The sequence below is a fragment of the Rhamphochromis longiceps genome, linkage group LG5 (genome assembly GCF_057381845.1).
Source record: "Rhamphochromis longiceps isolate RC_006_pf linkage group LG5, R_longiceps_female_GT1.1, whole genome shotgun sequence".
NCBI classification, from domain to species: Eukaryota; Metazoa; Chordata; class Actinopteri; order Cichliformes; family Cichlidae; genus Rhamphochromis; species Rhamphochromis longiceps.
This window is the reverse complement of record NC_140561.1, coordinates 16,742,810-16,886,988: the sequence shown is the minus strand read 5'-3', so window position 1 is coordinate 16,886,988 and position 144,179 is coordinate 16,742,810. Positions and strand designations below refer to the sequence as shown.

General features: G+C 40.9%; 6 protein-coding genes and 2 long non-coding RNA genes across 9 annotated transcripts in view; 5 read left to right on the top strand and 3 right to left on the bottom strand.

The window, feature by feature from the left end:
- dnajc11b (DnaJ (Hsp40) homolog, subfamily C, member 11b) overlaps window positions 1-4,031 on the top strand; it is a 5,420-nt gene extending 1,389 nt beyond the window's left edge. Inside the window, exons 5-16 of the mRNA XM_085406165.1 lie at window positions 1-91; window positions 186-308; window positions 776-849; window positions 944-1,133; window positions 1,270-1,355; window positions 1,758-1,874; window positions 1,972-2,127; window positions 2,497-2,566; window positions 2,776-2,833; window positions 3,063-3,205; window positions 3,289-3,418; window positions 3,527-4,031. The exon at window positions 1-91 is cut by the window's left edge and continues 38 nt beyond it. Of these exons, the coding sequence (XP_085262291.1) occupies window positions 1-91; window positions 186-308; window positions 776-849; window positions 944-1,133; window positions 1,270-1,355; window positions 1,758-1,874; window positions 1,972-2,127; window positions 2,497-2,566; window positions 2,776-2,833; window positions 3,063-3,205; window positions 3,289-3,418; window positions 3,527-3,552 (1,264 nt within the window). The 3' untranslated portion in view covers window positions 3,553-4,031. The remainder of the gene's footprint in view (window positions 92-185; window positions 309-775; window positions 850-943; window positions 1,134-1,269; window positions 1,356-1,757; window positions 1,875-1,971; window positions 2,128-2,496; window positions 2,567-2,775; window positions 2,834-3,062; window positions 3,206-3,288; window positions 3,419-3,526) is intronic.
- Window positions 4,032-7,408: 3,377 nt separating this feature from the next.
- On the bottom strand, window positions 7,409-15,239 carry phf13 (PHD finger protein 13). The gene is made up of 5 exons (XM_085406166.1): window positions 14,801-15,239; window positions 13,863-13,964; window positions 12,222-12,401; window positions 9,614-10,025; window positions 7,409-9,516 (listed from the first exon to the last, which is right to left on the bottom strand). Exons 1-5 carry the CDS (start codon window positions 14,843-14,845, stop codon window positions 9,284-9,286), a joined length of 972 nt encoding a protein of 323 aa, XP_085262292.1. The 5' UTR covers window positions 14,846-15,239; the 3' UTR covers window positions 7,409-9,283.
- Window positions 15,240-37,600: 22,361 nt separating this feature from the next.
- Window positions 37,601-46,466, top strand: LOC146669524 (sterile alpha motif domain-containing protein 3-like). The gene is made up of 6 exons (XM_085406162.1): window positions 37,601-40,057; window positions 40,384-41,388; window positions 41,511-41,666; window positions 41,995-42,087; window positions 42,867-43,151; window positions 44,590-46,466. Exons 2-6 carry the CDS (start codon window positions 40,402-40,404, stop codon window positions 44,716-44,718), a joined length of 1,650 nt encoding a protein of 549 aa, XP_085262288.1. The 5' UTR covers window positions 37,601-40,057; window positions 40,384-40,401; the 3' UTR covers window positions 44,719-46,466.
- A 78-nt stretch (window positions 46,467-46,544) lies between these two features.
- On the top strand, window positions 46,545-52,544 carry LOC146669523 (heme transporter hrg1-B-like). Its single transcript, XM_085406163.1, has 3 exons — window positions 46,545-47,207; window positions 50,754-50,921; window positions 51,293-52,544. Exons 1-3 carry the CDS (start codon window positions 47,078-47,080, stop codon window positions 51,427-51,429), a joined length of 435 nt encoding a protein of 144 aa, XP_085262289.1. The 5' UTR covers window positions 46,545-47,077; the 3' UTR covers window positions 51,430-52,544.
- A 9,093-nt stretch (window positions 52,545-61,637) lies between these two features.
- On the top strand, window positions 61,638-67,560 carry LOC146669522 (twist-related protein 2-like). The gene is made up of 2 exons (XM_085406161.1): window positions 61,638-62,793; window positions 67,287-67,560. The coding sequence occupies exon 1, from the start codon at window positions 61,913-61,915 to the stop codon at window positions 62,483-62,485; it is 573 nt and encodes a 190-aa protein (XP_085262287.1). The 5' UTR covers window positions 61,638-61,912; the 3' UTR covers window positions 62,486-62,793; window positions 67,287-67,560.
- A 923-nt stretch (window positions 67,561-68,483) lies between these two features.
- LOC146669521 (histone deacetylase 7-like) lies at window positions 68,484-111,976 on the bottom strand. Of its 2 annotated transcripts, none has more exons than XM_085406158.1 (25): window positions 111,634-111,976; window positions 91,447-91,631; window positions 90,776-90,863; window positions 90,217-90,331; window positions 90,018-90,088; window positions 88,976-89,089; window positions 88,668-88,765; window positions 88,120-88,218; window positions 87,500-87,653; window positions 86,008-86,234; window positions 85,594-85,800; window positions 84,880-85,078; window positions 84,599-84,732; window positions 84,388-84,508; window positions 84,239-84,288; window positions 81,573-81,680; window positions 81,311-81,366; window positions 80,109-80,196; window positions 79,138-79,257; window positions 76,631-76,728; window positions 73,697-73,815; window positions 72,425-72,558; window positions 72,247-72,331; window positions 70,683-70,830; window positions 68,484-70,585 (listed from the first exon to the last, which is right to left on the bottom strand). In XM_085406158.1, exons 1-25 carry the CDS (start codon window positions 111,650-111,652, stop codon window positions 70,567-70,569), a joined length of 2,856 nt encoding a protein of 951 aa, XP_085262284.1. In that variant the 5' UTR covers window positions 111,653-111,976; the 3' UTR covers window positions 68,484-70,566. The 2 variants fall into 2 exon arrangements, with proteins under 2 accessions (XP_085262284.1, XP_085262285.1); XM_085406159.1 differs by lacking the exon at window positions 111,634-111,976 and adding an exon at window positions 100,580-102,766.
- Window positions 111,977-137,017: 25,041 nt separating this feature from the next.
- Window positions 137,018-138,354, top strand: LOC146669520 (uncharacterized). Its single transcript, XR_014911718.1, has 2 exons — window positions 137,018-137,091; window positions 137,614-138,354. It is a non-coding gene; the product is annotated as an uncharacterized LOC146669520 (long non-coding RNA).
- LOC146669519 (uncharacterized) lies at window positions 137,923-140,346 on the bottom strand. The gene is made up of 2 exons (XR_014911719.1): window positions 139,331-140,346; window positions 137,923-138,538 (listed from the first exon to the last, which is right to left on the bottom strand). It is a non-coding gene; the product is annotated as an uncharacterized LOC146669519 (long non-coding RNA).
- Window positions 140,347-144,179: the final 3,833 nt, after the last annotated feature.

The window sequence follows — 144,179 nt, the reverse complement described above, 5'->3', positions numbered from 1 at the left end:
TGACCGCTATGATGAAGACTTTGAAGAGATGCCAGGAGGAGGCTTTCCTCATATTGAAATCAACAAGATGCATATTTCTCAGTCTATAGAGGTACAACAAACATTCACTTAGCCATTACCGTCCACCCACGTGCTAGCCTGAGCCAAGATCACATCGGTATTCTGTGCTGTCTGTCTTTTTGCAGGCTCCTTTGACGAACTCTGACACAGCAGTGCTGTCTGGTTCGCTCTCCACGCATAATGGGAACGGAGGAGGAAACATTAACATGACCGTGCGCAGGGTTATGTCAGCCAAGGGCTGGGGGGAGGTACGCACAAGCAGACACATTTACAGAGAGAAGCACATTAACGTTTTGTTTTAATGAGTAGGAACTTGTCCATCCATCTCATTATACCTCTGAGGAAGTCTGTGTGTCTATCCAGGTGTTTGGGCACATTGTCTCAGGAATGCTTTAAAGGAATTTTTTAAAAATGTAGCACAGATGTCCACCTGGATTTGAGGAGAATCTGGGTAGAATGTGGTGGCCAATGATCAAGGTCATTGTGACCTTAAATACATGCACCTTTAAGCTGAAGTGATTGTACAGATCTTCCTTGGTTGAAGACCAAATGGAAACTTTGATGTAACTTGCACTTTAACTAGTTGGGAATCATACACCTGCAAGCTGGTAATTCTTGCAGACATGATGTATGTAATGCGTAAGGCGGTAGGTTCAGTTTTTGTAGCCTTCTACAATCTCTTCTTTCCGTGCACTTGCATCTGCATTTGTTGCAGGTGGAGTTTGGTGCGGGAGACATACTGGGACCTCTTATTGGGTTAAAGGTGTTTCGCAATGTCACACCACGGTGGTAAGACCCAACTTTTTGTCAATAATGCGTCAAACTGCAAAACTGCATTCTCCTTTCATATCTCCTTTCTGTATAATTTTTTTTTTCTGTTCAGTTTCATGACAGCCCAGTGCGGTTTACAGTTCTCACCTCGAGGTTTGCGACCGAGTTGTTCTCTGATGACAGCGCGGCACCTGGATCAGAACACCATGGGTTATCTTCAGTGGCGCTGGGGGCCCAACAGCGCCATGACTACCAGCCTTGTCCGAGACACCAAGAGCAGCCACTTTACTCTAGCTCTGCAGGTACATTCAAAGATAAGCATGCACACAAAGGCTGCAGCAGTACTACGTCATTACTTTTATTAATTTGATCATTTTTTTCCTTATTATTTCTATTCTTTATTGCTGTTCTCCTGGCTTTCCAACCTGCATTGTCCAGCTGGGCGTGCCACACTCCTACCTGATGATGAGCTACCAGTACAAGTTCCAGGATGAAGACCAGACCAAAGTTAAAGGATCTGTGAAGTATGTGTGTAAAAAGTGTCCTATACTTGCAAAAAATAGTTTGCTGATATTGTGTTTGGGGTCATTGCCCAGTTGCATGTTTATGCTGTGTTTGGTTTTATTCAAACATACAATGAAAGTTATAGAAATATAATTTTACTTTTTCTTCTTGTTAGCATATTCAATATCATAACAATAGCTTATTCACAGAGCTAATACAGATTAAGACATGATCTGTAGTTGTTGCATTAATGGAGACATTATTTTAAAAGGTAATGTAACATTTAAAACATGCTGTTTTCTCACAACAGTGATCACCACTTATAGTAGCTCTAAAAGTCCAATTGTGGCCATGCTATTCTCTTTACTAGCTGCCTAGTTTCATTTATCTCCCTGTTCACTTTTGTATCCCCGTGTTTCTAGGACAGGCTGGTTTGGCACTGTGGTAGAATATGGAGCAGAGAGAAAGATCAGCCGACACAGTATACTGTCAGCCACTGTCAGCATTGGGGTCCCGCAGGGAGTTACACTCAAGATCAAGTACGGGCCATCTACAGTGTGGTCTCACTCTACTGTGTGTCTTTGCCTCACTGCATGATTATCTTATAAGAGTGTGCTTACATTTGGGCTTATGTAGGCTGGCACGTGCAAATCAAACATACCTGTTCCCAGTCCATCTGACTGATCAACTGCTGCCCAGCGCCGTCTTCTATGCCACTGTGGGACCTCTGCTGGTCTACATGGCCGTCCACAGGCTGATCGTTATCCCGTACACACAAGCACAGAAAGAACAGTGAGTAAATGTCCTCTGCCTCAAACAGCATCTCACATTGTCCCAGCAGAAGAAACTCTTGGTTCCAGGCTTGTTCTCAAAAACTCGTAAATAAGAAAAGATAATTTTCTATTAATCATCACCTGGTTCTCCTCTACTTTTCTGTATTTGATCTATGTTTTTTTTTTACATTTAATGAATAGCATGATGGCCAAACTTTACACATCAGATAAAGGTGATCAACTCTGCTGTAGGGGGGAAAAAAGAGCAGCATTTCTATTGCGGGTGTTGTTAATACTAGAGGGATTTCTTTCATGCTTACACTGTCATCACAGACGCCTCCAATGTGAATCCCAGCGGGTGATTGTTGTCTGTCTCTGTGCCTCTCAGAGAGCTGGAGCTGCAGAGGAAGAGCTCTGCCACAGACATCGCCAAGAAGAAGCAGGAGGCAGAGTCTGCTGTGAGTACTCGCATGCTGAAACACAGTTCTTTATTGTGTGTGGGGGATAATTGATCATTGTTTCTGAGTTCAGCTCTCCTCATTATGAACTCATGACTGAATCTCGCCAGAAAAGCTCGCTACAATCCTATCCTGATTTTGCTCTCTTTCTAACCCCCCTCTCCCCTCCTGCCTTCCCTATTTTTTTTTCTCCCTCGGCTCCTCTGCAGGTTCTGCTGATGCAGGAGTCTGTGAGGAGAATCATAGAAGCAGAAGAATCCAAGATGGGTGAGAGTATATACACGCACACACAATAAAATCATTGCACAGTGTGGAAAAACTGATATTTCTTTAAGTTTGTATCCACTCAAAACTTGGTAAGAATCCATATATTTGAAACACATGTCAAAGTAGCTGTCACACTACATAATGCACTGTAACTTTAGATCCTGTCTGTCTGACTCCCATAACGTCATTGCTGTGAAGCCAATCATGATGGACGTATATTACCTTTTAGGCTTGATCATCCTGAATGCTTGGTATGGGACGTTTGTGTCAGACACCAGCCAGAAGCAGGAGAAAGCCAAAGTCATCGATGTGACCGTGCCTCTACAGTGCCTCGTCAAAGACTCCAAACTCATCCTCACTGAGGCCTCTAAGGTGCGTCAAACCAAACGAAAGTTTCTTTCCGCATCTGATGTACATCTGCATGCATTTCTTTTAAACTGTTTCTCTGTGTGCAGTCAGGGTTGCCCGGTTTCTACGACCCTTGTGTAGGCGAAGAGAAGAGTCTAAAATTACTCTACCAGTTCAGGGGTGTCTTGCACCAAGTCATCTCTGCAGACACAGAGTCGCTACGGATACCCAAGCAATGTTAGTATGCGAGACTATTAAGAGTAACATTATTTACCATAGTATTCAACAGCACAGCATCTGCTTGCATCCGTGTTCAGATTACTAGTGTGTTTTTTGTCTCATCAGCTCACAGAATTGAGTCCGAGTCCTAGAGGGCAGCGCTGTCGGAGTACGGCGAGGCAAACGGACTGTGTGAACAGAAGAACCCAAGAATGGAGGGGGTCACATCGAAAATAAGCTGGCCTCTCTCCTCTGGCCTTCTTCTGTTGTGACGTTAGCAAATCCGATAGTTCCTCCACTCATGTTTTCCTGTGGGCCAGCAGAATTCAGTCAGCACTGACAAGGTGTTGCCCTTTGTGTCCCCACACCTGAGAGAGCTGCTCAAATACCTGCCTTCTGCAGGGGAGAAGACCCTACAACCCTACAGACCTACAACATAGATTTATATATGCACTACACAAGAGGGCCTGACACTCCCTAAATGATGAGCTAAAAGTGGGGGCTCTACTTTACCCCATATCATTGTAGTCTTTGTCCTATATGTGTATCACATTGATAGTTTTGATCTAATATTGGTATGGCATAGTCATTGCAATAATTCATGTAAATGTTTCTGGTCGCAGATCACGTCTCACTAACCCCGAGGCTAGCCACGACTGAGGAATGACTAAACTCGAGTTTTTTTTTGGTTTTTTTTTAATTTCTCATCATCCGCTCAAAAAAAAATCATCCTAATTTATTTATGATTTTAGTGCCGCTATCTGCTGCTCACTGCGGTGCCGGTCGGCAGGTGTTAACTGGTGCTCTGAACTTGTATCTGTGAAGGCTGAGATGTAGAAGAAAGGGGAGGGCTTGCTCGGGGAGGGAACGCGGCAGTTGCCCTTTAATGGTAGAGTTCCAACTGAAGAGAGGGAGAGAAGCTCAAATTCCACATATTGATTTTTAATATCTATTCTAGACTGCAATTTAAAGGCAGAAATTCAGCTTGGATTTGATTTGCGTCAGTGTTTATTGATTGACTGTGTAGCTGCAGCCAAAACAGAATTTTCTATAAGGACTTTAAATACAGTGAAGGTTATAGTTTGTACTTCTCTGATGTATATCTGGAACAAATCCAGTGGTAGCAGTAAAATACTGGCATGGATTTGAAACATTTGGATTATTTTGTAATTGGTTGGATGCAAATTGGAGAAGATCAGCACTTTTGCCACATGTAGCTCATTTGCTGCTGATGTAATTTATTGAGCTTAACACGTTGGCTATGAAATCAAGCCCAGCTGCAGTCACAGATCAGATGATTCCCCCTTTACACTCCACAATTGCCATATCTGTAATAGGGCTGTGCATATGCAAGCCACTTTACAATCCACCTCTACCTTTCATGGTTTGTATTGATCTGAATTGATCATTCTTATACACTATATTGCCAAAAGTATTTGCTTGTCTGGCTTCACACACTTTTGAACAACCCGTTTTTAATCCACAGAATTTAATATGATGTCGGTCCACCCTTTGCAGCTATAACCGCTTCAACTCTTCTGGGAAGGCTTTCCACAAGGTTTAAGAGTGTGTTTATGGGAATTTGTACATTTGTGAGGTCAGACATGATGTTGGATGAAAAGGCCTGGCTCACAGTCTCCGCTCGAATTCATCCCAAGTGTTCCGTCAGGTTGAGGTCAGGACTCTGTGCAGGCCAGTCAAGTTCTTCCACACCAAACTTGCTCAACCGTGTCTTTATGGACCTTGCCCTCCCCTCCCCACACTGTTCCCACAGAGCCCTCCACCAAACTTTACACTTGGCTTGATGCAGTCAGACAAGTACTGTTTTCCTGGCAACTGCCAAACTCAGACTCGTCCAGTGGATTGCCACATATAGAAGCCTGATTCATCATTCCAGAGAACACGCCTCCACTGCTTTAGAGTCCAGTGGCAACATACTATACACCACTGCATCTGAAGGTTTGTATTGTACTTGGTGATGTAAGGTTTGGATGCAGTTGCTCTACCATGGAAACGCAATCTGTAAAGCTCTCTACACACTATTCTCTAGCTAATCTGAAGGTCGTGAAATTTGCAGATCTGTAGCGATTAACTCTGCGGAAAGTTGGCCGTCTCTGTGCACTACACACCTCAGCATCTACTGACCCTGATCTGTGATTTTTATGTAGCCTACCACTTTCTGGCCGAGTTACTGTCATTGCCAAATGCTTCCACTTTATTATAATAACAACTATGACAGTACCACGCTTGAATTCACTGAGCTTCTGAGAGCGACCTGTACTTTCACAAATGTTTGTAGAAGAAGTCTGTATGCCTAGGTGCTTGATTTTATACGCCTGTGGTCATGGAAGTGATTGGAACACCTAAATTCAATGATTTGAGTGGGTCAGTGAACACTTTTGGCAATATAGTTGTCAATAATATCTACTCTATTTTGTGTCGGGGTCCTTCTGCTGCTCTCTGAGGTGGAGAGACCGTAGAACAGAGGCACATGTTTCCATTGACTCTAGAGGTTTTGGGCAACTGAACCGTAGCCTCACCAAAACCACAAAGCTATATTGTCTAAATTAGGTGTTACAGTGTTTTAGTTTGTCATATTTTAATTTAATACTATTCTCCCTGATGCTTTCATTGAAAACAAATCAGACTCACACTCATTTTAAGCGACACGCCACTCTATAGTTGCAGAGGGCTTGTATTACTATCGTTTAGATGATAAAAATAATATTTTTCTCCCTTATTCACAAAGCGTCGCCACTGCAGGTAGCACCACAAAGTTAATTTGGCAGATTTTCACACCACCTCAATTCCTCGGGGAATTCCGACACATTCCCCAAGGGATTTGTCTTCTCTTAGGACTGAACCCGGGATCTTTTGCTTGCAAGGCGAATGTGTTCTGAAGCCACTTTATGTGGTCATACATGCACTAATTCTCCTTGGCTGTTATTTGCTCCTCTTAATGGTGAGGGAAAGGCAAAATATCCTATGATACACTTAACTGTTGAGAAATTGGTAGGTGATGTAGCATAAAAGTCCCAAAGATTTTAAGATTAGTTGCACCCTGCTCCTGTTTATTTTGGTGTATTGAAAGGGAGAGCTGTTATACTGCTCTTTGGTTGGGATTACTCTTTCAGCGTCCATTTTGCACTAATTGTTTGTAGTATTTGTCTTATGTTGTTTTAAGTGTGATATAAAGGTTTCTTGGTCAAGTCATCTGTCACCTCTGCTCTGGTGCCACCCTGAGGCCTGCAGAAAGAGTGCTCCCTGCTGTTACATTCCAACCCATCATCCAAACTGACTGGCCGTAGTATTTAAATGTTATGAATGGTTTCAGGAGCCCGTTTTTGTGTCCTGTAAAGACAATAAACATGATTAAAAGATGTTTGGCATTTGATTACACCCTCCAGAGTCACAGAATACACTGAAGTTTTATACCTCACCCCGCTAAAAAGAAAAAAAATCAAGTTAAAATGGTAACTCTTTATTTACAGTAGTTTACAATAGTTTCACAGAAACAGTGTGCACCACAGAACAAACGCTTTCTCAGTAAGAGGATAGAACAACCCAGGTTCAGATTAAACAAGCTGTATCACAATGAGCTTCCCCCCCCCCCTCCAACATTAATTTACACTAATGTCTTTAAGACGCACACTCAAAATTATGAGCTTGTGTCTGAAGGAGTCTTCAGATTCTCTTCAAGACAAGCATGTCCTGAGAAACAGCAAAAGTGATTTTAGTTCTTCAAATGTCTTAAAAACATAACTTAGGCGACTGCTGGGTACAAACCAGTTAACCCACATTTGTAAATACCAGGAGAGTGCACAGATGAGTTTAATCGTTCAAACTCTTGGAAATTCTTGTTCTTTACACAAAAAACCCCCCAAACAAACATTCTTCGTCTGTTTTAGTCGTTCCCTGGTCAACTCTTTGATTCTGCATTATAAAACCCCATCACCGACAAGTATCCAAGAATCTGAGTCTAAAATCTGTCACTCTACAGTATGGCTTTTATGCATTTATTTATATATATATATATATATATATATATATATATGTTCAGAAACACACAAGTCCCAACAGCAGATGGCACATGAATAACAAAGCTTAAAGTTCTTTTAATCCAAATGGGAGCAAGTTTTCCATCAATGGTACTCCACATAGAACCGAATACTGCAATGCAAAAGTTAACGGGAGGCGATTACTCACTGAGATCTGACCTTCTGCTCTGACCTTCCAGAGACAAACCACCACTACCATGGTACTAGGGGTGCACTGATTTGAAAATTCAGAATCAATACAGAATAAAAATCTGACTTCCATTTTTTTTTATGTTTATTATTATTATTATTATTATTATTATTATTATTATTATTATTATTATTATTATTATTAAGCATTACTCACTTTGGGCCAGGATGACAAATGAATCGTTATAACAGGGAAAGAAGAAAAAAAAAAATCTGTATGCTACATGTCAGACGGCAAGTGTAGACAACAGCCCCGATTCTCACAACGTTGTGCAGAGTTAAAAGTGTAAAAACAACTCAACAGGGCCAACATGGGCCAGTACCGGTGTGTTGCTGACACATCAGTGCATCCCTACTTGATGCTTTGCAAAAGACTTGAAACCCCCTCCCCCCCCCAAAAAACAAAAAAAACATGGAGATTGGTTCAGACAACTCATAGCAGCAGATGCATCGCCAACACCCTTATTTAAACGCTTGCGTGCATAATTTCAACCGGAAATCTTCATTGAAAACTGAAGATTTCTGGTCTGACACCATTCCAGTTACAGATACCTTTTTTTCACCTGTCAGTACTGCAAACAGGACTGTGGTTCCCTTCTATAAATATATTTGTCTCTGAAAACTTAGTCAAGCGCATCAAGTGGTTAACTAAAATCATACTGACCAGATATAACAGGATATACTGAAAACCTGACTTTTGTCATTTGCCCAATTTTTCTTTTTTTCTAAACTGTTATATAACAATTTCTTTATTAGGAACAAATGTGGTCAGCGAAGAACACTGTTTAAACACGTTGAGAAACAAAGTGTGAAAGCTTCTGTGTATGGCTGAGTAACGTGTTGATTCAGAGGAATACCAGTGTCTGGAAGACAAGATCTTGGTTCAGCTGTATGAGCTAATGGCCTCAATGATATTCTTGAAAATGTCTTAAACAAGAAAAGCAGAACAACAAACTGATGATGCAGATGCAGACTCTAGCCTCTTATCCTACATCTTTGTTCTATTCGATTATACCTCAGCTTAATACTATAGCACCATCTGAAGCAATTGACACCAGCCTCAACTTGTTTTCCTGTTTTAAATGGTTAATTATGTAACATCAATAGAGGCATCATAGAGAAATTAAATCCAGTTTAACCAGATCAGAAAGACACACCCGTCTCTGAAAGAAAGGTTAGGTGGATTTTTTTTTTTTTTTTTTTTTTAAAGTGCAAACCATTTTTCCCACAAATCCCAGCATGCACCATAGTGGGTGGCAGTTGTGAGAATTCTCTCAATATGGCAGTTCAAAATGCTTCCAGTGTTCACGAGACACCAAGCCCCAAAAGTAGCGGTTTGTTGCTATGCTAATGTCATCTACAGACAGACATCCATTCAGTGATTGCCTTACGCGCAGAGTCTGTAGGAAGCAGAAACAAACCTTAGTAAATCTAAAATAGCACTCAAATTGTTCTCAAATGGGATAAGGGCTCGGGATAGGTCCACTAAAATGTTTGTAGAAAATATGGGTTCATGGTTGAACCTTGAAGGAGAGAGACTGAAGGGTGCAAGACCTGAATCTGAGGAGGAGGGGCCAGTCCAGTAGAGGGTTAAAGTAGGAGCGGTACGGGTCAGAGTTCAGGATGTGGCCTGGGGTCAGTCCAGCATGTGTTTGCGTGGGCCTACACGCGAGCGGTGGGAACGTCGAGTGTCTGGAGGTCCGTGTGTCTCTCGGCAGCTTTGGCACACGTATGTCTCTGGCACGTGACTCTTGCGGATCTTAGCGCATGACAGGTGGATCCAGGTGTTGCACTTGTTACATTCGATCATGGCGCGTCCCGCGAAAGGCTTCATGCAGAAACATGTCACCAGGTCCCACGAGTCATCATCTGAAAAGAAAGGAGACAGAATACACTGAGCTTCCACTTTATTCATTCATCAGTTTTTTAAAAACATTTAAGCATTTCTGACCCCAAAATCTCTTACCAGAGTCTACCATTATATCCTCATCCTCCCCTGAGCCATCTTCGTCTCGGAACACCACCTGCTTTCCCTGGCGGAACACCGTTCTGTTTCCTGAAAAGCCCTCCACCTTCTGTATCTTTACCACCCCTTCCTCAAGGTCTCGTCCGTCCCAGTATCGACGCTCTTCCTTGGGTTCCTCTTTGCAAGGGGACGGGCTAGGCACGCACTGGGGGTGGAGGGGAATGCTGATGTCATCTTCTGGCTCTTCTTTGATTGTTCGGCCGCCAAAGGAAAGCGGGCACTGCAGCTCTGGGACTGCTAAGTGAGCCCCACGTTCTTCAACAGACTGATGCTCCCTCTCCTTCCTCCTCTTCTTCTTCTTCAGCTTGTCAGCTTTCCTGCGATCATCTGGATGCAGGGTAGTGATTGTGTGCTGCAGAGGAGAAAATTTAATATCCATTTGAAAATTATAACAAAACTTTTACCTGGTCAGATTATATAAGGTTGATGATGTGACATACAGTGGGGCAAAAAAAGTATTTAGTCAGCCACCGATTGTGCAACTTCCCCCACCTAAAATGATGACAGAGGTCAGTAATTTGCACCAGAGGTACGCTTCAACTGTGAGAGACAGAATGTGAAAAAAAAAATCCATGAATCCACATGGTAGGATTTGTAAAGAATTTATTCGTAAATCAGGGTGGAAAATAAGTATTTGGTCAATAACAAAAATACAACTCAATACTTTGTAACATAACTGTTAGGGAAAATGTTCTAAAACACTTCTTCAGTAAAGACTCAGAGAAGAGAAACACACAGAACTTCTTGCTAGCAAGGGCAGCCTCCACTCTAAGAGACTCCAGTGAGAGAACTGCCCCGGTCTTTATTTATACTCCATTGAGCGTATGTGTGTGTGTGTGTGTGTGTTGATCAAAGGGTCATATAACATGAAAGCACAAAAGGTACATCCTTGATCATAAAGAGGGTAGTCTCCCCCACCCTAGATGGCACGGTGAGGAAGTCCAGCAGTTAAAGCACTTAGACTAAAACAGACATAGCTACGTTAAAACAATAAAACAAGGTACGACCTCTCCCACGCTCCCAGGATGTGGGGGTGAACCAAGCCTGCTAAAAATCACACATCCTGTCACTACCAAATAACTACAAACAGCATCCTACCATAAGCAAACTTATATCACTAAAAGATTATACTGACTACTAAATACAATTTTCCATTGACAATAACCTTTGTTGGCAATAACAGAGGTCAAACGTTTACTATAGGTCTTTACCAGGTTTGCACACACAGTAGCTGGTATTTTGGCCCATTCCTCCATGCAGATCTTCTCGAGAGCAGGGATGTTTTGGGGCTGTCGCCGAGCAACACGGACTTTCAACTCCCGCCACAGATTTTCTATGGGGTTGAGGTCTGGAGACTGGCTAGGCCACTCCAGGACTTTCAAATGCTTCTTACGGAGCCACTCCTTTGTTGCCCGGGCGGTGTGTTTTGGATCATTGTCATGTTGGAAGACCCAGCCTCGTTTCATCTTCAAAGTTCTCACTGATGGAAGGAGGTTTTGGCTCAAAATCTCACGATACATGGCCCCATTCATTCTGTCCTTAACACGGATCAGTCGTCCTGTCCCCTTGGCAGAAAAACAGCCCCATAGCATGATGTTTCCACCCCCATGCTTCACAGTAGGTATGGTGTTCTTGGGATGCAACTCAGTATTCTTCTTCCTCCAAACACGACGAGTTGAGTTTATACCAAAAAGTTCTACTTTGGTTTCATCTGACCACATGACATTCTCCCAATCCTCTGCTGTATCATCCATGTGCTCTCTGGCAAACTTCAGACGGGCCTGGACATGCACTGGCTTCAGCAGCGGAACACGTCTGGCACTGCGGGATTTGATTCCCTGCCGTTGTAGTGTGTTACTGATGGTGACCTTTGTTACTTTGGTCCCAGCTCTCTGCAGGTCATTCACCAGGTCCCCCCGTGTGGTTCTGGGATCTTTGCTCACCGTTCTCATGATCATTTTGACCCCACGGGATGAGATCTTGCGTGGAGCCCCAGATCGAGGGAGATTATCAGTGGTCTTGTATTTCTTCCATTTTCTGATGATTGCTCCCACAGTTGATTTTTTCACACCAAGCTGCTTGCCTATTGTAGATTCACTCTTCCCAGTCTGGTGCAGGTCTACAATACTTTTCCTGGTGTCCTTCGAAAGCTCTTTGGTCTTGGCCATGGCGGAGTTTGGAGTCTGACTGTTTGAGGCTGTGGACAGGTGTCTTTTATACAGATGATGAGTTCAAACAGGTGCCATTCATACAGGTAACGAGTGGGGGACAGAAAAGCTTCTTACAGAAGACGTTACAGGTCTGTGAGAGCCAGAGATTTTCCTTGTTTGAGGTGACCAAATACTTATTTTCCACCCTAATTTACGAATAAATTCTTTACAAATCCTACCATGTGGATTCATGGATTTTTTTTTTCACATTCTGTCTCTCACAGTTGAAGTGTACCTCTGGTGCAAATTACTGACCTCTGTCATCATTTTAAGTGGGGGAACTTGTACAATCGGTGGCTGACTAAATACTTTTTTGCCCCACTGTAAATCCGTCTTACATCTTTCTTGGCGTGGCTGGACAGAATGGATCCTGGCTGTGGACGCTTCCTGCTCCTATCCTGGGGGCCCTTCAGGGGGCGTTGGGGGCAGGAAGATGCTGGTCCTGGGGTCCAGCCATCACTGTCGGCTGTGCTGCCTGTACTGTTCGGGGGGCTTGAGCTACTGCGCAGTGGAGAGTCCTAAAATAATAAATGGAAGTGCAGGGGTTAATTCACTAACATAAGGAGATGAAGTAGGCTACTAACAGGTAAAAAATTAATACATTTGCAATCACATGACCATAAAAATAAATCCCTGAAAGGAAAGCGAACAAGTCATCTGTTGATGGTGAAGAAAAGGAAACTAAGTCATCCAACGTTAGTTATGATAAAAGAAACTTCACATAAACCAGAGAGAGGGATGTCACATTTTATTTTGGTTTTACAGAAAATAGCACTAAAAACAATGCTCTACTTTAGTTGCAGCAGTGGAGAATAACAGAACATTTGATGCTATCAAGGGTGTGTGTCACTTTACAGGAACATCTCTACCACCTGGTGCTTCTTATCTAGTCTGAATAAAAAAACCAAACAACAACAACAACAAACCCCCCCCCCCATTGCGTAACAAAAGATACACTGTTATCAAAGGATGCAGCTCTACATCCTTTGATAACAGGACATGGCTTCCATGTTCTAGACAGTGGAGGAGCATGTGTTAAAAAACAAAAAACAAACAAACTGTAATTAGACTAAAATGAATGTTTTCAACAAGTTAAATGCATATAAATGTGAATGAATGACCAGCATGAACAAGGCTACTTTCCATACAACCGATTCAGTTAACCTAGTACATAGTAACATCATAGATGGCTGTATGTGTGAGAGAATAAAAAAAAAAAAAAGATATATATAAAAAAAAAAAACCAACAAGGGCAAAAGAGACCCATGTATTAAGCCAAGAGTCCATGTAAGTGCAAAAAGAAAAAAAGAAGATAAAGTTCTTAGTTGAGTATGTGTAAAACTAAAATAAACACAGGCAGAGAAACTATAAAGCCAAAAGAATCTGTTGAAGTAATCTCCCTGTCTGGCCATCTCCTTTTTGGTCCCCAAGATTAGCAGAAGACAATAAAGTCTCATGTCCGATTTAGCGAGTGAATAAAATTCAAGAAGATAATAATAATAAAAAAACAATAATGAGTGGCAGCAGTTGCATTAAGTCATATTATAACTGACAAATAGACCACAGGTTTAGATTACTTGAAGTTAATCCACAGTGGATATGCAAGATCATCTGTAACTGATCCAAATAATTTTGTCAAAGAGTAGCTCCGGTTTTAGAATAAAGCTCATGATTAAAACAGTCCCCCCCCCCCCCCCCCCACACACACACTCAGATAACCTCAGTGACAGGCTTTGGGTCTTGATTATTTATCATTTTTACAAACATTTTGATTCTGTGTAGATTTCACTTCTGCTGGTCAAGACTAAATATTTTCCTACTTTGTATGGTTGTTTGTTTACATGCGGAAATATAATGCAACTATGTATAACACAGGCGATGCTCCTGATTAAAACATTTAAGAGACACCGTTATAGCCCAACTAGACAGATGCTGATGTGAAGAAGAGTGCACAGCCACCGACCGCCTGGTTTTCTTACCTCTTGAGGGTATGGGATGTAACCGGCATATGCCAGAACAAAAGTGCAAAACTTGTTAAAATCCTCCACTGTCCTCCTCCTCCTGTACGGCGGACTGAAACCCTGAAACACAATCATGTTACTGAAGCATTAGCTGCAATAAACCTGCACTGCCAGATATGGCGTTGATATGAACGACGAGTGATCGCCACACATCCTCTATTGTACACGGTGGGAGAAACGGCGACTAACACAGGCAAAAGTTTGATTCACTACGCCCACGCACACACATATTTATCTATAGACATGAAAGTGAACCTTCCTGCCAACCCCCACCGACAAACCCAACTAAAAACGACAGCTAATGTTAGCTTGGTCGGCTAGCGGTAGACCGCAAATAACTCACTAGCTACTGCTAACCAGCTAGTGTCACTATAGTTCAATTAACGGACAAAACAACGAAGCCGCGCGGTAATACATATTACAGACTATCAAGGAATAACAAAGTGCAACAAAAGCATCATTGTCCGCCAGCTGTTACACTGCGAAAAATCCAGATGGCGTGAATATGATGGTTAGTCAGCTAGCTTTAATGTTAGCATGCTCCGTAATGATGATGGAATGTTTTATTCTCCATGAAGCATACAGTAAGCCTAACTCGCAGGTTTCGTGAAGTACCGTTTAAAGTGGCATTAATGACTCATTTTCATGCGACATGTAAAGTTTTATTTATAGAAAGCTGACAGCTTGTTCTAATACCGCGGGAATGTTTGGTGTGTATAACTTGTCAAATTTTTCCACTGGCTAATATTATATGTCAACATTAGCAGCAGCAAGCTAACGCTAACTAATCAGCAGCTGCTAGTCACAGTGACAACCTCAAATAAGTTGACATTTGCTAACGTCGCTAGCCGTGACTGCAAACTACTCACTGTCAAACAATTATATAAAACACTCACCTCCGACTGAAATGCATGGGATGTCGATGGGTTTATGTCACCCATCTTTACCGAGTAGCCGACAACCTGACGGCTTTGGCGATAACCTGGCAGACTGTCGAAGCTGGCAATCCGATGGGACCGTAAACACTGAAGTTATTTAGCTTTTGCTTGCTAGACAGCTAACGGTAACGTTACCTATGCTAAAAGCTCGAAGCAACAGTGTTAACTCAGTTTGCCACAAGCAGCAACGATAACACTACTTGGACTCGCCTACAAACGCTAGTCCTATCCGCTCAAAGTTATAAAATGTAATCGCCGACTATCAGCAAACGTTACTATTGTATTTCCATCGAGCTGTCCGGCAATTTCTCCGTTTGATCCAGTTAACAGAGTGCTGAGGAGGGTGGGGGAACGGTACACTTCGGCTGTCACCAGCTGCCTGCCCCTTGCTGCTTCTTTTTCTTCTTCTACTCATTCAAAGTTATTTATTTAAGGGAACGACGTTGTGGATTGGCGCCATCTTTGGTCAGTAGTGTGAAGGGATAAAAGCAGGCCTGCTTTAAAGGTCTCCTACATTTTAACAAATTCTCTGCTTTGGAAAATATGCATGGAAACTCGAAGGCCCTAAACTAATCGATCAATACTGACAAACAGTTTCATAAAAGCGAGGCTTCATTATTTAGTGAGAAACATAACAGATAAAAGCTCAGGGGTCGATTCCAAATGCTGGACTTGCATTTCGATCTTTTCACTGGAACTGTCAGTATGTCGTCTACAGATATGTTGATGTAAGTAATGGGATGTCATCATTAGGGCCAAAATAAACTGATCACAGACAAAGCATACATTTTTTTGGAGTGACAAAATCAACAATCTGGCAACACTCTTAAAAAGAAGGAATGCACTGAGCTTTATATAAGGAAAACCCTTTAGAACATTTAGCCCATTGAAGAACACCTAGTTCCACAAGGCGTGTCATTGTCATTGTCATTGTCAAAAACCGAAACATTTCAACTTTTTTTCTCAAATTATTATTTTGACTTCAATCTTAAAATTGCTTAAAATAACATTTCGACTGTAATCTCAAAATGGCAACTTTTTTTCAAAATATTATTTCGACTTTAATCTTAAAATTTCGACCGTAATCTCAAAGTTTTATTTCCTCTTTAGTCTTTATAATCTGTACTTCTCCTTGTAGATTGCGCGCTATCAGAAGAGGGCGCTAATGTAACCCACGAAATCCACCGAAGAAGACTTTTCCTACAGGAAGTCGCCTTTGTGAAATTCCGTTTGTTTTCTTTTGTTTGAGCGTGTTCACGCGGATGAACTCAGGCGTTGTGTAGATAATAATAGTCCAAAATGTCGAGCGTTAGACTCCAGGGCTTTCGGAGCTTTTTGACTGAACGCCTCACCGCCGTGGCCATGGAGGTGTTTGGTGAAGTTGAAAGTATCGTCGTGGAGTGCTGTGAGGAAAACAAGCGCCTGCGGGACATTCTGCACATGGTCCTCAACCCCGAGATAAAGTTACACAGGATAGGTTTGTTGCTTTTGGATCCTTGCGTTTCCAGTTGACTGACCTGTATTAGCTACACTTGAAGAGGAATTGTTAAATTAAAGCATTGCAAGCTTAATGCGACACCGTGTGTAAATACTGTAGGACGTGTGTGTGATGGGTGCGTAATTTAATGCTTTAGTTAGTTAAGACTAATACTAAAGGGCCCCCTCACGTTATAAAGCTGTTAATTAACTTTACCTCGATTGGCCTTTACCACTAAACTACTGCGGACATGTTTCATAGGTAGTAACCCATCAGTCTAACACATACAAAATGACCAGTACCAGGTAGGACCCCATTTAACCTTAACAGAACTGCTTTAATTCTTCATGGCACGGATTCAGTCAAGTGCTGGAGATATTGATCCACAAAAATACGATAGCATCACACAGGTGCTGTTGTTTGTCTGCTGCACATCCACGTTCCCCCTTCCACCGCATCTCAAAACTGCTCTGCTCGACTGAGATGTAGTGACTTAAAAGGCCGTTTGAGTGGAGTAAAGCAATTGTGATGTTCAAGAAACTAGTTTGAGATCATTTGTGTTTTAGTACTAAGATGTCTAAAACTGCGCCATGAAACCGTTACATCCCCACACGGTTACACCACAACCAGCAGCCTGAATCATTGATACAAAGTAGGAAGAGGAACAAATAAAATACTGAAAAAAGCCAAACAATAACATTTTTAAGTTATCTAAGTGACTTATATATCATGTTTAACCTGAGTAGCGAAAGATGGCGGTGGGTTTGAAAACGATTTGCCGGATGTCCGGTTTTCTCACCGGCTCTAGTGAGCCTTGAACCCCCCCTCCAGCTATCGAGCTGGTGGGGAACTGGTGTCTCTGAAATGACTAGTTGACTAACCGTGGCAGCCCTAGTACAAAGCATGATTTGTATTTGGATGTTGGAACAGAAAAATAATTTTTTCCAGTCTTCTGTTGTCCACTGTTGGCTAGCCTCAGTTTCCTATTATTGACTGATTAGAGTTGCATCTAGTGTGGTCTTCTGCTGCTTTAGTCCAGCTGCTTCAGGGTTTGATGTCTTGTGCGCTTACAGACACTCTTCTGCATACCGACACTCTTGTGTTGAAGAGCTTTTGATCAGGTGTACCTAACTGAGTGGCTGGTGATTGTGAATAACTCAATAACAGCTGTTCTGCATGGTGACTATTGATTCCCCCCCCCCAACATGGTAAGAGTCTAAGGATAGTTGAGATAAACTGTTTCCATGTCTTATGTGTTCACTGACATGTCCACGTTGACATGTTAAAAGAATCTCAGGTTAAGGGGCAAGTACCATGACTCAAACTAAAGCAAAACATATATGATTACTATGTAATGTATTCAGTAATGGGTTTTTTTTCTATTTCCTATGACAGATGTTAATAACTACGCTGGAGAACAGCCCTCAGAGCCTAACACCGGGGTGGACCTTGAAATATCAGAGGGCCTCACTACGATAGCTAAAGCAGGGAAAATAGAATATGACTTAAGTTGGGATCAGCGACAAGTGCTGACTGAAGCTGACAACTTCATTACACCAGTCTGTGTTAAAGAAGAGCATATTGAGTGTGACATAAGTTTGGAGCAACATCTGGGGCTGGGTGAAGCCAACAACGATTTTACATCAGACTGTTTTGAAAACGGATCAAAAGAAGAGGAAGAAGAAGACATCACTGACACAAACCAGATTCATGTGGCAGGTACCAGACTTGAGGCTTCAGCTAATAGCTCAACTGATGAAGCAGCTGAAGATGGAGACTGTACCTCAGATGAGTCAGAAGCAGATTGCCAGATTGAAGAAGGGACAAGTGAGAGCCACATATTTAAAAAAGGCTCAGAAACTTCAAACACAAAAGTAAGTTTTGGCTTCTTAAATCTAAAATAACTTTGCTGAGAATCCAAAATGCTATTCCTAACTTCCCAAGGTCCCACACATACCTTTCAGTAAACGTGCACCAAAAGTAGACAATTGTCTAAATGTTTATTTTATTGGGGTTTATTTTTTCCTTTTATTTTCTGATGCTAAATAGCCAAGCCTGGAACTACAACCATTTCCCCCCTAAATCAGACACTCAATAAAATAAGTAAACAAAAACAGAAATCAATGATTACAACTTATTAGATTGACAACACATCAGCAACCTGAGAGTTCCTAGAGATCTGCAGGTCTTAATGCTCAATTCCAATTTTTTGATCAAATCCAATTTTTTTTCTTCTTGTTCACACTACATATAAAATGTGACAGCAAACGCGCTCTAGTGTGAACCCTCAAAGTGATCTGCATGTGCAAAAGAAGACGTCACACATAGAGCAGGGCGATATGGCCAAAAATATTTATCACGATATATATTTGAAAATTTGCGATAACGATATAACTGACGATATAATTGATGCGAGACAAAATACAACTCCACAACATTACTAGCGCAAAAAGACAACCTTCCATTTATTTTCACTTATACAAGAAGCTGGTTTTTATGTACATTAAAGCTTTATAAAAATGTAACAGTGCAAATGCAAATTCCTTGCTTTAACCAAAAGACATTTCCAGTAGAAATGGGCTGACACATCCTGAGCATAACCATGTATAATATCCACTGAAGTTAAAAAGAGGTGCTTTGCAACATTAAACTGCAGTGTGCAGTGCGTATTTTTCGGACCATAAGGTGCACGGGATTATAAGGCACATTAAGCGAAACAAAGCAGTCAGATAAATCAAACTTTATTAAACTCATTCTTCTTGCTTCCTCCACTTCTGTACCATTGATTCATTAATGTTGAATTCTCTGGCAGCTGCTGTATTCCCATGTTGCTGCAGTATATTAATGACTAACCTCGTATTGTGGATGGATTATCTCAGTTGTTCTCCTGACTGAAGTTTTGTCCGTTTACAGTATCCTGCCATGCGATTGCATTTGTCTCTAACTATCAGGAACTTTAAGGTTAACTTTTATAAGTGGAAAAGTGTTAGTGTTCGTCCTCCAGCTTCACTGTTTATGTTATGCTAACATAGCTGTGTCGCTAGCGATCAGGTAGCACATCATTATATACCAGCTAGCCCAACTTCAGTAACCCTACAAACGTCACTGCTGTTTAGTTTCCTGTCTTCATTTATGTTGGAAGTGATAGTGGAGCTGTACGTTAGAATTTTTCCAGAAATCTCAGTCAGAACATGCAATATCATGCTTAGGTAACTAGCGAAACTAGCGAGCTAACTTCCGCTAGCTTCCTGCTAACTTCGAACTCCGTTAAATGTAATAAATTTTGTTTTCATGGATGCCTGGAAGTTAAACTTCATAGTTTCACCTGGTAAAGAAGCAATGCTGATCGTTTTATTAAAGATGAAAGAATTTAGACAGTTTTTAACTCTCAGTGATGCTGCAGTGTTCGTTTGACCTGAAACATACAGAGTTTAGGACTCAGATTACTCCCAGATTTAAGAGCATCTTAGTCCAACAAATACCGTATTTTCACGACCATAAGGCGCACTTAAAAGTCTTAGATTTTCTTCAAAAAGTACGGCGCGCCCTGTAGCACAGTGCACCCTGTGTGTTGTAATGAGGACGTAGTAGAGAACACCATGAGAACGCTACAGGGTGAAGTGTGTGCGTTGACTTTATCGCACATACCTGTATAAAAGAACTGGTATGTGCGTTATGCAGGACATCGTTGTTTTAACAACCCTGAAAATGGCGAAGAGACACGCTTACGAAGCACAGTTTAAACTGAAGGCCATCAGCTATGCGGAGGAACATGGAAATCGAGCAGCGGCGAGAGAATTTAAGATTAACGAATCGATGGTTCGCAATTGGAGGAAGCTAGAAAACAAGCTCCGGCAGGTCAAGAAAACGCAGCTGAGTTTCCGCGGACATAAGGCGAGGTGGCCCGAGTTGGAGGAAAGACTCGAGCGGTGGATCATCGAGCAAAGAACGAGCGGGAGAAGCGTTTCGATGGTCACCATTCGGCTAAAAGCAGTTTCACTAGCTGAAGAGATGAACATTGAACATTTCCAAGGAGGTCCGTCTTGGTGCTTTCGTTTTATGAAACGGTGCCATTTTTCCATCCGGACCAGGACTACGGTAGCGCAGCAACTTCCAGCGGATTATAAGGAAAAGCTGGCCATCTTCCGCTCCTACTGCAGCAAACACATCGGCGACAAAAACATCCAGCCCAGCCACATCACAAACATGGACGAGGTCCCGCTCACTTTTGACATCCCGGTGAGTCACACTGTGGAGAAGAAGGGGACCAGCACGGTAGCGATACGCACAACGGGGTATGAAAAGTCTTCTTTTACTGTTGTGCTTGGCTGCCATGCTAATGGACAGAAACTGCCGCCTATGGTGATTTTTAAGCGAAAGACTTTGCCTAAAGAGAAGTTTCCAGCAGGAATCATCATTAAGGCAAATGAAAAGGGCTGGATGGATGAGGAAATGATGAAAGAGTGGCTGAGGGAGGTGTATGAAAGGAGACCAGGTGGTTTTTTCCACGCATCACCATCGCTCTTAATCTGTGACTCTATGCGTGCCCATCTCACAGCCGATGTGAAAAAACTAGTGAAACAAATGAACTGTGAGCTTGCTGTCATTCCGGGAGGCCTGACAAAGGAACTCCAACCGCTGGACATCGGTGTGAACCGCCCGTTCAAAGTAAGGCTGCGAGCGGCCTGGGAGCGATGGATGACCGATGTAGACCACAGTTTCACCAAGAGTGGAAGGCAGCGCCGGGCGAGTTATGCCACAATTTGCCAATGGATTGTAGATGCTTGGGCTAACATGTCTGATGGCACTGTTGTTCGAGCTTTCGCAAAAGCCGGCATCATTTCTGAGGAGCCGCACGGCACGGAAAGTGACTCTGACAGTGAAGAAAGTGAACCTGGCATGTTTGATGGAGATTTAGCGCAGCTGTTCAATTCAGACACAGAGGATGAGGACTTCGATGGGTTTGATTGATGATAAAAATGTGAGTACCAAACTTTGTTTTGCTCCTGCTTTATTTTTAAATACGCACACTTGTATGCTTGTGTGTTGTTGATGATGACGATTACTGGTAATAGAAATGTGAGTAAGGTACCGAACTCAGGTTTGCTCCCGCTTTATTTTTTATATACGCATACAGTACTTGTATGCGCCCTATAATCCAGTGCGCCTTATGTGTGTGTTAAATACAGTAATGGCACACATACAGTGGGGCAAAAAAGTATTTAGTCAGCCACCGATTGTGCAAGTTCCCCCACTTAAAATGATGACAGAGGTCAGTAATTTGCACCAGAGGTACACTTCAACTGTGAGAGACAGAATGTGAAAAAAAAATCCATGAATCCACATGGTAGGATTTGTAAAGAATTTATTCGTAAATTAGGGTGGAAAATAAGTATTTGGTCACCTCAAACAAGGAAAATCTCTGGCTCTCACAGACCTGTAACGTCTTCTGTAAGAAGCTTTTCTGTCCCCCACTCGTTACCTGTACGAATGGCACCTGTTTGAACTCATCACCTGTATAAAAGACACCTGTCCACAGCCTCAAACAGTCAGACTCCAAACTCCGCCATGGCCAAGACCAAAGAGCTTTCGAAGGACACCAGGAAAAGTATTGTAGACCTGCACCAGACTGGGAAGAGTGAATCTACAATAGGCAAGCAGCTTGGTGTGAAAAAATCAACTGTGGGAGCAATCATCAGAAAATGGAAGACATACAAGACCACTGATAATCTCCCTCGATCTGGGGCTCCACGCAAGATCTCATCCCGTGGGGTCAAAATGATCATGAGAACGGTGAGCAAAGATCCCAGAACCACACGGGGGGACCTGGTGAATGACCTGCAGAGAGCTGGGACCAAAGTAACAAAGGTCACCATCAGTAACACACTACAACGGTAGGGAATCAAATCCCGCAGTGCCAGACGTGTTCCGCTGCTGAAGCCAGTGCATGTCCAGGCCCGTCTGAAGTTTGCCAGAGAGCACATGGATGATACAGCAGAGGATTGGGAGAATGTCATGTGGTCAGATGAAACCAAAGTAGAACTTTTTGGTATAAACTCAACTCGTCGTGTTTGGAGGAAGAAGAATACTGAGTTGCATCCCAAGAACACCATACCTACTGTGAAGCATGGGGGTGGAAACATCATGCTATGGGGCTGTTTTTCTGCCAAGGGGACAGGACGACTGATCCGTGTTAAGGACAGAATGAATGGGGCCATGTATCGTGAGATTTTGAGCCAAAACCTCCTTCCATCAGTGAGAACTTTGAAGATGAAACGAGGCTGGGTCTTCCAACATGACAATGATCCAAAACACACCGCCCGGGCAACAAAGGAGTGGCTCCGTAAGAAGCATTTGAAAGTCCTGGAGTGGCCTAGCCAGTCTCCAGACCTCAGCCCCATAGAAAATCTGTGACGGGAGTTGAAAGTCCGTGTTGCTCGGCGACAGCCCCAAAACATCACTGCTCTCGAGAAGATCTGCATGGAGGAATGGGCCAAAATACCAGCTACTGTGTGTGCAAACCTGGTAAAGACCTATAGTAAACGTTTGACCTCTGTTATTGCCAACAAAGGTTATGTTACAAAGTATTGAGTTGTATTTTTGTTATTGACCAAATACTTATTTTCCACCCTGATTTACGAATAAATTCTTTACAAATCCTACCATGTGGATTCATGGATTTTTTTTTCACATTCTGTCTCTCACAGTTGAAGTGTACCTCTGGTGCAAATTACTGACCTCTGTCATCATTTTAGGTGGGGGAACTTGCACAATCGGTGGCTGACTAAATACTTTTTTGCCCCACTGTAACTGAGACTGCGCCTTTTAGTACAGTGCGTCTTATGGTCGTGAAAATACGGTACGACAATAACGACGGCCGCTTGCATGTTCTGCAAAAAAATGTGCTTTGTCGTATATCTGACGGACAAACACCAAACCAGTTCCACATCACTGAAGTTGCACCATTTTTACAAACCAATTCTGGTTCATCTGTTTCACTCAACAATCGGCCATGTGCGTATGAAAACAAAGGCACTGCGCATGCGCGTTTTACTCATATTCTATCGCGATATTTCATTTTCCTATCGTTGCCTAACATTATACCGGTATTACCGTGAACTGTATAATATGGCCCAGCCCTAGTCACACACAACGTGCTCTGTTTAGACCCAGAGCAAACAATATTGTTTGACCGATGGCCCTTAATATAAAGACTTGTTTCGCACTTTACGTTTCCCAATTTTTCTTTAAGTTATAAAGTTATTTTGTTATTTACATATAGCCTAATAACAACTACTACTACTACTACTACTACTACTATACTTATTGTTGTTTTAGAGAGGAGCGGTGCTTCAAAGGATAGTTGCAAATTTCTGTCAGAATCTGCAGATTATACAGTACAAATAAAATGTTCACGTTTCTCCAACGCTGTCTTCCCAACAGTTTCACTAACATCTACACTGGATGGCCAGGAAGTGTTCACAATGTCTTCTTGGGCGCTTCTCCGGCACTGATAATTGGCGTATCGGATTTGTGCTGTTCACACTGTCGTACCATGATCGGATATGGGTCGCATAGGGTCAGAAAAGTCGGATTTGATGTGCTTTCGCCTGTAGTGTGAACGTAGCCTTAGTCTTTCTCTTCCTAACTTGTGAATTTTCAGCCACTTTTCTGTGCAGATTACTTTACGTTCTGATGTTTTTAGGCTGTTTTGCTTACACAGCATTACTAAGGCAGATGAATTTAAGTGCCATCAAAAATGCTTAAGCTTGTGTTTCTTTGAGTAGCTGATGGTTGAGGGCTGCTGTCCAATGAGATTTTGTTACTATGTAGTGAAAGCCTCTCTGTGCTTTTGCTGTTACTGCTGCACAACCCCAAAGAAGAATATTGCCACTCCAATGTTTAGGGACTGCCAAGGCTTTCTTTCATCAAATGCTGCTCCTTTTATCTCGTAAACCTTTGACTCAACTTTATCTGTCCATGCCACTTGTTTACAGTATGACATGTTGCTTTGCATACCTCAGACATTGAGGTTTGCGAGAATGTGCCATGCAAGTTTTACCTTTAGACTCTGTTTGCGCATCAGCGCTTTACAGTGAAATGTTGCATCACTAGCTCCCTGTCAGCTAAACCTTTCAGCGGGTCTTTTGCTTTATGGAGGCTTTACTTTGCTCGTCTGCTCAGCATTTACATCGTCTGAAAGTTTTATTGGCCATCCACATTTTGTGCTGACTTCGTTTCCCTTAGCTGTCATTTCTTTAGTTCACTTAGGGTAAGAGACATCTCAAATTCACGGAAATAAAAAGTGTCAGTGAATTAGCTTTTGAAGAACTGGATTTTTTTTTAAATGTCTGCATTCTTAGTAGTCTTAATGGGTTTGACTTGGAAGTAGAGCGCTACTTATTAAATAATTGTTTCAAGTGCACATGCAGCTTAACACCACCATCCGGAATTTATTGATGCATGCTTATTCAAGATATGATGTAAAATTAAGCCTGAGTAATGCTCTGAAGTCCTTACAAACATCCTTACAGCTAGTTTGAATCAGTAGTGATACAATCACTGTTGTTCCCAAAACATTTGATGATTCAGCGATCAAATGGCCTGCATTTGTATAGCGCTTTACTCAGTCCCTAAGGACCCCAAAGCACTTTACACTACATTCAGTCATTCACCCATTCACACACACATTCACAGACTGGTGATGGCAAGCTACATTGTAGCCACAGCTGCCCTGGGGCGCACTGACAGAGGCGAGGCTGCCGGACACTGGTGCCACCAGGCCCTCTGACCACCATGTTTGTTTGTTCGATTAAATCCCATTCCTGTTCAACTGTGAGAACCTTTTGTTTCCCATTTTAATAATTACTGCTGAATTAACTGCCATAAGTGATCTAGGATATTGACCGATGAATTGGCCGTAAGTTTCAAAAATGAGCAGCCTCTATTGATGAAATGCGGGCGAGTGCAGTCTGAGTTTCTGGTGCTTCAGAATTTTTATAAATAAAAATAGTACAAGTCTGATGGTTAGTAAAAATGTGTATGTAAGGAGTCTGGAGTCTTTTGTACTGCAAAACAGCATTTGGAATTACTTTGTCCAGATAAATGGTTAATCTATTCAATAACTTGATGATTCAATGACTTGATAACTTGATGCTGACTTTGCTTAAAGCTATAAGTGGCACTCATTTTGAAGGTAAAGCAGCTCTCACACAAGTTTAGAGAAAAATGTGTCATCACACCAAAGTGAAGGGTTAGTTGGCCAATCCTTTTTCTCAATATACATGATTCCATAATGGTGTCATCTGCAAATATTTGCAGAAATTACTTTTTATGCTTTTAGATGCTTTTATTTGTCTTTTGTTTGTATTTTTTTAGCAATTAAAATTCTTTTCTCTTTCTTTCCTTGGGTGAAATTCTTTGGAAGAAGCTAGTGTGCCCCCTGCAGAAAACCATGCTAGAATTTCCAAGGTAAGAATGGCAAGAACCTCAATAATCACCCTCCCAGCTTGCTAAAAATAATAATAATAATAATGATAATAATTATGTGTCGTACAGGTTGACGCCCATGAAATTCACCAGTGTTGTCCCATCTGAATGCCAGTCGTTTATTGAAAGGCTCAAAGAAGCCTACAGGGACTTTCCTGATGACCAGAAGCCTTTGATAACCAAAATGGGCCTCACAACAGATGTGGAATGGGTGGACTGTGCTTCTGGTAAAGTTCCCAAAGGTTCCCTCCTATCCTACCAGTGCCCTGTGCCATCAAGTCAGGGTTATACGATAAACAGTGATGCTCCCTCTCGGCTGCCGCTTCCTCTATCTCACCATGAACTTGAATCAGTGTCTGCCATTCCTACACTTAGCGCCAAGGAGCAGGAACATGTAAATGCCATGCAGGTCACCTGGGAAGAAGCACACACTCTGGAGAAATCCACTCGTGGCTGTAGGGAGAACATAAAGAAACTGCAGAAGCGGCGCTTGACCAACCGTTTCAGAGAGATCTGCAAACTCAAATCGGGACAAAGCAATATCGAGCATCTGATATTTAAGATTCAGAAAGGATTTTCTCTGAGCAAAGCAGCACAGATAGAGGAGGAAATAAAAAATGAAGCTTTCCAGCAATATTGTCGGCAAATGTGCGTCAACTGGTACCCCTGTGGTTTTGTCGTTCATCCGAATGCTCCGTGGCTGGGGGCGAACCCTGATGGGTTGGTGTACGATTCCAATGAGACCAACAGTTTTGGACTGGTCCATGCTAAATGCGTCAAGTTTCGGAGCTTCATTGATTGCGCTTTCCTGATCTGTCGCAATGGAGTCTTACAGTTGAATAAGAATCACCCGTACTATTGGCACATCCAGGGAGAGATGATGGTTACAGGCACATCATGGTGTGATCTGTTGGTGTTGTCCAGAGAAGACATGCTGGTTCAGCGTATATACCGTGACAACGTCATTATCAAGATCATGAAGAAGAAATTGGACGAGTTCTTTTTCTATTACTTCTTGCCAGCAAATGTAAAGTTGTCATCGACATTATCAAATTAGTGTTGTATGCTGTTTTTCCCCTATGGGCCAGATTAACGGCCAACATAAGATGGGTTAGTGCAGTTTTTTCTCCACTGCATTACTGAAGCATGCAACACTTTCTTTAATTTTTTCACAATAAAAACATCCTGCTGGTTTAACTCTTGAGCAGAAGAGTTCTGAACCTTTCCAGGTTCAGTATACATGATCAATAGCTTAACTCCACTCAGGTTTTTGTCTAAAATCATTAATACACAGTAACTAAATAGGAGGCTATGGCTTCATGTGGAAAATGCATGTTAGCATGATGTTCTCTGAACATTTGTTTTAAAGTCATCTTTTCTGCTGGCATTATTGTAAATGTAACTTTCTCATTACTTTTTATTGGCGATTTATGTATTTTTTGAACTTCTTAATTTGTGTCATTTTAGTTTAGTTTCTTTAAAAAAATAAAATCTGCCAGACCTTACATGCAATTATTTGTCACTTTCCCCTCCTTATTACTGCATGATTCCACGCTGTAGTCCTGCGTACACTGTGATTATTTTATTGAACTAATCAGTTTACCAATAATTTGCACAGTTCTTTGATTACTTTTTGTACAGTGTTAAACAAAGAGTTGGACTGTTTTTGAAATAAAAAGGTTTAAAGAGAAAAAGATATTTCTGTGTTGGTTTAAAGTTCTTTTAACTATAGAGATTGAAAATGTGACGTCACTCAGGGGTAAGACCGCAAAGAATTCTGGGAACTCGTGGCAAGAGGTACTAGCGCACGCAGGCTTTCAATTGAAATCAGTTATACAGCGATAAAAAGAAACACAAAAAATGGCAAGAAGCTGTTGTATTATTAACTGCAATAGCCGGTCGCATGACAGCCACGGGAAGCCGACGGGTAAAGAGATCGGTTGTTATCGGATTACGTCGTTGAAGAGAAATTGTTCGAGCCATGTTTCCGAAGTAACAAAGAGGCGACTGGATTGCAGCCATTCAAAGACAAAATATAACGTCCCAGAACACTCCAGCTCACAGGTTAGTCTGCTCCAAGCATTTCCACAAAGGTCAGTCTGCTGTTGTAGTTAATGAGTCATTTTTCTTAACATAATTGGTGATATAGGTTACATGCAAGTCTGGCGCTGAACAGAAATTGTCGCTCCTTTGTTTATTGTGCATAAATAGTGAATTGTCCTGACACAATATTGCGTTTCGCTTCTGTTATTACCATGGTACACTGACAAAAACATATACTTTTATTCACAGGATAAAACAGTTGTTTTGTATCACTAATTGCCCAGTGCGATTACAGCATACAATATTATTGTCACTGCTACATTTCTGTGATGGGTACCAGAAATTATTTCTACTACTAATTAATTACCATTGAGCTCAAAGGTCCTATTAATAAACGGTTAACGAATGTGTATTTATGAAGACGATTTGTGAGACTGGTAAACTTACCTTTGTTCGTACGATGGTCTTTACTTTCTACACGGTGCATTTCAAGGTCCTGTACCCGTCCGTCGGTAAACTGTACCTGGGCTTGTTGCAGTGACCTGAAGTTACTAAACTTCACGAGTGTATGCACTCACTCCAAGAACCGTATAATTATAAATATGAGCGTGGTGAAGTTGGGCAGCACGCTAACGTATTTTGTCCCTCTGTGTGCTCGTAAGGATCTAACACTTTCACTGGTTTGATTTTTTCCTCGTATCTTTTCTTTGACTTTTCATTAAGTCTGCCTTTGTACGGACCGGCATTGTTCTCCTTCGTTTTGTACATACCTTTTTGGGGGGCAAAGAAAAAGCAAGAATTTATTGGAACCGAAGAATGAACGTTTTGCGGTGCTGCAAATGCTTCCATTTGATGCAGGTACTTGGATTGTTTTGCCACGAGTTACCGGCATGCAATGCGCGAAAGTCACGTGGTCTGTCAATCTCTATTGTCAACTGCTGTTTTTGACTGTGTCAGTCCAACTGACATTACCCCTTACAAAGCTCATTCTTTGACAATTTGATCCATTTCAAGTCATCAGTCTTCATCTTTGAGCTACAATAAAACTGTACCAGGTCTTCTAAAACCCTTTACCATCTTCCCCTTTTTGTATAAAGGTCATTTTTTATTCTTACAGTTCTTCAGTTCTACAGTTCTGACTCTAACTCCTGTTATCTTTCAGATTTCCAGAACTCTTCCAGAACTCAGGAAATCACACGATAGGGTGGGGCCAGGTTTCACAATGAGCTCACCTGAAACCCTGGCTGATTGTGACCCACACCCGTTTTCACACCTTGGCTCATGTGATTAGGTAGAGGATCATCAGGGGGTCCTTTTGTCCCTCTTTGGGGGGAAACTCCCACTGGGTTTAAATCTGGGACTCTCCACCTTTTGACCCTTAGAACTGAAGAAGCTTCTCTGATGAGAGGTGAAACGTCTTCAAGCAACTTAAAGAAGTCCAGACACTTTTCTTTTCAAGCTCCTTAGACTACAATGACCTGGATGACTGAGAACCTTCACAGACAACTCTTCATTATGTTTACATGTACCTTTAACTTCAACCCCAGGTCATATTTGGTATATATTATAGAGTTGCACATTTTGTAAATACAATTGATATGAAGAAGCAGCAAGGTCTAGGTTGGCACACAGCTGTGTTTGTAACAGAAAGTTTTAACTTTTTCGAAACCTGCTCTTACCAAGCTGATCGTGCAAATGAGCAACTATTTCTGGTGTAAACCTCTTAGCATCCACCAGGTTGCTGGTGAACCACTTAGAGTGGCATGGGCACTCGAAGCACTTTATAGCCTCATTCACGCAAGCACTTTTTTCTATGCTCAAGCATTTTCTAACACTGATATTCCAGTGGATGTATCGGAGAGCAACTTGGGCTTAGTACCTTGCCCGGGGATCAAACCACCGACCCTCTGATTAGTAGCTGACCTGCTCTAGCTCCTGGGCTACAGCCACTGAAAGCAGGAAATATAGCAGTCCAAACATGAAGATGCGAAAGCATGGATGACATTTGTGGTGTTTTTAAAATAAAATATATATAAATAAAAAAAAAAGATCCTTTTTTGGGCCTGATGAAAGGACCTCTGGCGTAGGATCACTGAGCTGATTGTCTGCATGGCAGTGGAAATTAGGACTCTACAATAAATATATTGTAAATAAATATATTTTTATATATGTAAATATACCATTGCCCTTCTGAATGTTGTTGTGCTCTTTTGCCAAAACATTAATTGTGCAGGTTTAGAACACTGCTGCAATCAATGGAGTGCTTTGTATGTAAGATAGCATTGTGTCAGAGGTGCCTGTGGTACTCTTTGAATTGATGGCAGCATAAAATTGGAGAATATTTTAAGAGGAGAATTTGTGTCCCAAAGATGAAAACATCCTTTAGAATAACAGCTCCTCACTTTGGGAAAATTATTCTTTGTGACAGTCAGTATGAGTTGTTTGGAGAAAACTGATAGGTTTGTAGCATAAACCTATTCGCTGGAACGTTAAGACAATATAATTACACTGCAAGCAAGACGCAAGTAGGCAAACTTCTTCATGGTACTCGTGCACGGGAGAGAACCAGACAAACGCCGTTCCTTCGCTTGACCCCAGTAGCTCTCGTCCGTCCTCCCGTAACACTGTCCTTTTATTGAGGTTACATGAATATGCATAGGTTCATTAACATACGACGTCTACATACAAACAAAGAGTACCTTGCCTGTGTGTGTGTGTGTGTGTGTGTGTGTGTGTGTGTGTGTGTGTGTGTGTGTGTGTGTGGACTGCTGATCAAAGGGTCAAACATCCTTGGTCAGGAAGAGGGTAGCCTCCCCCTCACCCTAGATGGTTCGTCCTAGATAACACGGTGAGGAAGTCCTGCAGTTCATCTAAACAAAGAGCACTTAGACTAGAACAGACGCAACTACGTTAATCCTACCATAAAACAATAACACACGGTATGACCTCTCATGCTCCCAAAGTGCTGTCTAATACACACAAAGTTTGCAGACTATCAAGGATCAAAACCTCTACCAATCTACAACTAATTACAAAACTCTAAGCATATATAAGTAAATATTTCTAAGCATAAATGACAATCAACAATACAAATCTAACATTTCCCCCCTTTTTGACCTTTATGCTTGAAAAGTTCCCAGGTATGAATACCTCATGTCTGACAGTTTCAATGCAAACATTTTTATACTCAGCATATGTCAAATCACCCTAAATTACTGAAAAGGTACACAGTTTAACAAATGTATTAGCAGTTATCCCATTCCTCATTGATCTCATCTCATGGCAAACTGCATCCCACAAACAAACAAATTGTTAATTTAATAGTGAAAATAAGAAGATAACATTTCCAAAAACATCTCAGCTTGGTGGTGCTTCCTCCGGGTGTGCACATCACATGTCTCTCTGCAGAGTGGTTTAAGCTCTGCAGGGCGTCATGAATGTCTCTTCCAGTTGTTTCCATCATTGTCCATAGGACCAGAGTCCAAATGTATGTAGAATAGACATTCAAACATACCAGTTGGTTTTGTTGTTCGTCAACATGGGTCTCAGCTATTTCCAAGCTGCAGACTTCTCAGCACTCTAGTTTTATGGCCTCTTACCAGCCCCCATCACCTGACTTCAGACCTTCGTCTTGTGAGGGGGATATTTATGACTCCTTAATTGTCCACGCTCTGCAGAAAAAGCTCTCTGTGGAAAGGGTGCTGGGTTCCGTCATCTTACTGCTGTTATGATCCCAGCAGCCTTCAGAGTGTCATCGTATGCACAGTACAGTGGCACAGCATTAGATGATGTTCATAGGAAACTGCTGTTATCACCACCATAGCTTCTGGTTCCTGTGCTTTTCACAGAATCATGACGTCATCCTCGAACTCCTTCTGCGCTGTCGATGGAGCTTGGCACGCTCCCCTCATCCCTCGAGTTTTCATATCCCAACGCTGCTGAAGATTTAAGGCAGAGCACGTCGTACACCTTAATTGTCTTTCTCAGCGTCAATATTGAATGTTTCATTTTATTTAACATCTTGCTGTGGGAAGTCTCCTCTTGATCTCCTGGAAGCTCAGTAGCACAGCTCTCTGTGTGATGTCTGCTGTGCTGAAGATGATCTCTGATCCTCCTGAAGCCTCTCTCCTGGCCTCAGCTCCCATCCTGTGGACGATCCTCTCAGGCACTCTTTCTCGTCATGCATAGTCCTGATTTTGGGCCTGCTGGATCTGTCTCTCTTAGGTGAGAGTTGTCATGTGTCCATCTCCTCTGCCTTCCTCCTGGTTCAGCTGTTTCCGGCACCAGCTGGGGTCCTATAAGGATGAGCGTCGTAGTCAAGGTAACCAAGAGGGTCCTGGTCGCACACAGGTCCGTCACGCCTCGCACTTGGTTGCCCTAGAGTTGATCAGAGGCTGGAGGTTGAAGTGCGAGCTTACCCTACGGGGGCTCAATCAGCACTCCCCCCTCACCACTGAAACAACCAAGTGTGAGATTTCTCTATTGTGCTGTCTTGAGGGTGCCGGGGTTTCCTGGGACCTCGACCTCTTGCAGTGGCTCTGATAAATCCAGGAGGGTCTCTCGCTATTTTGCAGGCAGTTAAAATGGTCCTTGCTGTGGCTCCAAGGTCTGATCTCATGATGGGCCCCAACCAGCTTGACCTTTGACCTCAACCACTGCCTGGTCCTGTCAGCTATGCCTGGAATGGTTCACGCTTCTCACTGGGCCTCTGAAGATTTCTCAGGAGATTACTGCTGCACCTGTATTTCCTTGCTAAGAAGAAAAACTTCTATTTGGAGAGCATGTCAACAATCATCAAACCACATTCTTTAGTTCAGTGAACTTCACTTATAGGCCATCAAAGCCTCATCTGAACATGGATGCACCACTTGCATAGGTTTAATACTTGTAAATAAACGGCTAATCACACAAATCACTGCAACAATAATCGTAAACATTGTTTAATGTTAATCCTTGCACTCCACCTCTTGACGCATGGACATTCCCATGCGTCAACTCACCAAACCTGGATTCCTGTCTTAAAGAAAAAGAGTAGCTAGATCATGTCCCAGGCAACATCAGGGCACCTCCTCCGGAGTAGCTCCGTAACCCTGCAATAAAAGATGTTAGCGTGTGTTGCATATTAAGTTTGCTTAACACCTGGCTCTCCCAGGAGCCTGCATACACCCCATCACGGCCTGGAAAGCAAAATCTGGAAGTGAAATCAAACTTCATACCTGTAAACAATTGTATCATAAGGGTAATAAGCATTCAACATCAGCAAGACAAGTGTCATGTGCAGGTTTTCTCAAATCAGTAACTACAACTATTACCCTAATTCACCTCAGACATGGATTATCCCATGTACTCTGTTAACATTAATGTAATCAGTGACTTCTCTTAAGCAAAGTCACTCCACTCATATATTATTATTATGGGTTCAAAAGTGGCCAGCAAATGAGCCCATAATAAACTATTCCATAATTACCGTAATCTCTTATTTGTTTTACTCATGTCACTTGTCCGCTTCAGCTGAATCTTCTAAATGCAGTCTCAGAAAAACAAACATTAGCAATACACATTGACCATCCTGGTGGGCAGGCGTCGGCCATCCACATTCCAGAGGTGCCATAAAACACCATAAAGTTAACGCTCACTGTGGAAAAAGTAACACTGGTCTCATCACAGTATGTCTCAAACTATATTAATTTCTCCATCAACATATAGCCTGTAACTACAGTTTTCTTCACACATAAACCCAGAAATCTTGTAGTAGAGAAACATTAGCCAGTATTCCTATAAATCACATGATCAAACACATGAAGAACCGTAATGCTGTAAAAACGAAAATGCAAATGTTAGCGCTTGCGCAGGCGTATGCATACTTTGTCACAGTTATCTCTGTGAGCACACAAGCTAGTGAATGACACACACATAGTAAATTCACAGACACAGAAAATGGCATTTAAAATGTTAAATCATCACGCAACCTCGAGTGTTGCTGTCATCTTTCTGCTTCTGTAAAGGGAAGCACACACAGACTCATCTGCACCCCTGCCAGGCGGGGGTCAACTTCACACAGTCGTGTTACATCAGTAAAGTCTTGTCAGCTTTTGTCAGCTTTTACCAGTCAGTCAGTTTGTTTTCCTTTCACTCACTCATTCATGCATTCATTCTTTCTTTCTTTGCTGATAGTGGAACCTATCGTCGCATTTAGTTTCCACTCTCAGCAAAATGATGTCATTTCAAAAAGAAAAAGAAGAACTTTAGTTTGGATTACATCGCTGAATCCTTTTGGACTGGGACTGTCATTTAATAATTGTCCCAAATAAGTGGCTTTCTCCAGAGTCCATTTAAATGTGGAGAACTCACTTGGCACAATTTTCTCGACGACGTGTAGCGCTTTTAATTCCCGACGTGCAGATCTGCTTAAAGAACAGAGATTATCGAACAAAACTTTCAGTGCACTGTGAAAGTATCAAAATAAAAAGGCCTTGTTAAGTCATGACACAAGCTCCTCATCTCAGGAGGGTAAATCATACCATTAGCACACTCAAAAAAATGAACGGGATGAATTGTTCAGTTTAAAATAATTATTTATTTTCATTTTACTTAAAATATATGTCTTTGTTGAGTTAAAATATGTTTTTCTAATAAAGTCTACATAATTGTGTCTATTATTGTCTGTACAGAAGACTAATGTGTTACTTGAAGACATAACATTTAATTTAAGTTAATTAGGATTGATATACTTCATATATCCACAAGGTGGCAGTAATCCAACAACAGAGGTCATAAAAAACCAAAGAATAACAGGCTTGGGCCTGCTCATGCGCAAGACTTGAAATTTATCGAAAAAACGTTGTTTTGGCGGCAAGCTGCAGTTGGATTTTCATTTGTGAGAGGTAAGACCACGTCTTTCTTTGACTATGTTGTCTAGTATCTTCATATTGAGCATGGTTATATGTTGTGTTTGTCGCACAAGACATGTTACATATGTTGTCTATGCTTGTGCTGCGTTAGTTTTACTGGGTCTTAGACAAGTTAGAGATGTCAGATATTTCATCCTGTCATCCAAACAAGGGAACCGAGAGACCATTGGAAAGTTGGTGTGTATAGGTATACATCTAGGGCGGTATTTTTGTGCCTCTATTCTGAGCGCACGTAAAAAAAATTTTTAAAAAAAATTCAAGCGCAAATGTTGCATTTTGAGAAAAAAATTCTTGAGTGAATAAAATTTTAATTTGAGCGAACCAAATTCATTGCTGCGTGCAAGAAATGTATTGTTTGCAATTATCCATCTACACATGAATTTGGACACGACGTGACCCCCTCTCACTCAGTTGTTGGTATTAGTGATGGGTCGTTCGCGAACGAAATGGCTCTTAGAGCCGACTCTTTGACGTGAACGACGAGAGCCGGCTCCTTATCGCGAGCCGTGACGGCTCGTGGGGGTTTTTTTGGGGGGTTTTTTTTCTCTCACCCTCTCTCTCGCACTTTTTTCCGCTTCACTCTGCACGCGAGCCTTGTGCTTTACGCTGGGCAGAGGGGGGAGGGGCGGTAGTTACACTCAGTAGCACAGGAACAGAGCCAGAAGGAGAGAGAGAGAAAGAGAGCCAGGGACAACAACTTCACATTAGAAAGGTATAGTAATCATCCACAACTATTTTCGGTTGCAGATGATAAAGGATTCAGAAAGTGCGGATTCATGCGGGCCCATATGACAGAGAATGTGCATGTTCTTTTTGTTTTCATATTATAATTTATATTTAATTGTGTTTTGCAGTGTTTTGTGTTGTTTTCACTTTAAATTTGTAAAAGGAAACAGCTGAAAATTTAAATAGTTAAAAGTTGAAATGTGAATAGTTGATTTTTGTATTATATGATTTATTTATTACATTTTATGTGGCGTGAATAAATAAAAGTATATTTACAGTGGTCCCTAGAGACAAAGCACATACAAACTTCAAATCACGTACGAACTCTGAAGCATGTACAAACTCCAAAACACGTAAAAACACGTACAAACTCCAAAACACGTACAAACTCCAAAACACGTACAAACTCCGAAGCACGTAAAAACTCAGAAGCACATAAAAACTCAAAACACTTACAAAAGACAACAGAAGTGCTCCAGGATGCTGGGCGCAGTGTTGAGCTTTTGTTATCTTGTGGCTACACAATCCAGCAAGTACCAACGACCGGATTTGGTGTGTGATAGTAACAGGTAGATGAACTTTTTTTTAAATTATTTGAATATATTTGAGTGCCTGTGTATAAATACACAAACAATACACACATGCTTTCAATTGTGTAATTTAAGTGATCTAGTAGCTCTGCTTTGGAAGTTCAGTTCATGCTAGAAATGTGTTTTGGAGTTTGTACGTGTTTTGTCTCTAGGGGCCACCGCATATATTTATATATAAACATATATAAATAAAACCACTTTTTTACGTTAGTAATTCCTTTTGTGCATAATTTTATATTATTGTGAATAATAAATTAATTAAAGCAACAAAACAACCTGAAGAGCCGGTTCGGAGCCGAAAGAGGCGGCTCTTTTTAGTGAGCCGAGCAAAAAGAGCCGGAAATCCCATCACTAGTTGGTATTTGCTCTTGCTCAGATCTCTGCTCTCCAAACTCGATTTAGCTACATTCTGGACCGTGTTTCTGGAAAGTAGTAGCTAGCAAGCTGATTGGAGACTGTAGCAGCCAATCAGAATTTTAGCATCCAAGTCTGTGATTGGTTGGTTTTGTGGCACATTTAAAACGGTGTACAGAGAGTTGAGCGGATCTGATCAAGAGCAAATGCAAACAACTGAGCGAGAGGGGCTGTCATTGTGTGTGTATATGGATAATAGCAAACACTGAAATACATTTCTTGCATGCAGAAATGAAATTTTTTCGCTGAAATTAAACTTTTCTAAGATCAAAATAATTTTCTCCACAAAATGCAACATTTGAGCTTGCATTTCTTTTTTTTACTGCGCTCAGAATAGATGCACAGATGAAGTATGTCCCTCATAGAGCAAACCTGGGAATAAGATGAGATATAATAGTACAAATGATAAAATTTAGTGTGCCTGTTTATCCCAGGTTATTGTAAACAATTGTATTAACTGCTAACATGTTAATATCCTTACTTTGCAGAATGTGTAAGACACATTTTTAATGTTTCTTTGCTTGTTAAAGTGATTAGCTAAAGGGGTTCTAGGATATTTTTCCACTTGCTTTATTGAGATTGCTTTATTGTAATTTGAGAATCACACAAATGTCTAATAGCATAACAATGATAGCATGAAGTTGTGACATTTAAAATCCAAAAATTGAGGGCCAGAAGCCACTGTGACACCATTGTTGTGCTCTATCAGTCATCTGTATTATATGAAAATGGTCTGTAAAGACAGCATGTTTCCTAGCAGAGTTATACATATCAACATGGTTATAAATTAAATTTTGTTAAATAAACACTACATTTTTTTTAAATGAAATTATTGACGAAAAATAACTGGACAGACAGAAGGTCAACAGACCTGATAATTTTTTCTATAGAAAGTTGGCACATGGCAGTGTCAATCTCTTGCTTTTCTTCTGAGTAAGATTTTATTTACTTGTAATTCAATCAATAATTTTTAAGTTTTTTCCTGGCCTTTACCTGCTCCCTCTTATACTGATGTGGTGTATGTGGTATGCCTGTGCTTGCATGTGGTATGTGAACTGTCATACTTTTTTCAAAAAAAACTGTTTTACGAGTTAAGTTTTGTTTACCTCTGAAAAGGAGTATTTTAGTCACATAAATTTGCATCTGAAAGCAAATGAAACGGTCCCATGCGTGTTCAAGGGTTGTACATTTATGACAAACATCTATGGAACATTCAAATCACATAAAAATAGAAAACATCTTGGTTATTCTTACAGTGACTTTAAAGGTGGAATAGTAACAGTAAGAGACCGTTTTAACAGGCCAGCTCCTGAAGGGGAACATGAAGACAGTGAAGTATTTGACGAAGGCCAGGTGGAAGTGCAAGACTTGTCTCAGACTGGGATCTCTAAAAGTGATGAGAGGATGATAGAAGAGAAATTTGCAGTGATGTTGCTTAAGCTGGAAAATGTACTCCATGTTCCAAGCAGTGCAGTGGATGAGTTTTTGCAGGACTTGCACTTCCTGATGAGTTCTGCATCCCTGACTGCAATAAATGCCATAGTTACAGATTTTTGTACAAAGCAAAGTCATATTAATCTTAATGTGAAAGAAATTGAGGATTTGGCCTCTGCAGTCTGCATCTCTAACCCTCTGACAAAAACACTTGGACATATGGGTACACTTGGAACTGCTTTTAAGCGGAAACAGTACTTCAGCAAAAAGTTCCATGTCGTTGAACCGATTGAATATATTTTGGATAAGGAGAGCAACCACACCTACCAATATATACCATTACTGCAGACCCTACAACAGCTCCTAACAAAGAATGGTATAGTAGATGACATAGTAGAAAACTACAATGCTCAATCCAAGGAAACTGAAAGTATGCAACAAGAATACAGATCATTTCAAGATGGAGAATTTTTCAAACAAAATCAGTTCCTGTCTGCTGATGAATTGAGAATTACCGTGATGCTTTACATTGATGATTTTGAAGTATGCAACCCTCTCGGTACTTCAAGAAAGAAGCACAAACTTTGTGCAGTGTACTGGATATTAAGCAACTTATCCCAAGACCAACACTCCTCTTTGTCATCCATCTACTTGGCAATACTGTGTAAAAGCAGCTACGTCAAGGAATATGGGTATGAAAAAGTGCTTGAACCTCTTTTGTGTGATTTGGCAGTCTTGGAGGAGCATGGGGCATTTGTCCCACAGATTGGAAAAAATATTAAAGGCACGGTACAGTGTGTAGCTGCAGACAATCTAGGTGCTCATGGGATTGCAGGTTTTGTGGAGAGCTTTTCAGGAGAGTATGTTTGTCGATTTTGCACAGGACGCTTCAGCGACTTTCAGACCAAACCGGTACTTTCTGGAGAGTTTACTCTTCGATCCAAAGACCTGCACAAAGAACATGTCAAACATGCAGTAGAGAGTGGAAAGCATTGTGTTGGAGTAAAAAGGCCATGTGTGCTGACGGAAAATCTTTCTCATTTTCATGTGACAACTGGATATCCACCTGACATACTCCACGATCTTTTGGAAGGTGTTGTTCCAGTGGAACTTGCACAGTGTCTGGGTATGTTCATATCCAAAAAATACATCACTTTGGACTCTTTAAATAAAGTGATTGTCAGTTTTCCCTATAAGGGAAAAGATAAAACAAACCGTCCACATATTGTTCCACGAACATTGTTAAGAAAAAATACAATAGGTGGCAATGCAGCGGAAAATTGGACTCTGTTAAGATTGCTGCCCTTCTTGATTGGAGATGTTATACCTGACGGTGATCCAGTGTGGGAAATCATTTTGGATTTAAAGGAGATAGTGGAACTTGCTGTTGCCCAGATCCATACAGAAGAATCAATTGGATATCTTCAGTTCAAAATTTCTGATCACAGACAGAAATATCAAGAAGCATTTCCCAACAAAAAACTTCTGCCAAAGCATCACTACTTGGAACATTACCCTCAGATGATCCGATGTTTTGGTCCTCTTGTTGGATTATGGACAATGCGATTTGAGGGAAAACACAGTTTTTTCAAGGAAGTGGCTCATCATACCAAGTGTTTCAAGAATGTTGCTCTAACACTGTCAAGGAAACATCAAATGCTGATTGCCTATCACTTACACTCATTACATCCACAGAAATCTGGAGTTGAAGTGTCAAGTGCATCAAGAGTTCCACTTGAGGTTCTGAAAGATGACATTTCTCTGCCTATCAAAAAGATGTATCCTGACATGACAGAAGTAAACATGACTAAAAGTGCAGACTATAGAGGGATCAACTACAGAAATAGAATGATCGTTATCTGTGGTTTTACTGATGGGCTGCCTGAATTTGGAGAGATAATCGGATTATGTGTTGTTCAGGGTACACTGAATTTCATTGTCAGCAAGTTTTCGTCTTGGTTTAGGGAGCACTACCGGGCCTTTGAACTGCAACCATGTACAAGTGGCAAAATGTCCCTGATAACATATGATGAACTGGCAGAGAAGTACCCATTAAATGACTACTTCATTGGTCCCCTTCGAATGGTTACATTGAAAAGATATCCTTACATCAAAAGCACACAATGAATATGTGAGTAAACAGCTGTAATTAATACCTTACTCAATATGCACTTTAATCTCACTGGCATAAGCACCTAAAGTAGCATCTGGCTTTATTGTGATGTTCAGCCACTAACTCCTTGTGACTTGTTGAATCTAACAGTCTGTTAGGCCCATCAGTACATCTTCTAGACAAGAAAACCTTTAATCTGTGTTTATGTTGAGATTAGCCAGAATTTTTCTCACTTCTCTGTTAAGTACCGTTGTGAAACATGTTGACATCTCAATTTTAATACTTTCAATTTTGTACGTAGTTACTGGATTTATGTTCATGTATATATATTTTTTCTTTTCTAGACTGAAGCACGGAATCGAATGATGGCTGAACCAGTAAAACTGTGGATCATCCTTGGTTCCAACAATACTGAAAAACTGACGATAGCATCGGGCATGCCAAAGTCTGTGGAGGATCTTTCAGATGAGATCAAACGTCAGTTTGATATTCAGGGGGACATTAGACTCCAGTACATGGACAGTGACTTTGATAATGAGTTTATCAACCTTAAACGAATGGATGATATTCAGGACAAGAGCACAGTGAAAGTCATCTGTCTGACTGATGCTTCAGACTTTGGTGAAGTTGGGATGAACCAAAGTGGGGAAGAAACGTCACTATCATCTTCTGACACACTATTACTTTCATCCTCTGACTCCGAAACTGCTCGATCTCAGTGGCCTGCAGAATTCCAAATACCAAAGTTTCCGTATGACGTGGAGATGCAACTTCAAAGTGCAAACCAGGCTTTCATATCAAATGGAATTCTTCTGAACCCAGGACACAAACTTAAGTCAGACATTTTAGAAGCTCTAGCTGAGAAAATCATGATGTTTAAGGCATATCCTTCAAACTTGGAAATAGAATCTGTTGCTGAAGCTTTAATCAAAGCACATCCATGCTTAAGAGAACAAGGATCTTTCAGTGGTTTCTACGGATGGAAGATTAGCCTCAAGTACAAGATGGCAAATTATAGGACAAAGCTTAGAAACTTGGGGTGCCCAGAAGTGAGCATTAATTCCCTCAAGCACAAACCAACCGATCGATGTCACCCAGCATATGCTGTCAAAAAACCTAGAAAGGCAGAGGTAAATTTTTGTCCTCCTTATCCGGCTGGAGAGACCCAGGACAGCCTTGAAAGGGAGAGATTGGCATTGCTAACTGAGGTCAAGAAGAAGCATAATGAGATAGTTATCAAAGAGAAGATGGCCAGGACCTTTGCATACAGGAGGCAGGAACTTGTCAAAAACAATCCCATGATCGCCGACTTCAAGATCAGATGGCCAGGACTATTTAGTGTGGCTGAGGTATGAATCTTTATAAATAACAATAAAAGCTGTAATGGCTCCAGTAGTATGTATATGTGTACGTATAGTATATATAAATATAGTTACAGTACAGTATGTTGTGTTTGTTGACATGTTTTTAGGTAGAAGCAGAATTTGTAAGGATTACTACTGCTCCACTGGTTCCGAGGTTTCTTGCACAACTTGACCAATACACTGACCAACTAATAAAAGTCTTCAAGAATAAAGGAGGCGCTGCAGGGAGGAAAATCAGGCAAATTTTGGCCCCAGCCACACAGGTGCGTTTTTCTGTTCGCAGCAAAATGTTATGGCATTATAAGATCACTTTCAAATTTAAACAGCTAGTGTATAGTACCTGTAAGTTCCATTTTGGTATGCAAAAAAAGATGCCGTATTAGTTTGTCTTTCCCTCTGTTGCTTAATATGGATATGTATAATATGGTGGAAACCCTGCCCACATGTTAAATATTCATGTGATCATTAATTGGTCTTGTGTACATGTCTGTGTCAGCAGTGGATATGTCATTCATTTTGCATATACTGTCAGTTTGTGTCATTCTAAAGTATTTCTGTTTTCTCTTTCTGTACCTCTGTCACTCTCTCCAGAATGAAACTATTGAAAAGAGGAGGGAGTGTGTCCTCAGGGCACTACCTCTTTACCTAAATGAAGACCCAAGCATCCTCTTTAAAGAATACCTGGTTGGTAATTTTAGCGTAGTCTTTATCTGTATTAAACCAAATCTTGAATAACTAATGTTGTCACATTGTTATAATTTGCATGGAATCTGTTTAAATGCTTTGGGGAAATGTTAGGAGTTTTCCTGTAATGCAACTCAGGTCAGAATAAATGACACTCAGACAGGTTTGCAGGTTTAACGTGCACATGGGTGAGAGTTCAAACGGAGACTCACACTCCGCAGCAGTCACCACCCTTTATTTATACTCAAGCATGTTTGCGTCACAGTCACATGAATGGAAGAGATAACATATAACAGTAGAGACTTCATCACATGCAGGAAGAGATAACATACAATGGCATAGACTTCGTGCTGAGCTTGCACAGTGTAACTTCTCTAGTAAAAAGAGCAAACACATCTAGAGAACCTCAAATGAAATGTACTTCTATACATAAACATAATAAAATCTTTCAACAGGAATCTTTATGTATACACACATTTCAGGAAGAGTTATGCAATGTAATGCAATCCAATACTAAAAAGTTAGTAATACATAATACTTAGAGGATGCATATATATATAATGGTGATTCTATTTAGTATTTATTTATTTAACATTTTTTGTTAAAACTGTAGTCGAAAATAATGGCGCACCAGGGTGCAGAATCATTAGTCTTCCTGATATTGTGTTTATTTCATTAAAGGGTGACTTTGGCTTTTTTTTTTTTAAGGATGCATTTTTCTGTGTTTTTGTGTCTAATTCCCAATGCGATGGGTTTTTGTTTTACTCTCTGTTTTAAAGGATTCTGATGCTACAGCTGTTCAAAGGGAGCTGGAACAAATTACCCTTGGTATCTTCACCATCAGTGTTGAAGGAGGTGATGCCAGCACTCCTCCAGCTGATGTGGGTATAACCATCGAGGGTGTTGAAGTTCTGCATGACCTGGGAGACATGGCCTCTGCGTGTGCGGTCTTAATGGGTGTGATATATGCACTCAATCTCAGTTATCCTCGGGAACTGAAAGCTTTCTTTGAGGTACTTCAGAAGGTCTTCCTTCATCTGGATGCCAGCAGACTCTCAACAAAGGTACAGATGCTCAAGAATAAACTGTATGAATAATCCAACCCTTCTTTTATTTGGATGAATGTTCTGTCAGATGGACAGAAGTTTTTGGGAGGCGAATAAAATGGAAATTTGGTTTAAAAAATGTTGTTGTTTTTTTTGGTGGGGGGGGGGAACCAAAATTTGAGAGAGATTTAAAACATTTGTTTGTAAACAATTGCAATTACAGAGATTTTACTCTTTTGGGGGGCGGGGGGGTTTAGGGCCTACTAAAAGATTATTCAAAGTATTTAGATTTAAATGGTTTCATTGAGAGACGATACAGGATGAATGTGCATTTTGCCGCATTTTAAAAAAGAACAATTCTTTCCATGTTAAAATGTTTGCCACTTGAGTTTTTTCCCTATACAGTGGTAAAATAAATGCTGTCAGTGGCAAGTGTTAAATGAGTTCTGTTAAGCTGCTGCAAAAAACTGAAAACTGGCAAGCTGTTTTATTGTCAGATCATAATGTTTGCATATTTTATTCAAGTTTTATTTGGGATGGTGATATCATTTTGGGAATATTAGTAGACTATTTGTTTTTATTATTATTATTATTACTTTTTTTTTTATCTAACCTGGTGACTGGAACCTGTTTATTCTGTTCTTCACAAATTTGTCATGGGATGCCATCCAGGATTGTGGCTGTTAAGGTGAACAGTTCATTTTGATTTGTTAAAGGTTTTGTGGTCAACCTATTATGTGATCTTAAATGTTTTTTCTTCTGTTTCTGGCAGAGACATTTAATTTAAAATCGTTATTTTTATGGTGCATCTGTGTGCATACTATTAGTTACTAACCTTAATGGGTTAATAATGTGTGGTGCAGCTGTTTTGTTAAAGAAATGTTTAATGAATGTCTTGGCAATAAAGGAAATTAAAGAAAATAAGTGGCTTGTATTAAATTCATTTGTGTGGAACCTGTTGACAAAATAGATTTGTGTAAAACTAATTAGTAAAGCACAATTTCGCTGAAAATATAATATTTTAATTAATCTAACTTAAATTTAACATTTAAATACCACAAACAAGAAATGTGTTCACAAAACGAATCTAATCTATCTAACCTGTAAATACATAATTTATGTCCATACAACATAACTTGTTTTAGGTGGTCTTAAATATTGCTTGTTAATTAATCCTAAATAGATTTATAAAATTGGCTCACTTCAAAAGGATTGTTTTACTTTAATGCAAGTTTATTAAATTAGATGACCTAAAGACTTTTGCTTTAAACTAACACAATTCAATTTCGTGGAACCTGTTGACAAAATAATTTTAATTAAAGTCAACGTTTCATTTTTTTGAGTGGCAGGTCTTCTAAAACCCTTTACCATCTTCCCCTTTTTGTATAAAGGTCATTTTTTATTCTTACAGTTCTTCAGTTCTACAGTTCTGACTCTAACTCCTGTTATCTTTCAGATTTCCAGAACTCTTCCAGAACTCAGGAAATCACACGATAGGGTGGGGCCAGGTTTCACAATGAGCTCACCTGAAACCCTGGCTGATTGTGACCCACACCCGTTTTCACACCTTGGCTCATGTGATTAGGTAGAGGATCATCAGGGGGTCCTTTTGTCCCTCTTTGGGGGGAAACTCCCACTGGGTTTAAATCTGGGACTCTCCACCTTTTGACCCTTAGAACTGAAGAAGCTTCTCTGATGAGAGGTGAAACGTCTTCAAGCAACTTAAAGAAGTCCAGACACTTTTCTTTTCAAGCTCCTTAGACTACAATGACCTGGATGACTGAGAACCTTCACAGACAACTCTTCATTATGTTTACATGTACCTTTAACTTCAACCCCAGGTCATATTTGGTATATATTATAGAGTTGCACATTTTGTAAATACAATTGATATGAAGAAGCAGCAAGGTCTAGGTTGGCACACAGCTGTGTTTGTAACAGAAAGTTTTAACTTTTTCGAAACCTGCTCTTACCAAGCTGATCGTGCAAATGAGCAACTATTTCTGGTGTAAACCTCTTAGCATCCACCAGGTTGCTGGTGAACCACTTAGAGTGGCATGGGCACTCGAAGCACTTTATAGCCTCATTCACGCAAGCACTTTTTTCTATGCTCAAGCATTTTCTAACACTGATATTCCAGTGGATGTATCGGAGAGCAACTTGGGCTTAGTACCTTGCCCGGGGATCAAACCACCGACCCTCTGATTAGTAGCTGACCTGCTCTAGCTCCTGGGCTACAGCCACTGAAAGCAGGAAATATAGCAGTCCAAACATGAAGATGCGAAAGCATGGATGACATTTGTGGTGTTTTTAAAATAAAATATATATAAATAAAAAAAAAGATCCTTTTTTGGGCCTGATGAAAGGACCTCTGGCGTAGGATCACTGAGCTGATTGTCTGCATGGCAGTGGAAATTAGGACTCTACAATAAATATATTGTAAATAAATATATTTTTATATATGTAAATATACCATTGCCCTTCTGAATGTTGTTGTGCTCTTTTGCCAAAACATTAATTGTGCAGGTTTAGAACACTGCTGCAATCAATGGAGTGCTTTGTATGTAAGATAGCATTGTGTCAGAGGTGCCTGTGGTACTCTTTGAATTGATGGCAGCATAAAATTGGAGAATATTTTAAGAGGAGAATTTGTGTCCCAAAGATGAAAACATCCTTTAGAATAACAGCTCCTCACTTTGGGAAAATTATTCTAGCTTTGTGACAGTCAGTATGAGTTGTTTGGAGAAAACCAAACAGCCTATCAGTACATAACTCACAGCATTATGACCATTATCTGTCTTATGGTTTTATCCCTTTGATGCAGCTTTGCAAACCTAAGCTGTTCTGCCATGTGCTTTTCTTAGAGACGAGAGGCCTTTTCCTTGTATAGCTTCTAAAGAAGCCATACTTGTTCAATGTTTTTCTGATTGTACTGTCATGAACTTAAGCATTTAACATGCTAACTTCTGTAGCATCTTAGATGTAGCTCATGGTGCTTTTGCAACCATTGCATGGTCTTATTTTGATGAGCAACACCTATTTAGCCACTTAATTCCCATGAAAGCAATGAGAGCCTACTGAGTGTTTTACAAGACGATTTAGAAAGTGACAACTTTCTTTTCCACATGACTGTATAAATGGATTATCTTGACCCAGGGATGCCATTTAGATTGAGAATATGGGAAAGACCCCATGAAGGATGGCTGAGGATGGGGAGAATTCTCCTATGAAGACAAGACAGGAGCCTTTGTACCAACACCAGCAGTTTCTATGGACAATGTGGCCATCTGTTTCAAATGCAGTACACAGATCAAATAAAATTTTATTATAACAGTCCCAAGAAGCACATTATTTTATTCAAAACCTCCATGTAAATCATGCCGGATCATTTTCTTATTTTTTTCACTTATGATCTGCCCAGATAAAATAAAAACACATTTGCCATTCATCACCTATGAATCCAACATGCAAATTAAAAAGGGTTTTAATCCGTCCAGCTGTTATTTTACACACACACACACACACACACACACACACACACACACACACACACACACACACACACACAGAGCTCTGAGGTAGATAATTTCCTCTGTGGTCCTGTAGGGGTTGCTGTGTCCACCCACCATGATCAGATTTCTTGATGACGTAACGCAAGGCTGTGTGTTTTTGCAGCTGGATAGGACATCCCTCATCAGAAACGCGCTGTCATGTTTCACAGTAACCACATTAACCATTAGCCAGCAGAGCACACGCGTTTTTTTAGTCACACTGTGTCCTCGTGGACCTTTTTTTTGTCAGGTAGATATTTTATTATTACCAGCTCTTACCTCCTGCTGCTGCAGCTCACAGACACTCGGCTCTCCTCCAGCCCAGCCCGCGACTGCTTCTCCCCACACAGCCTTTATTTTATTTTTTTTATTATTAACTTTAAATTTGCAATCATGGGTATCAATAAGACGTACATGAGGATCGCCTATGCTTCGTTTGGTACGATCGTGGGCTTTTCAGCCTTTCTGGTGTGGAACTTCGTGTACAATCAGCCTTGGACTGGAGCCATGGGGGGACTGTCAGGTGAAGTAAACACTCTCTGCAGCGATACATGTAATGAGTGTGAGGAGCAGTGAATGAGAGATTTATTGGCATTTATGGGAGCGTAGAGTTAGAGATGTGTCACAGGTATAACTTCTATTTCAAGGCCAGGTCATCTAACTTCATGACACATGCGGCAACCAAATGTGTGCGTAAATATTGCACTTTTAAAAAAAAAATGTTTTTGTTAAATTTACTGTTTGTCTTGAAGACCTTAAAATAATCAGATGTCACTTTATGTTCATAAACTTCTACACAAGTGTCTTTTTTAAATAGAAAGTTTAAATATGTTCAAGACCCAAATCCTATAAATCTAAGTAAAATAAGTCGCTCTGTGTTCATCTGAATTATGAATTAATTCTCAGAACATTTAGACAAATAACACTATCCACAGTAGAAGAGTCTTTTTCAGCATCATTTATTAACAAGTATAATAGCATTCCTGTTGTTTATACTTTAATCTGTTCCCACTGGTGAACACCTACTAGATCAACCATTAGAGTCTCCGTTCTCCAATGTCAGTTTTTAAAGGACATTTTTAAAACCTTTCCAATCCTGAATCACCAGTACTTTGTATGACTTACTGTGGACATTGATGGTGAATAAGGGAGCGTGATGTATAACCCATGTCCGAGTATAATCCGAGTACAGATTTACACCTGGTTAAAGGGCATGTCTGTGCAAACTCACAATAAAAGGAAAATATGTCAACATTGCAAAAGAAAGGCTGTTGTTTTAGAGCAGTAGCATTTCCTTTACGACTGTGCTGCTTTGAGTTCAGATATTATCATGCAGTGTGAACATATGGACAATGGACTTGACAGGATGTCACAAATCGCAATGTTAGATCCTGTTAGGTTTGCCAAAAAGATAAAAATGCTTCCGCCCATGCACAACCGTGCAACGGTGATAAAAGAGTTGCATCTGGAAATTTGACCTTTGAAACTCTATCGAGGTTTACAGATGAGCATCTGAAACCTCTGCGCTCATCTGCTGATAGGGTGTAGTGTACTCAGTGTTAGCGGTTGTTAAATGTGCATTTTTACCAAAGATCAAACTAGTTAAAGTACAACAGTGGTGTCATCTTTTTGTGCAGTTAGTCAGTAACCATTCCTAATTACATTGGTAGTAACACATTAATCGGACTGAAAATGAAGAGCTGCAATTTCTTTGTCCATCAGGCTGGGGCGTAATTGACGTGCCTGATTTATTTCACAGTCAGTCAGCATTGAAAAGAATTGGGCTATTGATTTTAATCAAAGCTGTTATTTTATTAACACAATATCAGAAATAATCCAGCACATGAAGTAGAGTCATGGTTGTTGTTGTATGCTTGCATACAGACTGTCCATCCCAACTTCTTCTTTTTTTTAAATATATAAAAAACTTAGCACACAGTAAACAGTTAAAGGTTCATTTGCACCATACCATGTTTTCCTCATTCTTTTAAAAATCCATATTGATATAATATCAAGATTTTGAATTCTTTTACCCACAAGTAAATCTGAATCTGATCCTGTGAGACCACAAACATGTTTACATGATGATGAGTCATCCCACAGGAAAGAGCAAAAGTGTATCCTGTGCATCTTCACTGATCTTCAACTAATATAAAAGTTGTTGCACTTCCTTCTGTTGCAATGACAAAAAGAGAAGTGTGATTTGTTGACTCAGCATTTGGCAGCATGCTGTGTCATGATCCAGCATTTATTGATTATACAAACAAAAGTTCATGACCAGTCAAATTTATTTCAATGACTGGTATATGCAGTCATGTGAAAAAGACAGTTTTCACTGTGAAAGCTAAGTACACTCTTACTTCTTCCATATGAATTAAGAGGGTAAATAGTGCACCTGATTAAATGATTCAGCAAGTGTGAGCACCTGTATAAAAGCAGATGTTTTGTTAATTTTCTAGGATCGAGCTTTCAAGTCTTTCCGGAAGTGACACCCCAGCAAATTTACAATAAGGTTAGACTCAAACTCAAAGGAGTTTCTGAACAAGTATGGCTCATTTGGAAGGGATACAAAGAGAAAGCCTCTTTTCACTAAAAAGCACATGCAGATGTTTGGCTATAATGCACTGCACAAACACCTCGTACCGACTGTTGAGCATGGCAGTTGGAAGGTTGATGATTAGGGTTTTTTCCGCCATAGGAGCTGAGCTCCTGAAGTAGCATCTTGTAGTCACTATATCAACCATGAACTGCTCTGTATACCCAGGTATTCTAGAGTCAAATATGAAGGCTCGTGTGTTACTTAGCTAAAAGTGGGTTATGCAGTACAACAAAGTTCCCAAGCACTCTAGCAAATCTATAACGCAATGACTGAAAGAGAAAAGAATTAAGGTGTTGCAATGGTCCAGTCAAAGTCCAGACCTCAGCTTGATTAAAATACTGTAGCAGGACCTTAAGAAAGCTGCGCATAAACAAATACCCCAAAACCTCAATGAACTCAGCAAACAAAGAAAAGTGGGCCAGAATTCCTCCCAAATAATGTTAGCGACTAACAACTTCATAATGAAAACCATTACTTTAAATTATCTCTGCTGTGGGTGGTGCTACAAGCGTCTGAATCATGAGGTGTACTTAGTTTTTCACAGGCTCTTTCACATGGCTGTATGTTCAGTTCAGCTGTAAGTGTGTTGTTTACTACACATTTTTAATGTTAGTGTTAATTGTCAGGGACAGTCTGCATTAATGAAGGTTACCATAAATGTGCCAGCGTTAGCCAAATGGCTGAGGCAGAATCTGCCTCCTAGCTACTTTTTGAAAACATAAAAGTCATTAAAGGATAAAGTGAGCAAAAACTAGGCAAACAGTTGATGTTAGACAGAACATACAGTTAGCTTGTATGAATTACAAATCAATCAAACAAAAAGAAAATGTGAGCATACCGGTATAAGGAAAACAGCTAGGTATGATGGCTTTAAGGTTACATTCAAAGTTAGAATAATGTTCCAGAAGTGAGGAGCTGTTATTGTAAAGGATGTTTTCCTCTTTGGGACACAAATTGGTCCCTCAGAGTATTTTCCAAATTTCCAAGCTGCCATCAACTCAAAGGGGGTTTAAAACGTACTTGACACAAGTTTAATCTTTAATCTTTTCCCCACTGATGAACTCAAGTAAACTGAAATCAAACACTTGAGAATCAGAACTCTTATAGATACCACCAAATACAGATTCTCAGCCAGTCTCACTGTAATATTCAGACTTCCTCCTCCAGTCAGACTTAGTTTTCAGCACCAGTCCTGACGTAAGGCTTAAAGGTTAGTAAAACAAGAGCTTTAGCATTAAATCTGAATCAGAGAGGAGTTGAATATGTGCACAACAACTGCAGCTCTGTTACAGTGCAACAATAAAATTAAAAAAGTGTAATAATGTGGAAATGTGTTGATGCATTTACATATTATTAGAAAATGGCAAGAAGGTGGATCATATCATGTAAAACCTGTAGTACTCTGCCTTTTAAACAGACTCATGAAGCTGAAAGCTAACTTTGCTGTCTGTACCTGGTCTCTTCCTTCAGGTGTGTTGGCACTCTGGACCCTGATCACTCACATCATGTACCTGCAGGACTACTGGCAGACCTGGCTGAAAGGCCTCAGGTTTTTCATGCTCATTGGGATTTTCTTCTCTCTGCTGGCACTCGCAAGCTTCGTTGTTTTCCTGGGCATTGGCGCCCTATACAAAGACAGTGAGTTGTTCGGCATCACTTTCTGGTCTCACTTCATTTTTTTTTATGTATATTGTTCATTACCAAACAGCTCTGTGGTGTACATACTCAGACTTGTTGCTATGTGAAATCATTGTTTATCAATTACTTATTTCAAATAGTTTTATTATTTGACCCAGTACTTTGCAGCCAGCATCTTTTACTTTACAGAAGAAAGGGTTCAGTTAAAAGATGGTTGTAGAGTGGGACATTTAATGTGTTTAGGTCCTAATAACCCCAAGTGCTTGCTCACAAGGGGTTATTTGATTGTCAAAGTGCCCTGAGGGAGCTGTTGTGTGGATTGGTTCTATATAAATAAAATTGAATTGAATTGTGTGTCTCTGTTTTCGCAGCCTTCACTGACCCTCAGAGCTTCTACCTGTCCTGTGTGTGGAGCGTCATGACCCTGAAATGGTCCTTCATGCTCACCCACACTGCTGAACAATACCGCACTGAGTTTGAGGACATCGGTATCCTCAGTGACTTCTGAGGGAAAGTCCTGCATCTTACAGAAGATGCACAGACTTGCTCTCACAGTGTGGAGCTGATGGAGGAGTAAAAAAATAAACCAGCAGTGCTTTTTTTCTTTTCTTTATGCAGAGCATCATGACCTTGAACAGGGTCTCCACGTCACCACGTACTGGTTCATTTTTAATTCTGAGCAGGATTTTTCGCTGACTTCTAAACTTTTCTGATAAATCCAGCTCCGTTTTATACTAGCCCAGATAGATTTTATTTTCTTACTTTTTCGTTCACCCCTGAATCTACACAGTGTCCTCTTGGTAAAACATTCCTAGAATATGATCAATTTTTTAACCACATCGCAGTTAAAGAACTTGTTGCAAATTTACCGACTCTTCTGTGAAAACCTTCAGTTCAACGCTGCAGCCACTAGGGGGTATCCCTCTTCCAGATATAAATGTACAGTTCATGGGCGTTTCTTATCGTTCTATCTGTGTGATATTTCTATTTAAGGTGGGTTTTTTTTTACTAGCTTACAGGTTGTACATTGAGTAATCAAATGACAAAATCAGATCACAAAGCACCGGTCCCTTGATGTACAGTGATTTAAAGCTGATATACATTCACACACTGCTTTAAAAGTGCGTCGAGGCCTTATTGAAGGCAGGTAAGCCTGAAATCCTTCATCATTTAGGCTTTCCTGTGAAATTCCAAATAAGCACCAATGTATTGGTACTGTATGTTTCTGAACTTTGAACCAGCATTTTTATTGTATGAGTGATTTTTTTAAATTTTATTTTATTTTTTGTCTGTGTGACAAAAAGCCGAAACGGGCATTCATTGGGCTGTGATGACACTGTTATGCACACTTAAGTAATCAAGTTACTTCGTTTTATATCATCCATGTGAAACCCGATTATGGACATTTATATTGTAAGGTGAGTCTGGAAACTTTGTGCATCCGCATGTATCATTTGACTGAATGTAGGTGTGTGTGTGTTTGTGCAGGAGTGTCTCTAAGAGTGCTGTTAATAAAGTCTGAAAATGTGCATGGCTGTGACCAAGAGCTCTTCCTCTTTTCTGACCAGGAATTTCTTTGTTTCTTTTGCACTTTCTGTTCCTCTAAAATTTTTAATGTCTGCTGTTCTTTAAAAAGTACAACACCCCCCCCCCCCCTCCATCAAAAAAATAAATAAAATAAAATAAAAAAATCACAAAGCTTATAATGTGAGTATTAGAAACTATTATGGAATCAGTTTGAAAGTGTCATGCACTCCTCTTCTGACTAAGCCCGGGGCAGAAGGGTCAGTGTTTTTAGGCATTAAAATGTGATTTGCACCCTGACAGGAATGAAGCACTTCTCCCACCAAGCCGAGCCACCCTTCTGAAGAGAAAACATCCCCACTGCATTGCAATCGCAACAGTAAACGCAGGCAATAACCTGCACTTTGAAGTTGAGCAATTATTCCATTTATCCACATTTTTATTTTGTCCCTCAAAGGAAAGGTGGGGGGTGGGGGAGGCTGGTTCAGGGTGTTTTTTTTTTTTGCTATATGATTTTGTTAAAGCAGCTGCCTGATAGAAGCACTTTGAAGTTGATGTGAAAAATATGTTAGCGAATTTTTACAGTGCTATCATTTTTTGGTGTTCTTTCGCTCATTAAGTTATTTGTTAGGAGAAAAATATCTGGCGGAAGAAAAAAAAGTGTCCCCTTAATTCCATCCTGCAGTGCTCATTAAGGAAAGAACTCCTGCTATGCTGAGGATTAAAAGAAGTGAATTTTGGCATGGTGCTTGGTTATTTACTATATTTATCAATAACTTTGATCCTGGAAAAGCCACCATGATTATTTCACTTTGTTGCTGTCCTACATCCTTCCTCTGCGTTTTACCAACATTTTTGTGGTGCTTATATCTTAATTGCATTATACTGGTTTGTTTGTAAGCCCGGAGAGTCTCGCAGCATCAAGGTAATTGCGATGTTGTGGTTAAATCACCATGGTAACGTTGTTTTTATCTGGCTGTTATAAACTTCGACATTAAGAAACTGAAAAACAATCCAGCTCACTTTCCATCAAGCGGGCTGGGGGCTTTGGAACCAAATGCACCCTATTAAGTTTATACACCAGCCTGTAAAATGTGCATGTGTGTGTTTGTGTGTGTGTAGTATGTAAAGAGAGGGAGGGGTCTCTTTTTATTCAATTACAGGACTCTACCCAAATCAAGGGAGGAAGTTGTCTTGACTGGCAGTCTGGCAGAGTGTGGAGAGACTGGAAACAATAGTTTAGACATTCAAATAACCCAAATATCCTAAACATCCTGTATAATTACACACTGCAGAGCAAACACAAGATGACTGTTTAAATCTATAGCAAGCAACCGGCAAGAAGTAAAGATGTTCCTTTGCATTCAGCATACACTTACAGTCAGAATTTGAGTGTCTGACTTCAGTTATAGAACAGCAAATTTGGACCTGTTCATGTGTTCACACTGGCACATGAAAGTGAACAGTTAGAGCACATTTAGCTTTTGTAGATGTGTCAACAGTCTGTTCACACTTATATTTATTATAACACCATTAGCATCAAAATGCATAGAGAGAAAGAAAAACTTGGTCCTCATTTTAAAATGTTTTATTGCAAAGTGAAAGTATTAGTAGATTATTGGATATTTACTTTTAATTACATTGCTTTTTCATTTCAGTTTGCTCCACTGTTGTTATTTGGCTGCAAAATATAAGGTGACTTCACAAAGTGTGATGTATTCTTTTGTATTTAACTAACCATGTTTAAAAAAAAGTTAAAACTGCTCCCTGAGCAGTGATATTAATCCAGTTTAAGCCATATTATGCATTATGATTCTACAGCTCAAAAAATATTGCGAAACATGTCACATGCTTTCTCTCACACAGCGCCTAAGCTACGACCTTGGCTCCCTGTTTATCTGCTCCTGCTGAAATGGGGCAGAAAACTCCAGCACACTCTGTTCTCTTCTACTCAGACAAATTAGATTTCTTATAACTCAGCAGTATAATGCATCATAAAACAATATCATTCATTCACAACAAGTCAGCAGTTTAATGTAATGCAAATCAGTTTAACTAATGCAATAGTTATCAGCTTCTTCTAATTCAGGAGAATAATGCAAACTAAAACTACATAATAATTCACAATCTTTAATTAGGGGTATAACATGGCATAAAATAATATTATAATCTAACACACTTCATATTGATAATCTGTACTGTTTTAGAGTTTTTTTTTTAAATCATATACCTGATTTAACATAAAATGGTAAGCAAATACAGGTGTTTGTAATGGCATTAAAGTTTCTGTTCCATTTTAGCATGGAGCCCTAATTTATTTTAATGAGAAACACCTTTGTCTAAATACTATCTTCTATCAAACTGTGGCTCCTGTGGCTGCAACATTTCCTTAATACCAGGTGTACTTATCAGTGTTAGGAAAGTTTAGTCTGCTCTAACAGAAAGAGAAGAAACTCTGGTCTCATTCTGCACAGCTGTTTCATAGAATGACTTGACTGCAGATAAATCAAATGTACAGTAGTGCATTCTTGTCCTGCTGCGCTCATAGACCACATAAAATGTTATCAAGGGCTGCGACTGCCTCCATGGACTGCACCTTGAGAACCCTGGTATTAAAATTGTTAGGGGGCAGAATGAGTGTTTAAATATATTGCTGGAATTTCACATTTTGATACCTCCTGGACCTTTACATACCTTGACATTTGCAATGTATGTAAAATATAAACAGCCAGGTGACTGTAGGAAAGGAAACAAAACAAAACAAAACAGGGTGGGCAAAATTTTTTTTCCCAATGGGCCAAATGAGAAACTGGGACTGTTGTCCACAACAGTCCCACCAATAATCTTTTTTTTTGTGGCCATCCACAATAGTCCTACCAACAAGCTTATTCGCCACACCAATAGGCTTATTGGTGGGACTGTTATGGAGGGTAGCACCAGTAAGCTTATTGACGTGGCCCTTGGGACAACAGTCCCAGTTTCTCATGTGGCTCCTTGGGAAAATTAGTTGCCTAGGCTTGGCCTTTAACATAATAGAAGAAGCAGTACAACTGTAAAAGTGTTGAAGATGTATACTGTACTGGTATTGTAGTGTTCAATTTCTTGAATGAAGTAAAAGTACTTTTACTTTAGAGTGCCAGATAGAAGGTGAACGGGGATTTACGGGTTTGCTGGCTTTTCCACTGCGATTGACGAAAAGCGGAATTAATCATACAAAAATGAAGTATTTGATCTAAAAAAAGAAGCATCAGGAAGAAAAAAAAAACGAAATGAAAAGAAAACATCTTGAATTGGTCGAGAACCAGATGGCCGCTTTGACATTAAGAAGTCGCTTTGGCATTTTAAGAAGGCAGTCCCAGAATGATTTCCGAGGAACTTCCGCAAAGCATGGTACAAAGCCCACAGATATTTAAGCAATATCCATAGCAATTTACTGTTTTATTTACAAACTGAAACATATGTTTCTAGACCTTTTGCAGCCCCCCCCCTCCGTCCAATCCCTTCCTTTTAACACACTGATTTACTGATGCAGGATTTCTCCCTGTTTTTCCGCTTTTCTCTTTCTATTTTTGACCTTTTTCCTCCTCATCTGTCTGTCTTCATCTGCACCGACCATCACTCATCAGTCAATTGAATCGGCTGTTGACAGCACGCTAGATGGCTTACCTTTACACTCATCTATTGTTCATTGCTCCTCTGATGTGTTTGTGTGTGCGATGCTCTCTCCGCCTCTGGGACCACTGCGAGCTTGCATCTGAAACATTTTAGAGAGACACATATTTGCTGTTTTAGAGCACAAAGGGATATGCCATGGCAGAGGCTGTTTGAAGTGGCTTCACAGGGGGAACCAAAACCAGAGCGAGGGATTTGAGAAACCATAAAGAAACGTTAACGCAATGTAACTTTGGTAAGGCCATCTAATCTAATGGAAGTGGGGCCTGATTCAATGTGAAGGCAGACCCCTTTGAAGCTGGCTCTGTTGATGTTTCTAATGCAATAGCTCTGCTTCAGAAATGCAACATTTCCCTCCACCTTGCAGACAGTGCTTCACTGGAACGCCCGACAGAGCTGGATGCGTGATAGTGTCTAATCCTGGATTTTCCAGGTTCACACTGCTTCCAGGAACTAGCATTTGAAGAGTGAGTTTTTAGACACTTGACCTGACAGGGATCTTTATCTGAAGAACTATCGCTCAAACTGATTCATGGTATATGTGTATGTTTTGTTTGGGGGGTTTTTTGGTCTAAAAAGGACCATAGAAAGCCAGAAAGGTGTTTGATTGCCTTCTCATCTCATATCAAGGTATTCAGACATTGTAGACTTAACGCCACAAGCTTTTGGCTTGGTGTTGAATGTACACTACATTTCACATATGGTAAAAGGTCATTATTGTGTTTCTGTTTCACATTCAGTTGAAAAAGTGCTGTAGAAAGAGTCTCTTCCGCCCAGACAATACTTGCGGCTTGATAAGCTCATTTAAGAAGTTCACACTGAAACAGGATTTTCCAAGTGAAGTGGCCACATGGTCAGCGCTGATCTGCTGACTCACTGTCAGGCTTACTTACAAGAAAAGTGAACCTAACATGGTGAAGTTGTGTGGCTGACTCAGCAGTGAAAATGACTCTCATGTGATGGTTTTCTATATATAAAGCTTGATCACATCAGCGTCTTTCTGCCTAGAGTCAGCACTAAGTTTAAATTAAAAAACATTTGGGGGACGGGGGGTCATGTTGACTACAGAGGCAGCTTTGATAGAAATCCAAAAATCCTTATTTGTGTTTACTGCCAATAAAGTTCAAATCTAAATGTACTTGCAATGTGTTGCCCTTGCAATTCATTTTCTGATTCACAGGGAGATCACAGGACGTGCTGCTCGCACATATGGAGATGATATGATGTAACAGTGAAGCAACACATATGCACACCTACCACTTGTTTATACCTGCATGTTTAACGCATGTCTTTTTGTGTCTGAAATAAATCAACACACTTAATCAAGAAAGAGAAATACCACTTTCACATAACACACCTTTAATTCAGTGGTTCACAAACTTATCTGCCACGTATCAGTCATTACTAAAAAACTAAACAAAACAAGCAGGCCCATTTATTTTCAGCAAGCTCTCATATTTAATCAGTTTAGTTCCCTCCACCTTGCACACATTGCTTCATTGGAACAACCGACGGAGCTGGATGTGTGATAATGTCACTACACATTCCCACCCCTTCTTCTGTCTTGTAGCCATCATGCACTGCTTCTTCTTCTCTGAAAGTGCCAGAATGAGTCCCATGACTCTTTTTTTCCAGCCTAACCTGCTGCTCCGCCTGCACCAACCCAGTGTGTGTTATCCCCAGCTCAGCTGTGAGCTCCGCTGGGACTGTTTGTAATGTGCCACGGATGGACCCCAGCACTTAAACACTGTAATCAGAGCCAGAGCAGGATATTGGCTAAATTACACATGAAAGCAGGGACATTTGAAGGAAGCCCGAGTGCTAAATATTATGATAAATTACAATCTAATACGAAGAAGGCACAGCTAAACAAGAATAATAGATGCTTGTGCGCAGCGGGGGTAAACACACACCTAGAAAAAGTGTGTCAATCAAGCTCACCTCGAGGTCTGTTCAGGAGCATATCTGGACCATCGATTGTAAGACTTCAACAGCAAATGAATTTCACCAGTTGTGAGAAGTTTTTATTTTATTTTTTTATTTATTTCTGCATTATGAAGCATGAACAAAAGTTGTATGTGGAAAATCAGTGTTTTTAAGGGCTTGTCAGTGCTGGCGGATGGATTTGGTCATTTCAAATCAGAGATGAAAGCCCGGGAGAAATATTCTCGTTTGGATTTCTGGAAACAGATGAGAAGAGTCTGTATCATAAATATCACATTTGGGTGAACAGACACCAAAGAGGCAGGAAACTATGAGAAACAAAGATATATCTTATTATAATTATAATAAGACTTCTATGGGCTGTTGTTGTTGTTTTTTCCTGCTTCTTCTTCTTCTTCTCCTTTTTTAAAATTTTTTTTGTCTACCTGCCCAGGGGAAATGGTTGCCCATTTTGCAGTGAGCAAACTCTGATGTAATTACCACTAACTGCGTGTTGTCTCTGTAAAACAAAATAAAATAAAAACGTCATTAAAGCAGTGGAGTGTCTTTTTTTTTTAATGTGCTAGGTCTTGTGCAGGTATTTTTAGTGCTGAATAACCTGTTGTGCTTTTGAGATGTTGGCGGGTGGATTTTATGAGCTGTTTCCAGTCTTTATGCTAAACTATGTGTAACTCTGCAAATAAACAAATAAATAAAATGAATGAATACATTTCGAAGCCTTTCTTTAATCGAAAAGGTCCCGAACCAGGAAAGGCAGGAGGTTTGACTCTGTGTTTAGATCATCCACACCTCTCCTCCTCATTAGTAGTCTTCAGGCTCCCACCACCATCACCACCACCACCATCCCCCACCTACCATGCACCTTCACCCCACCGCACACCCCCCAGCCTACTCCTCCCGAACCCCTCTAAGTGGATACCCCACAGGAAGGGCTTCTCCACGGAGGGGAAATGGGTCCCAGATGTCTGCCTTTGTGTCACTATAAGCTCCTGGGGAGGGATGGAGCTCTTGAAGGATGGGTATGGTTGTAGTGTGCTGTGTGCAAACTTCAGTAACTGCGGGCAGGAGGGTGAGGAAATTCTCAGGGGTGAAGGTGAGGAGGAATTCAATGATTGGCTCCTTTTGTTAGGCCAGTATGGATTTCCAAACACATCACTTACGATCGGTCACGCCGCTGCGCTCCTACCAGCTGAGTTTGTCACCGCGGAGTCACATGATGGTAATTGAATTGACTGCATTACGGACATAAAGATATTTCCCCCTGAACTTCAAAGTGTAAGCGTGGCTACTCTTCAGTGCAGTATTTCAGTCAGGCTAAAACCATCTGGTGGAGAGACAGAAACAGACAACATACTGGCTTTTTGGATATCCAAACCCCCCGGTGTGTGTGTGTGTGTGTGTCTGTGTATGTAAGCCTATATAGTGTATGTTGATATATTGATATGTGTATGATCTATTTTCAGCTCTAAAAAAAGCTTAATTATGACCCCTGTGGAAACAGAACAAAGATGAGAGCAGGTCTGAGTGTTTAGTGAAACATTATGTCAGGACTTTGACAAGGAAATGAAATGTGCAACATCAATCAGCCTATGAGGATCGAGATCAAACGAGCCTCCACACTCCTGCATCTGGTTCTGTTTGGACAGCCTCACTTTTTTCCCCCCTTGTCCCTCTCCTTTCTTCTCCTTTTTCTTTTCCCCCCTTTTCTCATTCTTCTCCCATTCTCTCCTTCTTTTTTCCGCCTCTTCTATGCGCCACGACATTCTTGTAGGCCTACCCGCTTATGTTTGCTCATTTTTTCCATGATGGTGGCACAGAGCCACGGCTTCGCTAAAGGTAAGCAGCAGCTTCCGAGATTAGCCTGAGCAACGATGACTTTCCTGTCCTTCCTTTGGCTCCACCAGAGGTCCCAGCAGGCCTCAGTTTTAATACCAGTTAATCCTTAAGTTGACTTGGCCGCTTATGTAAATGCAACCTCATATAATTCCCCGTTTCTGTCCACAGCCTTTTGCTTTGATGACCAGATGAGGGTTTTTTTTGTTTTTCTCTCTGTTTCTCTCTCTCTCTTCCAAGTTGATTGAACCCAACTGGGATTGAGCTACTTTCCGCTCTCTGTGAATGAAATGTAAACCAGTGCAATCATGGGGCTCATCAAAAATCTTCTGAACCACTCTCTTCGCATTCGATCCTTCAAATACCGCGCCAATCACATCCAAATTGTTGGCTTGAGGCTGTCGGGCAGCATATAGAAACTGATACGAGGTTTTAGTTACGATCCATAAAACCAGTGTTTGTAAATAATACCAGTTTCTGAGTGTCTTTACGCAAAGTTTCTGAAGCTTCAGAAACATCAAAGATGTAACCAGCTTTATGGAGATGGAGGTGTTGAAATGTAAAGGCTGTCGCTGAGCATGCTGTCATCAAAAAGTACAACATTTCTACAGCTCAGAGCGGCAGAAAACTCCCCGCAAGACTTCTCAGCAGTGATCCACAGATGAGTCACTCCAGTCATGACGCATGAAGGTATAAATGGTTTTGGCTGTTGTTGGGAAACTGACAGAGATTCAGAGGTAGATTTGCGCAAGATTTAGTGATGTGTCCAAATTGTAGGTTGCACACAGTGTACAACCTGTTGTCATTTTCTCACGCAGGGCCTACCTGCTGTGTCACGACTGCCAACGTGTGGAAAATGCATTTTAAGTGGCTGCAGACCCAGATGGGTTCGCGCTGTGGAGGAACATGTGTCGATCCCTGCCCCGAAGCCATGGATGGCACAATTAGGTGCTCCCTCACCTCTGCAGACTGAGGTCGCTGGGCCACTCAGGTCAGGGGGTTATTTAGGGTCCTGGCAGTCCTCCCTTCCCAACCTGACAACTGATGTCGGCAGCGATATTAATAAGCTGCGCTTATTTGTTTAGAACTTTTCCATCGATGTGTCACATTTGGAGGGAAAAGGAAGTTTGCAGAGGCTGGTATGCAGATTTTAACTCGCTGGCTGACAAAAAACATCTTTCTGAAAAATACCGCTGTACCTTTTGGCCTGTCATGGCAATGGGCATGATTTATAAACATAAATTCCACATCATAAAGTACATTATTATACCGATAAATTCTCTGCGGTTCTCTAATCCATTTGTTTTTTTAGCGAGCGTCTCATTGTCAGGATAATAAAGAACATGACCGACACATGCTTAGGTGAACTCTCTCATGTTTGAGTTTTAAAGGGAAATAAAGAGTTAAGCTTAAAGCGCCACTATAATCATAAAAGTATTAAAACGTTAAAGCTTACACGTGGTGACTGTCAGAGATGCAAGGTTTGTGTAGACACGAGGATGCAGGCGCTCTAACAGTCCAGCCCAAATCTGGAACCCATAAAGCCTCAGACATCTCTGCAACATTAGACACAGCACTTCTTATTGGCTAAGCGAACCACTTACCCCCTTTTCTCTATCACCCGCCCAGCAAATGCACACTTCCTGCTTTCCTGCCTGTTTCATACCCGGCCACACCCTCTGGAAAACATTTGAGCCAATAAGAGCTGCCCGCAGGCTCCGGGTTGGCGTTTGGGTATAAAAGAGGTGGAGGTGGACCTGCCTGTCAGATGGTTTGTTGTTGTTCTGTCTGGCAGGTTGAGAGGGGAATGTGAAAGTGAGAATTTTAACAAGGTAACCAGGAAACAGGACGACAAGGCGTCCAATCCGATGGAGCTTCAGCAGTCGTGACTTACACAAGCTTGTCAAGCTGAGGGTTTTTTTTGTTTTCTTTTTTGAAGCTGTAAGCTCAAGCGATAAAGAACCGCACGAAATCCAGTTTTTGTGTTGGTGGCTGGAAGGTTATTAGTGGACAGGAGAATGAGAGAAGAGGTGTCCTGCACCAACTCCCCTGAAGGAGGACTGGGGGCCAGCGAGGAAGAGCTGGAGAGAGGATCAAAAAAGACCCTTCAACCAGGAAATCGAAAACGCTCCCCTTATCCCAAAAAGGACAGCCTCAGTCAGGCAGAGGAGAGCAGCACAGGCAGCTCCAGCAGCCTGCTACCGTCTGGGCCAAAGAGGATGAAGAAAAGCCCCTCAACGGTCGTGTCATTGGCCCCGACGACTTTGGGCCCCAGGCCCGAGGCGCCCTTCGAGGAGCTCCACTCTCAGCGCGTCATCGCCAACGTGCGGGAGCGTCAGCGCACTCAATCCCTGAACGACGCTTTTGCCTCTCTGCGCAAGATCATTCCCACACTACCTTCGGACAAGCTGAGCAAGATCCAGATCCTGAAGCTGGCCTCACGCTACATCGACTTCCTCTACCAGGTGCTGCAGAGCGATGAGATGGACGCCAAGCTGGCCAGCTGCAACTACCTGGCCCATGAAAGACTCAGCTACGCCTTCTCCGTCTGGAGGATGGAGGGGGCCTGGGCCATGTCTACCAGCCACTAGGACCCCACTGAACTTCTCTTGTACACCCTCTCGTGTCCACATCTTCCCTCCCTCCCCAGCTCTGTCCGTGTCTGCACTCATTTCCTGACCTTTAAGCCTCCTTCTCCCCTCATGGTCTGATCTTAACCTTCTCATAAACCTCTGCAGTCCTTTCTCGTCTCACTCCACCTCCATAGTTGAACACGCTTTAAGTTACTGAAATCTCCAAAACCTAACCCCGTTCCCCTCCACTCTTTCCACCTCTTTCTCCCTTATCTGTCCCACAGTTTTTTCCCAGGGCTATGATTCGCTCCACTGCAGCCCTTCAGGTATGGATGAAATATGCACACACACACACACACACACACACACACACACACACACACACACACACACACACACACACACACACACACACACACACACACACACACACACACATTCGTGCAGAGAATAGTGTCGAACATGTATGTATACACACACATGTGTACAGGCAGTTTGTGGCTCAACATTTAGACTAAGATTTCAGTGTAAGTGTGCTCTCTTCAATCGAAAAACACAAACTCGATGAAAACAAAATGAATAAAAATGGTTTGTTAATTTGATCAAAGAAGGAATAAATGATGTGGACATGATCTAAATTTTGAGAATGCGATGCACGCCACACAAAGGTGACGAAAACTCTTCTTTCGGAGTTTTATTATCGGAGAATTTAACACTTTTGCTTCATATAGTAAATGCAATCAGGAAGACAGGAATTGAATAAACAGCTTTTAATATATGAATCAAAATGTTACAGTGTAAATGTGAAGAGCTAAAATGTGTGTATGTCAAAACACGACAGAAAACGTATTTTCCGTCATGTGAAAAAATACAGTAGGACCAAAAGCGAAGAAAACTTTGCTTTACTTGTTTTAAATCGTAATTTCTATCAAAACATAGAAAAATGAATTCAAGAGCATGCTTTAAAAATGTCTGACAAAATAAGCTGCAGTGTTATTTTTCATGTAACTGTGATATCAGTCTTTGATTTCAGTGTGCATGTGTTTTCTTTAAACCTCAAATCTTAACTTAATTTTTATTAGCTAATCATCAAAACAACTTACCAGTTAGTATTTTTTCTTTGTTTGTTTCATTTTTAATTCATATTTTAAAAAGAGTAATACACTGTCAGTTATGATCTGTTGTTTTGTGTATAAATATTTGTCACACACACAAGAAATTCAAATACAACTCAATCCCACGTTGGTTTTGTGTAAACGGATCAGAAACTTTGGAGTAGGACTCTTAAAAAAAATACATTAATTTAATAATAGACAAAATATAAATTTAAAATAATGTAAAGTACAAACGTATGTAAAGGTAAAGTTATGCAAAAAGGAAAGTAGATAAAAGGAAAAAAAATTCTAAATTTAAAAATAGTTTAATTGGTTAAAAATTTATTTTCTATTTTCTTCTTCTAACACATTCAGTCACAAACAAAAATGTCTGCCCACCTCTTTATAATTTTTTTCTCTTTTCAGTGTAGTTGTCATTAACCACCCTCCATGCGTTTTCAAAATTACCATAAAAACACTTTCCAGCAGATAAGGTGAGGACGATTAGTGCACAGACTTAAATAAAACACAATCAGGGGCAGAGCGTTAATTTCAAAGAAAGAGGTCCTTTGAGCATCCTGGTTGCTTCGCTTTATAAACCAAAAATCAGCTAAAAGCACATTATCATCATCATCAACACTCCAGTGTTTGACATTCCTCTGATGAATGTAAGACAAATGTTTTCCTCTGCAGTCTCCAGGGCTTTTTTAAAAAAGACAAAAAAACCCCCCAAAAAACATTTTAAACAGACACCAGATTCCTGCACAGGTACAGCAAGGGGGTGGGGGAGAAAGGGAGAGTGGGTGGGTGGGTGGGGGAGTGGAGGCACATCACTCTCTCTCTCTTTCTCTCTCTCTCTCCCTTGCAGCCTTGCCCTCTCTCCTCAGGATCTTATATCGTGCAATCAGGCCTCGCTGGGGCCCAGACAAGCAGGAACCTTTAGATTGGAAACAGTTGTGAGGTATTAGGAAGGTGTGTCTACCGGGGTTAGGGTCAGCCGCACGGGGCTGTGTATGTCAGCACATGTTTGTGTGTGCTTGCTGTGTCTGTGTGGTTGTAGTGAGTTTTAATTAGCTGTGCAGCAGTGTGTGTGTGTGTGTGTGTGTTTGTGTGCAAACATGTGCATATAAGTAAACAGGAATACATTTGCAGATGTTGTTTCAGTGATTTTTATCTCTCCCATCTTCTGATTTCAGTTTGGTCAGACTTAGTTATATTTCTTCCAAAAAAAAAAAAGGCCATGAAGGTCTTTGACAACATCAAAGGATTTATTTAAAAAAAAAAGATAGGCGGGTGAAGACATTGTGAGGAGCAAAGGCCGAGCAGAGATTAATCTGGGTTTCAGTGCAACATGCTTTTCTAACAGCTAGATCGCAGGTCAAGGTGAACACACACACTGCAAACAGGCACAGACACGGTTCTCTGATCAGGCCTTTAAATGATTACAAACATATGCAGCATTCATCCCGAATCACAAATGATACTACAGGTACTGCTGCACATGGGCTTCATACAACCCGTGCTTATACACATATATATTACACTGTCCAGACACACACATGCAGCTGCTGCTATGTGCACACCGCAGGTGTTCCACTCTGAGCTAACTCACCAGACATCATGGAGTGGAGCGGGGGGTTGGGGAGGGCTCCAATCAGCGGAAAGCCAAGGCCCCTGCTCGTGGACACGACTGTCCTTGAACGCATCGTTGTAGTTATTACCTACCACTTTGACTGCTCTGCCTGTTATCATCAGCTCTGCAGGGGCCGCCACAGAAAGTGCTGCAAACTCAAGGCCTGCGCCTGCATGACCAAAACATGCAATTTTAGGAAAGAGCTGAGGTTAGAAAGGGTCAGGACACTTCAAAGGCGGAGCGTGCACGTATGCGTGCACGGGTCCTAAAACAGTCTCTGTGTGTGTGTTGATGAGGCCATGTGTACTTGTTTTACTTGGTGTTGGACAAAATAACCCAAACAACTGACATCACATGACGTGCTTGTAATGTTCCCTTGTTTAAGGCTGTTTATGGTGTGGTATCAGATATCAGTGAATAATTGTTACATCCTTTATTTAAAGATGTTGAACAACATCAGTGCCTCTTCTTTAAGAATGACCAGTGTACAAAAATGGTTTATAGAGTTGGAGAGCAGACGGACAGTTAATACATAAACAGATAGTACATATGTAATTCATACATTATTCAGAAATTCAAAATTCCATACACGTACATTTAAGGCTTTAAAATATTCTAGAGGACTGCATAGTGTTCCTGCTTTTTTTCCTACCTCAGATTTTTTCAAAGAAATCACATAGTTGTTTATTTATTTATTTGTTCAATTGATGAGTATATTGCAACAAAAGCAAAAAAAAAAAGCAAAGAAATAAAAAAACAAAAAGTTTATAAAATTCACTGCTTTTGGTGTAAAAGAACATTTTATATTTTATTTGGAAGCCCGCAGCATGTACACACGAACACGAATCGGCGCAGACATTTTTGTGCATTTTCATGAGCACGATTTTGAAGATGTGTGGGTGTCTGGCTCAGCGTGAGATGTTCAGAATGAAGCGATTGTTCAGTCTGAGTTGGAACAAACAAGACTCTCCCCTCTGTTTATACTATAATCACAATGCCTGTCACTGCTTTCCTGTGCCGGAACCCCTGGCTCTGCTGCATCTGTGCACATATGTGTGTGTGCGTATGTGTGTGTGGTGTTTTACAATTTGGACTGACCAGCTGTTGGACGCTCTTCTGCACATATTAAATATCTGGCTTTCGCTGTTGGCTGATCTGGGACCAGATGTAAAGTCCTCTGCGGCTCATCTGCGTTTTTAAAAGCCTCATCCAGAAGTCGTGGCTTCTGAGAGTCATCTTTATTTTTAGAGATCCAAACTAAGAGCTGAGTGCAGGTGGGAGGATTGTGTGTGTGTGTGCGTGTGTGTACATTTGACTGCTCCACGCATATGCGCTCGAGCGTGCATTCGAACGTGTGCTGGTCAGACAGCTGCAGGGATAGAGGAAGGTCTTCTGGTTTGACACGTAGGCAGCAAAGAACCACATAACACAAGCCCAGAGTGTATCAGAATCTGCACGCTTACACAATATAACGAAACAGAAATCGTTCAGTCATTTAAAAACATTAATAAGGACCGACCCCCACACGAAAACCTTTACATGTGCTTTCTTTAACAAATAAAGTTGGCTTGAATCCAGTGCAGGTGTACCAATAAAAACTATTTTCCAGAGACGTAATTAGCGAACATAAATTAATCAAATACAAAAAAAGTGTGCATTTAAATACTGACCGGGCATGAAAATGTGAGGCAGGGTGTTTAATGGCTTTCCAGCACAAAAGAGGTGGCCCCACGCTCTGTGACTTGAAAAACAAAGCACCTTTTGGATGGGAATATGCACGCGGCATGCTTTCGGGGTACGATCAAAGTCATGTGACCCTAGCCCTAACACACACATACATCCGGCTTCCGCTCGCAAGACTTCTCATGGTATCGCGGAAGGGCACGCTATAATTAGGGAAAGCTGAAAATGATCCAGATGAAATGTTTGCCTGTTAAAAGGAGAAGCTGAAGAGTTGTGGGGATTTTTCCGTTTTTGCTTGTCTGCGCTCACATGTTGTATCCTCAACACATTCACCCGGTCTTTAATTTGTGTGAAATGCTATAAAATGCCCATAATGCTAACTTGCCTTTTATGTTTCTTCTCCCTGCAGAAAACTGACAAATGGAAACTTCACTACACTCGAAGAAATTGGTTCCTGCCTTGACAAATATCTCCACTTTAAAAAACAAAAAAACAAAACAAAAAAAAAAAGGAAAAGAAAACTTTCTCTTTCTCTGGACAAGTCTGGCCTCCGTGCCGTCGCCCGGCCTTCACCGAGTGTTCCCGAAACTCTGGTGAAGATCCCTCGACGGCCCGACGAAGAGCTGAACACTTTGAACGATGAAACTGAAATGAACTTTTTAAAAAAATAAAAAATAAACAAAGATCAACGAACAGCTGGCCTGCGGTGACAATGAAACAAAATGGCTGCTGGTTCGAGTGCCTTCGGTTACACGGCGATAACCACCACGGCGAGATCCACCCAAGTCTTCACAGTGGATGACTCACTGCCAGACAGACATTAAGATGACTAATGATAATGGCACAGTGATGGTTAGAGGGCGGTCACAGCCAATGAATGTTTACAGCTAAAATGCTAATAAGCTAATCGCTCTGGCTCTGAAGACCCCGTCTTGAGGGAAGAGGAAGAGCACGAGGAATTTGGCGCTGATCTTCGACTTTGTAATAACTGGATCGCTTTCTGTGTATTTTGTGGGTTTTAGAGTGTATGTGAATCGGTATACGCACACTGTATTACTTTAAACTCTGCTTATCCTTTGCTCTCGCCTTTAAGGGAAAAAAAAAGGAAAAAGTCTTGATACCACCACTGATCCCAGTTCAGCCCCCTCTGTTTTTCATTTTACTCTTTTCTAGTAGAAAGCTGCATTTTGTATTGCAAGAAAATCTCATTTAAGTAGTTTTTTTCTTTGTTTGTTTTAATTACAGCAGCTTTAAAATATCTTTGCAAGCTTATTTTCATTGAAAAAAACGCAAAAATAAAACAGCGGAAATTTTCGTATAAAATGTGCCAAAGTGGCGACAAAGTGATTTGAGCCACAGCAGATTCATTTGTAACCATGTGGTTTAAAAGTGTTGCTTTTGTACTGCTTTGAATTTGCTTATGATCATCTCTCTTGTGTGATATCCTGTGGAAATAAATTTTTTTCCTCATGGCTGTACATAAGTACAATATTGTATTTTTGAAGGAGAATGGAGAATGCTGGGAAAAGAAAATGACCAAACAAAGAGAAAAAAAAAGTAAAATAGGAAAAAAGAAACAACTGATCTTTCTTAAAATGTACATAATTTACCTTTATTAGGTTTTTTTGGGTGAAAATAGTAGAAAAAGGCAAAAGTAAGACAACAAAACCAATGTCGCTATGTACACTGTACAGAAAAAAAATCAAGACAGTCAGTTATAAAGTAAACTGGACTTGACCTAAAGTAAAAATTCCAGTTTGTTAAGGCTACCTTTACACAGGTTGGTCAGAACAATCCTTCGACTGATAATTTGGTCTCCGAGTATGCACAGGGTTCATTATTTGGGCTCAAATAAAAAAATAGATCATTTACACTGATTAAGACACGTGATATATCAGGTCGCTGTCGTGAACGTTCTTAAAAAACAAACAACGACTGAAAGCTACGCTCCTCCATCAGGATGTCCTACAGGATGTCTTTCGTTTTTCACATTTTCGTAACATCAACAAATGTCGGAAAGGCCGTGAGTTACATACAGAGTGCAACGTAAAATACAAACAAACTAAAAATAAAAAACAAACAATCAGACATACTGTATTAGCACCATCACAATCATGTTAGCCATGCAAAGAGCACTTCAAAGACACAGAATCTGAATATATAAATAGGAGTCATGTCGAATTGATTTGCGTATATAAATGTCCTGCGTTTTTTTTTTGGTGCTTTTTGACTGTTTGGATTGAGAAAAGAAACATTCGCAAAGTCTTCAAAGTCTTTGAAGTTCTTCAGGCCATGCCAGTCCAGGGACAACACATTGTTCTCATAAGCTTTGGTTGTACTTAACCTGTGTCCAATTGCACTGTGTGGATATTTAACTATCTCAGTATTGCTTCATCCTAACTAAACCACTATCATGCCATTGTTTGGTCCGGGGAGCGTAACATCTCCGAGGATGACAGTAAATAGACTGGCGCTACGTAGGGGATGAACAGAAGACAGATCAGATTAAAAAAAATAAAAAAAATAATAATAATAGAAAAAAAACATGTAACAAATACAGCAGGAATGCTCATCCACAGGTAGAAACATCAAAGTTCAGATTTTGAGACCCGAGTCGCTCTGACCCTCGTTTCCGAGGGCGAGATAAGTGCACTTTGTGTGAGTGAGTGTTTGGATGCGAGTCTCATCCAAAATGTTAAAAACTGATGTGCATTGTCACTTGTACAATCATTACTGAGTGGTTACACTGCATTGAGGCATCATGGGTGATTCTGTCTTATCTGACAGGCTTATTATCCCCCCTTCCCCCGAATATCAATACCACAGCGACTGGAGGTATCAGCTCTTCATTGTGACTAATGCTACCACCACTAACTACAGCATATCTACATATTTAAGATGCACTTCAGAGGAGCAATACAAATAACTGCAGCAATCCGAGGTCTTGCTACACGCGCTCGCCCTGGGTACGCCAAGAAAGAAATGATGAAAACGCTGAAAAAAAATATGTATGTCAGACCTCATTGTAGCTTCACTCATGATTCTTAAAAAACAATGTCATCCCCCCCCAAAAAAAGTGTTCCTCCGGTCAGATGAACTGATGATGAGAACAAACGTGCAGTGCAGGATGATCAGAAAAACCCGCTCGATCGCGGTCGCACGCAGACGAATGACATCGCGGCCGAGGGATACGTCTGCGCTCCATCACTCGCACGTACTTTTGGGGACGACTCCTGCTTCTCAAACTGAGTGGCTTCGATAAGCTGAGGCGACCTTTGACCCTTCCTTCTAACAGTCTTGGGGCTCTTGCTCAGAGTTGTGCTGGAGTCATTTTAATTCAGTCTGCAAATGTGCAGAGATGTGTTTTTCTCTCAAGGTGTATATGCTACATCACGTTGTTGCAAAACCCTTCATTAATCTGCACCTGGGTGTCTCTTTTAGCTTTAGCTCTCATTGCAGCGAGGGATGAGAGTGAGAACGCGGCCCAGATGATTGCCGGTCGTCGATGTGTGTGTGTGTGTTTGGATCAGATGGGTCAGAATTCAGCCAGTAGTAATACAGGTGGAGTTTTTGTGAAGTGACATCTGCTTCCAGTGACGATCCAAAGCGCTGCTTTGCGTGTTTGTGTGCGTGTGTGTGGAGTGTGTAGAGGCTTGAGTCTTTCTTCAGGGAGAATCACCTTTTCTCCATCATTTCTCAGACGGTTTCCTTGATGACAAAGAGAAAGATAAGGGTTAAACGTGCATAAAGTACAACATTATGGCAGTGCTAAAGCAGAAGATATGAAACACAGAGCTGCCCCTACCTGTCAGATGCAAGAGACCCCATCGACAGAGAGGCGATGGCGCTGACAGCCTCGCTGTCCGAGTCTCGTCTCAGTCTTCGTCTCTGCGCCTGCAAGTAGGACATATCCACTGTGGAGGCCGAATCCTTCAAACTCTGCCAGTACTCACCTGCGGGAAGCGAAGAATGGAAAAAAGATGGAGAGGAGGGAGGAAAACAGGAGAGAGAAAAGATTAATGGCCGCATTCATTGGTATTTCAGAGCTGTTTTCATCCTGAACTGTTCCTTGAGGGAAGGCGTCTCCATTATTAAAGAGCACTGCACGGTGTTTGATCCGCTAGTTGTAGCCGTTTGATCTGAATATAAGCAATGACTGTGACATAAACAGCCCGTGGTCTAAATATCCATGTTGATAATTTCACGAATGTAAACTCAAATTCAATCTGTTCTCTCAGGGCCTCGAGTCCCGTGTCACACAGCGAAAGGAAAAAAAATTTGAGTTTGCAAATGTGCTCATCTCTGAGCGTGTGTGTTCTGGCTGCGAATGCAACTCACATATATTTCACCCCGGGCCTAAATTATGGGCTTAACATTCTTGTGGCTATTCAAATATTTTTAATTAATCTAATTTGGTTGGGATAACATTTGTGTGCAATCAGAAGGGGATGTTGCGAAGGTCGTGTGCCAGAGAAGTGTTTGAAGATAATTGGAGCCAGGGCGGCTGTGTGTGTGCGTATGTGTGTGTGTCTGTCTGTCTGTGTGTGGGACGGCTGGAGGGAGAGATGGGGAGACAGGGGTGTAAAGGAGGAGAGGTGGTCGGACAGTAGGGGCGATGTGAGAAGACTTAGTGATGGAAAAAAATAGACATGTTTTATTTTAGCTTGACGAAAACGTTTTTAATGGAGCCGAAAAATATTTTGATGAAATTCCTTTCAAATAAAAATGCTAAATTGCTCTACAGTCATTAGAATTAGTAGCGTTGATGTAATTTCACTCTTCCTCCTCTGTTGCTCATCTTGAAGTGTTTCTTTTTATCCGCGGAGAGAGGATGCTGTAGCCGCACGGTGTGATTTTTGGGCCAATATTAAAACAATCTGACTTGACTTGAAATCCTTTCATGTATAAGGAAGTGAACATAGTGGTATAATTATTAATTTTGCAAGCAAGCCCTTTCTTTGATCTCATTTTCAAATAAAAGCACATATTTCAGCCCAAGGACCATTACTAACTTTCCCATTACAGCAACTTTCTTGAGAAACAATTCTGGAAGTGAGCACATCCAGTGACTGCTAGCCATCTCTTCCACTTCCACAAGATAATGATGGACATTTGTTTTTGATTTACTATTTCTTTTGACAGTTTAAAGGTGTTTATGACTCAAATAGCTTATGGCCAACCTTAGAGAGTAAGATACTAAAGACAACTGAGGCAAACAGTGGAGAATGAAGTTAAAAAAAACAGCAACAAAATCTTTCAAACTAATGAAACGAAGATTATTTTTTTAGATCAATATTTTCCACAAGTTTCACAAGACTGCTCAGTGTCATGTTGGTGATGGTTTTTGATGCTGCATGTTGTATTCTCACCATGAATCTGGATGACTTTCTGCAGAGAAAGCACCGCATTTTCACAGGGCTTCTGGTCCAACACCGACTGGGACAGAGGCTCCACCTGTGGCACATGTGGTCAGAGGTTAGAGAGGGAAACATGCTGTAGGTATCTGTGAAAAGACACATGTTCTGTATGCGCAAAAACACATCCAACCTCCATGCCCAGCAAGGCGCTCACACAGGCTTCGGAGGCATCGCAGATAGCTTTGAGGTCATGCCCACCCTCCAGAGCCATGACCACCTTACCGCCGGCCAGTGACATCATTTGACGGGTCAGGAAGCCAAAACCTGGTGGAGAACAAAGCATGCACAAAACCGAATACACAAAGGTTAAGCCAGAAATTGATTGTATGGGATTATATCAGTGCTGTGGAAAGTTAGCCACACTTTGCACACCGGACTCTGACAAATTACTGAGAATAATTTCACAACATCATGTTGACTGGTGACATCATTTCTTATTTTGCAAAGGTCTGAAGCCTAAAAAATGAAGCCTATGCTGAAGCACTGAAAACTGCAGTTCCACTAATGTCCACTTGAGGCTGCCTGCAAAACGAGTCAATCTCCATAGACTCTCATATTAAAATAATTGCAGCAGAAATAAATATATATGAGTATACAGCCTGCTACAAAAACGGGTTTGGTCTATACAGCTCATTTCCATCTATATGAAAGTTTTACAGATTGTTTTAGGACTGGTTAAACTACATTTTTTGAAGTGTAAAATTAATATAATTGGAGATGTGGCAGGTACACTGATGCAGCTACTGTAACAGCTGCCTGCTTCACCTCCACTAACTGGACTGCACATGTAGACAGTGGTTACATGTGGAGCATTTTAACTATTTTAACAACTTTTTAACAACTGAAGAAGATCCCAAGATGTCTGGGTCCAAGTTATAGTTAGTTTACTAATAATTGATTCACATATTAGCACCGGATAGCGGCTATTTACAGGTTTAGCTTGCTAACAGAGCAGATGATCTGGCTTGAGAAACTACTCAAAAAAGAACTGTCCATAATACTAAAATCTTCAAATTGGGGCTTAACAAACCAAAGAATGACATCACAGTGCCTATGTGCATTTTTATATACAGTCTATTATGGTGATGAGTTTTAGTTAAACATAAAGACTGGCTCATATAAAGAAACAGGTTCTACAAACAAACTTTAACTTCTCTACAAAGCTGCACTCTGAAAACTGCGTTACACATCAGTGATAATATCTGACATCAGCACTAAGTCTGCACAGCATAAGAGTGTTTATCTGTTTGACAACAGTCTGTGAAGGATAGCCAACCTTTGTAACTGTAATAATAAGAAATCTAACAAATGCAGGACATGCAAATATTTATTATAACTCATAAGGCTCATAAGAGCACGTTGATCAGGAAGTGTGCTGAATGAGAGGCTGGGTGAACCTTACACTTGGCTGTAACCTTGTATCCTCCGAGCGATGATGGATGTCCTTCGACAGCATCAAAGCCAGCTGACACGAGGACGACATCAGGGGAAAACTCGTGAGCGATGGGCATCACCACAGCTCTGAGGACCACAAAAGGAAACGCAATGGCGTAAAGCAAACACTGCGTGTTGTGTTCTATTCATCAAGCAGTGTGGCCAGGCAGAAATTAGACAGCACATTTAAGAAGTAATTTTTTTTTCAACAGGTGTTCATGATTTGAGAGAAAATGAGAACTGAGGGGTGGGGTGAGTAGAACATAATGTGTGATCAAATTAACATCAGAGCAGGCTGTAACAGATTAATTATTGTAATGAAGAGAGTTTGAACAAAAAAAAAAGAGTTGAAGTGACTGATTTCACAAAGAGCATTCATATACTTCACAACTTTTATCTGGACTGTTAACTGCAAACACTTACTTAATTGTAAGTGATTGCAAATAGCTCCCCTATTTGAAAATCATGAAAAGAGAAATTATCAAAGGCAGTGCTCCAAGTGCTTCATCTCTGTTCTTGATCCACTCTTGGTAAGCAGCCAACCGTGGAAGGTGGGGCACCTCCCAGGTGTGAATGTGTGCAACTGTTTAAATGTGAAGCCGTTAAAAAAGAAGAACGAGTGCTCTGCATACCTTACTTGGCTATCTATCTATCTATATAGATATGGGTCTACAAGTGGGACACAATTAAAAGTTTTTCTCTGCATGTTACAAACAGGTAAAGGGAGACCCTTGACATAAATAGGCTGAGGTGTCCACAGACTGTAAACTCCACTCATGGGAGCCCAGCTTTCTTGCTTCTTTGCTCTCCTTCTTACTTCCTCTTGTCTCTAGCTGCCAGTTTTTTAGCAAGAGCACACGGCCCATGCCGCGTTTGATTCTTTCTCACTCTCCCCCACCACCCCCCAACCCCACCCCCTCTCAGCGGCAGTTCAAAGACGTTTGTGTGCGTCTGGTTCCTATTAGGAGCTCGTCCCTCTTCTCACGTCACTGACAGCCAGCCATCTGGGATCCATTGGGCCTAATTACGCCGCCTTTGGATTCCCTAACAATGTACCCCCCACTTCTTCTCCTCTCTTCTGCTCTATTCTCCTCTCCTCCACAGTTCATCATTGGTCAGTAGCCACTTGGAAATACACAGGAAATGTATTTACATGCACATACACACTATGTACACATTGCAATACCTGCATATGCATGCTCTTCCTTTGAAACTGCAAGTTTGATTCATGGTGTGCTACTGGTGATTCGGCCGAGCTTAAATTCTGACCGTCTTAGTAATCCTCCACACAAATACGAAATGCATCATGAAGCTTAATCTCAAAGCAGCTGAGCTCTCTCTTGATTGTACTAGAGTCCCACCACCACTCCCGACCACAATATTCCTTCGATACACACCCAAAAACAGAGACACACATCATCAGTAACCGCACTCTGGCTAGTTTTCTGTTCCATCCCGAGCAGAAACACAGAGAGTCTGGAACACCCTGTCATCTAAATCAAATTGAATTACAGAGCTGGCACGAGGTTAGGTAGACTTAATTGCATAAACACAAATTCATGATGCATTAAATTTTGTCTGTAAAGCATGCTACGCATTTATTCGCACTGGTTAATTCACAGAATGGTGGCAAAGTTCACAGAAAAATGATTCAAACTTAATATAAGTTGTTCTTTGTTTCAACCAATTATAACTGAGGAATTCTGGTCTCTCTGTGGTGACATATGATAAAGGTTGCCCCGGACACGGCTACACGGTATGTGCCTCCAACTGCCACGGACCACCACGACACTGCTGCGCTACAGAGCTATGATTTGATATTAGCTTTTATGTGTAACACACAATACAGTACAGTACTCTACTGCGGTTTACTAAGGAAGTTTTACACATGAAAAAGCTTGCCATTTCCCCAAACTGGATAAAAAATACCAAAACCAGACGGCTGCTCAGGAAAGGACCAGTTGTTTCTTAATTAGTATCCAGGGCTCCAGTAAACACTGGACTTAGTGTTTCTGAGGATGCCTATTGGCTGTATGGATTTTACCAGAATGGGTTAGCTCATTAGCATCTTTCCGTTGACGAGGGGCCCACCCACTGTGTCTGGTGCATGCAGCACCATGTAGAGAGCTTAATCATCTGGTGGCGAGCCAGTGTTGCTGACAGAAACATTCTGAGTTCATTACGTGTGTTTGAGAGTGTGGAGCAGAATCAAAGCATATTCATTCAAGAAAAATAGCTTGAATGAAACGAAAAGTGCTGCAAGACCAAAGGTGTGTCTGGGTAACACGCCTACGTAGGCCTCTGGAATTAGTTCAAAAATGATATCGATAATGTGTAATTACACATGTTATATAAAAAAATCATTATTGTTTAGCCCTTCCCATACAAAGTGTACTGACACTGGGTAGCAGCTGGCTCATAGTCAACATGCGTATTCGTGGTACTGTGATTTGAACAGAATGTGCTTTACCTGGGAGTGATCAGCTTGCGTATTAGAGATGTGTGTGGAGGATGCTAAATGACTAAAGTGCTTTCATAAGCGAGCTGAGCTGCATGCACAGCTGTTGTGTTGACTGCTGAAGGTTGATAGGCGCACTGACATGACGAAGGAGGAGATAAGTGTACCTTGGATTCAAAACTGAATATTCGGCAAGCAATTACGTGCTGCTTGCTGAGCTTTAAGCCAGAATGAGAGCGCAACAAGCGAGAAACACTGCTGGCAACACAATGTGTGACACTAACCGTAAGAGAAGTCAAACGTAAATATAATGTTCTCGGGGGGTGAACACCTATCTCAAGTTTTGAGGTCTATGCTACCTTCATTTTATTTTGGCAAGTATCTCAAACACCAGTATAGACCTTTAAATGCTTCATTACTACAGTATTATAGGAACTTCTTTACCTGAACGCAGCCAGGTATTCAGCATCGCCCATTGGAGGGTTTAGTCCTCCGGTCCATCCTACATTGACATTGAAGCCCTCACCTGGACCTGCACCCACCTGGATGAAGACAAACACAGAGGGGGAGAGAGAGGGGGGTGCGTGTGTCAGAGAGAAAGAGTGTCCGTCAATGTCGAGAAAGTTAATGAGTCCCAGCGAAAGTTGAGAAACTGTGTGACGTTGACAGATTTGTGTCAAATGTTCACAAAATCAGCACCGCTGTTGCAAAACTTTTGCATTGCAGCAACCGAGGCGAAGTGGCTGCATCTCTTTAAGGCAGCACGAGGGAGTGATTATGATTCCTAAATGAAAGACGGATGGCTGTTAATTCAACACCCCTGTCCCTCCATTTTGATTTTGATACAATTTGTCAAATGGCCTTATAAATCACCCGGAGCCACAACAGAGTTACACCCGTTAACGGTTCCCAAGATTTAGGCTTACAGCTATACTGGGAAGTACTTTTCATTTGGCAACTGTTGCATGTTATATAAAAAAAGACAAAAAAACAACTACAAATAAGAGTCACATACCGCATGTTGCATACTGTTTTATGTACTGAAAAGCTATGTGATTGAAATGACTGCATAATGTGCTTTTTTATATGGATGTTTAGAGAGTTTCATGTGTATGACATGTCAAATGAAAAGACATGACATACTGCGCTATACTGCTCATTTTACATGTTGTAAATATTTGAGTGATTTTTTTCAAGCTGTATTGGACTTGGCGTGTACTTGAAATTGCCAAGCAGAGTACACAAAGTCGAGTGGATCTCCTGTCAGTTTGACCTCAAATATTTTGGGGCAGAAAGTGAAGTGAGTCCCGGGTCTTTCGAAAGAAGGTTTAAGGATTCCTGCCTCTCTCTTTGTAGTCCTGCTAGCAGCCATTTAGCTGCTCTCTAGGCCTTTCACCATCAGTCAATGTGTCAGTTTGAAGAGAGATTGAGGCGGTTGATTGACACGCACTTGGCAAAGATGTGTGGTAATTTTCTTTGTGTGTGCGTACGTGTGTGTGTGTGCATGGGTGTGAGAGGATGCTTGAAAGAGAAAAGAATGCTGATGAGCATCGCAGAGCGTCTGTCTCCATTCTTCTCTCAGTGGACGGGATGTTCACAGGGCAAACGAAAAACACATGAGGCCTCCTGTCCTCTGCCAACTGGTAATGTACCCGCATGCACGCTCGCACGTGCTCGTGGACACACACGCACACACGCAACTCCTTCTATAGCTCCAAGTTTCTTGCACTCCCCTCTGTCCTCTTTCTCTCTTTCATGTTTCAAGAATTGCTGGACTGGATTAGGCCTGTGCTGGTTTCTGTGAGGTACTCGGCACTCTCTGTTATGCCTATGACATCACACCCCCTACCCCATGGTGCGTTATATACCTACACGGGGGACAGCGAGACTCCAGAGGTTTACCGCACTGTTCACCAGAGGTTGAGAGGCCACTTAAGGCAAAGCCACATCCAAGCCAAAAAAGCATTTTATGCCGCGTCCCCTCCTCGTGGGATTTTATGAGAAAACACTGACTATTTTATCCGCATTGTTGTTGGGGGAGATGGGCGAATATATGAGGGAATGCGAGTGACTGAGCGGGCGATGAATGCCAGCGTGGGTTCGGGTCAGTACATCTGCCTGAGGGCTGTCATCACACTTGGTTTCTGGTAAGACCACAGGCAGAATTCATAGGCATCTCAATATCCTGTATGCAAACATAGGCATGCAAAACCGTGCACATCCTGCTGGGAAGCTTCAACATCCAAAGACCTGAAGTTGCTTAAATACATTCGAAATTCGACGTAAACCACTCACAAACACAATGAGATGAGCACATGGTGAATTCAAAAGACATCTGGGCTATCCGTAATAGGTTGTCATGACGATGCCGGACTGACAGTTAACAAAAGTGAACCGTAACCTTCGTTGCTCAAATTATAGCGTCATGAATCCAGTTGTATTAGTAATGTAATGTAATGTAATTGTGATGTAATTGACTCTGACTGGTCATATATTTGACTCTCACATCCATACACTGCTGGAGAACAGATCTATAGTGCAGACTGCAATCGTGAAAAGTCAGTCACAACCAAACTGATTTTGCAGTTGGAAGTTTATATTATGCAGATAATTCCTTGACTGAATGGCCAATAATTCTTCCTGTTTTAGCAAGTAAATGTTAAACATAAGCGTTTGAGATCCCTAATATCCTAAAGGAATCACATAATTACCAAACATTTCTGTGCCAGCATATCTGTCTTCACGATGTCTTTGATTATATTGTTATAAACTGTCTCAGGCAGCCAAGTCAGTAATGAGAAATAGCCACATGAATGTCCACAATCAAAAAGAAGAACCTGTGGTCTTGTTAGGCTAATGTGTTCACTGTCATCAATCAGAAAACTGATACCAGGATTATAAGCAAAAGCAGAAAAGCACAGCATGGCTGTGGAGGAGTGTTTTGTACTTACCTCGCTGGGGTGTCCACTACCAGGAAAAAAGTTGCCATCGTCATAGCGATGTAGAGAGATGTACAGCACACTTGGGTCGCTGTAGAAGGCTTCCTGGGTGCCGTTGCCATGGTGTACATCCTGGAGAGTGATTATATGATTAGTTATGAAGCTGCCAAGGACTCGCGCTGTTATTTCACACAGAATTTTAACCTTGGCAAATTCAAAACAATTTGTATGTTTTATATTGAGCAGTGTATTTTTTTTTAAGTCAAAAGCATGTGTTAAACATATGACCCCTAACGCAGGAAGAAAAATCTGTAAAGCATTCATGCTTTTCCCTGTCAACAGGAGACGCATTTTAATTGTATTTAATAAATCAGGTATTAGTCAGTGCTGATGCAGTAACTAACAATGACAGAGCGCATGCAAGATCTTATACACACATGCTGAACAGAGGTGACCATGTGATAGTGGATCAATATCTGCAGATGTGAACTGTATAATGGGTGGAATAAAAAAATTATTAAATGTAGACTTTCATGTCTTTTTATGGAGTACCGGACAGAAGTAGTGTATAACTTGGAGATGGAGATGTGCGGCGATCAGGTCCACATCCTCCTATGTCTCTTATTAATAAAGGGATTTGTGGACATACATTGTTATGGTATAGCTATATTGTCAAATAACTGGCAGTTATATGACAAGATATATAACTGTTGTGTTATGCAAAAGATTGGTCTTTAAGACAAAGTCTAATATTTTACATTTTTTGAGTGAAGACCTCAACCCTGGTGTGAGAGCGTTCAGCTCACACATGGCTACCAGAGATAACAGTGTCTAATTCAATTAAATGATAAATAGCAGTGCTACTGCATCTGGGACCTTGTTTGTACCTACAACACATTTGTGTGCCTTTGCATCTGTGTTTTTGTGTGTTTATTCCTGTCCATGTGGAGACCAGTGATGCTGGTCATGCGGTGGGTCCTCACCCAGTCCACAATGAGGATCTTGCTGACGCTGAGTTTCTGCTGGAGCTGCTTGGCAGCGATGGCCACAGAGTTGAAGAAACAGAAGCCCCTGTGGACAAACAGACAGGAAGAGTGGCAGCCACATGTCTTTATCACGACATCTTCACTAAATTAATATCACAGAACCACCATATGGACCTTAGGAACCTCTAAGGAAAGGCTCCAGTTATCATATGGTGGCTATTTAGTCCAGGCTGCGACAGTCACAGCGCTGACTCCAGCTTGAAAGTCACAGAGGGATGATCCTGCCACGTTAATGTTTACAGCAAATATTTGAGAAATGAGGACGTTTCAGTTCGAGCTGTTTCGTCTGCTGACAAACAAAAAACGTTATGCTGAGTAGAAAATCTCACACTCTTGAGAAATGCAGAACCCACAAATTCTCTGACAAATAGACAACCAAGGTTATCAAAAAAAAAAACAAAAAACAACCCACTCCTCATTCCAAATGATAGTGCAGCGAGAGCAGCAGGCAGGACGTGTGAGATCATTTTAGAGGAATGAACTCACAACTCGGTGCAGCCGATCCCTAAACACTCACTATCCGCTATAAAGGTATGCAAAAAAAAAGTGTTGATGTAGGAAAAACAATGGAGGAATGTTGGAAGTGGCAGTGTCAGCATGGGTCGTAAAGTGTGACTGTCTCTGTGAACGGTATATATTATAAGCTGTCTAAACTTTGCTCATCAAGAAAAGTCATTATCATCCCATAAATAACCAGTGACAAGCAATGCTGAGCACACACACAGATACAGACACACACGCATAGAGTCCCAGCTGAATGTGGTTACTTGGCTAATGCCTCTAATCAAAGACTGACACAAATTCATGCACGCAAGTATGCACATCCACACAAAGACCCACATTTACTGTGCACGCACATGTACACTGCTCTTCTGAGGTGCTTTGCTTTGTGCCTTGAAAGCTTAAAAGAAACTGAGTGGAGGAGGAAGTTTGCCTCGGGCGTCGAGCAGGTAACACACAGCACAGACTCAGACACACATACATTAAGGTAGAGAGAGCCGGGCACTCTGTCTCTCTCTCTTGCTCAGAAGTATAGCTGGTTTGCAATAAATCCTTTGAAACACTTTGCAGGCCTGCTGGCTCCTGGTATGTGTCCGTGTGTGTGTGTGTGGTGTGTGCGTGTACACTGCTGTACTTACAGAGGGGAGGAATGGGTTGCATGGTGTCCAGGGGGCCTCACAACTGCAAAGCCATTCTGTAAAAAAGGGCAGAAAAACCTTCAACACTTTGCTGCTTTTATAACGCCAGATCTCCACACGTGAAAAAGGTTCACGTCTTTATGTTGTTATAACCAATAGTGGGTGCTTTGCCAAGGTTTGCAGCACATTATGGTGATAGACTGCAGTTTTGAAATTCTTGACAAAGCCCATGGCATCGAGGTATTTGGTTATAAAGACACACCTTCAGCTCTCTTTGTGCCACCTTCAGTGCCAGGTCTGTGACACATCCTGCAGCAATGCGGGAGGCTGCTGATGTGTGATGTTCATTCCAGACTGTATCAATATCCACCTGACAGAAAAACGAGGAGAGATGCTTGCAGTCAGTTTAAAAGTCAGCTACAGATTTTAATCTGTTATTAGATTTTGCTCATCTGCTAAAAATAAGCTTAAACTTCTGTGTGCATTATGCCAACCATTGTTTAGAGACTTTTCTTTGTACATCGACTCTTTCTTTGTTGTTTCTGCTCTAAGTTAAAAAAAAATTTCTATGGTACTTGTTTGTCAGAAGTCATTTATTGGTGGCATGATGCTAGGAATGATGTCAGGAATGCCTCCTGTGAGATTCCTGACACCCCTCCCCCACCCATCACCTTCACTCAATACCAGGTTGAGATGCAAATGAGGAGACTTCACTCAGGCAAGTCTGCTGGACCAGACGGAGTGAGTCCCCTTGTCCTCAAGACCTGTGCCCCCCAGCTGTGTGGAGTCTTTCATAAACTGTTTATGCTGAGTCTGAGTCTGCAGAGGGTCCCGGTGATGTGGAAGACATCATGCCTCGTCCCTGTACCAAAGACGCCACGTCCCAGTGGCCCCCAGGATTACAGGCCCGTGGCATTGACCTCCCACATCATGAAGACCCTGGAAAGGCTCATCCTGGACCAGCTGCGACCCATAGTAAGACCACACCTGGATCCCCTTCAGTTCGCTTATCAGCCTCGTCTCGGAACTGAGGACGCCATCATCTACCTGCTCAATCGTGTCTACACCCATCTGGACCAGCCGGCGAGCACTGTGAGGGTCATGTTTTTTGACTTTTCCAGTGCTTTCAACACCATCAGGCCGACCCTCCTGGGTGATAAGTTAGCAGCGATGCAGGTGGATGCTTCTCTGGTGTCCTGGATTGTTGATTACCTGACAGGAAGACCACAATATGTACGTCTCCCACAGTGTGTGTCTGACAAGGTGATCAGCAACACAGGGGCACCACAGGGGACTGTCCTCTCCCCCTTCCTCTTCACCCTCTACACCACAGACTTCAGCCACTGCACAGAGACCTGCCATCTTCAGAAGTTTTCTGATGACTCTGCGGTGGTTGGATGCATCAGCAGGGATGATGAGACAGAGTACCGGGCTGTGGTCGACTCCTTTGTCACGTGGTGTGAGCAGAATCATCTGCAGCTCAACGTGGCAAAGACCAAGGAACTGATCGTGGACTTCAGGAAGACCAGGAAACACTTGACCCCTGTTTCAATTCAGGGGGTCAGTGTTGACATTGTGGAGGACTATAAATACCTTGGAGTACACATTGACAATAAACTGGACTGGGCTAAAAACACCACAGCACTTTACAGGAAGGGCCAGAGTCGTCTCTATTTTTTGAGGCGACTGAGGTCCTTCAACATCTGCCAGAAAATGCTGAGGATTTTCTATGAGTCTGTTGTGGCCAGTGCGATCCTCTATGCTGTTGCATGCTGGGGGAGCAGGCTGAGGGTCGCAGATGCCAACAGACTTAATAAACTGATCCGTAAGGCCAGCAATGTTGTGGGGATGGAGCTGGACTCCCTCAAGGTGGTGTCGGAGAGGCGGATGCTGTCCAAGATAAAGACAATGTTGGATAACACCTCCCACCCACTCCATGACATGTTGGTCAGTCACAGGAGCTCGTTCAGTGAGAGACTGAGATTACCGAAAAGCACCACTGAACGACACAGGAAATCATTCCTGCCTGTGGCCATCTCCCTGTACAACGCATCCACTTAACACACTGTTTGCTGCTACAACTACACATGTTTCTTTTCCAACTATTTATTTATGAGTGACTTATGTATGTATGTATGTATATATATGTATATATTGTACTATTCTTAGTTAGTGTATTGTCTGTCTTGTCTTAATGTTGGTTTAAAATGGAGCACTGTGACAAAAAATAATTTCCCCCAGGGATCAATAAAGTATTCTGATTCTGATTCTGATTCTGATACTGCTGGGGAACAATGAAATCAGAGGAATTTCTTTTATCACAGACTTTGCCATCTTGTTCCAATCACCCCTCTTTACCAGAGTAGCCAAGGGCCGGAAATCCAGGCAGATCAGTTCTCTTATCAACTGACACCCAGCCCCCTTCAGCTTTTCGTCTTCTCCTCTCCTAACAACAGTTCTTATAGCATTATAATCAATGTTCCCATGTCATTCTCCGCTTTGTTCCTTTTCCCATAGTGCATTGTTCCATTTAATCTGATCTGCTCTCCTACCATTGTTTTTCTCTTAAATTTGACTTTTCTCTATCCTGATACTCTGTTTCCCCCACATCCAGCCACTTGGAAGTCTTTTTATGCAGTCTTTATGTTATCTTTTTCCTTCTCCTTTTCCTTTTTCTCACATCTCTATTGTAGATGAATATGCCATGAGCAATAAGGATGTATGCAATGTCCTACATTTATATAATTTAGATTTTAAAGTAACCAAAAACAATAGCAATTGCAATTTGTAGTCTTCTTAGCTTAACTGTGTAATGAGGCATAACCTCCCATGCAGCTTTTGTTGCTCAGCATTGCAATTAGATAAGTGAAAAGATTCCAAAATGACTTGTTTAATTTGTGTGCTTAGGTGTGTGTGTGTAACACCTACCCCAACCCCTCCACATGGTAACATCAAAAAAACATGTTGAGACAGGATTCCTGCAGAGGATAATGTATAACACGAACATATTGTTATCATTATTACTATTACAATTGCGCTATAGTCATTGTGTTCTTCACGTTTGTTATTGATCTTACCAGCGAGTTTGCGGCTGTCCAGCTTGAGGCGGTTGAGCGGGTTGGTGCCAAATAAAAGTACGTGTTTTTCTGAATGGACTGACTGCAGCTCTTCTAGGGTTGCTTTTCTACTGCGGATGCGCTAGAAATAGAAGTATACAGATATATACATTTAGACTGCATGCTATGGTCATGGGGTATGCATCTGTAGGATAATGTGTGTGCACCATACCTCACACTGACTCCTTAGGCCCCTTTCATGCAGTCTAGACCAGATGCTCTGGATCCTTCCTGCATGCTCAGCGTGACGGCTGTTGTCCCCACAAATACACTGGTGCTTCTGCATCTGACCATCATATGCTAAACCTTAATGCACACACATGGAAACACATCATTTGACCATATTGTCCCTCTTCAATAATGTTGTAATACCATCGTCATATCTTGTAATCAAATTACATCATCAGGTAGTTGGAATGCTTCTTTTAATGTTGCTGATCAACTGTCACTCACCTGTGGTGAAGCGCAGCTGGGTGTCTGTAGCAGGGTTGGATAATGACATGGAAGGTATGGTGGTGGGTTGATGTGAAGCAGGAGGCAGGGAGGTGGAGGCGGGGGAGGACCGGGACCGACTGACAGGCTGGTGAGGCCAAATTAAGGATGGCACACCCAGCGGATCTATCTGCAGACTTGGTCTAAGGATCACCTGCCTCTGCAAGAACAGTGGGTGAAAAAAAGAACAGACAATAGACAAGAATATGTAAGGATTTATCAGCAGCTGCACATAGTAAAGACTCCCTGCAGGAAACCTGTCACATACACAATATGCTAAACTCAAATAAGAGACTTATTATTTGGTGTGTTTATTTCTCCTTCTCTAAAACAGACTGTTGATAAAGAAAAGTGAGCTCTTCCAAGAATGCTGAAGTGATACTGTAAATCAAAGTCTTCTGCTTGTATTAGCAAGGCAACAGTGCCTCCTGATGGCAAAAAGACGCTCCATTCGAAAGAATTCATTTATGTTACGGATGCAAGATAATGGTAATCATAATACTGTCTGCTAACCTGCTAACTAATACTCAATCATTAGTGGACCAGAAAGGGGCACTCATGATAAGATATGTTACTGATTAAGGTCATTAGAAGAGATTCACTGATTCATGCGCCAGTAGGCAATAAAAAAATAAGAATAATTTCTATGTGTGCACATGTAAGAGTGACTTTTACCTGATTGTAAGAGTAGGAGGGCTCGATCAAGCTCTCCCGGGAGGAGGTAGTAGACTCTGTGTCGTACACAGAGTCTGTGCTGGCGTTGCTCTGTCTCCGCCGATAGTCATCCTCACAAATTGATCCGGGCTCTGAGCCGCACACAGAACCTGTCCCTGAACCTGATCCCGATCCAGTCTCCTCTAGGTCCATGTCCTCTGATGGGATCTGTGTCAGAGGAAGCCTATTATCTATCTTTTTTCCCCAGCTCACGTAAGCTAGAACTTTTACAGTTTCCAATTCTTAAAATAAGGACTCTCTTTAAGACATATTTCAGTAAGACTGATCATGAAAAAGGAAATCCAAGCAGGTGCAGGTCATTAGTCAATCTGTTAGTACTAGATTATACTTCTTAAGAAATGAGCCTCCTTTCACCTTGCTCAGGTGTGAATTCTGCTTGAATCTCTCCACCCCGCTCCTGTGGTACTGCTGGTTCAGCGAGTGCTGGATGTACGGGTGATGGCTGGTTTGCAGAGATAACTGTGAGTGGCTGTAGGGTGGCGGTTCTGAACGTGTTCGTTCCAAAGGTTTGTGACCTTCTCTTCTGGACAGAGTAGACAGGTGAGGGTGCTGCTGCAGAGAGATGGTGCTCAAACCAGGAACTGTGGAGAAGAGAAGAAACGTAATGTTTTAGAAAAGGTGAAAAACAAGAATGCAGGAAAAAAAAAATCCAAACTAAATCGATTATTGTTATTGGACTCAACTGTAGAAGGATGAAATATTCCACAGCTGTATTTCATATTAAAAACACTCAAAAAGAAAAATATTGAGAGCCATGCATTGCTTGCATGTAGAGCAGCACTTACAGCAGAGAGCGCCCTCGTGCCATTTTGAAAAATGATGCAACAAAAAACACAGCACAACACAGACAAGGTATCGATCTTCTCTCGATAGAGTCTTAGAGACCTCTCACAAACACACCTTTTTAAATGCAGTCATTTGAACTTGTTTTAGCATCAGTAGAGAGAGTCAGGATGGATCTGATGCAAGTCAGCGTCCATTCATAACTAAAGCTATGTGTACTTAGAATGGCAGACATTTATTTATATTCTTTTACTCAGATTTTTAGAGCTGTGCGCCTACACTACCCTACTTTATATATCTCATTCTTTGAGCCCGACTTCCTCTTCCATTATCAGTCATGAATGAACGGAGTCGGTGCCTTATTTCAGCATTAGCATATGCAATAGCTCTTTTTAAAAACAAAAAACAAAACAAATCTTGGGTTAAGATAACAGTAAAGAAGAAGCACAATTTCTCACAGGGTGAAACTGAGAGATTCACTACAGGAATAGAAGAAAAGGAAATGCTTATTTGTTGGGCTCAGTTCAGAAATCATGGATAAAAGAAAAACTATGGAAAGAGGTAATTAAATCTCTGTGCTTAGAGCAAAAGATCCTGTCAGAGGTTGAAATTAATTAATTAATAAAGAGTTTGACTATAAACAATGTGAAAAAGTGTGAAGTGCAGACTGTTATGTAGTTCTTTATAGAGCCCCCACTTTCCAGTTTTAATAACACAATCAATCAATATATATATATATTTAGCAAATGTCATACTGTGGTTGTTTTGTTAAATTCCACTCATCTCTGTTTCCAAGTTCACCATATTCAGGCTTAACTGGACTCATTCATGTGTTACGTCGTCATTATTTCATATTTTTACTGACTGCTATTTTTCAAAAAAGTAAAATGCACTGCTGTTGTATTGTATCTAGAATTCATATGTACATACATTTACTTACATTATATAAATAAAACAAACATAAACTCTGTGAACAACCATCCCACTGACTTGCCATTGAGTAAGCAATGCAAAGGAAGTGTGTTCAATATGCACATTGAGGAATAACAGGAATACAACTCACGAGAGACAAGCTGGGGGCGCAGAAGCCTGGTGTGTGGATCCAGTATGAACACAGGCTGTAGCCGCTGAGAAAGAGCTGGACTGCTTTCTTCCAGAGGCAAGTAAACCTGATGGAGACCAGATACTGCCAATGGCCTTGCTTCTCGCAAGTCAGCCTAGGGAAAGAGAAGAGAATGAAAGACGAGAGGAGATGACAGGAAATTCTAAAGCAATCACTAGTAATTTAATTTAATTTAATTTCCCTCTTATGGTAGTCTAAAAATGAGAAAAGCTAAGTATTAATGGATAGTTTAGGGGTTTGACAGCCTGTCACAGTGCATAGATGGACTGCTGAACTGTGTTATTGTAGTCAAAAAGGTGGTAAATTACCAAGAGAGACTCACAAAATATAGAAGTCGCACACAGTTCAAGAAGGAAGTGAAACCACAAGTTTCTATAAGTGTTCATGTGTGCAGGCACTATTTCAGAAACGATATCGCACTTGAATACAAATAGATCAACAGTATGAATGTTTATCTATGCAAGCTGTGTCCTTTAAAGTGGTGCTAGTTTCAGGAACAGGAGCAGCACAACCTCAATATTGTATGCAATGATTCTGGAGGAAATCCTAGCACTGCTCACCTGTGCAGGAAGTCCAGCAGTGATGTTGGGGATCCCAGGGGGATTGGAAGGCACGGTGAATCGAGCTAAATTACCATCCTTCAGCAACAGCCTCTGTGACTGAATGAGGAAGGTTATTTTCGTTACATTTTTAACATATTATTGATCTCTAAATATATCTACTTATCTAAACCTGAACCTGATTGTAGTAAAAGTGTTAAATACAGTACTATATATACAGTACTATCAAAACTATCAAGTCAAGGATAAATATGTTCAACATAGTGAAAAGAAAACTGCACAAATTTATTTTGACATCGGCTATTCGGCTATAGATGGAGGACCGAAAAGATCAGAATTAAGCATTTCAGTACTTCAAGTGTATATTTTTCTACTTCTCAGAACAGAGAGAAGTTGGATGTACTGTTTAAATTAATGCATAATGAAAAGTTTAAGAGAACCTTGTGTATGGTTAAATAGTTCACTGAGGATTCACTGTGCATTCATTATATGCTAAGGAGGACAAGAAAACCTGCTATATGTACTTATATATATACAAAAGGGCTTACCTCATGAGCCAGTGGTAAGGACCCATTATCTGAATGGAGGCTGTCATTTGGAGAGCTGCACCCTGATGCTGGATTGCTGCTGCCACTCTGGGAAGACTCTGCACGACAGAATGGAAAGAAACCTATGAGGCCCATCAGTATCAGTTGCTTACGCCATAATGGAAAATTGATCAAGCTGTGCTGAAATCTGATGGTGAGCGCTTCTGGAAGGTTAGAAAGGCGAGATCAAAGAAACTTTAACAAGAAACGGCTAACAGAGCCGAAGAATAAAACTCTGACAGAGATCCAAGTGAATGTAAATAGTTTACCCAGAGTTTCGGTCCTGTGCTTGACTGCAGGAGGGGCACTGATCTTTCGCTGCAGCGGGTTTGGCCTTGTGGTGATGAGTTTCTTTAACTTCCACTTCAGTGTGGGCTCAGACACTGCACACACACACACACACACACACACACACACACACACACACACACACACACACACACACACACACACACACACACACACACACACACACACGTGAAGAAATGGGCACATAAGCTCTCATCAAGAGTAAAGAAAGGTATTTGTAGTTCTCAAACTCACATTACTATATCATTGCTTTATACATCGGCTACACTGGCAGGAAAGCACCGACTCAACAACGCACACACTATAATGACGTGCTCAATTTCTGTACCATAACCCCACAAAACAAATACCTCAGCCCTGGACAAGAGAATCAAAACGTCCATTGTATACATTGGTCAGTCTCCAATAAACCTGAATAAAGTAATCAATCAGTGGCTGACTCAAAGTGGATAAAAGAAAAATTTGTGTTGTCACAGAGCCAACAAGAGCACTGGAGGGTGTGTGTGTGTGTGCGCGCTGATGGTTCTAGGGTAACGCAAATAAATAATGGTACGTGTACTCAGAGAAATGTAGAGGAAGGCGTGACCACGCTCGCTCTCATTCACACAGTGATGGAGAACTGCTCTGGACTCTCACGCAGTTCATTTTACATATACCTTACCAAGTTATATAACCGCTCAGGTCTTTGTGTCTCACTGTATCTATTGTTTTTTTTTTGTTTGTTTTATTTATGGATGTTCAACCTCTCTTTGACGCTGCAGGGCTGATGTAAAAATGAGTTTCTCTCATCTCAATGCAAAGGACACGCCTTTTCTCCCTCACTTTTTCCATTATTTGGACAGGTCAGTGACAATGAAGACAGGTTGTTTAAACATTAAGTGTTAGAATTGCAGGTGATTTCAGTCTAGCAGACTTAAAATTTAAAATCACATGACCTCTACAAATTTAACCTCAGGGTGAGAACCACAATCTCGGACACGGCTACAGCCGCAGGAGTCTCACCTGTTCTTCTCAAGGCGCGCTGGTCACAGGGTGTAGGCTGAGGCTTCGGGGACATATCAGGAACCCGGAGCCTTGTGACCAAAACAAAACAACAGACTGTGTCAATTTTAAGTAACCACAATAAAGTTTTTGCTGAGCGTGTGCTGTGTTTGCATTTGTTTTGTGTTTGTATCAATGAAAAATCATTGATGTCTCTCACCCGAATCCTGGGGCAGGACTGCTGTGGTTGGGAGTCACTCTATCATGGGTTGGCTGGCTCTTCATAATTATGTGTTCCCGAAGTTTCTGCTTTACCAGGGGACTGGCTATAGCACCTGTCAAGAAAGAAAAAGATCATACACAGACAAAGGGCAGGTAGATATATGTCCAAGAGTGTGGATGACAATAAGAAATAATAGTGATTTAGTATTTAAATAGTCTAATTACAACCGTTTTCTATTACAACTTCCCATGAAGCAGTCAAGAAAATTCAGAAGTAAGAGCCAAGATCCTCTTTGCACTCTTCATTTCCTCTACATTGTAAAAATAAAAACGCTTTCCTAAAACAAGCTTGTTTGTTTGACTTTGGTTTGATATGAGTGCAAATTTCCCTGGAATCTGAGAATACCTCACAGTACTGCTGGAAATCCCCCTCTTTTTCAGTAAAACATACAGTGTGCTATGACTCAGAAGAAGAGCATGTAAACCACCTTATGGTCGCTTAAAGAACTGATGAAAACACATGACAGTGTGGAGAAAACAGAAAACACAGGACTCACTCTGCTCGTTTTTACTCTTTTGAATCAGCTGATGTAGCTCTTCTCTTTTCTCCTCACTCATCTCTCTTTGCCTTTGTTCGATGTTATACTGACGGAAAAAACACAGAGAAATGCATTTTTAAAATCTACACAAGCAAAGGACAAAAGCTGCAACTGTCAGTCTCTGACAAGCACATAAATACACACATCTCGAATAAGATAGCTTACAAAAATAGAAGAAAAAAAACAGGATACTGAAGTGTTGCATCAGTCAGTTAATCTGTGACAAGTGTCAATAACAAATTAAATGCCGAGAAAATGGTTTGTTTATAGTAACCTAAATCTGCTTCTTACTCATTTCTGAGGAGTCCTGCACAGTACCTGGTTAAAGGTCTGCGGTGAAAGCAGCTGCTTTTTTCTGTGGCTGATGTGGCAGGCGGTCATTATCTTATAGTCAGATAAATAAATGCCAGATGTAGCAATTTTGGAACAGGGGCAAAATGTCATGAGGGTATTTGGTCTCTGTTTCCATGCACTGAATTTTGAAGAAACAGAAACTTTCAATGTAACGTTTTAAACTGGCTGATTTCAGCCAGTGCACTGATCCATGCTATGTCCAATTCATGCTGAAGCTTCATTATGTCACTGTCCAGCTCAACTAGGTGAGAACTGACATCTGAGTTTGACCTCACCTGCAAGTGCTGCTGGGAGAATTGGGCACAATGTTGAGCGGTGAGGGATCCCATGAAGAAAGGAGGGCGGGGGGCCAGCATGGCCGAATCTGGGCCTGGATGTAACAACCTGCGGGTCACACTTAGGTCCATGGGTGGATTCCCATTAACGGGCAAAGAAACCTGCTTACTGATGATCACATCCACTAAAGATGGAGAAAGAGAGGCAGAGAGAGAGAGAAACATATTATGTTGCTGACTGTGCAAATAGATACTGTTATGTAGGTAGCAGATGAAAAATCAGAAGGCTTCTCTTTAACATTTCTTGCTTCATCTGCATCACTTGTTCTGAGTTTTGCCTGTCATAGAGAGATCATCACCACATTCAAGTTTTCCCGCTTCAAGTAAACTGCTCATTATCCAAAACTAAAGCTTCTTCTGTCTGCTCCCTTAAGCACAAGGGGTTTGCAACAGCGGATGGCTCCAAATTTGTGTCTCCTCCCGGTTTATACCGAGGACATTACATTCAGAAAGCACAAAAATGAAAGATTCTTGTATATGCTGGCGTTGGAGATGCATAAAAGAAGTGAAAGAAACAGGGTGGGAAGTTGTATTTTAACGTTGTGCGGTTAAGTCGTTTGGATCAGGCACATGAATCTGTCGTCACCCTTTCAGGTTTTGCTAAAAGCGAAAGAAATAAAAGCCTAAATTAGCACGAGCGAGACATCTGAATCGGGTCTCGGTGTCCTAATGAAAAACAGATGTCTTTTTAAAGGTGTGTGTGTGCGGTGGGGGGCGGCGCAAAAATGTTTTGATCAATTTATGCACTCTTAAGGCCACCGAAAACATAAATATCATGTCTTATTTTACTTTCGCCACAAATCATTTAACCATAGCATGCATGGCCCAATGTGGGCCTGATGGTATGACCTGGAAAAGATAAAACACACATGGAGGCTAATTATAGCTACAAGTGAGAAAGCACCAAGCTGAAGTTTGTCTCACATTTTGCGATTACAAACAAAAGCGTTCACAATGCATGGCCTCAGGTAACTTCATACTGTTCTTACGTTTCAATACAACTGACACATGAAACCAATGAACGTGATGAGGAATGTTTCGGTACTGATACAAAAGCATAGAGAGATACAGTATGGAAGGAGACACCTTGCTCCCTCCAGGGTAAAGAGCAATGGGAGGGATGTAAGAATGAGGAAATTTACTGAACCCGTATGTCTGAATGACTGTAACCTAAAATATTACACAATATTACTCACATAAGTCCTGTAAGTGGACATTTTTTTCCCTTCTTTCTTTACTGGTATATTGTGTTAAATTAGAGTAACTTTTGTGGAAAGCACAGTAGAGGGAGTAGCAAATTTCTCTCATGTCACAAAATGTGAGAAGATCTTCTTTCACTGCAGCTATTCAGTTGTTATAGGAGTTGTCAATTTAACAAATAGGATCACACAATGAAATCTACTACACTGATAACGCACCCTAAAAGATTCAGAAACACTGATTTCTCTGTCTTAACCTCCAGCGTGTGTTGAAATTAGGCTATTAGAATCCACAGCAGCTGCAGTTATTAGCTCCAACCAGCCCAAAACAAAACTACAGGCTACACAGTTCTTCTCAACTGGCCTCCATTCTCAGCCACAGCCCTACATCTGCAGACAGCCCAGACAATGTGGTTTGGCTGTCATTCCTCACAGCAATCCTGACTCAGAAGAAAATAATCATGTGTGTGAAAAGTATTTTGAGTTGACAGAATTCCTCTGAAGAAAGAAACACTCCCACACTCTTATGACTGCAGGCTATGTGGCTCATTAACACATAAAGGAAAAACAAACAAACAAATACAGGGTGGGAATTAATATTCAGTAAGTTCAATATAGTACTTTACAGTTTAAACCAAATGGTTTCAGTTCTGTTACCCTGCTTGATAGCAGAACTCTGAGCTCACTATAACACTTTCTGTTCACAGGGACAGCCTTGGGTTTTAATATTTGCTGTATTGTAACGCACAGATGAGCTTTTGTGTCACGGCTAAAACCCACGACAGCAGTAGAGATAAAGATGGGACAAAAAGGTCTCTAGGAAAAAAAAAATGAAGCCTGCATTTTTACAGGCTTCTCGTCCGTGCCTTACTGGAATCCTACCTTGCAAGTTAACTCAAGTAATCTGTGACACATCAGACAAAACTTCATCTCTGACAATCAGAAATATCTGGGCCTCCCTCCACTGTCATCTGGTTCATACCTTTTGCAATAGAACATTATGCAACACTGTTAAAATTCAAGGGGCTTATTTTCTTAAGCTTCTACTGTAATAATAAAGCAAAAGGTGCAACAGGAAGTACCAGTAGCTGCAGCACAGTATGTATTACAAGAAGAATGGCTGTGTGTTTTCAAAGGAAATCAGACAATCACTGGAGGAGCGGGCCGGCGGTGGTGGTGGAGACTCAGACAAACTTGCACACACGTACACACACCCACGCTCACATGCGCGCGCACACACACACACACACACACATGCTCATCAAACGAGTGAGCTCCCCTGAGAAAGAGGAAATGATCAGGAAGCCAATCTCTCTTCTAAACAGAAAACAAACACCTGTGGCACATTTTTCATTTCGCAACAGCCATACATCTCTGGCTTCAACTCACTTTCAACATCACCCCAATGTTATTTATATTATATTTACAACATTTACAACTTAAAAAAGCCAAATTTCCAAACAAATGTGGGTTTTTTTTTGTACTGACACTGAAGCTGTTCCTTTAGGCAGCGTTACAGCGTGACTCATTATCTGACTCGACGAAAAAAAAAAACGCAATGTACATTTAAAGAGTTACCTAAACAGTTAAGGTTTCTTCTATGCTGACCCTGAAGGGTTCCAGCAACTCGTGGTTGCTTTCTATCATATTACCAACAGAGCCTAAAAGAGGAGACATACACAGCACACACTTGTTTTGGCATGACAAAAGCAAGAATAAAGGTGTTTTTAGCCATCGTCATTTGTCGCAATGTTTTATTTCTCATCCTAAAACAATGCAAGAGCTGCATAATTACAAGACAAAAATCTGGAGCACTTTATAATAAAGAGAAGTGCATGCCGATAAGATCTGTGTGCGTGCTTCGCTGTCTCTCTTTTCAGCGTTGTGCTGCTAAAAATAGACAGGGGACAAACTTCTGGTTTCTGTAATAGCATATTCGTTTCACAACCACCATCCTCTTTCTGTGGGCCCTACTGCAGCAACATGCTGATGCACTGACACACACACACGCGCACCTGCACACACGCATACAATTTACTGGAGCACACGCTCGCGCACACACACAGGCACACACTCACAAAGAAACAGTGACTTCCTGTTTCTAAAGTTAGTCTTCACCATAACATCCTCTTGGTTCATTTAGGCAAGCAGAAACTGCTATTTTGGTTGAATGGCTTCTTTGCAGCTCAAGAGAGCTACAGATATCGCTCAGTAGTATTTATATTCACGCTGTGGCTAAAATGTGCTTTGTTTATTGCTGGTTTAGCCTGAACTCCACAGTGGTATTGGATGGAGTTAAGCCTGGATGTCACACATCATGTTAAGTGCTAGTTACTGTTACTATATACATAAACACTAGCAGCAGGCGTGAGGTTTATGCTTCGTTAGAAGAGCAACAAAGCAGAAAGAGCAGAAGTTCAGAGGAAAAATACATCGAAAGGAATAAAATAAACAAAAATATATATATGAATACACCGAAGCCTCAAATATGCCAGCCTGTGCACTCATAATGGAAAGAAAATGACATCTTCTCCACCAAGCGGGACACCTTTAGCAGCCCCCACTCCTGCCACCTATCCCTCCACCCTCCACTGCCTCCCTTCCTCTTCCTTACGTTCATAGGAATCCACAGCTGCTGCACACATTCTGTCCCCCACTTCCGAGCAGCTGGAGTATCAATCTCCTTATGTGTTCATTGTGTGTGTGTGTGTGTGTGTGTGTGTGTTTGTCCATCCTATGCACCCTAAGATATTAATAGCTTGCAGTTGTTTCTTTTGAGTGTACACAGCAGGTCTTTGTGTTTGCATAAGAAGAGTCTGCTTGTGTGACAGTTGAGGGTGCATACACGGCTAATAGTGCTTGTGTTGGTGTATTAAGTGTATTAATAGTGCCCATTTGTTTCTGCTGAAGGAACACTGTGGCTCTCTGAGCAAGTTTCAGCATATGTAACCGTGCCAGTTTATTTTTAGTGTCACCTGTCATTTAACACTTGTGTTATTGTGTGTAATCAAGCAAGTGCATGTGATTGAGGACAGTGCCGGTTTCTCCACATATTAATAGCATCGCACCACTTGCTTTAATGAGTGTGTGTCATGTGTGTGTGAGAGAGGCTGTGTGTGCTTATGTGTGTATTAATAGCATTCTCATCTGCCCACAAATGTTTCTGTGTATCTGTGGCGTTCGTGCGTCTGGATCTCAGTTAGGCCGAAAGATGATTTGTCACATGAGCATATGTCTTGGGCAATATCAAGAATTTTCCCTTTAGAGATAGGCGAAACTGTGATCACAGTATTAGCTGTGGACGTTGTCGCATGGAACATCGACTCAATGCTAAAGGCAGAACCCACAAATCTCTGTGGTTAGTTTTATCTTTGATTTTATTGTGAATGTTCGGACTAGATTTTATTAGTCCTTTATTTATCCAGGTAAAAAAAAATCTCATTGAAATTAAAAATCTCATTTCCATGAGAGACCTGGCATCATGGCAACAAAAGTCAAAATACACAGGTGATGATTTCTAAGCACAATGTTGATGCTTCTTTCTGGCTACTGCTATTTTTCATCAGCTATCAATTATACCCACCACGTGCAGTTTTCCCACTTGAACTCTGTGATAACTGATAAAACTTTAAGTTCATGTAGGGGGAGAAAAGTTTGGACGGCACAAATTTATAAAGTCCAGAATACGCATCCCTGCTGTCAGTAGCTTCAACCTAATTTGAATTATATCAGTCCTATTGATAGATTTAATGTGATTTCTGAGTAAATGTCCAAACATTATCAGCAGATTGAAAATATTGGTTCATTGTATGAACAGTTGGCAGCTTTTGCAAGACAAACGCCAAAATATGAAATAAATAGATGTCTTATAGGACAGAAATAAGTTCAGGTATCTCTTATTGTGATTTAAGTTCAATAATTGGTATTTATTAGTGAATGAAGTTTGCTTGCAGTAAATAAATTTGCTGTTGTGTGTATTTCTAGATTAGTTGATCAGTTGTTTGGTTTTTGTTAGCTGTCATGTCAACATTGAGATTTCCAAGAAGCTACAGCAGTTAATTTAAATTAAATCCCAAAGATGAGGGTATTCAGTCCTACTATGATAGAAAATGATGAAAAATGTAGGAAACTGGAACCATACAACTATACATTCAATAACTCAATCCAAGGAAAACATGTTGAAATATCTGCAATGTATGTCTGTATGTCTTTGGCATATGTTTCATAATGAGATGTGTGTAATTATTCAAACATGCCCACAAAACTGAGTTGGTGGAAACATCTGGAATCAGTAGTACAGCAGAAGGAGTGACGATTAGCCATTTGGCATCATGGGTGGGATTAATGCCATTGTTGTGTGGTTGTCAAGCGTTGTCATGCTGTGCGGCTCGACACAGATATTTAAAACAGCCCGTGCTCACTTTTTAAGCACCCCTAAGGCATAGCTACTGATTGAGAAACTGAACAGGCTTAACTCCTCTTACTGTGATTTGGTTTGCTCTTTAACCCCTGGCAAACTTAACTTAACTTCAACAGGACACAAAGCAGATGCAAATATGTGAGCGCGTCTTTCTGTCATGGCCATCAGTGCTGCTTTGGCGACTGTTCCTTCAACACTCCACCATAACATAAGACTTTTCTTAGTGATGATGTGTTGCTGAACTGGGGTGGAAAAGGTGAGGGGTCAGCAGTTCGCTGCAAATGGGAGGATATAACTCCCATAGTGTGATTCTCCAACTCGACGTCTCACAGACAGACAATTGTTGAAATGGTTTCATTATTTCTCTTCCAAGACCTCCAAGAGGTCATTGTTTTTTGGAAGAGGGGGAAAAAAGAGATAACTTTTGGCTGGGATGAGTCCGAAATTTGCCTGAGGACACACACGGGACACACACAAATGCGCACATGCACGATGTACCTCTCACTCAGTCCTAATGAGGCTTTAAAGCTCTGAAAGGTGTTGGCACACACATGTCTACACACATGTTTACATAACTCTGCCCTTAATCATGCAAATGAAGGCATGAACCACTGTTTGACCTGATGGGAGCACCGACTGACTTGCTTTACGTACTTCAAAAGAAAGTACTTCAGTGACTGATCATCTGAGCATAGTCTGATTCAGATCAATAGTCTGCACAACCCATCTCCACCCACAGACATTCATCCTACTCTGTAATCCAGATATTACCAGATGTTATGTGACGGATCGTGGCCTTTACACGCCCACACATGCAGAAATATAGGCAAACATCTTTTTTTTCCTGTAAAAGCCAGCACCTGGCATAAGGCTGATTTGACTGAGAAAACAGGTTCTCATATTGACTTCCTACTCTAATTCGCTCGTGTGTCTGTGGTATACTATGTATCGCTGACTGTTATTGCACACTAATAAGAAGACTATGTACACTGAAGGGCTTCTTTGTTTCAAATACACCCTGCAGTTAGTAAGAATAAGCTTACTGTCTTCTGGTACAATCTAGCTTTTTGCTGCTGCTCACGGTCTTTGATTGAACTTTGATTTCCCTATTACGCTTCATTTTATGCCCGTTCTCTCTCACAAACAAAAACACGAGTTCACATGATAAACAACAGGGTGATGGTCCTGTTACTGGTTTTTTTTGAGGAGCAGAGTGTATCAGTAGTCAGCTGAGCTGATTTTAAATCAGGAACAGGAAATGTGATCTGGGGCTCTGGCCAGCCCAGAACACTGTCCCTATTGTCAGAGCTCACACAGGGAAAACACTCGGGACTTTTAAAGGTTATCTGTCCTGGGAAAAGGTTAATATTCTCCTCCATAACTACCCTACAAAGGACAAAGAGACACCCAAAATGGATACTGGATGATGACCCTATCACTAAATATGTCTTTGTTGTGCCTCTTACTATAAATGTATGAGTTTATTTCCAATCAAGAGGGGTCAGAAAAAGGTTCTCTATCAGTGTTTGCTCAACTGTTTTTAAACCACTGACGAAATATACTGGAAAGACGTGAATAATGCTGGTGGTGGAAGATCCCTAACTGGTCAACTTAGTCATCAATGCAGCATGCAAAGCGAAAATAAAACATTTACATGGTCAGTTTATGATCTCTGCTCGATAAAATCAATACTACAGCTCCCATTTAGACCATAAATTATTTGCTGGTTGACAATGAAAATAAACTGGCGACTACCATGATAATCTATCCAGTGCGTATAATTCACGAAAAGAAAAGAAACAACTGGAAAACAACAGTTCCTTTGTTCTGTGTGATAGATCTCTATCGCATCATCTCAACATGAATGAACCAATTAGGAATTCAAGAGAAAATGTATCCACATCTACTTTGATAATCAAACACATGATCTTGGGCTCTTCAAATCAGGCTTTCATTAAGACCAATGGTTCCTGTTATACTGTATGTCCCACTGGGTTTGTGGGAATCAAGTCTATGACGACTAGCGTCCCCTATAAGATGAGCCAAACCAACTGGTTAATCGCTAGGTTAAATAAATAAATACAGTGATTTAGTATGTTTTAAACCACCATTTATTTCTATGACCCCCAATGCAAAGTGAAACTGGGCTTCATGCTGCAAAACCAAACAAAACAACACTGACTGATTTCAGCCCCCACCACAGATAGGCTACTTAGACCAAAGTGTCACTGTCAGTTCATGTTTGCTGTGTGAGAAAAAGCTAAAGTTAAGTTGACTGCGAAAGGCCTCGGTTTACCATAGGCAGACAGTAACACAATTTCTACATCAGCATTGTAAGCGTGAATCATCTTTTCTTTTTGTTCTCTCTGCCATAGAAGGCCTAGTCATAGTGACTAACCCATGTGCTGCCACAGCCTGTGGGCCAAAGGGAATAGTTTAGGTAAGGTGATAAGCTAACAGCAAGGCCTGGTAAATACAATATGATCAAAGTCTTTATTCAGGGATACACTTTTGTAAACACAAAGGGACATAGATGCGAGCAGAGAAATCTAAAAGGCAACAGAAAGGGGCCGCGGGGTGTAGGTGGTGTCGATTCCTCTGGCACGGCCCACATTAAACTAATGTAACTGTATCTCTGTAACAGCACTAAAGGCTATGACCTCATCCCGTGGTGAGAGAGGGAGCAAACCTGGACACATGACACCATTACACCAGCATGGCTGCTGTGGGTGTGTATATGTGGGTGTGCTTTTATTTTCCCTGGATTGAAGGGGCTTGGGTGGGATTGAACTGTTTTCTTATTCCACGACTTCTCTCATATTAAAGCACATCAGCCCACAGTCCATCATACAACCAAACATTTGTTTCCTAGTAGTGAATGAGCAGTGGAGTTTGTCAGCTATGGGCAGATATAGATCCAACAGGAAATTCTACACTCACAATGAGGCCTTAACGCCATAATTGCACACTTATTTGCCCCATTTAATGCCCTAAAATAGTCATGTTGTCTGCCAGATTAGATTACCGGGCCACCTTTTGTTACACATTCAGTTCTTTGTTAAATACTTCCATAGCAGGGTCATGATCTCGAGACATGGAAACTCACTTTATTTAAAATAATAATGATAGTAATTTAAGCAGTTTTTAAACAGTTGTACACCAGCGATTTTTGAAGTGTATAACCATCACGGTCATGTTAGGATTTACACCTGCAGATTTTGGACTGAAGTCAAAAAAATTTTGTTGCAGTGTTTTTTGTTTTGTTTTTTTTAAACAGAGGAGCTGAAATTGAATTCACATTTTCACAATACAACAGTGTGGACACAGTAAGTAGTTCGGCACAAGAAAGTAATAAAGTGACAGTGGGTTTTGTTTTTTTTTAAAGTAATTAGAACATTTACCACGTTTTCTAGCTACTTTTGCAGAACACTTTAAGAAAGTAAACACCGCCTACCTTTTGGAGGTGAAGTTCAAAAGCGACGTATTTGAAACATTCAAAGGCAGGTGGGAGTAAAAATCCCGTTACGAGGCAGCTACACCAAGTCGGGCGAACGTAAGCACAGTCCAACAGCCTATCCTCGTCATCTTCGCCGGGGTTTTTCCTCCGTTATTGTGACAGTTATCTGACTGCGCGAGGTAAAAATATCAAAAGCGACAGCTCCAGCCGTGAGCGCGCGCCGCTGTCTAAGCCGTACGTCCGTACGTACAGTATAACATCACCTCCGCGCTCCGAAATGTCTCGGTAATCAACTTATGTAAGAGAAAGCGAGTGTGCACGCACTGCTTTCTATTTATCTGTCTCCTCCTCACCGAGTTCGTCTGTCGGTGTTGAAACTGCTGATAAAACCAGCTTGAAGTCTCACTTTCATCCGCATGTGTGCTGCTGGTGTGCGGGCTCCATCTGCTGAACTCCGCGGGGTAAGGGAGATGCGGATATGTGTGTGTGTCTGTGTGTGTGTCTTCTGCTCTACGTCTGGCATAAATGTGAAAAAACGTATCAATATATCCACAGACCGTTTCATCATAGATTTATAATCAGTTTGAATCACTTTGTTGTTCCTGTACTTTATGCTATATTGCAAACTGTTGTGCTACAAGTAAGAAACACTCACTGTGTACACGTTGCTAGTACTGAGTTGGACCCTGTTTTACCTTCAGGACTTCCTTAATTCTTCTTGGTACACATTCAGCAAGGTTTTGGAAACTTTCCCTGGTCCGTACTGACGTGACAGCGTCACACAGCAGATTTGTGAGCTGCTCAACCGTGACTAGGGTTGCCAACTCCCTGAAAAACAAATAAGGGACACCTCGTGGCCAGGGCCGGGCGACCCAGTTGTCTTCACCCTTCCCAGTGTGGTGAATTTTCTAGCTCTTTTTTTGTGTGTGAAATTATTTTTTTAACCATTTGACTTGAAGTTGATTTAAGTAGATGCATATTCTATTCTTTGTGATATGAACACATGTGAAACAAATGATCATTTAGCCATTTATTTTTAGCTCAAAATGACAACATTAACACAGTAAAACAGGTCTCTTTCTTAAACAGAAGCCTGTCATGCTTAACTTTTGAGAATATAAGTAAATCTTTCTTTAAAAGCACTCTGTCCTGCTTAACTTAAAATAATAGAAAACAATAGAACGAAAAATATTCTTGTAACAGTGCACATTTAGTGCATTTAGTACAATTGGCTTCAGTTGAGGTATTATTTCAGCTTTTCTAATGCTAATCAGCTGCTCCTGTTTGTAAACCCGCTTGTTCCCATGATTACGCATCATAACTCATCATCATTATTCATCTATGTATTACTTTTATGTATTAGTCATCTATTTGTTGTAATCATCTATTCTTGCAGTTGTTTATTACACAAAATAAATTATATTATCACACTTCTGGCCACATAGCGCTGATATTCACTGCACATGCCCATATTAACGTTTTCCAGCCAGGTGTTTTCCTTTTCCCATTCTTCCCTTTCTCTGAGGGGAACAAACATTGCTGCTCTAATGCTGGGCTCACACTGTGCGATTTTTGGCCCATTTTGAGCCGATTTTTGAGTGATCGGACCGATTTTGGCCTTCATTGTGCGTCGTGTAGTATACGTGGGGTAACGAGAAGTGATTAACACCTCACGACCAGCTCCCGATCATCAATCGCTCGTGAGGGTGTCACCACAGGCGCTCACACTGCTCACGCGCAAACGTAAACGTTGGTGAAAAAGACGGCGCAGCACGGCTGTGCAGCGTGTGATCTGGACACAAGCGATGGAGGCACAACTTGTAGAACTTTGGAAAGCTCATCCGAGCCTTTTCGATGTGGCATCACAAAATTATCACGACCACAACAACCGTGAAAATAGTTGGATTTACATTGCTGCTCAATCACAGCTGCCTGATCAATGTTTTTCATTAGCAATTTAGCAAAGTTGATGGTAGTGGTGTGTCTGTGTGAGTGAAAGACAGAGAGAGCGAGCGACAGATTTTCTGTTATAACCTTCATTTTATGGAGGCACAGTGTGAGCACTCAGGTCGCATCAGAGCATCGGGCCGTATAGTGTGAGACCCTGCATCGTGACCTATGAACGTCTAACCCCTGTGAGTCAATCGTGCAGTTTGAGCAGGAGCTGAATAACGTGACTGAAAAAATCGCACAGTGTTTGCCCAGCTTTAGGTTTACTGTCATCCGAGACTTGTACCGCAGTGTCTGCGTTTGTTCCCCTGTTGACCATGCTTCTTGTTGTGGTCATCTGTTGTCTTCCGGTATTTTCTCCGCAAGCGACCTTTCCTCGACCAATGAGATGAGCGGTAATCTGAATTGTCATACTCGAATTGTCATAAGTGTGCTGTCAGCTCATTGGTCACAAAGCAGGAGAGGGGCTGGGAATTATGTTTTCCAACAAAGTGTTAATTCCATAAACATTTATAGACTACTTTTGATTCTCACTGTATTACGGGACAAAGTGCGTCCCTTATTAGCTCAATACGGGACGTGTACTTTTGTTTCGAAATACGGGACGATTCCGTATTTTAAGGGACGGTTGGCAACCCTAACCGTGACGCAATCTCCACATCCCAAAGGTGCTCTGTTGGATTGAGGTCTGCTGAGTGTGGAGGCCAGTGAACTCATTGCCATATCCAAGAAACCAGTTTGAGATGATTTGAAGTTTGTGACACGGGGCAGGAGGCAGCCATCAGAAGATGGCTACACTGCAGTCATAAAGGGACTGACCTGGTCAGCAGCAATACTCTGATAGGCTGTTGCCAGTTGCCAAGATAATATCCTCTACACATCGTTATGCCACCAACAGCAGCCGCAACCATTAACACATGGCACGATGGATCCATGCATTCATGCTGTTTGCAACAAATTCTGACCCTACCATCAGATTAACACAACAGAAATCGAAAGTCACGATATTTTTCTAATGTTCTATTTTTGTTCACTTTTAGTGAGCCCATTTGAAGTGTAAACACAGTTTCCTGTTCTTAGCTTTCAGGCGTGGCACCCTGTGTGGTCTTCTGCTTCTGGTTATTTCAGTTACATTGTGGTACTTTTCCTTTGACTTCTGACATCATCGAGGCATTTTCAGTCAAAGACTAACTGGATGGTTTTTCTCTATTTTTATTTTTGTTGATTGTTCCCTGTAAACCCTAGAGATGGTGTGGAATAGATCAGCAGTTTCTGAAATACTCAGAAAAGCCTGTCTGGCACCAGCAACCACTTCACATTCAAATGGCTGATTAGACATTTGTGTTAATGAGCATTTAAACATGTGTACCTAATAAACCGGTCAACGAGTGTATCTACTGTACACTGAGTGAAAGCTAGTTAAGCCAAAGTAGACAATCTTGTTCTGAAACTGTGGAAATGGTAGAATTGGTCTCTATTCTATTGTAGGCTAAGCAGACTTCAGTATTCTCTAAATGTCAGAGTGAACTTTGTTTTTCATAGCTCCCCCCTCCAACCACCAAAAAATATATAACTTGTATTTAAGATATAAGATGTCATGGCAGGAAAAGCAAAGGAATTACTTACATTTTTGTGTGCGAGACATGAGAGTCTGACAGCGTGAACACTGCAGTGACTGATTTTAATAATGACACCCGTGCTTTTCTTACCGTGACATGTCATCAGTCAAAAAGACTTGTAGCTACAGTAATCAGGCTAAAAATGAAAAAAATAAAATAAAAAATACACGCATGCATTGTTACTAAGTTCCACTTCCAAAAACAGAAGAATGCAGGTATCGCAGTAGGTAACAGTTGACTGAAATACAATAGGATGAGTCACCACTGGTGACATAACAAAAGCCACGCTACACATCCCCACAGCAACAGCATAATTTAACAATGAGTAAAGTGAAACTACCGTAACGTTGATTAACACGATCCTTAACGACTTTCACAATACATCTATAAAGATGAATTACTCTCTGTGTTTGATGTGCAGTTATGTAGACACAGCAGTTGCTGATTTGCTGCAGGACGACAATGCAGGTGAAATGTTGTTTTTGCCTTATTAATGATCATATTGTGCAAATAGTTAAACAGTTATTTTGAATGTGTCAGTTTTATAGCAAATACATCGTGCACATCTGGAGCAGTTTTATGTTATCTCACATGTAAATCTGACCACACAAATGACCTGGAAGCCATGAAAGTCTGTGTTTAGCTAACTGCTAACTGCTAATTTTACTTTTTAATTTGTCATCTGACCACCATGTGAACCTCACTGGACAGTAGATATATCACATTGTATAATATAAAAGTAATAGACTGTGATATCGTTGCTACAGCAACACCATGCATTTGTGCTCCACGGTCCTCACAACAATGGGACAAGCCCAGGTATCTCTGACAGCAAGAGCCAAGCCTCCGATGATGATTTAGTACCTAAAAAAGGAGCTAGTTGAACAATGCACTGGACTCTGAAAAATATGCAAGAAAATTACTCCTGCTAAACACACACCAAGCTGTGAAGCCATGAAAAAGTCAATACCATATGTCACCCCTCAAATGTTTTTCTTTTGTTTCCAAGGAGCCAAAGTTTTATTTAATTTTTTAAAGTGAGTCTTGAGCAATAGTTCTCCAGGCTTTCAAAGGTCTTTCAGAATTTTTCTTTGGACATTGGCGGATTTTTCCACTCATTTTCAATCCAGTCCTGATCATTTTCAGGTGAATGTTTTTTTGTTTTTTTTTCTTAAGCCGCTTAACACTGAGCCATTCAGGCATAAAAAGGCACCTTTCACAAGAGATGAACCAGTGTTGTTTCTACGCATTGCAGACAACTTATCAAAGAACCAGTTTTAAATTGTGTTTTTAGGCATTTGTTACTAGCAGCCTGTTGGAAAAATATACAATCTGTACCAATTTCTTTAGCTGAATCGATGAAAAATGCCAAAGACAACAGTTTAACAGGCATAAAATAATAATTTTGCACCAACAAAGTGATTCCCAAAGAACTATTAGCTGAAAACTCATCTCAGCATGTTGTGCAGTGTGTCCTTAAAGTGAAGGTAAAACAAAAAGAGTTAAAAATAAAAATCCAGCAAAGACTTGAGATATGCACCTGGCCCTTCACTTGATGCATTTGCTGTTCATTGAAGTCTTACCAGAAGCTTTCAGTAAGCCATTCTTACAGATAAGAAACAGGGAGTAAAGGCTGAGGTATGCTAAATTACAAGAGAACAGAACTGAAAATCAGTGGCAACAAGTCTAACGGAACGAAAGGCAGCAATCATCCAAATAAGAGCTTTGAATGTCCTTGAAGGAGCCTGGAGAACTATTCCTGAAGAGTACTTAAAGAAATTATAAGAAGTCTTGTCCACTAGAGTGGAGACAGTGTGGAAGACCAAAGGTGGCTTATTGAAAAACCGACTTTCAAGCGCATTACAATTGTACAAACTCTGTGTTTGCCTTTTTGCTGTATTTCCATGTATGATTGCTCATGTTTCAATGAATCACTGCACTTATCTCCAATGTTCCTTTCAGAATATAAAGAAATGAGGGATGACTAAAGACGTTTGCCTAGTACTGTACTAGCAGCTGGTGATGTGTGACCCAAAAAGTACACAAATGAGTCAGCCGAGCATCGCTAGCTGCACTCGATAGTTGCACTCCATACAGGACGAGCAAATGGTGGATGGAAATTACTGCCGTGTTTAAGCAACTGGTTAAAAGAGCTCGACCCGGGACACAACATCCCAGGTAGAAAATATTCTTCAGTTTTGTCATGCGACAGTATTGTGTAGGCTAAGCTTTATAAAGTTAAGTATCTTTAGTGATTAAACTAAAAAGCCATGTTCTTACTCTCCTTAAAATTTCCAGGGAAATTCTCAGTAGATTCCCATTTTGATAGTTTATTTATTTACATTCACCCATAAATGCTGCTGTCCCTGAGCTGTAAGCATCAATAAAACATTGTTCAGCAAGTTTTTTCTCTATATCATAATCAGAATTTTCTTGAAATATCTGCCGTTATGTCTCTTTCTCTCCTCTCCTGGACAGCAATATGCGAGTTTATCGCTAAAAATACTCACACGTTCTTTTGCATCCATGCTCATCCAGATTAAGTCAGCATAACTGGAAAACCTAACATAAACTAATCACAGAGACAACAACTGATAACTGTCAGCGAACTAGGTCAGTTCTATTTTTTTTCCATTTCATGTGACTCAGACTGGTCCTATGATGGAGTCAGTAGATTTGAGGTTGTTAAATTATGTACCTAAAGGGAAAATTGTGGCCTGAGAATTAAAAAAAAAATCTCCTATCAACAGCACTTTGTGCTTTTCCTTGTACTCTTGGCAGGTTTTACCAGTCCATCCCAGAGTCACGGGGCTGACTGTGGCCTGAATCATTTGAGATGCGTTCGAGCAAATTGAATTTGATTCGAGTTTGAACAGCACATGCTTCAGACAGAGCTTCTCCTATTTACAGATATAGAGGTCATTTGGAAACGGTTGCTACTAAAATTACATTTGCCAATAAATTAGCTTATTTTGGATTTATTAAATCATTCCATGAGCTGTTATTAAAACATCATTATTCATATTAAGGAGGGCAAAAACAGGCTTCTTTCAGCTGGCAGTGATCACTGTCAGCTGGAATTTGCAGCCTAATACGGTTGGTAATGATTTTATTTTTTAATATTTATGTTAATACATTGTCTACAGATGTCAGTAGAGCTCTCTCTTCTTACTTTCCACCCTCACAGCATCACTTTATTGCCTTTGCAGTCAACGAGCACTCTGGCTGCTGGTAGCACTGAGTATTTAGATTTCACCATGCAAACCTTTTGGATTCTGGACAGTGGGGTCTGACTAGACCCTCCAGTAAAAATATCCTAATGTCAGCGAGGTATCGGGGCTCAATTTTCCCCCAAATTTCCAAAAGGATATTAAAACGGAAAACACTGGTAGGGAGCGATAGAGTGAAATGGCACACGGGATACATGGGAAGGACTTCAAGGTGGAGGTTTGTGGCCGGTGGGGCTCGCTCCTCATTCAGTCACAGGAAGCCGGTAGGAATGAGAGGAATGCAGTCAGGCAATACGGTGATGGAGGGAGCAGCAGTTGCAGGGCAGATTGCCAGAAAGAACGGAAAAAGGAAAAGATAGGAAGAGTGAAAAGTGATTAAAGGGTGAAAAAAATGGCAGGTCTCATTTACCAAAAACAGACGCCCAGTGGCAATTTGTTGTTGCTCACCGTGCAAGTGTAACTTCTTTGTCTGATACTGACCACAGGATGCGGATAATGTGCATGATATTGGAGGGGTCAGGCACGGAAATACCTCAGTACATTATTGGGATTGGGATTGGAATGTGTGGAGTTATCAGTCGGACAGATTTCCTGAAAATGGATGGAAGCAGAGGATCCATAAACAACAATAAATGATTGTTTTTTTGTCATCCTACCTTAGAGACACATCTGTGCAGACAGAAACGTGCTTCGACATGAAGGGAAACATGCACGCAGGTGGCGCTATGTGCAGTCTGTTTTACTTATCCAGTTTTCTCTTTCATTCTGATATGTTTATTTTTTATGTTTGCTCCTTTTTTTTCTCACTACTGTGCCAGTTATTCCAGTTTTCCCACAAAAAGACTTTAGCAGACGCAGTAAACTGACAGAAAGCGTGCATGAGGGGATGGTAAACAGGATGCGCTCAAGCAGCACAGGATTGGATATTTGCTGTGTGCCACCTCAAATGAGGTGCTCACTTCCAACCTCTGCAGTCTTTAGGCTCATTGTTTTGGTTTTGCACCACTTTCCTGTTTAGATTAACGTTAACTCTCATTAGCCTCTTTTTCATGTGCAGCTGTATGTTATCATAAAAGCTAACATGATCTACTGTTAAGTACAAATGCAGGAGCATCAGATAGATAAAAGTTAGCCAATGAAGATGCTTCAACACTTTACAGGGCGGTGCCAAACACAAGGCCCGGGGGCTAGAATCGGTCTGGCAAAGACTCCAGGCTGGCCCACTGGAAAATAGATAGATAAACAATTAAATGACAGAAAACCTCCTATTTTTTCACTATCTGCTACAGAAATGTGATGTTAATTTTACACATTTATGTCTCACAATTTAAGCCCCAAAATTTGACATACTGTCCAAATTGTACTTATTTTTCTTGTATTAAGAAATCTGATAGACTAAATTTTAGTTTAGACAGAAGGAGTTTCACTGGTCTGGCCCACTTAAAATCAAAGTGGACTGTTTATGGCCCACAGTGTAAAGTGTGATATATTAGTGTTGTGTTTATAGCTTGCTTTGTTTCCTCAAAGTGGCTAAAAAGATCAATTTAGCATAATTAATGGTGCTTTAAGCTGTTAATGTGGTTTGCAAAACCGAGTTAAATGAAAGCCAGTAAAAATGAAAAAGACAAAAATCGTGTATTCAATGTAAAATTGTGGTTTTCAAACTTGTGTCATAAACCATAGCACGTGTTCAGGTGGGCCTCGCTAAGCTTGAGCTAGCAGCTGTGTGGTAACTTTGAACCAAGGGAGGCTGCTGGAGGCCGCTCGCAGCGGCGGGTGCAGCCTCTAAAGCCTTTCCATTCCCGACAGCAAAGCGTAGGAAAGCCACAGAGGGGAGCGATGGCGCTCATCGCTCGCCTGGTTTCTTGGGAAACTGTCTGTGACACTGGAAAGTGTCGCTTTGTGACGCCTTCACACTCCTCTGCGAGCGCGTGTGAAAAACATTTCAAAGTTTGGAGCAGTGTATAAACCTCTGACAATGTGTTCAATGTGGCTTTTAACGCATTTTGCATATCAGGCTGCACAAACCCACGAGGTGGTGATTTTACTGAAGGTTCTGTAAACTTTGCTGCTCTTGAAAGAAAGGTCTTAAGATGTGGAACTGTGCTCGCAGCGGCCACAGTGCATTTCTGAAAATCCTCCTGCTTATAACCCATGCTGTTGCCTACATAAAAATTTAAACAGAGAGGAAAGCAAAACCCTTAAGATATATAATCTTTCCTGCTATGAGGGCTTTTTGGATCTAGTCTTGAAATTTTTGAAGCTCTTAAATGAAACTACTTCCTCCAGTTCAGCTCAACACCGCCACAGATCAGGCTCTTACATTAAAAGTACACTTCCACAAGATAGTAGTATAAATATTAATGACTGGGTCATTTGTTTTTATTAATCAAAACAAACAACAGCCTGAGAAGACGACCTGAGCTTACAAAAGGACACTCACTAGAGGCTCTCTACACGTCCTTCCTCATTGCTTTATAGTGCTCACTTCACTCCAGTTTGCAGCCTCTCCTGTCATGAAGAACCCTCTTTAGACCAGAGCCGGCCTGATGAAAGCCGCTCTGATTTGCTGCACTTCTGGCCTGCCGTAAAGCCAAGTTATGGTACTCTCAATCATCAGCTCGGAAAATGTAATGGGCTGGTGCAAATCCACAAAAACAAATGATGTGTTGTGGGTTTGATCAGAAAACAAAAATTATTGGTGGAGATTTCCAAAAATAAACAATGACCTCAGGTGAAACCTTTAGAGAAAGCCACAGCAGACCGCAAGACTAATATTGCAGATGTCAAAATGAAACATTTTTAGCAGTCCTTCCTTTGGCCTCAGACACAAAGTCTGAAACCGAGAGGGAGAGTGACGTCCCAGAAGGCCACTTTTAGAAGACCGTGGCCTCTTAACTTGTTGCCCCCCGACCTTTACAAACCAAACAAACCAGAACTCTGATGATTTATCACAGCACCAGAAACACAAACTACCAAGTTCATCTACTTGTTTGTCTTCTCAAATTTGATTTCACATTTTGCACTTTGTTCTTCTCCAATCAAATCAAATAGGTTGTCACGTTCCAATACACTTTAAAAATGGCCACAAATATCCATTATTATTAATTAATCATTTTGTCCATGAACTTCCACATGTTGCTATAAATCCTCAATTTAGAAGTTTTAAATTTCTCTTTTAATTCAGCCAAACAAAACTATGTAAAGAGCCGTCATGTCCCCCATTACTTTAAAGACAGCAGAGCAATTAAAGTCTGATTTATAGTCCTAAAAAAACACGTAGCGGAGTCTCTAAATGTGTAGCAGCACATGGGAGTAAAAATAGAGCCAAAGTTTAGTGCTTTGAGCGAGAGAGGAGCCAAAGGCCGAAGCCAGCGTTTCATCTTATGCAGGAAGATTTACTGTATGTAGAGTCACAGTGCACGAAAACAAGGAAGAGGTGGTGAAAAGCTAAACCTGCTGTACAGTGCGCCCCCCTATCTTTACCTGCGTTCTACAAATGAGCCCCCCCCCCCCCCCCCCAAAAAAAAGCATGCCATGTTAAAGCAAGATTTGTCATGTCAACACATTTTCAATGTTCCTTTACTCGTGATATCCTTGGTTGCTGTGCCACCAGTCAACTCTCACTGTCAAACAAATCTCTTTCCACCTTTTCGCCGTCTCTTCTCTATCGCTCTGTCTCCTCCAGCAGTTCATCGCAGTGAGGGACTGTTGTTTTCTGTCTACTTGTTTTAGGCGCTCTTATACTTTTCGTGGACACACTAAGTCTCCAGGGTGCCTGCTCTGTTTCCAATTTTCTCCCCTTCCCAATCCTGAGAAACAGCACGTCCAAAACCAAACAAATAAAGCCAGAAAAAAACAAATCAAATGGAGTAAGAAATCATTTATCCTTGTTACCCAACCGCAGTGTCCTTCCCGGGCATTTGATACACATGTATGATCTTAAAGTGTTTGCATACATTACAGTGTGTGTAATAAATTAAGAACAAACTCAATCTTCTCAAAACTCACAGCCAAACCAAAACTCTTAGCACTTAAAACCACTCTCCAACAACTGGACCAAAAAAACCACGTCCACATCTGCAAGTTTAACTAAAAATCCACTCCTAAGTTCATGAAAGGCTGACATACTTTCCTGGTGATACATTTACGTTCAGTCCCTGAAGAAGACTCTTTTTTTTTTTTTTTTAAACACAGCTGTTAATTATTCCTTCACAGATAGATAGAAAATAGAAAATGTGCAAAAGCTCACCGGCTTTCTGCGCTGACATTCAGCGAGTGGTCCTTCTGTGCTCCCACAGCGAGTCCAGTCAGTCACAGGAGGCAGTGGTGGGACGGAGTGGAAAGCTCAGGGAGAAGATAGCTCCTGCTCTGACAGGGGAGTGGTGGTGCTGCAGCGCCGGAGCCCAACCGTGCGCTCACAACGCGAGTCACAGTCAACTGCTTGACACAAGCAGCTCCCTCTGACTTTTCTGTGTCTTGCACTTCCTCTCATGTGAGCTGAACTATCTCGCTGTAGTTTTTTTTCTTTTTCTCTCTCACTCTTTCGAAGTCGCTACCCTTAATTCTCTGTTTCAGAGAAGACACAGTTGCTCTGCCCTATCACACACACACGCACACACACACAAACTAACTTATTTGGCAGGGCTCCCCTTGCACCAGAAGCTCCAGAGAGGAGGGAGGGGATGGGGTTTGTGGACATTGTGTGTGTGTGTGCACGCGTGCAGACAAAAAGAAAGAGAGAGCGACAGATTGTGTAGTCACTTGCGTCTGACAGACAATAGCAGGAAGTGTTGCTTTTGGATGCACAAAGTACACAAGAATGAAATAAGAAAACTGCGACAAGCGTGAAACTTTAATGATTTTTACTTTTAAACATTACAGTGGTGCTTATCTCTCAAAGTGAAGCAAACACCGAAGGAATAACAGCACGATTATCACTCGGAGAGTCTCAGACTTTTTTGTATTCGATGGCATAGTACAATTTACACTAGTTTGGATGTTTTTTAGGTTTTTTTTTTAAGATTGCAAATGATTTTAGGTCATCCACAGAACTTTGATGCTTCAGAGCGGATCTTGTTAGAAATTTGCAAAACAACACGTTTTTACCAGTTCCTCAAAGGGATCAGTTGACTTGGGATGCTTATCAAAGGCACATGACTTTTGTATTTGAGATTTTTTTTTTTCTACTGCAGTGACCCAGTCAAGCTCCTACTTCGGCGTTTAAACACAAGTGGAGCATTCAGTGTGATTACTTACGTAAGGCAACACATTTCAAACCGGCAATTGCATTTCAGTCTGAGTAAAATTATCAAGGGGGGAAAAAAAGCATCCACGAGGTCTGTGTATGTGGAGAGCAGTTTCAGTGTTGCCACAAATATACTCACGAGCTCGCTTAAAACATTTAATGCTTTCACATTCATTTAAGTAACTGAATCCGTGTAATACAGGCTGGAAGTACATATGATATAAATTTATATGGGCGCTGTAATTTGAGTAAATATGCATTTCCCCAGAAATACAAGCGGAAAAGACACGTTAGTGAATGTGGTTTTGTCTGATTTGTCATCGCTGAGATCACTTGATTCATTCATATAGCACTGCAACGTCAGAGAGCGTAAAAAAGCCAAACCTATGTTTCATAGCTACACTTGCAACAAAGGCTACGGGATGAGTGCATGCATTTAGCATATTCATAGCTTGAGCCTATAATTCCCATGTAGTCTTGGTTTAAATAATGTGGATACACAGGATTCTCCAACACATATAACCACAAAAATCTTGTAAAACATAAAACTGCTCCCCTGTGAAATGTAAAGCGTTTCCAAAGATTCTAGTTTTATTTTGGATACTTACATTATTTTACTTTGCACACAGAAATTAAATTATTTCACAAAAACCGAAAACTAGTCAAAATTATTAGCCCCCAGTGCTAATAGTCAACTATGTAGCCTTTTTGTTGGATGACAGCCTGCAGTCGTTTATCGTAGTTTCGCTCATGACTCCTGACCAAGCCAGGTCCATCCTTCTTTGGCGACTCTCTCCAGCTCCTCCAGCTTTGTTGGTCTTCAGGCCTGGAGCTTGGTCTTCAGTTCACCCTATAGATTTTCAATGGGATTAAAGACAGGGCTTTGTGCAGGTCAGCCAGTAATGTTCTTCACCAGGAACGACGATAATTTTGGGTTGTTGTCGTGACAGAAGGCAAAACGGTGACCCAGACCCAGTTTTGGTGGTGACTGCTTGAGGTTTCCTTTAAAAATCTTCACATAACCTTCTGTCTTCATAATTTCTTCCATCTTGACAAGATTCCCAGTTCGAGACACACTGAAGCGTAACACTCCCACCACTGCGTTTCACTGTGGGGACAGTGTTCTTTGGGTTGTACGCTGCTCCCTTCTTTCTTCAAACATAAGAATCAGAATCAGAGAAACTTTATGAATCCCAGAAGGATATAGCAGTCGTATAAATAAGTGCACATGTGTACAAGTATACAGTGTGGCGTATATTAAAATTGATAGAGTGCAGTGAGGTATGTTTAGTGAAGAAGCGTCTCTCTGGCCAAAGAGCTCTAGTTCCAACTCTTCTGACCAAAGGATGCACTTCCAGTATGGATAATCTTTCTCTGGGTTGTCCTTGGCAGACTTGAGTCTGGTTTTAAGGTGGGTCCTCTGCAGTTGTTCTGGGGTCTGTAGACACATCTCTCACATCTCTCACTATTTTATTTTTTCCAAAGTCTTTTAAATGTTTTGCTTCTTACTTCTACCAGTCTTGTTCTGTACTGTGTGGCTCTGTTCATTTCTTGATGATAGTTTTCAATACAGATCTTGACACTTGGAAACATTGTTATAACTTTATACGTCCATCTCTTGCTTTGTGAACATCAACAACCTTTTTTATCAAGTCTAAATGGATTTTATGTTTTGGCACGATGCTTTCTGTGCGACTGCCAAACTCTTGCTGAAGTTTTTATACAGTGTGTAAACGGCAAGATAACCCTCAGGTTTAACTTGATTTCACAAGCTTTGAGCATTACAAAGTTAAAGCATGTCATTTCACCGCGGTGGTTTGTGCTGTGGCTCAATAAAAAGGTCTGCTTGCTAATTATAATGACTCTGGAAATTTGGGGTGTTTTTTAGTGAAAAAAATTCTGCAATTGCGTGCAAATAGAAAAAATTTATGTTTTCTAAAGAAAACGAACGTTTAGAAATGCTGTGTTGAAAATTTCTTGCTCTGTTAAAAACAGAAGGGAAAATGTACACAAAACATTTCAATTACATAGGAGGCCTAATAATTTTCTCTTAATTTTAAACTGTCGCCAGTTTCATGATCCCATTACATTTTTATAGAAATGTAAAAGTGAGTCTGCTACAAATGTATAGTTTCACTTACTATCTAGCCTTCCACAAACCTTAACTATGCCACAGACAGTAGCAGACAGTGCACTGCAACTAAGCCAACTCACATTAACCTGTGTTGATTTTAGGCGGTGCACTCTCTGTGATTTCTTCTGTCTGAGGGAGAGAAATGCAGTTAAAAGGTCAACAAGTCTTCTGACCTGAACTGTTGTGTGGTCTGGCTCGCTCCGGTTTGCCGCTAGCAGCTATGGATTAGCTTACTGGTTCAAATGTAACTTTATCCTTTGGGAAAACACAGTGACCAAAGGAAACTCATGTTTGGGGGTTATGACCTTCTGTCCTCATGTCAAGCGAGAGACATTCTGAGGCTGGCTTTCCCTCTGGTTTCAGTTTCTCCTCAAACAAACGTTATGATGTGCAAACTTTAAATCTATGCAAAAAAGCAAACAGAAAAGAAAAAGGCAACACATTTCAGGTTGTGCATGCTTTTTTTGTAAGAAAAACTACAGTGGATGAATACTTGTGTCTATTCCAACATTTTAAGACCTTTTAAGTTTACCAGAACTTTCATTCCCATTAGAGCGGTGCACTGTTTATGTGTTCATATGTGCACTGCAGAAACACAACCCTCTCAGATGGAAGTTGGGCACTTGTGGTTGAGTTGATACAAATAGCCGACCTGTTCCTTTTGGATTACAGAAAAGGAAAAGAAGAAAAAATAGACGTCAAGGCTGATAAGAAGCAGGTTGGGAGTCCTTGAGTAATACAATGGGATCTGCAATATCTGGAAACATGAGGTCCACGCTGGCTGTTAAAAGTCCCTGAAGATCAGTGTGTGGAGGAGCAGAAGGAAAGGGAGGGGGGCGACTTTATCTGCCAGTGCAGTTGAGGCAGATCACATAAGAGGAAAATACTGGATTCGTCTTATCACCCTGTGACTGGCCTGCGCTTTTCCACGTTATCCGTTTTAACTCTGTCTACATTATGACTGCACCGCATGGCATTTGCAGCAGGGTTTCAAAACGTCTTCACTCGCCTCAGAAAGTTTATCCTTTATCAAAGAAAACATAAACATTGTTGACACAACTATTTTCTTTTTTTTTTTTTAAATATTTTTATTGAAAAAAGAAAACAGTACTTGCAGTTACCGAAATACAATCAACCTTTCTTAATTTTCCTAAGTAAATTAACATATATATATATATATGAAAAAAACAACAAAAAAAACAAAAAAACAAAACACAACGCCCCCCCCCCCCAGTCCCACACAGATCAACACAACCATCAAACATATTAGAGGAATATAACAGTAACAAAAGTAGATTTAAACAGGCAATACCTCTAGACTAGCAAAATAAGAGATAAAGGGTTGCCACTTGTGAAAAAATTTGGCTGTGCAACCTCTCAACGTATATTTAATTTTTTCAAGTTTTAAAAAAAACATGACATCTTTAAGCCACCGGGAAATAGTAGGATACTTAGCAGACTTCCAATGCAACAATATTAGACGTCTCGCTAATAGGGATGTGAAGGCTATAATATCCCTTTGTGTGGAATCAAGTGTAAGTGAGCGAGCAGGAATCCCAAACACAGCAATCAGAGGACAAGGATGAAGAGTTACCCCAAGAACAGTTGACATAATAGCAAAATACCTTGTCCAGAAACCTTGTAGCTCAGGGCACAGAAAAAACATGTGGCTAAGGTGACAAGGAGAACCATGGCATTTATCACATTTATTTTCCACTTCTGGATACAATTCAGAAAGTCTAGACTTAGAGAAATGCACCCTGTGTATGACCTTAAATTGAATAAGTCCAAGACGAGCACAGGAGGTGGAAGATCGTATCCTCGTTATAGCCCGTTCCCAAGACTCCTCATGTATTCGAAATCCCAGTTCTTCTTCCCATGTACGCTTAAGCTTAACATTAGAGTGGTTACTAAAAGACAGAATAGCATCATAGAGTTTCGAAATGGTTCCTCTGTGATGAGGAACAAATGATAACGTAGTTTCCCACTGCTGTTCTGGAGGTAAAGAGGGGAAATTTGGGAAACACTTGGCAACAAAATTTCGAATTTGAAAATAGCGAAACAAATGGGTAACAGGGAGATTGTAACGAGAAGACAAGTTGGGAAAACTATCGAAAACACCATCCACATATAAATGTTTGAACTGTTTTATACCCTTGTCACACCACACTGAAAATGTCGAGTCCAAAAGTGAAGGGGGAAACAAATGGTTTTCGCTTAGAGGACCCGGGGAAGACGGCATTACAAAATTAAAGTGACGTCTAAACTGAAACCAGATTTTGAGTGTGTTAAGAACCACCTGATTATCAGTGTACAGAGAGGGTCTCACGGGTAAAGAGGAATAGAGCAAAGCCGGTAAAGAAGAGCCCTTACATGGACACAACTATTTTCCCCCATTAATGTTAACTAGCGTTTGCCTAAAAGCTGAAAATATTTAATAATTTAACGGTCTGACTAAACATCGGAGACTATATTCATCTTTGGATTAAGACACATTGGATAATCTGAGTAGTTATGGCAGCAAAGATATTTTATGTAGTGTTTGTATAACTTTAATGTTTAGTTTTCGCCAAATCACAACAACAGTCAACTCAGGGCACTTCATATTTTATGGTTAGGACGCTACTGTAATAGAGAGAACGAGACGATCCCCTGTAAACAAGCATTTGGTGACAGTGGGAAGAAAAAACTCCCTTTTCACAGGAAGGAGCATCCGGCAGAACCAGGCTCAGGGAGGGAAATTCACTTTCTGTTTGCTTTTCAGTCGACTGTATAGGCTGAGGAAGGCTGTTTAGGACCTGCAACCAAAAAAAGCATGATAACCTCAGATTTCACAATAAGAGTGTGAAAAAGTTAAGAGACCCTGATCAGATGATCTGGCCCTGAGGATTTATAACGTCTCAGCAAGTCTGCTGTATACACAGGAGGCTGGGTATGTAGGGCTTTATATATTATTAAAATTAATTCTGAATTTCACTGGAAGCCAGTGAAGCTCAGCAAGAACATGGATCTAAGGAGCTTGGAAAGAATAGGGATGATAGAGATGATGTGGTAGCTTTAGCTAGTTTTTGTTCTGAACCAACTGAAAACGAGCTAGCGAGGACGGAGAGACGTGCGTGAGTGTTACAGTATGAGTGAATATATTACCCATCATTCAGAGGATACAGTGTAAGCATGTAGTTTAACAAGTTTCAATTCAGTTCAGCTAAATTCCATCTGATTTGCTGTATGTAGTGCAACAACAAAAGTAATCTCTGGGATTCTTCTATGATTTTGTCAAGACAGATTTTACAGAAACATAACTATTCAACCAAGTACTTGGTGACACTGTTCCTGGATTAGATTTGTTTAGTAACAACTTAAGTACCAACTAAATGGGGAGTCGGGAGGATTATATTAAGATTTGACACTGATGTTGCTGTCTAAACTGTAAAGGTCGGTGTAAAGGTTGTGATGAACGTCTAAAGAAATAGCTTCTCCAACTTTGTCAGGTGTTTTCTCGAACTACAGAAGGCCCCAACTGAATTGTGGCACTGAATGTTCATAACATTTTTTGAACAGTTTAAGCACTGGAGACAATACTCACGATTAGTGTTGGCTCTTCCTGCAGTGGAAGAGAGCCAGTGTGCATCTTAAATATGCACACTGGACTAGAGAGAGCAATCACAATGTAGCAGCAGCTGGAACTGGTGCAACACATTACAAAGGAAAAGCTGTCAGACTAAATATGTCTTTTTTATGGGAAAATCACTGAACTTTTTATTTACAGACAGCGATCTGATCTGCATCAACATTTGTGATATTTTCTGGCTGATTGGCTGGAAAATGACTGAATACAGACTCATCCTCTAAGCAAACAAGATTAGAAATCTCACAGCGTTCAGATTTTTTCTGATGCTTGGTTGGTTTGAGAAAAGTATCGAGGCTCATTACCAAAAACAACAAGTAAATTAAACAATGCCATTCCTGCCTAGACCACAAAGGTTAGCATGTAGGTTGTGCCGACTACTTGAGAGAGAAAAAAAAGGCATCAACCAACTGTGTCAAACATGCTCACGTATTTCCAAGAATGCTGGCTGTTGTGCTTCTCAGCTTTCAAACAGCCTGAGCGGCGAGTCGACCCGTCTCTAACAGGAAGGGGGAGTTTCCTGAAAGGTCACGGTTGTTCCAGCCAGACCAAACACCAGCTAATTGCTTTGTTGTTTGTCGGTTCGGTGCCTGTTTTTGTGTTGCGCTTTTCCTTTGTTTAGCATTCCCAAGTATATTACCTGAACCTGTGCCCAAAAGATGAAGAGGACAGCGAGGGTAAGTTCTGAGCATGGGAAGCAAAGGAGGGGGAGGTAAAGCACGGCAGTTGCGTGATGGATGCTGTAATTAGGCCGTGAAGGGGCCCCAGTCTCGCTTCGTCTCTAAAGCTAAAAATAGCAAGAGTGGGAAGGTGCTCATGGGACTGGGGGAAGCACTTGAGGGGACAGGACAAGCAGGGACCACAGTAATTGGTGAGAGACAAACAGCTGGAGGTGTGTGTGCGTGTTTGTGTACTGCTTGCAGCTGTACTGTCTTTCAGCCTCTAGATTCCTCTCAAATTGTTACATCGCCTTTTTCTCTTTCACACACAAACACCCAGCAGGAAGGGCTGTAATGGGTCCCTGACAGCCTGAGCCCCGAAGAATGAAAGAATGTGCAACATGAGGCAAAGGAACAGCTGTATAGAGCAGGAGGGTGTGTGTGTGTGTGTGGGGGGGGGGGGTTGATTCATAGAAGGCTGGTGGAGGTACGGCCGCAGAAGAGATGATGAAAAAAACGGGGCGGGAGGTGGGGGGGCTTTCTGAGAGTAACAGTATGTGGAGAGGGTGGACTTTTTCTGGAAGTGGAATGAACAGATTTATCGGTTTATGTCAAACGTCGGTCTAAATCAACTCCAGTGCGTCCTGGCTGGAATCCCAGCAGATGTTTTACTCAGCTGTTGCAGAACTGATCCACAGTTGTGTGGATGTGCCTCCTATTAAGTGGGCTCTCTGTAATGAAACAGCCTTGGGAACTTGAATGGCTGAAAGGGGCTGAATGAACAAGGACAACAAACTGCAGATTCCCTTGTGTGGGAGGAGGTGGGAGGCAGTGGAAAAAAACATGAAGTCACCATGACTAAGAGGGTACTGGCCATTTAATTTTGTCTCTGGGCTCCAGTTTTGGCACTGTTCTGTTCATTTGCTATGCGCCCATTCACATAAATTGGTATTTTTATGCACCATCGCCATTTATTTTGGAGGCAGATGTGGCCAAGATATACATCTGTACGTTATGTTTTGTCTTTTTTAATGCTAGAAAGCATCTGCATGTGGTTTACTGTGGCACTCCCATTTTTCAGACGACAAGCTACATTTTACTCAGTGTGCACACGGTGAGTGGAGGGGGGAGAAAATAGCAAGAAAAAAACCACAAACATAATGAGATATAGCCAGAAGACCGCAGCAGCAGCGCATGTGTCGCAGATACAAGCATTCATGCATGCAGAGGAACGTGCGAGTATTTCAGTCAGTTTGGGAGATCAATCAGCCTCCGTTTTCATTTCTTTTCTTTGTGCCGTTCCAGAAAAATTGACACCTACTGACGACGCACACCTGGATCACATGTGCACACTTCGTTTAGAGAGCTTTTTTACCTCTGAGGCTTCTCTTCTTGTGAAATCCCCTCCTCCCCGTATCTCTACTGAAAATACCACCATCGCAGTGGTTGGAGATGACACCTATCGCACCATCTGAAAGTGTGTGTGTGAGATCAAGGTTGTGCCGGGGCTATATGTCACAATGCACCTGCGCACCGGCGGAAATGCAGCTCCCACTGTCACCACAATATACACACATACACGCAAACAAACACAAAATGCACACTGGCCACCTGTACTTGTTCTGCATGTCTCGTAACCTTAATACTTGTCTGCAACTGTGTCGCTTGCCACCACAGCACAGTGGCTGTCATGCGCAAAGTCAGTCAAGTCTTTTTATTCAACTGTGTGTTCATTTTGAAGTAAAAAAAAAATACACAAATGCTCTTTTTCATTATATGACAAATCATAACCAATTCACAAATGTTTAAGTTTCTTTTTCTTAAAAGACTGAACTTCTTTTTTAATTCTAGTTGTGATCAAGTAGAAATAGCTGTTAAATAATCTGCTCTGATAAGTTTTTTTTATATGTTTCTGCACCTAAAATGTTGTTCTTTTAACATCTGTGCAATTAGTGAACAATTTCCCTTGGCAGAAGTTACATACAGTTGTTCGCATTACTAATAATGGCGTGGCGATCTGAGGCATGCATTCACCGTCTGAGTATGAACTCCAACACTTGCTGATTTCCGGTCCTCTGCAGAGATCTCACATTCCAGATCTTTGTTCCATTAATTAAGTTTATCGTGTGAACGTTCTAGGTGATAAGACTCGGACATAATCCCAGTTCTTCATCGCCGTAATTGCGATAAGTGGTTGTAGGACTTTGGAACGTTAAATTAGCTTTATTTTTTATGTTCATGAACTTTATTGTGCATCTTAAACAAAAAGTGGCTTCAAGAATGGGGTCTACCCTCTGCTGTAAATAGATTTAAACGGGCCGATGAAAACTAATTTGGCTTCTTCTTCGATTCACAAAGGGCCATAAAAGTGTTTTCATGGCCAGTGTCTTTCTTGAAAGGACCCCAAAGGGATTAGTGAATCTTCTTGTGATCAACCTGGGAATCTTTTCCTTGTTAGGTGACTGTGTAACTCACTAAGCTAAATGATCAGTTTACCTACATGCAACCAAAGCCACCTCAAAGACGACTTGTGAATTGGATTTAAACTACAATCAGACAAAGAGATACCAAAAATCCCGTCCTTTTTGGTACAGATTCTGCATATTCACATGCAGATTAATTGATTTGAGAGTATTCAGATGGGATCTGATAGAGTCAGAATTACTCGTAGATGGTTTTATTCCATCTTATTCCATTCCACTTACCAATCTCGTTCACACCTTTTTCAGACATGAGTAAAAGCTTTAAGACGAACTGGTCTTAATTATAGCACTTTTCCACTCTGCCACATGCACCCACTGACACACAGGTCCACACCAGCGGACACATCTGAGGGAATTTGGGGTTACATGCACTTCAACATGTGGACAGCAGGAGCCAGGGGACTCAAACCACCTGCACCACAGCTGCCCGAAAACCCACCCCTATAAGTCGAAACAAGCCCAGCCCGCTACACCATATGGGACACACGTGAAACACCACACACACTGCAAATTAAGTTAGCCATTAGCGTCTGGCCATTTCAGACAAGTGATCTTGACCTCAGCAGTAAATGGACACTAAAGCAAACAAAATAGGTGAGTAAACTTATCGGGTTCTTCATATGGATGTTCATGCTAATGTTCATACTCTGTCCACCCAATCAAAACTTGAAATAAAAATATCACTGTGCGCTTGTGCTTGAGACACTTCAGATGATAGTGAAGAGGAGAGGCCTGCAGAGGCTCTAGATCTAATAGTTTTGACTTTGTTTTTGTGTTCACGTGCAAAAAAACAACAAAAAAAAAACAAGTACAAAATCTTTATGTGCTGCAAACATTTGAATACATGAAGCCTGTGGCGTCAGTATTTGCTGCACCTGCAGTGCAGCTCATATCCCTGATGTGAACCTTTCTAATCAGATCTTATCTGTATTATAGAGTTTTGTCTGCTGTGTTAGACATGTTTTTTGTCTGCCTCTTGCTGTATGTAGGGCAGGGTGACCACAGGGCTGATGAGGGGACGACAGGTGTCCCCCTGCCTCCAGCTGTGATCAGAAAGTCTGTGGTTTTTACTGAGAAAATGCCCCGCTGCAGAGGCGTGAAGGCACATCTTCGAGCTAAAGAGCTGCTCGCTTCACACACACACACACACACACACACAAACTTTGTCTGACTGAAGATGAGCACCTATTACACAATATAACCATCGTGATATTCCTACACTCTAATGACGCAGCCAACTCATAAATGCGTAAAACACATGTGTACACAAGCGTCATGCTTTTGCTGTACGACTGCAGAAAGTCCTGCGTGCACGCACACTATTGCACAATTAGTCGCAAAGTTTAATATGAAACTTGCATTTTGGTTTATCCGCAAACCTGCTCATCTAACGTGCCTCATCTAATTGGCAGTGTTTCATGTGCTGCCTATGTGTGTGATCTCAGCAAAGCCTGAGATGTTAAATGTTCAGGAAACCACAAAGACATTGAACTGGAGCACCACACAATGACATTTAAAACCACGTTCGTATACACACACATTCGTGTATTGAGCAGTAGTCAGGTGGCTAACTTTCTCTACAAGTGTTTAAACTTTTATATGTTGCGCCCGCGCAAGTGGAGAATGTTTTCATACCTTTTTAAGTTTTCCTATGCTCCCTGTTGACCTTAAAATGTATTTGACTCGTTTTTCTAAATCATCAAGTCATACGTTTAATCAGAAATGACAAAAATAGGTTTTCAAACTGTTTGGAAAAATTATTTTAAAAACTAAAATAATGAAATATCCCAATAAGATAATTCTGTCATGACAACAAAGCTCTTAGACGTCCTATTCCTACAAAGGCTTCTTGAGATGATACTATAGCCTGACTGGGGCCTGTGCCCTCATAACATTTACTACACATGTGAAAGAAATGCATACCTGTGTCATAGGTGATGGTTTTGAAAGTGAGAACCAAGCTGTGAAACAGGGTTTTCTGAAGGTACTGATGTGGTGGAGCATACAAGAAAATATCTGCCTAGGAGCAAAGTAGCTGATATTGGTCTTAAATGTAAAAGTTCTTAAATATTTTCTGAGCTTTCCCAAAACAAAATACTCACTGACAAGCGGCTTTGGTCAGACAGGTAGCCAAGAACCAAATGGTCCTCTGATGGAGATTGGCGCACACAGAAGAACCATGTCTGCCTCCACCCATCAAGCAAGCTGGGATGACAGAGTGGCCAGATATTCCTCACTAAAGAGCTCAGAGCATCGGAGGCAAATTCCTCATCTGTCTGATGAAACTAAGATTGAACTATCCAAGACCAATTTCTAACAACCAGAATATGTCCTTCAATGCGTATATTAATCAAATACATTTAGGACTGCTTTCCTTCACTTGTGCAGTATCTCTAAGATCAGAAACATCCTGTCTCAGAGTGATGTTTAAAAAATAATTCACACATCTATTACTTGAACTTGAATTCATTATCATCAGGTTGTCCTAAAATGCTCCAGCAAGAGTACTGACAGGGACTAGAAAGAGAGACGGTATTTCTCCAGCTACCAGTTTGGATTTGGGAGACAGACACCCTGCCTACTTTTAAGAGGCTTAAAACTTTCCTTTTTGATAAAGCATGCAGGTAGATCTGCATCAGGTGACCCTGATTCCTCCCTTGGCTCTCCATGGTTATGCTACGATAGGGCTACACTGCCTGCAATAGGCTTAGGCTGAGTGTTTCTCCTTTACTCACCTTTTTCACTCTCTATGTATTTATACGCCACCCTTCATTTAATCATCAGTTATTAATCATCTGTGGCTCTCTTCTACAGCGTGTCTTTAGTCCTGTCTCCCTCCTCGGGTCTGGTTTCTTCTTGTAAAAGGGAGTTTTTCCTTCCCATTTCTGCCAAAACCTGACTCGTAGGTGATCATCTGAAGCAACTGATTTGGTGCTATATAAAAAAAATTGAATCGAACAGAAAAGTGTGTGTGGTGAAAGCCTGGCAGAGGCTACAGCATGTGGTGGAGTTGTTTTTGTCAGGAAAAAAAAACAGGAAATTGATCTATGGGTTGTTTTTCCAGGGAAACCCAATCTGAAACCTCGATCTTGTAACATTTTGGCTGTTGCCACCTTGTTTGCTTTTTTCACCTTAGTAATTTGGTAACCCTAGACAGCTTGGTTAGCAGGTGCTTCCAATAGGAAATAGGAAATATTAATAAAGTACTCAAAATTTGCAGCACAGACTTTGTGGATGGTTTATTAGTATAATTAAAGTATAATTAAACCCATAGCAAATCCATATTGTAGCACAAACGCAATCAAGAGGTCAAGTTCAGTGATTTGGTCAGCAGAGGTAAGGCTACAGCCAAATGCTTTGGCATTCATCCTAGGCTGATTTTGGACAGGCCAGAATAATTTTGGCTGGACTTTGTAAGCACAGAAGTTAATGTTTTTACTCCTACCTCTTCTATTCATTACAAGTGTGTACATGCACCTGTACAAATTTTAAAAAACGGTACCCGATCTGTCATTGTTATTTTAGGGGCAGGTTGAGATCGAGAGTGTGATTAAATAAATAAATAAATACAGTCTTATCCAAATGATTGCTGTCATATAGATCAGGGAAGGAAAGAAACTGCCGAGCGAGCTTCTTGTCTGAAGTTAACAGAGAGAGAGAGAGAGCGGCGCACTGTGGTGCAAAGATTCATTCCTTCCTCTCAGTGGAAGCCGCTCGTGCTTTCAAGGAGAAAGCCAAAATGGGCAGAAATTTTCAACTCCCGTCGTCTTCTTTATTGAAATTCATTTTCTAAATAAACTGTAGTTAAGCGACTTTATCCTCACTCTAACCTGTTACACCACAGTCTGCGCATCATGCAACTGATGCAGTGTTACAAATACAAACTGTGAAAGCATAAAGTAAAATGAGAGATATCCGACATCTATTTGTTACTGATGATATATGTCTTATAACAAATGAGGTTTTCTATCAGATATACTGCTTGACAGGTATTAGCTGTAGTGAAATGGGCAGTTTGCCTAGGATGATAAAAGTTGACTTTTGCCCTTTTTTTTAGAAAGGAAAACACAGTTGTCAAATTTATTTTTATTTTATTTATTTTGATAATTGAAAACAAAACTTAAGAAAATGCTTCTCACGGGCAGTCAGCGCCAGCCTGTTCAAGAAGTCAGTGAGTACAGACCCCCTTAGGTCTACCCAAAATGCAGCGCTAGATTCATCTGTTAGTCATAACCATACATAGTTAGGCTGCCCCTCTTCATGTGGGTCTGTAAGGCATTTTTATTCCTTGTTCCACATCTTGAGACAATGTCCCAGACTTAGGACTGCAGGATAGGCACACACGACTCCATCGTTGTACCCACTGTCTATAAAGGGGAGACTTTTGTTATTATAATCAAAAGAAGAGGGTTACATTGTCTAATGCAATACTCATTAGGGAAAGTTACAAGTCACCAAAAAGTCGCAAACATTTCAGATTTTGTTGAATATGATGGAAACTACCACAAAGAATATGAAGCTGGAGCACATTGTGAGAAATCATAGTTTTTGGCTTTTTTTGCTAATTAGTTTGTTGGTTTCGCACAGGAAGGAAATACGATGTGAAGTGACACCGAATATGTGTCATAACTGGATAAAAATATCAAATATGGTCCAAAAAATGGCATGAATCAAACTGAACTGAAACCTGAAAGACTATCGCATAAGACCACAGAAACAAACTTTAGCTTTCTTTTACTTGGCAAGAGAGTTGTAAACATGATGTGTTTGGCCTGTTAATCCCAAATTTTTAAGTTAGATATGAAATCTTCAGACTCTCAGCGTTGTTGACGTGTCCCACTTTGTCCCAAACAAACAGTTAGTTGGTTGTGATCTGGTTACCCTGCACACAGCTGATCTGAGCTGGGAAATTAGCTACAGAGATCAAAACACTGCTTAAATACGCTCATTTCTGCTGTAAAGTGAAGTGTTTTTGGAATCGGCCTCAAGCGGCCACTTCACTTTCTTGCATTTCTATGTTGGACTGATTGATCCTCTTGTGTCAAAAGAGAAAAAGCTCAAAGTTCAATGTAAGGTCTGTACAGAAATGGAGCCAGTACTGGCACTCGCCAACACGTCAAGGGCTTTACAACACGTATGGCATACCTATTGGTTTTCCATGCATCACACATAAAAAACTAAAGTGAACAAAGTGATTAATCCTTGTCGACATACTCGGGGTGATGCCTGAACAGTTGAGATGTAAGGCTTTTCCAGTAAGCCAATTTAAAGCTCACAACACTTACTCTATGTTTATGTGCATCTGACCAAGAAGCCGTGTGAATCGGAGAATTTGCTGCAATCTGAATCAGTTCTTGGGAACTTAAACATGAAGTCTGTTCTCAGTTTCACAACTCGGCACTGAAAACTTTCACTCTTTTTTTTCTGAACATCAGGTTGATGCTAGACCTGTTCTTGTTTTCAGACCAGGCAACCACTCATCCTGTTACTACTGGGATTATTTTCAGCCACGAGCTTACCTGAAGTGACAGCAAACAACAAACAGCAGAAGGCTCTGCTGAGAAAATAATCAAAAATCATGTGGTTTTATTCATATATTTTCGCAATTGTGAGAAAAGTCAGTTGAAACCTCTCAGTGTCACCATAAGCTCAGAGTTTATTTTTCACTCATGCAGGACTAATTTGGGTAGATCTGTTTTCAAACTGTTATTTCTTCTGATGTTTCTTTACAGTAAAAGCTCGTACTTTAGCATGGATCTTGAATGCATCAGTCTGACTCCGCAGCAGTTGAAGTTTTACTTTTTTTTTTTTCTCAAAGTCTCACTAAGAGTGGCATGCTCACTTTCACTGACGATTTTCCCCAGTTCTTCTGGAAAATGAAACCGGTGACCTTTCATTCGTAAAGCAGCATGCAGTTTTAGGATATGAGCTAAAAAAAAACCCACACATGACTTGGAATTGCAACGAAAAATGACTTTTCACCTTAAAAGAGCAGCATATCAGAGTCGTTAGATCACATCTTTAAAAACAGCTTGTTGGGATCCAACAAGCTGTCTGCACCAACTGTGTAAATACACACTCACTGGCTAATACTTTTAGGTTCACCCACCTTGCTAGTACATATACTTTGGACCCCCTTTCACATACAGAATTGCATTCACTTATAGGCTGTCATGTCAGCCATACTGACATGACAGCATCACCCAGTAGCTACAGATCTTTCAGCCCCACGTTCATGATGCCAGTCTTCTGTTCCACCACATCCTGTGAGTGTTGCATTGTTCGTAATGTGAACTCACTGCCATGTTCAAGAAACCAGTTTGAGATGGTTTGAGCTGTGGGACACAGTGTTTTGTCCTGCTGGAAGAAGCCATCAGATGATGGACACACTGTGGTCATTAAGGGATGGGCATGGTCAGTAACATGACTCAGATAGGCTGTGGAGTTTAAAGAAGGCCAAGTATCGGCCACACCGTTAACTACCACTGCAGGCTGAAACGTTAATACAAGGCATGATGGAACCATGTTGTTTATGCCAAATTCTGACCCTGCCATCCAAATGTTGCAACAGAAGTAGAGGCTCATCAGACCAGGAAACATTTTTTGAATCTTCTATTCGATTTTAACTAGCCCATGTGAACTGTAGCTTCAGCTCTGTGTTCTTAGTGCCTGGTGCGGTCTTCTGCTGCTGTAGCTCATCTGCACTTCAGAAATCCTCTTCTGTACGACCCACTGAAGGACCAAATAAAAGACCCACTGAGCGACCTACTGAACGGCCCACTGAATGACCACTGAACTGAATTTGGTGGTGAAAAATGTTTGTTATGCTAATTTAAGAGCTGTTAAAACAGACCAGTCAATTTTGACCGGGAGCACTAAAGTAAGGGGTGGGGTGAACGCGACAGGAGGGTTAAGTAATTATTTGAGTTCCTGTTGAACTCAAATAACCACAGTTATCAGTCTGAAGCAGTCTGGCTATTCTACTTGGACCTCTGACATCATCTGACTCACTATATTTTTTCCTCTTTTCCCTAGAAGTGAATTTATTGAAAATGATCCCATTAGATCAACTGTTTCCTAAATAATCAGACCAGCCTGTCTGGCACCAACAATGATGGCATGTTCAGAGTCACTTAAATCACTTTTCTTCTAAATTCTGATGCTCGATTTGAACTTCAGCAGGTCATCTTGACTGTGTCTACATGCCTAAATCCACAGAGTTGCTGCTATGTGATTGGCTGATTAGATATTTGCATTAAAGAGGAGCCAAACAGGTATACCCAGTAAACTGTTTGGTGAGTCTATATTATACCCTATTAGACAGTTTATATCATACCTAGTGTTTGAATTCTTGAGTAAAGGTTGGGCCAAAAACAAGCTCATACTGTAGTTCACCCTGAAACACAACCAGCAAAATCTAATAAGCGGATCACAGCTCCCAAGTAAAAGGTTGTGCAATATTAAGAAATTCACTCAACAGAATGACCTAAATGCTCAGGGATGTATGTACAGATGTACGGACAACATGAAAACAGAATTCCTCTGGACACGCCCGTCTCCAGCACAGGAACGTAATAAATCAGCACTTCTTCCAACTTTCCACCAAGACTCCATACATAATAAAATCAAGGCTGTTATGGAGACCACATGACTGAAGTGGCTAAAAAGTGAATAAACACAGTGGTATGCAAACTGTGTGTGTGCGTGTGTGTGTGAGACAGAGAGACTATAAATATAGGGCACGGGGAAAAAATGGAGGAAATGTTTGGCCATTAATGTGATTTTGCTGCCATTATTTTCCAAGGAGAACACTTCCTTACACACACACACACACACACACACACACACACACACACACACACACACACACACACACACACACACACACACACACACACACACACACACACACATACAGCATCTTTCAGCTCTGCCCTCTTCCTTTTTACTTGGAAAGTGAGGAGGGCAAAAAAACTGCAAAAAAAAAAGGAAAAAAGAAGAAAAAGAAAGCCAAGATGTTTTTCTTTCCTCTTTGGAACAATGCCAAACTCAGAGGAGGTAGAGGATGAAAAATAAATGCATCGGGAAGAAGAACATATTCTTCGTGCCACAGATTTCTTTTAAAAAAACCTCTCAGTATCAGTAACATGTTTTTTCCTTGCCTCAGTCTTTACACAATTGCGATCGCCAACCTTAGCAATGATAACCAACAGCATTTAGACTAAATGACTGCATGCTGAAGTGTGGGGGGAAAGACCCACTTCAGTCTGGTGAGTGCTACATCCCAAAGGTTTATTGATGTTCTGCACGTACTGTATTTTCTCTGCGTCTCCACCTTCGGTTCTGTGAGAACACAGACAGTTATGCCGCCCCATGTTGGGCCTGAGAGCAGAGGGACATCCATGCGTTCCTCACATTCTGAACCAAACCACATGGTGGGTTTAGCCCTAATGATATTTGGATGACTTGCATAAAGGGCAATAACATCCAGTCTGGGATAAGTGGGCACAGAATTTGTAGAAGAGAGGAATAAAAGGCCTTCTCTTTTGACCCGCAGGGTCACACAGAGGCAGAGTCAATGCATTGCATGAGCTTCACATTACTGATTCGACTGCATGATTTTTTTCCTTTGCTTTGCCCTCTTATCACGACTGTCTGTTTAGTTAGCAATAAAACTCTCTGTTGCTCTCTCTCGCTCCTTCACTCACACACACACAGATACACACACACACACAGAAAACAACACGCCCTTGTTATTACTGGAAAGTCACAACTGACATCCCCCTGCAGGCGGCTGTGTGGCAACCGAACAGTCATACCCCAAGCTGGGCGCACAAAAATGCACTATCAGTGTGCACATGTGCTGCTTCGAGTTGTAGTATCAGGCGCTGATCAGGGCACCACCCGTCAAGTATTAATATACCCCAACAAACAAAAATAAATAGTCTTTGAGGACTACCTTAAAGTACGTGTACACTGACGCCACTCAGCTCTGTATGTGCGTGTGTATAGCTGTTATCTGGTACCCACAAGTAGCATCTGCCTCACCCGAAGAACCTAACGAAGTCACCGACCGCCGTTCCAAGAAACTGTCCTAGTGTGACCCCGGACACTGAGACAGCTAAAAGTGGAGAATTTTGAACTTTGATATTATTATTTTTCCTTGTATCTTCGTCACATTGAGTATAAAGTCCTTTTTATTGGGCTTTATGGTGTTTGATTAAGGTCATTCCATCTAAAATCAACCAAGCCTTCTGTTCGACCATCTCTGATTTGCATAGAAATGCATTTGAAATTTTAGCTTGATATAGCAAAAATATTTCAAGATATATATACATATATTTTGAAAATGGTCCATCCGCCCACTTTTAGGGCGAGTCTGAGGCAGTGTTTGAACATGAATATTTTAAAAACAATTAAAGATAAAAGCTTTGAAATTTTTTGGCAAATCGGAGATGGTTTACCAGAAAATATTTTACAAAACTTTATGATTTGAGATGGCGTGATCCAGGTCTTGAAAATAAAAAAAATACACACATATTTAACAAAATTATTTGGCGAGTTATCTGGAAACTGCACTCTTTTGTCTTATTTCAGTACAACTTGTCATTTTTGCTCAATCCTGCATGAAAGTTGAATGAAAATAGGATTTTCTTTATTTCAGAAGTTTTATGTTAAAAACTGTTCTTGGTGTATCTACCATTCTTCACTAGTTGTGTTTTACAAGTTTTTTTAAATTAGTGTCAGTTCAAATAGGAGACTTTGCAGGAGTGCTGGACTTTATTTTTCACATTTTAACTAACCAGTACATAACATTTTACCGTGTATCTGTTCTAAATTGCAGATTCTGCTTAATTTTGATGGTAAGAAAGGAAATTTGAGGCTTTTATCTTTAATCGTTTTTGAGATATTCCTATTCAAACACTGCTGTGAAAAAAATGGCTTGAAAGTGGGTCAATGGACCACTTTTCAACACACCATATCTTGAAAAGTATTTGATATATGAAGCTAAAATTTCACAAAGATCATTATAAATGCTCAAATTTTCTACCATAAAAGTTTTATGTAAAGTGGCGAGCAGCAAATGTTCTAAAAATTGGCAGATTTCAGATGGGATGATGGGAGAAAAAAACAAAACAAAACACAAACAAACTGTAATCAGAGGGCTGATGTATTATCACCCCATTGGTGCTGAAACCGTGTTAGCAAACAGCTGATTAACGACACATCTGGCACCATTACTGCTCACTTAGAGCTGAATTTATACCCTCTTTGTGAACAGAAGTCAAATTTTCACTCTCGTTTTAGCTCTGTTTTGTGTTTCGGCAGATACCTTCTTCAGCTCCATATTATCAGTCTCTAACAGCTCCTGTCTGCTGGGCTAAGAGGGTACAGTGCTGTCTCTCGAAACCATGCTGATGAGAGCAGTGAGGCCCGAAGCAGCAGGTGGAGCAGGTGATCTACAAATTGGGATGTTGGTGGTTTGATTCCTGGCTGCCTTAGTCTGCATGTGAAAATATCAGTGGGCAAGATACTGAAGCCTGAGTTGCTCCACATGTGGACTTTGAGTATGTGCATGTCAGATAGAAACAGAAAGAGTGCTTGTATTAATGGGTAATTGAGACATGCTGTGTAAAGCAATGAGCGCTCAAGTTGGATAGAACAGCGGTGTACAAGAATCAGTCCATTAACCATTCACCTTAACATCAGTTAAATGTTGTTTAAGTTTTGTTTAGCCCTGATGAGCACCAACCCTACCCTATGGTATCAATGTGGTGATCTATTATAAAAGTCCTCTCATTTCTTCCTTAAATGCAGAGTTAGGGTTGCCAAAGATCATTGGTGTGGACTTTGACCTCAGATGGTTTGTTCACTTGTGATTTTTGGTGTCTGATTCCATTTTTACCATTAACATACAAAGAAACAAAGAAATAAAAGCTACTGATTAGCGCAGCCTTAAAGAATAGAAATGAAGTGATTTCCTCAGCAGTGATCCAGAATCTAAAGGAAGTGATGCGCATGAGATGCAAATCAGCGCTGACTGAATGGAGGTTTTAAGTATCATGAATTGAGTTTGACCTGCACCTCATAACCATTTAGTGTGCCCAAACTGTTGCAATAAACTGCTGCTCATTAGTAAGGCCTACATGTGGAAAAGTGCAGGATGTAGATTCTTCTGGTTCCTTCATTGTATAACGCAGCCAGAAAGGCCTCACCTAAGGGCCGTCGCTGCAACCAGAGCCTCGCTTTCCTTCATCTAACCTCGTGCACAGACACAACGGCTCAACAGACCGCACGAGCGCGAACCTTATCAGCAGGCAAAAGAAGTGCCCCTGCTTCGTACCAGAGCTGACAATTAACTGTCGCGCAATGACTGGATTTCTCTGATAACCTTTTATTTGTTCCGCCTGCACCTCGCCACTCCTGCAATCTCTCTCCATACATGTCCAGCCGGGGAGATATGAGCTGAGGTGAGCTCAAATCTCTTCCGACATATTGTACATATGTCACATCTATGTTGATAAAGGCCCACTGTGTGTGTTAATCTAGGCTGCTGCGCTTCCCCAAACACACCACAGTTTTGCTGTGAGGCAGTCCAGCGTGACCCAAATGATCTTAGTTGTCTCAGGCTGACCTCAGCAGTAAATCAGAGAGGTCATTAGGCCATTGACTGCATGCAGGTAAATGTGATGAGAGACACTGCCCTCTGGTGGCTAAGTGAGATACCAACGTCGAAATCTTTATCTGCAAGGACATGAAGAGAAAAATGGCTGGCTCCAATAAACCGGACACATTCAAAATCACTTAAATCAAGTTTCGTCTCCGTTTAGATGCTCGGTTTGAACTTCAGCAAGTGATCTCAATCATGTCCATGTTCCTAAACACGTGTGGCCGATTAGATATTTCAGTTAACGAGCAGTTGAACAGGTGTGCCTAATAAAGTGACCAGTGAGTGTATGTTACTATATTGAATATTAATATAATGTATCTTTGTTCACACTTAATTCACTAGCTGTGATTTGGAACAATGTGCAGGAAAATCTACATATAAATACTTTGGTTCTCCTGTTAGTTCATTCTTGTGATTAATCTTACTGTGAAGCGTTCTGTATGCAACAGTGTAACATTATTAAAGTGGTAACAATAGTATTGAAAGGGAACTGTGGTCCATTTGTGCAGGTGCCAGAAGATTTCTGTGTGTGACTCATCAAAGACCCCATTTTCCAGCAGGAAGGTTAATAAGGGGGGGAAACAGTTCACTTCCTTTTGTATAGCCAACCATAACTAAACAGCAATGCTGACAGTTCAACACTGTTAGAAAAAGAGAGAATTATTAAAAACAACAACAACAACAAAACAACTTTTGTTTGGAAAGCCGCTAATTTTGTTACTTCAGCAGGACACGGGGAGTCAATAGCCTGCGAATGGCAATACATACTCAGATGAACAGTACATGATATATTACACTGTGCTGTTAATTACTGAACAAAAACAAAGAAGCAGAAGCTGTGTGAGAAACTAAGTTGATATAATGGGTTGTAGAACCACTATAACTGTATGACTTTTTCAGTCTCTCACATACTTGTGGAGCAATTTTAGTCCACTCTTCTTCACACTTTTTCTTCAGTTCATTGAGTTCACTGTTCAGGTCTGGACTTTGACTGGGACACTGCAGCACATCTACAGCCATTCTGCTGTAGTCATTTTGGGAAAAGCTTTAGCTGTTGGACAGATGGCCTCGCAATGGACTCTAGAATACTTTGTTATACAGAAGAGTCCGCGGTCGGTTTCATGACTGCATGGTCCCAGGGTCGCATGGCTGCAAAACAAGCCCAAGTCATCATCCCTCGTCCACCGTGCTTTACGGTTGGTATGAGGTGTTTGCAGCAAACCAAACACATCATATATTTACTTTGGTCTCATCTGTCCAAAGAACATTGTCCCATAAGTGTGACCTCTGATCTTGGGGTGAATTAACTGGGATGTCCAGTCCTGGGAAAAACTGGCGACTGTCTTGAGTGTTTTGGGCTTGTGAATAATCTTTCTTATTGCAGAATGATGGACTTTGTTTCGAAATGGCCTTAAAACTCTTCCCAGATCAATGTGCAGCATCAGGATCATGTTTTTCCTTCTTGACTTTAACACAATCAGATGGATTGCTCCAGACCAGCAAACTGTCAAAACTTTGGTCAGTCAAAGCTATGTGTTCATACTTGCTGATCATCAATCAAGTTTGATTGATCAGCACTTGGCTGCTACTTACCCCTTTCATTTTCAAGGAACCAGCAAGTCTATACTTACATTTTCACTCACTGCTTCTACATTTTGGATGATTTTTTTGTTAATAAAATAATGAAGCTGGGTATTAAGTCATGTTGTAGCAGAGGTGTGGACTCGAGTCACATGACTTGGACTCGAGTCAGACTCGAGTCATTAATTTTATGACTTTAGACTTGACTTGAAAAAATGTTCTAAGACTTGTGACTTGACTTGGACTTTTACACCAATGACTTGGGACTTGAATTGGACTTGAACCGGTTTACTTGAAAAGACTTGATATTTTACCCCAAATATAAAATTTAACATGCATATTATATGGAGATTGAAAATGTGACGTCATTCACGGGTAGAACCGCAAAGGATTCTGGGAACTCGTGGCAAGCGGTACTAGCGCACGCAGGCTTTCAATTAAAATCAGTTATACAGCGATAAAAAGAAACACAAAAATGTCAAGAAGCTGTTGTATTATTAACTGCAATAGCCGGTCGCATGACAGCCACGGGAAGCCGACGGGTAAAGAGATCGGTTGTTATCGGATTACGTCGTTGAAGAGAAATTGTTCGAGCCATGTTTCCGAAGTAACAAAGAGGCGACGGGTGGCCTGGATTGCTATGGAACTCCAAAGTGTTCAAAATTAAATAAATAAATAGGTCAAGATGAAATAAATAACTATGTGAATAAATAAGACACATATGTAATGTGAGAATGATATTGTGAAATCATGGAACACATTTTGAAAACAATGCTCATTATTGTGAAATATATTACATTCTGCTATATAAATTTACTTATTATTGTGAAATATTATTTCATGGTCATTATTTTTCACAATAACAGAGATTATTCCTGAGGCATTTTATTTATTTCCAGCCGTTTTTATTCCAAAATGACCTTTTTTCAAAGTCAGTCTTTATTTCAAAATCCCGTTTTTCCCGATGGTCTATTTATTTCATAATGCGACTTTTCAGCAGAATGACTTTGTCTGTCAATCAAGAGAGACAGGGCGGAGCCAGTTGTGTGATTGGTTGCTCCTTTACTCAGACATAAGTAATAGCACATGAATTGTCGATTTAGGTTTAATGGTGCAATGCGTCTCCTATGCAGCTGGCGGCAGTATGCAGCTCAAAATAAACTTAAGGCACCGACAAATGCAAAACACTGGGCGCGAATAACGTTACAGGTGTATCAATTCTTGTGAAGGGCATGGCTGCAGGAAACAAGTCCGTTTCTGAGTTACTCAAAGAACTTGCTAACCGCTTAGATTGAACGTCTTCACCTCAGTCTGAGTATTGCAGCAGTGTACTGGAGATGAAGTGGTCCCTGGTCCAAGTTCTCATCACAACCGCACAGGGTTAACGTTAGCAAATGCTAACGCTATCACAGCTAGCTCCACTCCACTAAACGCTGTTCAGGGTAAGTAACGATATGTTATTATTGCTTGGTTAGTCTGTCTGTCTGCCAAATATGAGCTTTTTAATCAGTTTAGTCACAGATTTTTTTTAATACTGTTTTTTATCATAGCAAAGAATTCTATAAATTAGGTAAGAGAAAATAATTGTCTTCTGGGTTAATGTCTGTATTACTATTTACATTGTTGTAGGTAATAGTTATTCATGACTGTTTTAAAGTGGCTTATCTTCTGTGCTAATATGGAAGACAAGTAATCTATGTGAAAGAAAAGAAAGCAATTTTAGTTCAACGTAGTGATTTTGTAAGTGGGTATAATTTGAAAATGCTTTTACTAGTATAGTGGATGTTCTTTAAATATTTAACATTTAAAGTGTGTGTCACTTTACAGACTCCAACTTCAGTTTTGGTTTGGTCTCACCGTTGTAGGTCATAACACAAACAAGTCGTCAAGTCAAGCAGCTGAGGAAAGGGCTTAAGGAAACCATGGTATGGCCGCTTCTGACAGAAAGATCAGACATCATTCCTCTTTTCTTACCAAGGGAATCAGAGACTGCTCCCTGTTGTGAGGTAAGGTCAGGTCACATCTTTTAACATCTGAATAGTAAAGCTATTTGGTTAATTTATGAAGGATGAACATTAATTGTTGACACAAAACACCAATATACTGTTTTGTATGCTTGGGTTAGTTGAACAGCTGGGTTACATTTAATAAAAATACACCTAATGTTGCTGATGCTCTTAAGACTACAAGATAAGTAAAGCTATAAAATGACTGTGGCCTGCCACAGAAGATGATGAGGAAGAAGAGGAATGCTCTCGAGGATAAATGCAGAGTGGCAGGTTACCTTCGGTCCTTCATTGAAAATGGTAAGTCTGCTGCGATAGGTATTTTGCCATTGGTTTTCTCTGATTATACTTTGGTAAATTACATACAGTCCAGTGATCTTGGGTCATTAACAAAGTACACTATAGTAGAGCTGGGCGATATGAGATTTTTTCATATCACGATATATATATATTTTTTTATAAAAGGACAAGAGCGGTGAGGTCTATCACAATAGTTTAATTTTTCTATTGAGAAAAAGTTATTTCGCAATACATATCGTTATCGTTCTATCGCCCAGTTCTACACTATAGTATAATTTTGTTTTGTTATTTGCTCCATGCAATACATAAGTGGTGGCATTATCAGTTGCACTAGAATTGTATGTAGACTACTTTTAGCTTTAACATAAAAATATCTATAAAAGCTACAACAGCAATTTGAGTGGGGCAAAAATGTCTGGTGCCCTGTATGTAAGTGGTCATCTTTTATGGTATTTCTCTATAAAAGATTCAAAATAATGAATATAGGATGTCATTATAGTTTAAAACAATCTTCTGTTGCAGCATCTTGTGCACAACAAAAAGCCCTCATCAAGTTTTGGACAGGATGGGAAGTCTTGCCGAGAAATGACTGTGGAAGTGGTCAACAGCAATCTTCCAAAGTCTTCCACCGGTTTTGAAGTACTACGTCTTCCTGCACACTACTGTACCTATGAGTCATTTCTAATGGACATTCAGGTGTGTCTCAACTCTACTGACTCAGGTTTTGGTCTGGTTTACGATTGATTCCATAACCACATGGTAAAATTAGACCATTTCTTATTTCTTGCATCACATTACTGTACTCAGTGTTCAAAGAAACGGACAATCTAGTGAGTTCTAGTTCTTTTTAATACACTTGACAGTGAAAAATACACACTACAGGTGAGCATTTATGGCTTTTTTAATATAAACTGATGAAGAGTTCAGATATCAAAATCAGTTGTTCACTGTACATTATAAATTACACAATATGTTTTGTTTATACTCGCTACTGATACAAAAAAAAATTTCTAGAAAAAATTATTTGAATTAAGATGTTACACTACTGTACTGTGTTCATTGTATTAAATCTGCTCAGAGTTGACATGTACTGTATATCCAACCAAGAAATGAATATCATTAAAGTGACAGCTGTATAAAACAAATCCTGTTTTATAGCCACTCACTGTTTTGTTGAAAATGAAATTGGTTATGCTGTTTTGAGTCAGTATTAGCTACAAAGCTGTAAAAATTAAAAAAAAAAAAAAAAAAAAAAAAAAAAATCCTCCTGACATAGAAACTGATTAAATGTAATAATGTCTTTCTACAAGTGATTCTGAAGTATTGGTAGCACAGCAGGGTCTTGTTCATTCAGTGCATCTGGGAGCTGAATCTCAGGAATGGTGATCTCATTTGATGGGCGGCGATTATGTTGTCCTGTCCAGTCCACACCATAATCCTCATCAACCTGAAAGAGCATGCACATGTTTTAAATCTAAACTGAAGAGGTGTTTCCTGCAGCTGTTCCTAGATGGACTTATTGAGTCTGCCAGGGCCTATGTGAGTTGCTTAGGCATTGGCTACCAACTAATTATTCATTCACCCATTCTAGGTCAGGATTGGTTCTCTTCAGGTATAACAAATGTAACTTTGTTTAAAGTATTGCCATCTATACCTGACAGGTGGGATAAAAGAGAATGGCTTGGGAGGCGCACAGCAAATCTCAAAGTTTTCCAATTAATGCTGAAAGAACCAAGGATGTAAATGTATTCTTGTTTTAGCTTTGCCGAAGACACCAGAGAAAGTATGATATCTATAATGCTGCTGAAATAGACAAAACCATTTCAATAAACTCGCTATTTAACATCAACCTTGTTATGCATTATCAGAGAACAATCAACTGCAAACAGCAATGAAACATTCAACTATGTACTATTTAAAGCACTAATGACCCTGTTGTCTAACAAGATGTGATAAGTAAGTAGACTGTGGAAAGCTGGTGGGTCTACTCTCTGTGTAAAAGGTTCCTACAGGCTCCACTGACCCCAGTCTCCGAGTTAACACACTAACAGCTAACACTGCTAAACGTGTCTCAACGCCGAGATGGCGCCGATAGCTTTAGCCGTAGCTGCCCCACTTTAGACAGTAACAAAAAAAAGTAAGCGATAATAATTCATTGTCAAACGTCATAATTAAGGTCAACATCTAAACAATGCTGTGTACAGAATCACACAGGTGCTCAATTACAGCATAAACTTACCTTAGACCTTCCTCCGTCATTTCCCTCCTAATTGTGCTCGGAGACACAGAAAATGTATCGGCAATTACCCCGATGGTTATCCCGGACAGCACTAAAGTCCTGAGTGCTGCACCGGGATTTCTAGACGTGGACGGCCAACATTTGAAGACTGTTCTTCCTCGGCGTATTCCAAACGAACACGGTGCTGAATTGATCTTAAACCTTCGACAATGCTGTCATCGATGCTAAGATTTTGAAGAGCAATTATCATCCAGACATTTCAGAAACATCATCTAAACGACTCAAAACAGTATCTACAGGTAAATGATCCCTCTCTGATTTGCTTAAATGAGCAGAACTGGCTGAAGTTCACACCAGTCCGCCATCCTCCGTGACTTTTGACCTAGCACGCTGTTGCTAGCTGTAGCAGCCGTCCGCGGAGCCGGTATCCAGGAAAACTAGTCGATGGTAAACGATAAGCCAATAGGTGCAAAGGTCCAGCCCACTTACATTGATTGACAGACAAAGTCATTCTGCTGAAAAGTCGCATTATGAAATAAATAGGCCATCGGGAAAAACGGGATTTTGAAATAAAGACTGACTTTGAAAAAAGGTCATTTTGGACTAAAAACGGCTGGAAATAAATAAAATGCCTCAGGAATAATCTCTGTTATTGTGAAAAATAATGACCATGAAATAATATTTCACAATAATAAGTAAATTTATATAGCAGAATGCAATATATTTCACAATAATGAGCATTGTTTTCAAAATGTGTTCCATGATTTCACAATATCATTCTCACATTACATATCTGTGTCTTATTTATTCACATAGTTATTTATTTCATCTTGACCTATTTATTTATTTAATTTTGAACACTTTGGAGTTCCATAGATTGCAGCCATTCAAAGATCAAATATAACGTCCTAGAACACTCCAGCTCACAGGTTAGTCTGCTCCAAGCATTTACACAAAGGTCAGTCTGCTGTTGTAGTTAATGCGTCATTTTTCTTAACATAATTGGTGATATAGGTTACAAGTAAGTCTGGCGCTGAACAGAAATTGTCGCGCTATGCTCCTTTATTTATTGTGCATAAATAGTGAATTGTCCTGACACAATATTGCGTTTCGCTTCTGTTATTATGGTACACTGACAACAACACATACTTTTATTCACAGGATAAAACAGGTTTTTTGTATCACTAATTGCCCAGTACGATTACAGCATACAATATTATTGTCACTGCTACATTTCTGTGATGCTACCAGAAATTATTTCCACTACTAATTAATTACCGTTGAGCTCAAAGGTCCTATTAATAAACGGTTAAGGAATGTGTATTTATGAAGACGATTTGTGAGACTGGTAAACTTATGATACGTACGATGGTCTTTCGTTCTACACGGTGCATTTCAAGGTCCTGCACCCATCCGTCGGTAAACTGTACCTGGGCTTGTTGCAGTGACCGGAAGTTACTAAACTTCATGAGTGTATGCACTCACTCCAAGAACCGTATGATTATAAATATGCATATAAATATGCTAAGATGAGATAGCTGACTTCATCTAACTAGCAAATGTTTTCCAGGCTACGTTGGTGATACAGTTTTTTTTAATGTGTATGATATTTTTGTCATGCGATTTTAAAGCTGGTCCTACAACCGCATCCAAGAATAACATGCAGCTTATCTCAGAACTGTCGGTGAAAATTATTCTTGGAGCTAGGTTTAATTGAGCTGCATTTTAAAGAGGTGCAATTTCACAATTTGTGTATATTTTCTAAGTTCACTATTTTGTATATGTTGAGAAAAACACAGATTTTAAAATTACATGGTCTAATATTTACATTTAGCATAACTGCAACATTATTTTTTCGTTTGTTTTTTTTAAAGACTCGAAAGGACTTGAAATTCAAAGTTTCAGACTTGTGACTTGACTCGGACTTTTACACCAGTGACTTGAGACTCGACTCTGACTTGCCTGACATTACTTGAGACTTGACTTGAGACTTGAGGATAAAGACTTGAGACTTACTTGAGACTTGCAAAACAATGACTTGGTCCCACCTCTGTGTTGTAGTTCATCTAAGGCTGTATTTCCCGGGTTTTAAGACTTTTATTATATCCTGATAGATAAAACCTCATACCGCAAGGAGGGTTTACTTTTATATGAAATGCATTTATACATTACAGATAACAAATAACATAATTTTAGTTTGAATAAGTAGTAATAGCTGCACACATGCAGGTCTAGTGAGAGCTGAACCCTTTCTCTTACTTCGTTACGACAAAATAAAACAAGTTTAAAGTGCATCACCACGGGTCTACATGGACAAAGCATCATTTCATAATGAATTTCCTCAATTAGCTCTGAGCGCCGTTTAAATTATAGAAATTAATTTCCTATAACATTATTTTTTTTTAATGGCACCTGAAAGAAAAGAAAAAGGAAACTTTAATCAAAAGCTACCAAATAAATAAACTGTTAAGACATTAAAAACTAATCACACAGAGACCTACTGCTATGTACAACCTTTTATTTTTGATTTGCAAAACATCAGACAAAAATAACATTACATAAACACCAATTTATAATAGAAAAAGAAGATCTGAGACAAAAGATAAATTGCAATTACATTAGAATTTAGGTGACTTTGATAATTGGAGCCATATGATGCTGACCTACAGAGGCAGTTTATGGCTAGTAGCTTGATCAGTATACATGTGTTACAAACATTATATTAAGTGCTTTCGTTGGTTCAGGCATTGAAATTCAACGTGGCATGGATTTGGGTTCACAATGCAGGGAAAGGATTCAATACCAAATTCAAACTGATTCCTTATTTTTTTAAAAATAAAAATAAATTACTCATCAATACACGTGGCTGCCAGAGTACCAATTAAGAAGCCAATCGCACACTTGGACAACCTTCCTGCTCAAATTAAGCCGGGGAACATCTGAAGCCAGCTTTGTTAACACCCTCTCCTGCATGAAAAGGGTCATGTTATGGCACACAGCTCAAAGTTGATGTGACCACAGCGTTCCTCAGTATTGACTGATCAATAAAAACTCTCTAATTTTATTCAGTGTACACCTGAAGCAGTTTGACATGAAAGCAAATAAAAAGAAGGAATAAAGAGAGACAGCGAGAATTAGAGAGAAAAGAAAAGTTGGTTTGAAATCACCAAAAGTGAGCAGTTGCTCCTTAAATATGATACTCGGGTCTGAATGGAATACCCCCCCCCCCCCCCCCCCCCCCAAAAAAAAGCAACTCCAAGCTGCACTTCCAAAGACACCATCTTCTAATGAGGCTTGTCGCGCCACTGGGGGCGGACACTTTGGACGATGCCAGCATCAGGTAGCGTCAGTGTTGCACAACTTGGTGATGCTCAAGATAAAAGCAGCATTGCATGGACACTGAGGATTTCGCCACTCCCAATTCCCCTGTGACTGAAAAGCATCAGGAATGACGAAGGTGCACGACAGAAGGAGAGGCGATGACGCGGAGAGGGTACGGCGGACGCGATGGGACAAACCACAGGGCCAAGGTCTACACAGCATAGGTCATGCTAACAGTACCAAGGGGAGCACAAACGCACCTCTCATTTCTCCTACTGCCACTTCTTTAAAGTTGCATTCACACTGAAAAGTCTTCAATTTGCCCTCGAAAGGGACAAATTACGTGCACGTATCTACACCCCTCTCGCCTGCAGTGGTATAAATGTGAAATACAATAAAATTGTTCCTAAATGAATCTGCTCACAAGGTTTGTGGATTTGTCATTTAGTCCTATAACTCTGCCACTAAAGACACATTAAATTCAACAGAAACACAGCTATTTTCTCCAAAACTTACATCAAATCAGTCTAGAGCAAAGGGTGTCAAACATAAGACATGTGGGCCAGAATCGACCTGGCAAAGACTCCAATCTGGCCCACTTGAAGGCTTTGAAAAGTGTGATGGAGCGCATAGATTAGGAACTCTTTGTATTTTTATACGTTTTAACAGCTTTTCCTACTTATAAAGACCATTGTCATCCTGTATTTGCCATCCTCTTTCCTCTATGTACTAAAGAAATTAGTTTTCTTCCTAAGGTCAGTCCATATCAAAAACGGACAAACATACAAACAAAAAACAAAACAAACATTACAAATACAGGTCAGTCTGAGCAAGGAGCTACTGGAACCTTTTCCACGGTTATTGTGCAGAAAACTGAGATGTAGTGTTGAAATTGCACTGCTTTTTCTTGTATTAAGCCTTCTCAAAGATTAAATGTATACTTAAATGTCTTTACACTGACAGATAGGTTACTTTCACTGGTCCATCCCACCTAATGATCAAAGCGGGCTGCATGTGGCCCACGGTGTAAAATAAGTTCGACATCCCTGATCTAGACTGATAAATAGCTACAAGCCAGAGGAAAAACATGCACATTTCATTTTTGAGTAAATGGTCCCTTTAATGCCTGTAGGGATACTTGTCTGCAACACCGCAGCAAAATAAACTGCACGTGTTTCTGAAAGCAATGGAAGAAAAAACAACAACAAAAAACCCCCCAATAACCCCGAAACAAACAAACAAACTACCGAGCTAAAGAAGCAGAGAAGAATGAAAGTAAATGCAGCCTCATCCTAGCCAGATCCCCGGTGGTAAGAGTGCAGGCACTATTTTTAAAAAACACTCCCGGTATTTTTGTGCGTAAAAAAACAAAAATGCCTTTGCCAAGTCTGAGAAGAAAGACCAAACAGAAAAAAAAAGAATGAATTCTTTAGCTGGACTCTCCCAAATCTGTGAGATATCTCTGAGGTAATCATTGAAGTATGACTCATTAGACAGCAATAAATACCAACATGAATACAAATATTAT

Coding starts and splice junctions, on each gene's coding strand:
- phf13 (XM_085406166.1), bottom strand. CDS start 14,845: ATGGGTGACATAAACCCATCGACATCCCATGCATTTCAGTCGGAG. Junction 10,026..12,221: donor CCAGCCACGCCAAGAAAGAT/GTAAGACGGATT, acceptor TCTCCTCTGCAG/CACACAATCACTACCCTGCA. Junction 9,517..9,613: donor GGATATAATGGTAGACTCTG/GTAAGAGATTTT, acceptor CTTTCTTTTCAG/ATGATGACTCGTGGGACCTG.
- LOC146669522 (XM_085406161.1), top strand. CDS start 61,913: ATGAGAGAAGAGGTGTCCTGCACCAACTCCCCTGAAGGAGGACTGGGG.
- LOC146669524 (XM_085406162.1), top strand. CDS start 40,402: ATGATGGCTGAACCAGTAAAACTGTGGATCATCCTTGGTTCCAACAAT. Junction 41,667..41,994: donor TTTTGGCCCCAGCCACACAG/GTGCGTTTTTCT, acceptor CACTCTCTCCAG/AATGAAACTATTGAAAAGAG. Junction 42,088..42,866: donor TCCTCTTTAAAGAATACCTG/GTTGGTAATTTT, acceptor TCTGTTTTAAAG/GATTCTGATGCTACAGCTGT.
- LOC146669521 (XM_085406158.1), bottom strand. Junction 85,801..86,007: donor AGAATTCACACCTGAGCAAG/GTGAAAGGAGGC, acceptor CCTCTGACACAG/ATCCCATCAGAGGACATGGA. Junction 79,258..80,108: donor AGATCCTCATTGTGGACTGG/GTGAGGACCCAC, acceptor ATCACTCTCCAG/GATGTACACCATGGCAACGG.
- LOC146669523 (XM_085406163.1), top strand. CDS start 47,078: ATGGGTATCAATAAGACGTACATGAGGATCGCCTATGCTTCGTTTGGT. Junction 47,208..50,753: donor AGCCATGGGGGGACTGTCAG/GTGAAGTAAACA, acceptor CTCTTCCTTCAG/GTGTGTTGGCACTCTGGACC. Junction 50,922..51,292: donor TGGCGCCCTATACAAAGACA/GTGAGTTGTTCG, acceptor CTGTTTTCGCAG/CCTTCACTGACCCTCAGAGC.